Source organism: Manis javanica, chromosome 9, assembly GCF_040802235.1.
Source record: "Manis javanica isolate MJ-LG chromosome 9, MJ_LKY, whole genome shotgun sequence".
Classification (NCBI taxonomy): Eukaryota; Metazoa; Chordata; class Mammalia; order Pholidota; family Manidae; genus Manis; species Manis javanica.
The window spans coordinates 29,881,602-30,025,780 of record NC_133164.1 but is presented as its reverse complement, the minus strand read 5'-3'; the positions used below and the strand labels follow the sequence as shown (position 1 = coordinate 30,025,780).

The 144,179-nt window shown below is 37.1% G+C and overlaps 1 long non-coding RNA gene across 1 annotated transcript; it reads left to right on the top strand.

Moving 5' to 3' along the window:
• Positions 1-67,555: 67,555 nt before the first annotated feature.
• On the top strand, positions 67,556-137,036 carry LOC140843507 (uncharacterized). Its single transcript, XR_012121341.1, has 3 exons — positions 67,556-67,750; positions 91,621-91,778; positions 135,709-137,036. It is a non-coding gene; the product is annotated as an uncharacterized lncRNA (long non-coding RNA).
• Positions 137,037-144,179: the final 7,143 nt, after the last annotated feature.

Here is a 144,179-nt window from a genome sequence, read left to right as displayed (position 1 = left end):
GCTGACTTCCCCAAGGCTATGCAGCTAGTAAATGACCAGATTTGCACTACTGATGTGGAGACATGAGAGCGCCTGCTCTTTACAGCAGGCCTATTTATTATGTATCATTTTACAAATCTCTTCTTCTCTTTAATAGAGAAATTTTTGGACCTAAATATCACTTGTCTCACACAAAAAAAGCCACATGTCCTGATGTTCAGATCCAGAAGACCGAGGTTTGAATTTTGACTCTGCCACTTCTAACTTGGTAACGTTGGGCAAGTCCCTTAATTTAATGATGCTGAATTTCTCCACCTGCAAAATGGATGTAATAAACACACGATGCTAGAAGGTCATTTTCTGATACAGATGAACATATTCAGATTTTGATTCAAATTAAAATGTAATTCAGATAAATTGTTCAGATTAAAATACAGTAAGGAAACTTCAGTTACTTCACTAACAATAATGAGTACTTCTGTAAACTTAGGGAGTAAAATAATATCCAAAGAAACATGAAAAATGGTAAACATGAATCTTTTTGATCATCTCTTCCCATAAACTCCAACATGTATCGGCCTTTACTGCTTTTTTACTTCTATATTCTCCCAAATCTTCATAATTAAATGGGGGCTAATTAGCAAAAATCCAGATTTATTCTTTTGTTGACACAATATCTAGCTGCTCGATTCATTAAATCCTTTTTTCCTTTCACTATTTCGTTCTTTAATTTGTAATATTTATTGAGCAGCCACTATGTGCTAAGCACAGTGCTAGCCGCAGGGAATACAGGTATATAGAACCAGTTTCTGTCCTCAAGAAATTCACCTTCTGGTGAGAAAGAGAAGAAAGCACCTGCTTGTACTGCAGGGGCACATCTGCTGTGATGAGGTCCGGCCAGTGTGCTGTATCAGTGCTAAACACAGACTAGCTCTAAAGAGCGGGTACCTGAAATGGGATTTGATGGGTGAGTGGAAGTAAATCAGGCAAAGAAGGTGAAGGAGAGGCAGAGGACATCACAGAGGGAAAAAGCAGTGTGTGCAAAGGTGCAGCACCATTAAAATGCAGGACACTCACCATTAACTGCAATCGTTGAGATCTGTGCAAGCACAGGTCACAGGGACAAGTGACAGGAAGTCTGAAAAAGGAAGCTCAAGGTCCAAGAACCCAAATGACCATATATGAATTCAAGTGTTGGTAGAAGTCCATAGATGATACCATTGTACTCAAAGGGAACATGTTCTGAAGAAGATAGGTGAGGAAGAGTAAATTTGGGGTATGCAAACAGCTAGGGCTTTCTGAGAATTCTAATCAAGGAGCCATTCTAATTTGGTGAGTTGAATTGTAGCACACCCATTGACCATGCCATCAGTTGGAGAAAAATTCAATGTCAGCACCCTTATAAAACAAGAGCTGCAGAGTTTAATAAAAAGGAAATTAACAGCAGAGAATATTGGACATAGCAGGTTTTGTACATGTTGACTTGAAGTGTGAGAATAATTTTTTCTTGCTGAATGAATAATATTGTAGAGTAGGTTAACTAACAGGAAAGAACTTTGCTAAAAGTTTATGCAATTTTTGAGATAAACTACTCTAAGTTGAATGGCATTACCATGATTTCCCTACATCATGAAATAAGTGTTGCAGAAGATGGGCAAGGGATCACAGTGGTGAGAAATTCTCTTTGTAAAAACATTTCCATTCAATTATATTTGCCTAGTTGAGACACGTGATCCCTCAAAGTTTGGGTACGCAGAATTTCTGGCTGAAGGTGCATGAGGCCTTGATTTACTGGGAAAATCTGTCCTGTATAGGTATTGTAATGAAAAGGAGTCATTCCTCTGATACTTTCCCTAAAGTTCCCAGCCTAGACCTAAGCTTGCTTAGAATTCAGATGTCTTTAAATCTATTATGTTCCCTTCCACTAGGAGACTATCTTTGTGGGGCAATGGGTAGTCTTTGAGAAAGAATGAATGCGAAGGAGGCATATATGTCCTGTTGAAAATAAATGCCACAGTCTGCATGGGCTAAGAGCCAAGTAGAAGGATGCATCTCATCCAGATGGTCTTTCAGTCCAGACCCCATGGACTCCTGGTGGAAATGGGGTTGAAATGAAAATGGGATCACTAAAAATAAAAACAAACTGCTTGCTTTAACATCACCTTGAGACTGGGGACACAAGGTGGCACTGATTTGGCACTTAATATCCAAGTCAGTTGACATTTAGATTGTCTACCATGTGCCATGTACTGTTGCAAGCACATTTTAAATGACTGAATCTTCTCAACAGTCTTATGAGATAAATAAATATTGTTTCCATTTACAACATCTTAATTAAATTGCAACACAGAGCAGTTGAAAACTTTGTCCAAGGTCACACAGCAAGTAAATAGGGATGCTGGGATGTGAACCCACTCACTCAGCCTCCGAAACCCATCCTGCTAACCATCACACAACTTAAGTTTGGCAGAGGAAGTTTTTGATGAGAGGCCTTTAAAGGGTCCCAGGACATTGTCATCACTAACAGATTGGTGGTTTTGCATCTCACTCGGGCTTTGGCCTGAAAGGCTTTGTACTGAAAATACCGGGAGAATATGATTTTTAGTAGCCATTAACTCAGGCCAGTGGGGGCAACACTAGAGTGGGAGGGTGGGGGAGTCTGATTGAGTGGGAGGGTCCATCATAAATAATAACAATGGGCAATGATGGAGGAAAGAAGGAAGATCAAGCAAATAATGTAGTTTAGAATGGTGTTCACAAATCCACATGAGAACCTCCTTCTCCCCAACCCAAGATATAGGAGATATCGCCAGGGCAGCGGGCAATCTCCCCACAGAGGAAAAGCAAGAGCCAAGGGAATATTGCTCATGAAAAAGTGGTATGATCCAATTTGGGATATGCCCTGAGAAACATAGGATACATTGTAATTATGAAGTATAATTAACAGTAGTGTCCAAAAATCCCCAAATGTCTCACATAGCTCATTTCAACTACAAAACAATGGAAAAAGCTCAGCAAAACTGTCAATGTAACTGGTCCTGTCAATGAAACTAGCAAAGAATTGGATTTTAAGAAATTTAATTCAGTCACTGTCCTACTTGGTCAGAAGCTCTCATAAGTCCCAAACATCTTTATATCCCAGCTTGATAAATGGGGATTTTTGATAAATGGGAAGACAACAGTTATTCTGTAAATTATAAAGATTAATGTTAAGAGAAGAGCCTCACAATCAATATTATCACAGATAATAACTGAGAGCTACATATGAAATTTTATTTTTAACCATGGATGTAGTGTATCTTCCTTTCAGCATTATTTTGCAATTCTAGTGTGACTAAGAAGGCCATATGCCAAACTAACATTTCCATCATATGCAGTGATGTAAATGTTATATACAAATGAGATATATGATTCCATTTCAACTAAGTGGAATGTAATGGTGCATGAGGCTGTAGTACTGGCCTACTACAGCAAATCAAGCTTAGCAAATTCTCTCAGAAATGATAGTGGAATTTTGAAGTAAAACTAATTTTTTTCCAAATAAAAATTTTAACCCATCCTAAGTGATATGTTTCATAAAACAAATAATTGCAAAAAAACAAAAAGATGACACATGTTATTTGTGAAATCATAAATTTTCTAAGTCATTTTCCTAGGAGGAAAAGAATCAGTAACTGGTAAAAGTGTTAAGAATTCTCTTCGGTCAATATCCTAAAACAGCTACCCTACAAAGTCCTAGCACATATTTCTCAGTACCAGAGACTGTATGTTTTTTATCATCAGGTTGAGTAAACTTTCTACCACCACCCACTTGCTTTTTCTGCGTGGCTTAGGAGCTTCCGAGTTTAGTGTTGCTAACTTCTTCTATGCAGTAATTTTACTGTTGCAATCATGACCAACCAAACCTCTTTTTTCTTTTTAATTCCCAATAACGAGACTTATTTCTGTCTTGCATTGTAACTCTCTATGCAGAGGTGTAAAATATACCTTCATGAGTCAACACTAACATCATAAATACTCGATTATGGGACACAAATGGAAGGGATCACCAAGATACCCCTTGAGCTAGCTTGGCAGAGGGTTTGGAAAAGGAGCAATAAATCAGTGGCTGTTAATAGCTAGTTTTCAGTACTTAACATATAAAATATGGTCTGTGTCAGATCTATGGTTGCAGATCTTCCTAATTCACAGGTAAATGGATGCACATAACAAAAAAACAACCAGTATTTTAACATCAGGCTGTGCCCACTTGCCTTTATGTTCCCTGACCCCTCTACGTGCAGAGGCAGCAGCTGAAACTGGAAAGCCACGTCTGTTGGCTTGGTAATGTCCCTCACCCCATGTCCCCTGGCAAGTATATTGGAAGTGAACTTAACAGGTTTCTTGTGGAGATGGCTGCAAAGTATTTCCAGTGATGGCAACTATGGCCATTTTCCCCCAAACCCCCATTTGTCATTCTAACAACATGCCTCCTCACCTAGGAAACCAATTCCATGATCAGTTAGACAATGCTGAGTACTGTGGATCGATAGATGATTACAGCTATGTTGGTTCCCTCTGGACCGGTTATTGAATATTTATTCCATATTCAGCCCCCATCTCATACAAATCACAGCCAAAACCATCTTTCATGGCCTGGCATTTCATGGAAAGACAGTCTCTTTGGGAGCCTAAAGAATAAGGCTCAGTGAGGAACTCTAGCCTCTGGCTGCTGTATAAATACTTCAGCAAATCCATTTGCATAATGAAACTGTATCATCCATAAGAGATTTAGGAAATTGCATCAAATGAAGCTAACCTACAGTTTAAGGATATGTTTTAGGGGCCATATAAGTGAATCTTTTTAATCCACACAGTTTTGTGTTTTGTTTTGCTCTTTCAGGGAAGTTTCTCTTCACTCAATTTTAGAATGAAGAATGCTCATTGGAAAACAACAGCTGTTTGCTCTTGCATGTGTACCAATTTTTGTAATTTATCTGAGGCAGCTTTTAAGGTTCTTTAGCCTTGTAGTTCACATATTTGGTTAGTAAGTCGGTAGATGATTGGGGTCTCAAGGACACCCATCAAAACAAAAGAGGCATCCAAGAATCACCCTGAACTTCTCCCCTTAGAAGGGAGCTGTTCTTACTTACTTGAAACAGATTTATGTCATGACACACCCAACACCCTGTCAGAAAAAGGCAGCCCTGTACTCATAAATTCTACTATGTATTTGCTTGTACTTGTGCTAGATTCTAGAACCACTGAGATATTATTCAGTTTGCTCCTTTTTGGAAATTGCCAAATGAAATTTTTTGGCAGAATTCAAGAAAAGCAGTCAGAAATTTCCATTTTGAGTTTCCTGCAAATCATAATGCAATGTCTTCTGGGCTCCCTGGATCCTATTCTTAGTTTTTTAACATTGTGCCTTGATAAACAGGAAATTTCTGGTGAGGTTGGAAAACTAAGATTAAAATCAAAGAATAATAGTTTTTAATCTTAATGAATACCATAATGAATGCTTTTATGTCCAATAAACATTTTAATTAATTGCTTTTATCCTTATTTTCTAAGAAGCTCTGAGATTTCCAGATTCCTAAGTGGTTTTGGACTATGCTCTCCCAACATTATAGCTGTCACCATGAAACATTTATTGAGTACTATTGTGTACAAGGCACCATAATTACTTGAGTTCTGAAACTAATCAAGGACCATTTTATGGAATTAAATAACCATATCTAATTAGTATATAGATCTCCTCTCACTTCTTCAAGATAAACTACCTGCTTTGGGCTTCTGAAAGGTCTTAGAGTGTCTTTAATCCTTGACTTCCGGGTAAGGGGATGATTAGGGGAAAATGACTCAAAAAAATTATTGATGTCACGTTAGTAACTGCACTTGATACTATAGCTAGCAATTTCAATGGACCATTCCAGGGAAGAAAAAAATATGAAGAACAGAGAAAGGAAATACAACTTTTTCTGATCTTTTCAAAAGCCTTAGAACTTGAAATCATACAGTGATATCCTCTCATTACCTGAGCTCCCAATACACATACTAGGTGGGCTCTAGATCCAGACTTATTGATATGATTGTACAATCAGAATATATAGCTAGGTTATGCTGTCATAAAAAAGTAAACCAAAATCTCAATGACTTCACACAGCAAAGGTCTATTTCTTGCCCAGAGGAACTCTACTGCAGGTCAGGTGACTTCCCAAGAAGCTGTCCTCCATGCAGTGACTCAGTGATCCAGGATGTTTTGAGTTGCAAAACTGCCAAATCAACATGCAATTTTTTTTCCAATCACATCAGTAGGGGAAGAGAGAGGTAGAGTCTTTTATCACTGTTAAATGCTTTGGCCTTTAAGTCATAATGGTCTTACAACCTGTTGGTAGAAATAGACACACGACTTAACTACAAAGGGTGTGTGAAATGCGGGGGAGCACATGGATATTTGGTGAACAGTAAATAGCTCTGCCACAGTGATCTAATGTGTAGGCTACTAGTATGTAATAATGCTAAGAGGTAGGCATTACTATTAACCTCACATTAGAAATGATAAAAGTGGAAGCACAGAATGGTATGTAAATTTCCCAAAGTCACAAAGTGGTTCAGTCAGGGTTTAAGCCCGGTTAGTCTGGCTCTACAGCCCACACTCCTACCCACAACAGTCCTCCATTAACAGTGTCACTATTAAATCTCAGTGGTTTTTGGAAAATCATTTGATTTTTCTTAGTTTGAGTGTTTGCAAACTAGGGATAAGGATAACTATCCATTGGGCCTTATTGATCATAAATAAAGATATGCATTGTGCAGATAGAATTATTGTCTTTTTGAAATATCGCTAGATGCTGGAGATAATATATTTTTTATCTACTAAAACTTCCAATATTCCCCAATAATGATGAGAAAATGAGAGTCATGATTATGATGATGACTAGGAAGATCTGATATTTATTAAAGATTTAATATCATGCTCTATGTCACATACTTAACATAAACCATTCAATTCTCATTATACTCTCAATTTACAAAGAAAATGATGTTCAGAAGATTTAAAAAATTTTTTACCAAGGCCAAGTAAGTGCAGAGCTGGGATTCAAAAGCCTGCCCTCATTTCTGCTACACTGCTCTATACCATTAAATAAGTTATCAAAGGAAGTATTAAAAAAAAACTCTATCAAGTCAAATTTTTATTACTAAACTTTTAAAACCTGTAGTAAAAGTTCTGTTTTCTCTTAATCACTCTAACATTTTTCCCTCTTACTGAAAAGTATATTCCTCCAATTCTGGTCTTCTTGATAAATAAATGACGGAAGTGGATATTTCTTGAATATTGTGACTGGATTATTGGCCTAGTCTACAGTTCCCTCATCACGCCACATAATTGCAGGAGTTTAATAGATGGTAGCAGAGTTAAATTTAAATCTTAAGTAGAAATAAGTACTGGTAATCATATTATGCCATTGTAGTTCCAGCTGTAAGCCTGTTTCTCACTTTTCCTAGTCTCTCTTTAAGACAGGGTGGTTGTTTTGCTCATCTGTATTTCATCCTTTAAAAAATCCAATTAATATGTGTATCTCTCATACTGTTTCTTGGGAAATCTGGTCTTTGACAAGCCTCATACTGCTTTTCACTAAATACATGCTCTTCATATCCTTGAAGGATATCTTTTGTATGGTCACTTTCTATTTCCCTATATCTAGAGGAACAATAGTATTTACTAATTGGTGATGATCTCACCTGCTACCAAATTATGGCTGGTTTTGCAGCTCATATTAGCAGAAGCAGAAAGAGTAACAGAAAATACATTTTAAGGGCCATGCCTGTGGTTGACAGGAATGTCTGTTAGGGTTGTCCTTTTTGGTTTGCTTGATTTATTTTGAGGATATTTTGAGGATATATGGAAATCTCTAATGTTGGAGGTATTTTGGTACTTCATAAAGAAACAAGACATAGATACAGATTAGGGGCTAGTGAAGAATCTCAGTATCAGCATGTTTGACCACTTGAGCAGAGTTTCCTAACAATGAGTTAAAACATTTCAGCATTTATTTTTCACCTGTCATGAAGTCTGAAACTAGGGAGCCCCAGAGATGACTTGGGAATCAAGGCCTGAGTATCTCTCTATCCTTATTATGCCCTTCACCTCTGCCATTATTCTCATGCTGGCTTTTGTACTCTGGTTTACTGTCTCAGGGTCTCAAATTGGTCAAGCTCAAAAAAAAAAAAAACATTCTAGTCATAACAAGCTCAGACATGGTCTGAAAGTGAAAGAGAGAACAGTCCAACGGCTCTCCCTAGGAGCCTCTCTTAATCATGGGGGAAAAATATTTCTGAGACACTCCTAGGAGATTTATCTTACATATTGGCTAGAATTAAGTCATATACCCATTTTTAAAGAAAAAATAAAAAAGCTTAAGTGCCAGAAGATGGAGCATTTGGAATTTTTGTTGTGCAAAACTCAGCCACTTGAAATGAAACACAATTAGGTCAAGGGCCAGGTATGAGCCTGACTTACTTGAATATCTGTGAGGTTGACTGTGGACTCTTTTTCCTTTCTTTTTTGTTTTGTTTTGCCTGGAGACTGATTCTGGGCTGAGATAAATGTAGAAGAAGGTAGAGATGGGCAGATGGCCTTGAGTAAAGAAAAAATACAGTTGGGGTGGGGGAACCAGAGAAATCATCACAGGTGACAAGACCAATTTGAGAGCATTTGATTTCCAGAAAGATAATTTTTACTTATGTGGATAAGGAAGATCTGTTATGGGTTTTTGAGCAAAGATGTAACAAGACATTTTAAACCAGTGGCAGTATATATATAGCCTGGATGTGACTGGAGGTTAGTTAATGATATCTTCAATGGGGACTCTGCCTATGTGCTGTGTTTTCCTGCAGGCCCAAAATTAGAGCAAAATCTACATAACATAGACTGTACAGTCCAAGGAATAATCCCAGAGCAAAACCACTAGTGTCTGGGAAGAGCATGAGGAATAGGAATAATTGGAAGCTTTCAGACTGGAGAAATTTAGTTCACCAAATTTAAATATTGACCAGTTACCAGAAGCTGAAATCAAGGATGAAATAGGTAACAGATTTTAAATGATTCTTTTTCGCATCTAAAAATGGTATCACAAAGGAACATAAATGAATTAATGGAAAGGTTGAAGTTCTGGAATTTGGGTAAAAGAAAATATCTTAAATTAGTTTTATAAAGATAAAAATAGTAGTAAAATTAAGATATCATTTCTTATATTCATATTCCAATTTTAAGCTGAGTGGCTCTTCATTCTCAAGAATAGCCACAGGAGAAAAGTTATGAAGACATAGCTGATGAATATTTTTACGGTTTTGCTCTCTCTGTCTTCAGATAGAATAAGATCGAGCTTAATTATTCTATAATCATTACAGTTTTCTCAGTCCTGTTGCTCTTTGACCCTAAAGTGGAGTCTCCCTGGATAGCTTAATATTCTCTACCATTTAAAATGGAATTTCCCACATTGCTTTTATTTAAAAAGGTCACATAGCCATAGATACAATCATCTGATTAAAAATCCTTCAGCTTCAGTATTGAAAGTATACTTCTTTTATCTTCTAATGGGATGAGTTCAGATGGTTCCAAGCAATATTTTTAAACTGTCACTTAATCCTTTATAGCTAATAAGCTATTTCTACAAGATTATGTTGATTATCCACAAGGTTGTGTAATTTATCTGAGAAAATGTTTTTTTCTTCAGTATAACTGATGTCAACAGAACACAGGTGTTTGTAATATTAGGATAAATTAATATACATCTTTAAAGTGGTGATTGATTACAGGATGCAAACCGAAGTTTAAAAGGTGCATTTTCAATTTGCCCTTAAATAAAGCAAACAAGAGTCAATGCCCATTTATCCTACTTGTTTTTAACTGGTCAGACTGTACTGCTTTGATCAAAGGCTACCTACCACCTGGCACTTGGTGTACAGAGCTGAGTATAAGAACAGCGATTTTTCTAAGCATGAAGATATGTAATGCATCAGATGATAATGTAATAGGAATTTCACAAGATTGTACAATGGAAGCTTCATAACCTAAATTTGCTTATTTTTAAACAGATTAAAAATGGTAGATGTTAAATATTACACACATGTCTGTACTAAAGAGCAGCAACATCTTTCCAAACACTTAAAATTACTGTTACCCAACTGCTGTTGGATCCAGAATCAGTGGGATAAAACTGATATGAAAGACATGTGGCTCCAATATTTGTAAAATGCTTAGCTGGCTTAGGAGAGTCTACCTTGAGGTGTGGCTAATGTATGGTTTAAGAAAGCTCTAAAGTAGTATTTGAGCTTGGGAAGTTATGATTTCTAAGAAGATTGTTTTCCTCTGATCACTTCAAAAGATTTTCAACAATCTAAGAAAAACAGTTTTTTTTTTCACCCAACCTATTACATAGAACATCATGATTGATTTTTCCAGTTGTGAAGATTAATGTGTATGAATTTTAACAAAAAAAATCCCATTTGGCTTCAGGATTCAAAGACAGTTTACACTGCTATGGTCATTGTTGTCCCCCATTTGTTCATCCCTTCCTGGACTCAGACATGCAAAGTATCTGGGATGCTCGGCAGAGCCAAGGCAGTCTCATAATCTCTGTCCCCAAAACTGGGACTGAGTTATTTAACCTTTGGTTCACCCAGGATAACCTCATACCAGAGAATATCAACACACAGCAGAATGCTCCCACCCACCTTTCTTGTCACTGCAGACACAGGCAGACAGTTCTAAACCCTGGGTGTTCTTTGCTTCAGCATTCTTTATCTTTCTCAAGTCTGTAGGGCAAAGGATTTACTCCTGCTCCACATTCCCCATTTTTTCTTCCCAAACTGTAATTATTATCAACAGTACTAATAAAGTCCATCTTTACAGTTCTGTGCTTTAAGTAGGCACAGTTGGATGGATAGGTTTCAGAGAAATCTCATTTTTTTCACCTAGACCTCATGAAATGTAGGCCTCTAAAGAGACGTTTACTTTCCCAACCCAGAAGAGCAACACAAGAAGGCCATTGGGACGTTATTTTGTAAGATTTCCTGTTCTGCAGTGTGCTTCTGTTATCCCAATCCACCATGAAGAATGAAGTTTTGGATCTAACACTGCAATTAGCAATGTACGATCATTGAGTGCAAGTTGTCTCAAGCCCAGATGTTTCTGTTAACACAAATAGTTATAAAACCCACACTGAAGAATCTAGGACATCTCAGTTATTAAACAAATGACTTCCTACTAAAATACATACTGAAATAGAGGATGGGCTAACCTCCTGCCCATATTTGCTTGGTGAACCTAACCATAGACCTGTTCCCATTTGATCTTAGAGAGCATATGGTGTACCACGTTTCAGGGACTCGATACCTCCTTTTGTTGCAAGTGACAAACAACAAATAACCTTATGCTCTCATGCTTCTTACCCTAAGAAGGAAGGAAGGAATTTTGCTCACATTTCTACCATGGAAAGGGCCAGAATTAGGCCTCAAGAACTGAATGCAGGGACTCAACTACTGTCCCAATATATTTCTCTCTTCATTGCTTGTCTCCACTTTTCTATGAATATTAGTTTCATTCTCTACTGCTACATATATTATGAATCTTTCTCCACATAGCAGGGGATACATGTTCCAGCAACTCGGTGGTTACATCCTTATAGCTTTGCAAAAAGAGGAAGGGAAACTCTCTACCAATCTAACTCAGGTAGACAAATGCTCAGGAAAGATTATGCTTGTCCTGGCTTGGATCACATGCCTGTTATGTCACTATAGACAAAAGCTTTGAGTATTCTGTTGATTTCAACTTTGGCCAAGTGTCTACCCCTCCTGCCAGTGGGGAGAGTTTTCACCAGAATAAGTTAAGTTAAAATAGCACAGACATCATCATCTCAGGGATCCCAAGAGTAAGAACCATCCTGGTTTGCACCTAATAATAATGGCTGACAGCCAACACTCACTGGATGTCTTCCCCATTACTACCAACAGTCTCCATGCTTTATGCTTCCCATTTTAATCCTCATTGTAAGGTAGGCAATATGATTACTTCTACATTAGAAGAAACTGTATCCACTGGGATTAAGCAATTTGTCCAGACCACACAGCCAAGTGGCAAAGCCACAACAGCATGGCCCAGGACATGCACTATGATATTGCACAGCTTACTTTTACATCCTGGAGGCCCACTGGTAAACTTTTTCCCACATCTACAGAGATCCCTCCTTCACTATCCTTGGACTTAGGGATATTTCCTTATTTAAAACCAACTCCTTCACTTTATCCATCATCTTTTGCTTCTTCAGGGTCTTGTCCTCAGTCATTCCCTCCTTTGCCTGTATCATCAAACCCTTCCATTCTACTGGATCATCTCCCTCAGTTTACCAACCTCAATAATCTCTCTTCGTTTATCATTTAAGCTTTCTAAAAGCAATCTTTTTGTTCAGTGGTTCCACCTCATTACCGTTTCCCCTGCAAACTACCACTTCTGTCATCTGCCCTATCCTCATCCCTCTGATGTACACTCTTCCCATGAAGCAGTGTCGTCAGAGATTTCATTACCACTGAGTTCCCGAAGTCTAAATCCAATAGATTTGCCCAGATTTTTTCCTGCTCCCATCAAACATCCTTACCCTCTTACTTTGTAAAGCTCAATGTCCCTCCCACTCCTACCAATATCCCTTCTCTTTCTCTCATTCTTCTCTGGCTGCTCCTTAAGTGATACACTTCACCAGGGTTCTCATCTTTGCTTTTATGTTTCCTTGCTCTGAGAGTTCCCTAAGAATTCTCATGCAGACCCATGATTCTAACTTCCATCTCCAAGCTGGTTAGTCCCAAAGTCTATAGATCCAGCTCTAAAGCTCTTCTTCCTGAATTCCGATTTCTTCAAATATCTTCACTTGGACCTGATAGGTCATAGGGATCCAGCGAATAGCTTCAAGCAGGTAGAAGGATGATCAGTTAATTTTATAAGAAAGGAAATACTTAGGAATTAAAGTGAAACCTGAGTCAGGACTTTCAGTAAGACCACTTAATACGATATTGAAAAGATGCTGAGACGATGAGCCATTAGAATGCTTTGGAGAAAAATAATGTGTGAAATATTTCAGACAGAAAATGGCCTCAATCTGATAATCGATTGAGTGTAAGAACAGGAGGAGAGTGCTTTGGAGTGACTTCCGCTTTTCTGACTTAGATGATTGGATGAATGGTAATGCCATCAATCAAGATTGGAATACAAAAATAAGAACAAGTTCTGAGAAGGAAAAATAACAGATGTAGCTGTAAGACTGCCTGAGTCCTTCGTCCCCAATCTTCTCTGCCTGCCCTCCTAGCAGACACATATTTACTTTAGCTTACATAGGCTCTTGGTTCATCCCTATGGATAGAGACCACGTAACTCCCTTACAAAGCTGCAATGGAAGCATCATAAGAAAAGCATATTCGGAAGATCAGTTGCTACTCCAGGCACAATTCCCTAGGTTAAAGCAAATGGCCTGGTCCCAGAGCAAATGAATTTTTAGCTACTTGCTCAAACATCTCTCTCTAAAGCAAAGGCTTCTCTTCCCTGTTTGCTGAGCACCTTGGTCCCCACATCAACTTTAATCATTAACCTTTGTTCTCCCTGACTCATAAACTCCCTTTTATGTATCTGTCTATTTTTCAAAAAGCAACCCTTGGTACCATCACTTTGTCTTTGAAATTGTTAATCGCTTCAGTGCTTTATTTTGGAGGGCTACAGTCTTCATTCATGTTCATCTGTTCTAGTCAGGATTCCTCCGCAGAGTTGATACTGGATCAGCTTCCAGCCCCAGACTGTGACTTTAAATTTTGTTTTGCACAGATACAAGGAAGTGTGGCTAAATTTTTCTTGTCTTAGTTTAGTAATTCCATTATACGTCACATAGGGGCATTGCAATAATGTTCTAAAGCTGGCTAGCCTGGTTAACAACGTTAACATGGTTATTACAACACTAATGCCCTCTAAGACCAGGCATAACTAGTGCTTCAGAGGTATGGGACAGACATTATATCTTGAAGCACTAAACTTGAACAACTCCCTATGGCTTTACAATGGGTATGAGCCATTCTTTGGCATTTAATTGTGCCAGAGGTATGGCACAAAAACACGGATTTGGAAATGGAACACATCTTAACTCTACATGCAAGCAGAGTCCACTGCAATTCCATCAAGGTCTGAACCATCCCATGCAATTTCCCTGTGCCTTGGTCCATTGTTTTATATGAGAAAACTATTCTTCTATTCTCAAATGCATGTATCTGAGAGCAGGGAACAGTGGGTAAGGAATGCACTGACCTTCATGAGTTTACTCATTCTATACACAGGTTTATTCCCAGGGTTTGGCTGATGGTGGTATTTATACCACATTGTGAGATGTGGGTAGAGGTAGAGGAATCTCATGATGCAGGACACTGGCAAGTGGGGAAGAAGAATATAATACCACCAACAATACTACAAAACCTTGCAGATGGATGAGGATGGGTATTAAATTTCATATGTATCTATCAATTTGATTGAAAAAATGCTTGGCACACCATCTACCAAATCTGAATTCCATTCTCTGGTTTCTCCCCCTACAAGGACATTTTAATTTGATATATGCTTGATAGAAATATTTGGGAGCTGGAGCATATAATTGATCTTAACAGGATCCCAAAACTCCCAATGAAAAGGAAACATAATTCAGTGTTTTTTAAAGGAATGAACAACTGAATCATTTTTATAAATCTTTGGATGAAAGCCTCAGAAAACAACTTTCCTGAATAAAAAACTTCAGAAGTTCTTTGTTTAAAACCTATTTTATGAATGATTCTATTTCTTAAATGTTTATTTTAAAAAAATGATGACTAGTTTTTTATTTTGAAGTGAAAACAGTTCAAAACTATAGTGCATAAATACAAGCCCTAACACATGCTTCATAGGTACGAGATAGACATTATATCTTGAAGCACATTATATTATGAAGAACCCCCAGCATTTTCACGTTGCTAGTACTAGCACACGGGAAGAAGCGCTTCCCCTGGCTAAAAACTAAAGCTCATTTATTAAAAATCTCCATTGAAGCCACACCCATAAAAAAGTAGCAATTCTGTAACTCCTGAGCATGCCTCCAGGACTGTTTTAATGATTTATAATGCCCTAAGAGATTGGGGTCTGAACATGAAATCTTAATTCCTGTTCTGAACCTTACAGATTTTATCCAAGAACTAATAGTGTCAGTGTAAACATACCCTAAAGGGTTAGAATTGCTAATGCACATTTAATTCTTTTCCATGGATGACCATCTCCCTAGAGAAAACTATCCAATCATAAAAGTAACAAGGATTTGTAGCAAAGATCTGACACTGAATATAGAGTAAGTGGACAATGAGATAGCGGCGTTTTGATCACAGCTCTTACTTAACAAAATCCCTTTACCGCTGGGATTTTTGGTTAGCTAAAGCTCATCACTTCTAATCTGGAGAGATGCAGGAGGCCCTGAGGCCCAAATAGGAGAAAGTTATGTGGCCAACGTGGTAAATATGCCTCTAAAAGGAGAAAAGTCATTACTTCAGAGATGAACTATCTGAGAAGTTAGTGCTCACCAAAATTCCCATGTCTTAGACAGAGACTGTCATTATTGTTTATGTTCTCTGGAGGTGCCCTCTCTACCAGTAGGCTTAATGTAGAAGAAAATATAAACCCATTTAGCAGTGTAATGGAACAGTTCTACACTGCATGGTTTTTATTGCAGGGAAATGCAATCCTCAGGAGCTTTGTTATATGGTCTCTAACAGCCATTCACTCATTTATTAGGACACTGATAAATAATTATTCTGAATAAAAATCTCACTAGGGTGTCAAAGCTTATTGGAAATTATGACAAGTGAGTAATGATATCTTTTGTTTGTAAGTAGTTTAGAAGTTTTGCCTTAAGACTGGGCTTAAAGTTAACCTCATTAGCATTAATAACTCTCAGTTTTAAGTGTATTTTCTTTTTCTATCTGTAGATACTAAAGGTAAAGGAAAAAAATTGTTTCACTTAATGAAGTTAGTTCTCTTTTTGGAGAGCTATTATTGCCTTAATCACAAGCTTGAATTTATGTGAATGAAAGGATTTTCTGCCCAGTTTTGGATACACCTGGGTGTGTCTGTTATTCTCCTCTTTCCCAATTCCTGAAAGGACACTTAGTTCATATTAGGGGGAATGTCAACCAGTTACCCTGATTTATTCATACTGAGTGTGGGTAAAATTGCAGTATTTCCAGAATGTCTCACCTGGCTTTAGTTCATCTACATATCAATAGGTAATCAAAGGGTGTGAGAGGGTTTATCTGGACCAAAGAGGTTGGTTGGAGCTCTCTTCTGCTGCAGACGGGTCAAGAGAGAGGGGGATGACTGCTTTTAAGAAATATAAGGGTTTCTTAACTTAATTTCTCCTTTTGACTGATTTCAGTTTTAGGGGTATTTTGTCCCAGGATTTTCCCCCCAGGGTTACACTGAGCTTTGAGTTAACATGTAATTCAGGTGTCCATGGCACACTGGACCCCTGACCTGCTAGGAAGCTGTATAACAGGACACTTCAAAATAACTACATAGAACAAAGTATAACTGTTCCACTTGACAATAAAGCTTGTCTGTTAAGGCATTTGACTAATATGTCAGGACTTTGTTCTGTTTGAGATCATAGGCAAGTTCAACATTCATAGCTGTTGTTCAGCACAGTCTAAACATGCCTGTACTACTCTCTAACACTTCTCCAAAGTCAAGTGAGTTAAAGAATTACAGCACTTGTTTAATTTTAACTGAAAATGTATATGGATGTATTCAGCTATGTGTAACTGGAAATAAAATTATCCTCTGTGATGGTTAATTTTATGTGACAACTTAACTGGACCACTAGATGACCAGATATAGGTTAAACATTATTTCTGGGTGTGCCACTGAGGGTGTCTCCAGAAGAAATTAGCACCTGAGTCAGGAGACTGAGTAAAGCAGATGGCCCTCCCCATTGAGGCTGGGTATCAGCCAGTCCCTGGAGGGCCTGAGAAGAGCAAAAAGGCAGAGGAAGGTTGAATTCTGTTCTCTCTGCCTGATTGCTTGAGCTGGGACGTAGCTCTCCGGCGCTGGCATCTATGTCATCATCTTTCCAGCTCTCAGAACTTCAAACTACACACTGGCAGCTTTTTTGGGTCCCCAGTTTGCTCAGAGCAGATAATGGGACCTCTCAGCCTCTGTAATCCCGTGAGCCCATACCATATAATAAATCTCTTGATATATATATGTATATTGTATCTTACTTGTTCTGTTTCTCCAGAGAACCCTAATACAACTGCACACTCTATTTGAAAACCGATTTTTCCCCCAGATCTGTAGACGTTATCGGTGGGACCAGTGAAACATGTAGCACTGAAACACAGCACATCCACATCCCAGCCACAGCCACCTCCTCCTGCCAAGTGTCCTCCCAGACCAAAGGACAAACTCATGGTCAATTACACCGTTCTTCTGCCTCCTGCTTGGTAAGCCTTTGGGTTCTCACACCTCATAGGAAAGTTACCCAAGTGCATGGCTTCAGGGATTTTACACTATTCGTTTCATCAATAGCTCACAAGCAGATATTCTATTTTAAATTAGTATATGCTAATGCCTCTTCAAAGCAGCCGGTTATTTTTGTGCCAAAACATACAACCTTAACTCCCAAAAATCTAACCAATCATCCAAAAATCAAGGTAATCTATTTCTCTGAGATGCAAAGCAAATTCCAAATCACAAATTCTACTTGGTTTAAGAGAACTGAAGCAGTGGTGTGTTGATTTCCCAGAATTCCTTTTGTTTCTAAGGTAATGCATTTTTAATATACAATTAAATATTACGATAAAAAATACATAACATTTAATTCTGAACTTGTCTATGCTGAGTGAACTCAGTTCATTTTCAATAGCTATTTCACTGAATATGGCTATTAAGGATCCCATTGAAAATTACTGAGTGATCTGCTGTCTGAAATGAGTCACCCAAAGGTACACATTCACACTTGAATTATTTATATAGTAACATTAAAAGCTAAAACAAGTTGAAAAGAGTAACTAAGCTAATTTCTAGCATTAACTGCTACAAAGGAAAGAGAAAACAAAACTGGGGCTCCTTCATTTACATGAGGATTTGGGCAATTCCTCATCTAATAATTCTCCCATCCAGAGAGTAGAGTTGATACAAATGAAGGAGCAGTTGAATGCTTCCTAAGAATTTATCCAAGAACTAGGGGGGTGGATGAACTTCATCCCTCATTAAATCAAAGTTCTGTAGGAATCTATATCATATATGTTCATGCAAAGCACCCTTATTTGGGTCAATAGATGGTTTTTGGTTTTTTATTTTATTTTTTACTTTTTTGGTATCATTAATATACAGTTACATGAACAACACTGTGGTTACTAGATTCCCCCCATTATCAAGTCCCCACCACATACCCCATTACAGTCACTGTCCAGCAGCATAGTGAGATGCTACAGAATCACTACTTGTCTTCTCTGGGCTATACTGCCTTCCCCCTCTGGGCTATAACTCCATTATGTGTGCTAATCATAATGACCCTTTTTCCCCTTATCCCTCCCTTCCCACCCACCCTCCCCAGTCCCTTTCCCTTTGGTAACTGTTAGTCCGTTCTTGGGTTCTGTGAGTCTGCTGCTGTTTTGTTCCTTCAGTTTTTCTTTGTTCTTATACTCCACAGATGAGTGAAATCATTTGATACTTGTCTTTCTCCGCCTGGCTTATTTCACTGAGCATAATACCCTCTAGCTCCATCCATGTTGTTGCAAATGGTAGGATTTATTTTCTTCTTATGGCTGAATAGTATTCCATTGTGTATATGTACCACATCTTCTTTATCCATTCACCTACTGATGGACACTTAGGTTGCTTCCATTTCCTGGCTATTGTAAATAGTGCTGTGATAAACATAGGGGTGCATATGTCTTTTTCAAACTGGGCTCCTGCATTCTGAGGGTAAATTCCTAGAAGTAGAATTCCTGGGTCAAATGGTATTTCTACTTTTAGTTTTTTGAGGGACCTCCATACTGCTTTCCACAATGGCTGAACTAGTTTACATTCCCACCAGCAGTGTAGGAGGGTTCCCCTTTCTCCGTATCCTCGCCAGCATTTGTTCTTGTTTGCCATAGATGATTTTTGCTCTTGTAAACTACTGTCAGCTGTCTGTAGAAGAATGTCAGAGGGCCAAGGGCTAGGATTTCAAAATCAGGGAAGCAAAGGGGAGGGAGCTCCAGAAGTATTTTTTCTCTTCTTCCCAAATTAAGAGGTTTCTCACTTTACATTTCCGAAGATAAAGAAGATGTTGAGTGGAGTGATGAAGTAGTTACTATAAAATAATAATTTGGGGGTTTAAAAAAGAATAAGAGATGTTTGACTTTAAAAGTGTGTTGTCATTGTTAAAAGACCTCATTTGTCCCAAACAAAATTCCAGGAGCACAGCCAACTACTACAGCATAAAATGAAATGAAGATGAAGTTGGACTCTTATGAAATGCTGACAGATAATCATGCAAAATAAGGGAGTTTTCACTTAGAGATGAGAAGAACAGACAAAAAATTATGTATCTGCCACTTAAGTTCAAATTCCAACTGCCAAGAGGGTACCATTGCTTGTTCCAGGCATATATATCATTGCCTTCTTTTCAGAAGAGTCTTTCTTTAATCTCTTGGGAATTTTTATTTACTTTTTTAAGTATCCTACCTGCATTGTTAATGAATAAAGTTTCTCTTTGTCTAGATACCTCTTTCCTAAAAAGAGACAATGGTGTTCCTCTTTATTTCTACTGGTGATGATTTGAGCTTGGTTATTTGAAATCCATTCCTATGACTAAATAGGAAGAGGCAGTGTGGTTACAGCAAAGAGATTAACAAAAACATATCAAGGATAATGTAAAAAATTAAAATATTTTAACCTATTCGAGACTTCCATAAAAATAAGTAGTGAATCAAGGGATTAAGCAGGGTGAAAATGCATAGTGATTATCTATTCAGTATTTCATTATTTATGTTAAAAAATATGGTACATGTTAATATATAAAGTTCTAGTAACAGTTCAATGGAAAAAGTCACCAAATATGAGTATATCAGGCAGGGGTGGGGGTTCGGAAAAAAAGACAGATTCTTATCCAGAAAGGAGGAAGGTTGTAGGCAGAGCTGAAATTTAAATCTTAATGCAAATTGTCTCCAGAAATCAGAATGGTTGTATTGGATTATTTTTTACTTAATTAAAGCATTTAAATGCTTCAGAAATTAAAAGTATGGATAGTTGCTTAAACCAGAGATCAAATTTATAGAAATCACACTCAAGAGATTTGATACTATACAAAGGAATGAAAAATTTAACAGCAAAACGTACAGGATACCAATTAAATTTGAACTTCAGATAAACCACAAATTACTTTTGGTATAAGTACATCCCAAATATTTCATGGGACCTAATGAAAAGACTGTAAGGCAAGGATGTACTTGCTTGAAAGAAGAATTAAGGCAGATCCTTGGCAGAAATCTTACAATTCTTAGTTCCAAGGCAGATATACAATAATTTTATTTCTGTCTACCTATTTCTAAAATGAAAATTCCCTTATTTTATGTGACTATTTGTCAGTATGGGACATAGTTATATTTTTTAATTTTTTTGTTGTCTATTTGAAGTTCAAATTTAACTGGACATCCTGTATTTTATGGTGCAACACTAGAAAATACCAGAATTTTAATATCAGGGTCATTTAAAAAAAAGAAGTTGATTCAAATTTTATATAATTTAGAGTATTTAACACTGGGAGGGGGAAAAAAGGAAGTTTCAGCCAAGGAGAGGTTTCTCAAAGGTAACTATGAACAGTGCTTAGTAGAGACATTTTTCAATGTATCTAAGTTTAATCCTTTTCTAGTTCAAAGTGCCTCATCTTAAATTAGTCAAGTTTGGCTTTGATTTTTGTATTTTTACCTTGAAATTTGGACATAAGGGAGGAAAAATAGTCTTAATGTCCTACAAGTAGTCTTAAAATTTCCCAAAAATGTCCTATAATGTCCTAAAAATAGTCCTAATCGATGTTTCCTTCTCCACCGCTTTCACACCATTCCAGCGCATCCTTGCCTGGTATAGACAAACCAACCCGCCTCCGGTTGCTTTCTCTCTGCTAGTGGTCCTGGCTCTCCAGGCTGTTTCAGGCTGAGTCCTGGGTCCAGACCAACCTTTAATGCTGTTATTCAGACTTCATGAATTTTTAAGATCAGCAGGACCAGAAACGGACTGAAATGTTAAAAGTCAGGTAGGCTTCCCTATGGCATTGATTTGTCTCTGTCTCCAATTATTTAATACAACCAATATGGTTAGTAAATATTTCAGTGCCCATAAAAGACCGTAAAAGCACTCCACTGCCTTTTTGCCTGGTATAGGCCACTATCAAGCCATTGATACAAACTATAACTTAATATAGATCCCACAGATAAATTCTAGAAACTCACTCCAGACATCAGCAGTAAGAGTTATTGCCACTTAGGAGATTAGTCTCACAGCAAGGCTGTTCTCAACTCAGCTTAGAGTTACCCTAAAAGAGCTTCTGAGAGGAAGAGCTGCATCAAAGATTCATAGGTCGGGTGAAATAGAAGCTTAATGATTCAAATATCTTTGTACACAGCCAGCTGACCCTGTGAGTACAGAAGAAAAATAACCTTGAAGTCATCTTAACTGTGAATTTACTACTTTTTAATAATAAACTCCCAAATAAAGCCTACCTGTATGAAGTTACGTTACTGAATTTGTAAGAGTTATTTATATATTGGGAGAGAAAAGTAATTTGTCAGGTTTATGTATTGCAAATGTTTTCTCCCTGTCTGTGACTTGCCTTTTAATTTCCTTAACAGTGTGTCAGTGAGCAAAAATTTTAAATTTGGATAAAGTACAATTTATAATTTTTTTCTCTTCTTGGAGTCCAACTTAAAAAATCTTTGACTATCCTGAAGTTATGAGTATATTCTCCTATATTTCCTTCTGGAAACTTTATAGTTTTAGCTTCTATGTTTAGGGTTGAAATCCATCTTGAATTAATTTTGTGTATCATAGGACTTAGGGGTTGAATGGATCTTGTTCAGTTGATTTGCTTTTTTTCCAAAGTCTTATCATTTCCAGTTTCTGCTTGCATTTGTTTGCTTTCCAGTGGCTTCAATTAGTCATTGAATTGTTTTTAACTTTTTTTAGAGTCTATAATTATTACCAGCAGGAGTTGTGTTAGTCCATTCAGCTGCTATAATGAAAATATCAGGCTGGGTGGCTTAAACAACACACATTTATTTTTCACAGTTCTGGAGGCTGGAAATTTCAAAATCAAGGTGCTGGTAGATTTGTGTCTGGTGAGAGCCTGCTTTCTGGTTCATAAATGGCTTCCTTCTGTGTCCTCACATGGCAGGAGGCTAATAAAATTCAAGCTACTCCTCTACTGCCAGAGCCCTTTCCAAACACAACTAACTTCTTTATGTCAAGATAGCTTCATGATAACACCTAACTAGCTAACTCCTTTTTCTGGTAGCTTGCCAGACAAACTTGTACCAGCCAGTTGTACCCTACTTGAGAGATGCAGCAAACCTCCAGGCCTCCAGCTGGTGGGATCTCAAGAAACATGAGAAATATTAGGTTAGGTGATGCAAAAAATATGTCCTTGAAACAAAGGCTTAGCAATCCTCCCTTAGAGCTTAGAGAGAACTGTCTGATGCTCTCATGAAAGTGATTTTGTCATTTATCACAGAGTGTGTACGTATAACAATTTATTCATTTAATTGCTTCTTATCTTTTAGTTGGTAATAAACCCTTTTGACAGCAATGAGATTAAAAGTACGTGTTTAACGAAAAATTAAGTACTGAATTTCCATTTCTCAGGATAGTTGATGAAAACTAAATAATTTGCTTGTCTATATTTACAATTTATGCAATTCTAATAGCATAAATTATGACAATCAGAAGCACAAATCTGTTAAAGGACTACCAGCATCTATCTCTTAAGATAGTAGTTACACTGACCATTTAATCTGAAGACAATGACTTAACACATACCCACAGGGGCACTTGGATATCGCTTTGTGAAGCATAACTTTTCAATTAGATCAAATGACTGTACTTCTAAATTAATTTAACTTATTTTTAGTTCCAAGGTTTCTTTTGCATATATAAATAAAGCAATAGCAGTTAATATATTGGTTCCATTAACTGAAATACAACTTTGAAAATAGTTAAGAGAAGCCAGTTTTATGTTTATCATCAACAGCCTCAAATAGATAATCAGCTAGGTTAGCTTTTAAATGCTTTGTTTTTATCCAATTTATAAAATCAAAGTACAACTCTGTTTTTAGGTTCTTTCTTCCAATTGAACACCCAACTTGGGTCTGAAGGCTGTTGTAAATTGGATTATAAGCTTCAACATCAAAGCTAAATTTATGTGTGCTTTGGTGATATTTCAAATACAAGTTTTGATAGAGGACAGCATTCTAATAAAAACATTTTTATTAAATGAAATCTATAGTACAAAAATTTGTTGGGAATTGGGCATGGTATACAATTAATTCAAAATTGCTTCCAATATTTTTTGATAGTGTGTCAATTGAAATAAAAGTTGTAACTATTCAGAGACTCCAGACATTAACCCAAACATATATGGTCAATTAATATACAATAAAGGAGCCATGGACATACAATGGGGAAACAACAGTCTCTTCAACAATGGTGCTGGCAAAACTGGACAGCTACATGTAAGAGAATGAAACTCGATCACTGTTTAACTGCATACACAAAAGTAAATTCAAAATGGATCAGAGATCTGAAGGTAAGTCACGAAACCATAAAACTCCTAGAAAAAAAACAGAGGCAAAAATCTCTTGGACATAAACATGAGCGACTTCTTCATGAACATATCACCGCGGGCAAGGGAAACAAAAGCAAAAACGAACAAGTGGGACTATACCAAGCTGAAAAGCTTCTGTACAGCAAAGGACACCATCAATAGAACAAAAAGGTACCCTACAGTATGGGAGAATATATTCATAAATGACAGATCTGATAAACGATTGACATCCAAAATATATAAAGAGCTCATGCACCTCAACAAACAAAAAGCAAATAATCCAATTAAAAAATGGGCAGAGGAGCTGAACAGACAATTCTCCAAAGAAGAAATTCAGATGGCCGACAGACACATGAAAAGTATGCTCCACATTGCTAGTCATCAGAGAAATGCAAATTAAAACCACAATGAGACATCACCTCACACCAGTAAGGATCGTCACCATCCAAAAGACAAACAACAACAAATGTTGGTGAGGTTGTGGTGAAAGAGGAACCCTCCTACACTGCTGGTGGGAATGTAAATTAATTCAACCATTGTGGAAAGTAGTATGGAGGCTCCTCAAGAAGCTCAAAATAGACATACCATTTGACCCAGAAATTCCACTTCTAGGAATTTACCCTAAGAATGCAGCAGCCCAGTTTGAAAAAAACGGATGCACCCCTATGTTTATCGCAGCACTATTTACAATAGCCAAGAAATGGAAGCAACCTAAGTGTCCATCAGTAGATGAATGGATAAAGAAGATGTGGTACATATACACAATGGAATACTACTCAGCCATAAGAAAAGGGCAAATCCTACCATTTGCAGCAACATGGATGGAGCTGGAGGGTATTATGCTCAGTGAAATAAGCCAAGCGGAGAAAGAGAAATACCAAATGATTTCATTCATCTGTGGAGTATAAGAACAAAGGAAAAACTGAAGAAACAAAATAGCAGCGGAATCACAGAACCCAGTAATGGATTAACAGGTGCCAAAGGGAAAGGGACTGGGGAGGATGGGTGGGAAGGGAGGGATAAGGGTGGGGAAAAAGAAAGGGGTATTACAATTAGCATGTATAATATAGGGGGGGCATGGGGAGGGCTGTGTAACACAGTGAAGTCAAGTAGTGATTCTACAGCATCTTACTACACTGATGGACAGTGACTGTAATGGCGTTGGGGGAGGGGACTTGGTGGAGGGAGGAGCCTAGTAAACATAATGTTCTTCATGTAATTGTAGATTAATGGTAACAAAATAACAACAAAAAAAGTTGTAACTATTCAAATATATAAATACTTTTATATAGACACAGAATAATTCAACTATACAATTTTGGTTAGCAGGTTGATCTTGAATACATAATAAATACATCATGACGCTATATGCTTTACCTTTTTTCTGACCACTGTCAATTGGATTTTAGGATGTTTGAGAATCTGGAGAACTACTTTTCAAGTTGATTATTTTAAAATGGTATTTAAAATGGAACACTTTGAAAATAAGTTTTCTAACTTTCCATAGTTTTTGTTGAAAATAATTTAAAAATCTTGAACAAAAGTATTCAATAAATAAAGTGTTAGAATATTTCAGCTTTTAAAGCATTTATTAAATGGAAGACATTAATTTATTACTTAATAGCACAGGAGCAATTGCATGAACTGAGTCATAAGAGCTCATGTAGTATACAACATTACATTTCAAATTCCATGATCTTGCTTTAGAATGGTGTTTTCCAAACTCTCTGATAAAGAACTAGTTTTTCTTTTTCAATCATGCACAAAACTATTTTTTTGGAAAGTGCAAAACTAAGTTAGCAGAAAAATGACAAAAATGACATAGAAAATTCAAGCCCACATTTTTATCAAGAGCTGATGCGGTCATAAAACTACATCTTAATACATATAATTAGAGCATTTACAACAAGGGAAAAAAAAGAATTACAAAAATTATGTAAGTTATTCATTGAAGCTACATATAGGCAACTAATATGAAGAAATGTTATTAGATGTCTTTTTGTCATTCTGCCATAATTGAAGGAAAAATTATGATTTTGAAATATGATTCCCTATAATAAATGCCTATACACACACCTTTAATGAGCAGCATGTACATCAAAATTGAAAATTTTTAATGTGAACGTTGAGCTTGTTTGATTTCTAGTTTATCTCATCTAGGTTGGATTTACAGCAATGCTGCTTACAAGAAATGATATATGTCCAAACAGTTTCTTTACTTTCTTTATTTTTAGTAGAAACACCAGAGTCACAAATATGTTGATGGGAATGGATGAGATTTTTCTTTTTAATTTCAAAAAGATCAAGCTATTTTTTTAACTTTTACCTAAAAATAAAACAAGTGATCAGAATTCATCTTCATAGGTAACCAGTTCTGACAATTTGTCCTATAAAGTTATGGTTAAATTTGTTATATAGTTTTATGAAAGGAATGAATTTCCTATGCAGGAACTTCTTGTGACAGAAAATAAAGTTCAAAACATTCCATCAAATTCATGAGTTATTTGGTGATAAACTTTGCAGATGTACAATATCAAATCAAGATCATCACCTACTTCCTTGATAATTGTTGTTTAGTCATGGAACATACATAATAATCCATAGAAACTCTGTTTTCAACTGTCTAACTTTAAATTTTGTCCTTCAGTCTTCCCTGCAACTGAAAAATATGTTATATTCCTTCATTATATGGATACAAGATCATTAACAATTTCAAAAATACCAGACAAATAAGCTAATGTAGGGCCCAATTTGCATGTTTAAAAACATAGGGCCAAGCTGTTTTCTTATCTTACAGTAACATTCTCAGCAGAATTTTACCCTCAATAACAATCATACCTCCAAAATGCATAGCAGTTGTATAGAATCAGTTTCCATATAATAGAGAATATTCTAGAACTGAACATCGGTATAAATCTGATATAAAATCTACTGACTTTTCTCCAAAATCACTTCCAACATCATCACCACCATCTTGTTTACTGCCTGTATCACATTCAAGAAGTCATGTCTTTTCAAGTATAAGAACAAAGCTTATTTTGCCATCAGTAAATTCAGGTCTAAAATAAATAACACGTGCTAGGAACCAGAGAATCCAGATGAGCTAATATAAGTGTAGTTGCTTTTGAGGGCCCTTAAGGAACTGAGCACAAAAAGAAAACCAAATGAACCAAACTTGTGAAAAATTACAAGCTCACAAAAAAGAAAAACAATCCATAGCTGCTGTCTGAGACAAACGGTACAATCTGCCACTGATGAAGGTAATGAGGAACCAGCCTTTCAGCAAAGTCATTAGGGCTGTGTGAGCTGGCCTGATGGATTAGTAATTTGAGGAGCCCAAGGCACTACACCAGCCTCCAACGCCTTCCCGCACGTCTTCACTGGGAGTGGCACCCTTACATTGGGGCAGGAAAGGAGAGTTGAGAGAAATCACCTTTGGTGCTCAGGCCTTCAGTCAAGAAAGACCGGGGGAGGGAGAGAAAAGCTGAGAGAAATCTCTCAGGGGTATGTACTGCGTTCACAGAGCATAGGCCAGCTGCAGCCATGCTCCAGAGGCCGACGGAGCACTGAGGGCATAGAAAGCAGGAGAGCAGAGAGAACTCCCAAACACCCCCAAATGCCGGCAACCAGAATGTAAAGATCACCCACAGGTCAGGTCACAGCTCAGCTGTGAAATGCAGCAGGTATCCTAGAACCTGCCAGCGCCGGGATCCCAAGCCATGCGGAAGGCAGACGGCGAGAGCTACTTCAGATCCCACGGTGCGTTATTATCATTGTTTTATTGACTTGGTAATCGTTAAGATTTACCCACATTTACTCTGTCCGTTGCCTTACATTTCTTTCTGTATCTCTGAGTTTCCTTTTGGAATCATTTTCCTCTTCTTGAAGAGCACCCTTTAGTACTCTCTTCAAAGTAAGTCAGCTATGAGCAAAATGTTTTCATTATGTCTCCATTTTCAAAGATTTTTGCTGGATAACAAAAATTATTATCGAACTGGAACTTCCAGTTTAAAAGAGCTTCCTTATATGGTCTATTCCTTGAAATTCAGAGTATTTCCCTTTTCCTATCAGGTTACAACTAATTTGAACATTGCAGGGAGACATGTTTAAAGCAGACATAACTTGGAGATCTCTGCAAGGTACCAGACTTCATGGTCCAAAAACTTTACCAACATTGGTGGGATTTGGGGACTGAACCCATCAAAATTCAGACTGATTTCACAGATCCTTTACCCAAGCTTGTACAATACCCTTTGAAACCAGAACCGAAGGAAGAATTAAGGCCTTTAGTACAAATATGAATAGAAAAAATAGGATGCCACTTGCCTTGCACCATCCCTTGAATTACTCCTAACCTGCTTTAAATAAGAGTTCAAGATCTTAGGGCAATTAAGAGAATGATTTTCCTCACTTTCCAGAATTTCTTGATCCTCTGGGTAAAATTCTGATAGTCTTCACCCTATACTAGACAGAGAGGCACTTTCCTTCCACTGGCCCCTCCTGGTACCTAATACATCCCCACATTATGAACTCTAACTTCTAGGGAATAAATAAACTCTAACCCTGGAAAAACAAAGTGCTTCTGTAAAAATCATTATAGTAATGTCTACAGAGAACAGGAATGCCACAGTTAAAAATAAATTTTAGAGCTTTTTTCCTGAATAATTCACTTTTTCTCCTTAGAGAATCTTCAACTGCTTTTGGAATTACTCAACTGCAGGGAATCCGCTCTTCCCCAAACAGATAATGATGCACCTGTTGTAGTAAATGATTCTTATGTTGTGCTTATTCTTATTCTTAGTCTTAGTCTGCGCTTCTAGGATGCTATTTTATTATATAAAGCCAATCCTTTGTTTAGCACGAACAATCCCTTGTGAAACAGGTCTCGTTGTATCATGTGCCCAGGAACTTAGAAAATGAAGCCACCTGGGCTACTCTGGAGAATTATCCAGAAGAATCACTAGTTTACTTTTGCATATATATCACTCAAGAAACAGTTCCTATGGAGGTGTTATGCAACTGGGTAAGGTGATAAGAAATTAGGTTTTAACTGATGCTGTAAGTAATTCTCCCATAGCTCTTGAAGTTTATTAGTCAAGTCTAAACTTTTTGGTCCAAGTGGTAGTGATCAAAATAACAGTTTTAGGTTTTCCATTAGGTGTCTGTATTATTGCTAACACTTCAGTTGCACTTGGATAAACACTACTGGGAAAATAGAACAATTCGTTTCTAAGAAGATGTCCACTTAGCTCTTCAAAGTAGACCCAAATGGACTCTGGGATATGTTTCCTTACTCTGGATTATAATTATCATTCTGTTTTCAGTCCTTGTTGAGTGTTGCAATAGCCAAAGGTGGACTTCCAGAGTCTTAAATGCTTCTGGCCAGCTGCTATCACATCACATTACCCAACAACTCATTCGATGAAAGAAGGAAAAAAGACAGACCTTGCTTCAACTCCAAAATGTTGTTTGTTTCCAAAACAATCTACCACCTAGAAATTATGGCAGTAATACAGATCTGCCTCCTTCTCTGGCCTGGCTGAAGGTTGGCTAGAAGGAAGGGGTTTCAGGAGAGACTGAAAGTAGGAACAATCACCCCTATCAGACATGCAAGACTGAGATCACTTGTATCATTTATGTAATTACCACCACACAAGTCACATGACTTGCATAATATTTCTTAGCTCAGAATATCATCTACTTTGTATAACCCCCATCTTAAGAAATAAATCAATTGAAAGGCTCACTCTGCTTCTGATATCATACCCTAAGAACTTCTGAAGCCAATCCATAAATGCTAAAAACTCATGCTTTCTTTGTTAACTAATATGCCTTTCAGACGTTCCCTGTGTTGTTCTCCGCTGTTGCAGTATGTCAATAAAACTCTGGTTACTTATAGCAGATCTGTTTGAGAAAGAGACTTGCCACACAGAGAATACGGAAACATAATATAGATACAAAACATATCCAGTTAGGTTATAGATTGATACAAATACCCATGCCTTACAAAAGAAGAAAATGATCAAGCAGACCATAAGAATCTACAGCTAGCAAATTGATCTCTCATCATAAAGCATCAAAATGCCATCTTGTTTGATAACTGCAGCTCTCTTCCTCTAAAGAACTCAAGAGGCTTGGAAATACCTTGAAAATGGCATTTTAAACTACTCTAATAATTGTTAGTATCATTGAGTCATGTTAGTACAAAAGTTTTAAAGAACCTTCCAGAATGACATTTAATACTAATAAGCACATTTAATACTAATAAGCACTAGAACAACAACCTTGGATGGAAGACAGCTCTGGCAACCCATACCACCACCACACAAGGCAAGTCACCTAACTTTTAGACCTTAATCTTCTCATGTATGAAATGGAATAATATCTGCCATGCTTAACTTTAAGTGTTACTTAAAGAGCAAAATTAAATAGTGAATGTGAAAAGAATTGTAAAATGGCAAAGGGCTACACAAAGTTAAATGATTGTGACTGTGTAGTTGCTCTGGGTTTTATGTAGCTTTTTCCATGGATTTATACTCTTACCCTACTTACGTGCTCTGCTATCCCCATGCCTGTCCATCCTCATTTCCCACACCATAAAAATGAAAACATTGCAGCTTCTAGAAAATGGCATCTATATATTGTGAATCAAAGATCCCATTCCATTTACTTTTTTACTTGAATTTGAACCAGTGGTAGGAAGTAGGATTGAGGAATCAGGGGTGTAGCGTAACAGATCAACTTCAGTAAATGCCAAAACTCAGACATCTACTTCTCCAAGTGCTCTGGGTCACTGTATGAATCAAAACAATTCATTTAAATGTAATATTGTATGTGACTAATCTATCATTCAGTCTGATTGCCTGTGGTACATTTTTATAATTATGCATTGAATGGAGAATAAAGATAATTCAAATAATTTTATTGGCTAAGGCACAGGGCATTAATTCAGTTTATAATAGCAATAATGACCTCAGCCCAAGACATTTCCAGGCAATTAATGACGGGTTGGAGTTAATGGCCCGAATTTCAGCCAAGGACCATCAACTCCTCCTAGTTGGTCATCAATCCTCAGAAAATGCCCAGGACTCAGAGCAGTCAGACCCATTCAGAGTTTGGCATCATCCTAACTTTTTATTTTCAAGTAAATGTGTTGCTCTACTCTTTTCACTAAAAAAACTAATTTTACTTGTAAACCAGGTAAAAATAATTGACACTGTTTTTGAATAATAAATTCATGGAGCAACTAAATGTCACATATGCATAATATGTTAAATAATATTGTAATATTGAAAACATAGTACAGACCCCAAATACAAGTCATCCATTTTCCAACTCTTACAAATGTCTCAAAATCAATCCTACTACGGAGGTCCTAGGTGGTGAGACACCTCTTTCATGTTTTTGTTCTGTCTCAGAGAGAAAATGGGAGTTAACCTATAATCTACACATTTCTACTTTCTGCCTAACCAGCTGCCCTGCTTGACTTTAAAATCTTTTCCAGGATGAGGAAGACACACAGCAGAGAGAAGCATGACTTTTAATACGCAAGCCCAAGCGATACCACATGACAATATCATCAGTCATTTCAAGCTCCTCTGAAGTACTTCACATATTTTTTTTCCCCATCTCACAGGAGGCATATGAAACAGATGACCTGAATCACCAGCCAGACACACACAGGCTCTTTGTGAGCCATTCAAGCAGAGAGGGGGATTCAGCCAGCCAGCCCCCATCCCTATAGGAGACCACCAGGACGCTGCTCGCCCAGGAAGTCACAGCCTACAGGAAAAGTGCCGTAATGTCTCACTGAGTTCACCTCCCACCAGCTTCCCCCGACCACTTTATTTTTAAACTGATTCCTTTGTTATTTTACTCCATCATGGGAAAGGCAGAAGTCATGAAACGATAGTGTGGAAATTCGCCTGTACTGTCTGGGTCACTGGCCCAGAAGGCACGGACTCAGACCACCTGTGACTGTTAATGAAAGAAGGCACCTTCATTCAGAGATCACACATGCCCACAGTTCTGCTCTGGCTAAGCTTTTTGCTTTCTGTTCATATCTGAAAAGGCAAACCTGTTACAAAGATATGTATATTATATTCAAATGGAAAATTCATTATCAATATTACTTACATTAAAAGTTAATGTCCACAATAGGCCTCATCCAGGCTATGCAAATTCATGGTCTATATAAGGAAAGAGAAAGGCCCTCAGTAGCTGATACTTCCCAAGGGGGATTTCTCAATGGGAATGGAAGATGTGATGCCAAAGAATTAAGGCTGATTATCAAAGATGATTGATGATAAGAACAGTCAAAATAATGTTAATAATAATCCATTCTTATAAAGGAAAGGAAAACATTGTTTTCCCATATTTTCTTATGGGATCTTGAGTATATCATTAAAATTATTATTTCTCCTGTCAAAAAGCAGACATGCAGTAACTCAAAAACTATCACAAAGATCACTTAAGCATTGCTGGTTTGATGTTTGATGAAGCCAAAAGGAAGTAAAAGTCCAGAATATGGGATGCTGCCCATCCTTAGTGTACCTCCACCCACAGACAATCAAGAGATTGAGAACTGCTGAAGAGGAGAAGGAAAATACTGAAAACATGATTATCAGGTTTTGCTAAGGTAGACTTGCTGTGCTGGAATAGTACACATTCTAATTTAATCAAGAAGCTACATTTATGCAAATGAATACTAAATTTGGAGGCAAATTAATAAGTTCTACAGAATAAATAAAACTCGAATTTGAAAAAAAGACAGTAATTTTTATATCAATTTATAGAACACAGCTGATGATCCATGTCAAGAGTCCTAACTTGATTTCTGGAAGCAGACAACTTGGAAGAATACATATTTCACAGAAAAAGCTGTAACTGGATAATTAGATTAGGGCCAGATGTTCTGGGCTGGAGCCCTAAGGATTTATGAATCCTGAGCCTATTCAGCAGAGCTAGGGAATGAACTCATGTTTGCCTTAACGCAAAGCTTATGTGCTTTTGGCTCCCTGGCCCACATGCTAAAATCACTTCCTATGACCCCATACAATGTGCTATTTCACTTGGATTTCTCAGATTATTTAAATGTGCAAATAGGAGGGAGACTAGCCCATAGTTTCTCCATCACTAACCATGTACCTAACCTGTTCAGCTTTACAACAAGAATACACAGTACATGCTCTCAAAAAGCCCTGATTTGCATCTAATCAGACACTAGATTTAGGAAAAATTTTTATCTAAGGAAGTCTGCAGCTTCAATCAGAAAGATGGCAAAGAAATGATGTTGATACCCAAATTGCAAAGCATATTTTAAAACACTCCCCCCAAAACACTTAAAAATTTATAAGCATGATCAAGAATCACTTTTGCACATAGCACAAAAGTTGTAAAAGTGTTATTTAACTAGGCATGTAAGAAAAAAAGTTGGGTGGTCAAACATTCCCACTGGATCCAAGAGGAAGGGAAAGGCACTAAACGTATCCATACTTTTACAGGTATCAAGTAGACAATCCTCTCGGCTGCTTGGATTGAAGGGTCTCAAGAATGTGTTTATCCTATGAACTTTTATATTTGATTTCTATTAAAATTATACAGGAGCATTAATTAACTGTCTTCCTTCTGTCTACTAGGAATATTTTATAGTAGTTATTTCTACAGATGCTTATGAACATGTACAGTGGGGCTGTTTCAGACTCAGAGAGCAGAGTGAGGAAACCAAAGAATTGCAAAATCACCTGTCAAAGAAGATGCGCCTTTTTATTCTCTTTTAAAATAAGTGTTGCAGGAAGTTATGATGGAAAGTGACTCAGTCTGTCCCCTTTTTATGGAACTGACAAAAGATGCTCTTTCTAAAGTGAGTCCATTTTTAATATGTCCACTCTCTTTAGGGATATCAAACAACAAACCAGCCCTGAAACATAGGTAGGGAATTTTCAGTTTTAAAATGGGCTTATTCCAAAAATCTGTAAAGCGATTGTTCAAACTGACAGCTTTGCCTCCACAAACAATTATATACATAGAGATCATGTAGCTGAAATATTGTACAAAACTGACCTATTAACACAGTTGAAATGGGGCCTAAGATTTATCCATGTCCTGAGATCAGACCCAACCATGCAGAAAAGGAACAATAACAAAGTAAAGCCTTTTTCCTTCAGAGCTAATGGCAGGGATGAGCTTCAAAAAGGTTTCAAAATAGGCTAATTATGTCTTGGGAATTCTCTCACTTGACTTTTTACCTTGCCCTCTAGTACATGGTGCCCCCCTCCACTGATGGCCATGAGCCAGAGTTTTGCTGTCCATCGCCTCTCCCCAAGACTTATTCCCAGAAATCATTTACTTTTTCTGAAACCACATTGCAGAATCTGTTCAGTGATTCTTGGGTAGGAGTTAGAAACAGGAACTTAAACCCCTGGGCCTCATTTTCCTCTGGTGAGAAATGGTACTAGTCCTTTCCCTGAATCATATGACGGTAGTGAGGAATAAATTTTGAAATATAGGCCACATGAAGGCATGGTCAAATAAACTGCAGGCCAAATTCTAAGTATTATTTTGTTAAGATAATTTACACAAATGTGTGAAAGACTCAGCCCAGTAACACTTCCAGAATTATAAATACTTTAATAAGTGAATTATAACTATCCTAATTCATCTCTAATTGGGTAAATCTCTAAAATTTTAGATAGTGTTAAAAATAATAATAAAAGAGAGTCAGTCATTTGAAAGAAATATATTCTGGACAAAGGGGTCATCTAACCAGCCCCACAGAGTCTACCTAAGTCAGGGTCTTGAAGGCCATCTTAATTTCTCAAAAATTTTTTCCATCTTTCTCTTACACAAATTACTTCTTATGTGCCACACAGTTTTATGACAAGGACAAAGGAGACTTCCTGTGTTTCTGGGGTGAAGGAGTGGCTGTTCGTTAGTGTATTAGAACAGGTCACAAGTAAGTGTTGAGGTGCAGTCAATGGTAATCTTGTCCAAATAGCCACTCTGATCATAGTCTCTGGTATGATGATTCAGAAAATTTCAGTTGCAGAAAATGACTCAAGTCCATAGTTTCTCCTATCCAGGAAAAAGATGGCTCTTTGTTAAGTCTAGCCTAGGCGCATAAGGGTCCAGTTTGACTGAGGTCCAGGACCTTACCTTAGGTTTCTCTGTCTGACCTGCTGCTGAATAGCACAGGTAGTCTGACTCCTTTCCTGTACCTGACGGTTTCTAGGACTAAACTCCTACGGTCTGACCCATCCTAATCTCCTTGGTTCCACAGCCTTTACTTCCACTTCCATCTCTGTGTTCTACTTCTATACCTCAAATAAGCAGCTAGAAAACTCATGGTTTTCCCTGTGATACAAGGTCTCATGAGGCAGATCACACCAATTCAAGGCAGAGATTCCCAAGCCTCTTATTTGTATTTGGAGCCCAAAGACATGTTGTTAAGAGGGCAAGGATGATCCCACTGATGTCATAAGATGAACATTACTGGAATTTGCCCACTTTTTTGTGGTTACTCTCCTCTTAAAATTATTTTAAAAGACTTCAGAAAAAAATGTGCACATTTTTATGAAAGGGAAGGAAAAAATGGCTCTAAATTAAACATTGATCTAAAGTGGTAAACTCAACTAAAAAAAAAAAGTTCTTCCAAAGCAAACAATAAAATCATCTGACCTTCGCAAAGCTAAGTATTAGTTTTCAGTGGCCATATGTTTGGTAGATAATTCCACTCAGCAATACCCAGATCACTCTCACGCTGAATTGCTTTTAATGGAGAAAAATAAGGTGCTATTAATCTTATCTTGATAAACTATGAAATTCCATGCCAACCTCTCCCATGTTGATAGGCTATCTTGTCTTTTTTTTCCTATTTGCTGAGCTTGAACTTTCCAAATGTCTTTGAGTCATACTGCTAGGCAAAGTCAATTTACTGCAATGGCATGTGCCACTGTCACTCTGGAGAAAGATGACTGTGTTATATGCCATAAGCCAAAAGGCACTCATCCATGAAATTCTACCACTCTGCCACATATTTGCTGAAGATAACATGCCACAGGATCCTGAAATCTTCAGGAGATCAGATTGTAACATTGATCATCATTCCTAAACTATCTGTATTGCCCTGACATCTTAGCATTAAAGATACTATACATACTCAATGAGTAATCCAGGTGTGGTCTCTTCAACTCAACTTCATATCAATCGAGAGGAAATACTTGGGTTTTAAAAATCCAGTTTCTTTTGACTTCTGGGTGAATTCTAACCAATTCATTAAGCTTTAACTTGGTACTGCATCTGTGATCTGTTGAGTTGAAATTTATGGAAAAGATTAGCCAAAGACAAGCATGAAATTAAAAATTGTAAAATGAGCTGAGGTCTCTACTCTGACACTTTTAAAAACATAGGCAGTCTCCAATTAGCCAATAGAATAGAATTAATAAAAGTCATATAGATTTTATTCCAATAGAACAACATTATTATATCTGATGGTAAATCACATGAATACTTTCTGGCAACCAAAAGGAAAAAAATTCACTGTTGATAACTGTGCAGCTTCCCATATACCAAAATGTATGAGGGATATGTGTTACTTGTATCATTAAATTCTTATTATATTGTAATGTAGTAATCTAATTCCTCTAAGTGCCTCATTATTTTTCATTTCAACTGCAAAATGCACATATATTTTATGTTGTTAGTGAATTAAACAGAAGCATGCTAACCAGATTGATATTCTGGATGCACTCTGTGATTTAAATGTGCTGATTATGGTGTAAAAATAAGACAAGGAAAAATATGCTGTTTCCTGTAGGTCACACCCAGTGGTTTATAATGAAGGCAATCTGTATTGTGCCTAGAAACTTATTGTATGTAAACAACTGGTGTGATAAGTAATACAATTTCAAATGAGCATGGTTGCATATTTGAATCAGCATCTCTAGGTACCAGCCAGGTTTGACTTTCTAAAATATCTGTGGGTAACTTTTGTTGTACAATGCCCAGCACAGACTAATGAGTGTGTTAATAGCCACTTAATAACTATTGTCCCCAGCTATAACATCTTTTGGTGTTACAGTAGCACAAGGGATACAACAGAATGGTATATCAGTTAGCTATTCCTGGGCAACAAACCATATCAAAGCTTAGATACTTGAAAAAGCTGCTATTTATTTAATAATAGGGAAATCCTGAGTGTTGGCAATTTAGGATGTACTCAGTTGAGCTCTTCTGGTCATGGCAGCTTCATGCCTTACGTCAGCTACAAGCTGGGTGAATGACTTTGCTGATCTTGGCTGGTCCTTTCCATCTCCAGGGGCTCAGCTGGGACAACTGGGCTCTTACGGCCACAGTGATTAGTCTCTCATCCTCCAGCAGACTAGCCTGGACTTGCACACATGGCCATGGCAGGAGCCCTAGGACGGTGACCTTGAGGTCTCATGAAGACTGGCTGCAAAGCTACCAAAAATCACTTCCTCTGGATTTTATTGGCTAAGCATGTCTTGATTTAAAGGTGAGGAAACAGACTTTACCCCCATGAAGGGAAAAGCTGTACTGTCACATGACAAAGGGCACAGATAAAAGGGCAGAGATTTGTTGCAGCCAGTTTTGCAATCTCCCATAAATGGTGACATATCATAAAAGTGATATTTTGGATAAACTTGTTAAAAGAACCTATTGTTCTAGGACTTGTTGAGGAACCACAGATATTATCACCAAAGACTGAGGAAAATACAAATCCTGCCTTATAAATCATCTATACCCTCTAAAGTTCCCTGCCATGGGTTTCAAAGAATGATCACATAAAGAACCAGTAGCCGAGTAGAATTCAACTATTTTATTGACCACTGCTGTCAGGCCCTGGTAACCCATGGCCAGCTGCATGGAGGAAGAACACTGGTAAGAGCTGTTGAGTGTGGCTCCCTGAACTAATCACCAAGTCTCATGGAGGAAAAGCTATGGAGAAGAGATTGACTAAATGTCTAATACGGAAACCTTCACTCACTTGGAGAACTGGTCCAGAAATATTTCTAGGCCTTGACCTTGAAGATTAGCAATTGGTCCTCTTTTAGGATGTAAGTAGGAAGTAGGATGTAAGTAGAATAGCTAGGAAGGGGGTGGAGTAAGAAGTGGGCCTGGCCTGCCTCCACCACTTCAAATCCTAATACTAAGAAAAAACTGATGACAAAAATAAAAATATCAATAACAAAAAAAGTTAGGTTTCCTGCCAAAATCTCAGCCAGAGTAATGTAGGTACTCTGTGCATATCACTAACTCCATCCATCCCTCCTCACAAAGCAATAATTCAATATGCTCACGGTTCTATCCTGTGGGACAAGCTGACACACAAAAATATTATAATTTTATAACTTTAAAACTGCAATATTGAACTGGCAACTTTAGATATAGCTTCTCCCTTCTCTGTAATTCAGTATGTGCAAAAAGACTATCTCATGCTCACAGTGATATCTTTCCTCTGTTTAGTCCAAGTTCATAACATAACTCTAGAAGAGGAAAGTAAGCAGAATCCCCAGTCTAGAACTGCTAGGCCCGGCTCTACGGATGGTTGTGTGACCTTAGAGAAGGCTGAGGTAACAATGCCATCCTCGATACTTCTCATTATCACAATGTACATAAGCTTAAGCTTAAGCCTCTTGCGATTTAAAATAAAATAAAATATAATTTAAAGCCTCCTGTAATCCCTCATTTTTATGTAGTAATCACGTTCCCCTAGCCCTCCCTCAGTCAAATTCTACTTTAATTCACTCTTTCCTCAGGTTTCACTCTTCAGTGAGCCCACTCCCATCCAACTTCAGCACCCACCACTCCACCAGTCTTCTCCTGTGAAGACCCCCAGCAACCTCTGTGTTATTCAACCAGACAGCAACTTTTCAATTCTCATCTTTTCTGACTACCTGAATATCCAATAAAACCAGTCATGCTGTTCCTTCTTGAAACACTCTGTTTGCAGTGTCCTTTCATTTTCCTGTCTGATCATCCTCCACCTCATCAGAGTTCTTGCCCTCTCCACTCTTTTCCCAATCCATACTCTCTTCAATTTATCCACATATGTTCAATAGTTCTATACTGATAAATCCCAGATCGAGCTCTACACCCCTATTTCCAATGGTCCACTCTCTATCTGTATGTTTCAGAAGCAGTTCAAACCAAATTTACCTCAAACTGACCTGATTCTCTTTCCTTCCTAAATTAGCCCCTCTATCAGCATTCTCAGACCAGGAACTGGAGGTCACCCTTAACTTCTCCCTTTCCTGCTCTACAACATCCACACAATTATCTCTTTCTTCTGAAACCATCCATCCATGTTCTCTCCCCTTCCTCCTACTAATCCAAGCTAATCTTATCTCTTGGCTGGTGTGTGTGTGTGGCCAGGGTTTTCTAGTGGACTCCCCTTTTCATGCTTACTCTCTGTAATTCATTCCCTATTTTCCAGCCCAAGAGTTGTAAATCTGATCATGTCAACCGTCAACTTCAAATCAATTTTTTAATGTTCTTCCATTTCCCATTACAGGGTCCCCCCATAGACCCTGTAATGCCCTAATGGCCAGTCTCCTGGTTACCATTCCAGCATCATCTCTTGCCATTCCCCCCCACCTTGCTCTTTACCTGTGGCCTCCTTTGACCTTCTGGATCATTCAGTATTCTTTCTCACCATTGTACATGCTTTTATTTTCACATAGAATACTATTCCACCCCATCTTTACAGTTTTTTCTGACCCTCCTGGTAAATGTTTACTTCCATAACACTTTCAGTTGTTTGTGCAATAATGGTGCTCCTTGAAGCTTATGTGCAGCGGCTCTGCTCTAACCTTTCTGCCTAGTAAGGTAGGTGCCTGACATATGTGGCTGATTAATGAATATTTGTTGAGTAAATGAAGATCGATAGGCTTCTGAACTACCCCCTCCCCAATTCCTAAAGTGGAAATGTTCATTTTTGTCCCCATTCTTGTATCACCTATATTTTGAGGTTCTCTAGATTACATAATCAGCAATATTTAAAAATAAATCAAGTTGAAAGTTCTTTGAGACACATAAGTCCTTTTTCAAATGAAAAGGATATTATAATCACCCCTACGTGCTAGTCACATAAAGGATTCAAGAAGGTTTGGGGAAGAACTGAGAAGCCAAATTATCATGAAGGGAAAAACAGCCTCAAGTTCAAATGATGAAGTTAATAACCTTATGAATTTCAGTTGGAGGCTGATTGTTACCAATATTATATCACCTGACTATCCAAATCACTAACCTTTATGTTCTGTTGAGATCCCTAGTACCTTTCAATCTAATACTAAACTCAATGTTTGTTTAATCACTTGTTTCCTAACAGTTTTTGACCTGGTTTCATTTTATAAGTATTTATTATCAGAAAAAATACTAAGCTATAGGGGTATAAAGATAATTATCACATAGTTCTAGCCTTTTCCACTTCCTATTTAAACTATGGAAACCATCTAATATAATTTAATGCTTAAAAGGAAAAAATTTGTGGCCAGAAAGGTATGGCTTTGAACCTCCCCTCTGCCACTTACTAGATCTGAGAGCTTCAGCACATTTCTCACCAGCTTCCTTGTCTTTAAAGCAACTACCCAAACAACTACCAAAACAACCACTAAAATTACCAATCGAATGAAATGAGGTGACATTTGAAGCACTTGGTATATGCTTTGTGTGTAAATGTTCAGTAATGAAGAATTTTCTGTAATAACTAACAACCCAAAAGGACAACTAAATATACTGTTAAAATACTGAACTAAGGAGAACTATTTTACGATGTTTTTAACCACAAATGAACACAACACCTTTAATAAATTTTCAGTTTCTGTATCTATGTTGTGAGATAATACTTATCAGGTGAGTGCATCCTCTAGCACAGATAGGTACTTATTAAAATATTTTATTTATATCAATGTTCTCAAAAGTAAGTTATGTTACACCTCAGGTATAGTATGAAAGAAATTATTATAGTATGAATTTACATATATTTTTACCTATAAACAATGTACATAAGATAACTAATATTAAACAGGCACAAATGACCATGGTGTCCATTCTGGGTCTATGAGAGAATAATGCTCAATCTACAACATGGAGGGTTTGACAGAAGCATCTCAGGGGTATCTTTGCCTTCAAAGGTCTGCAAGACATTGCAGTTTACTTATACCCAGGTTGTATATGTACAAATTAGATTGTTTAGTCTGAACCAAACTAGCCTTATGGAAAACAGACAGGCAGATAAGAAGATTCCTGCAAACACACCAAGAATTGAAGCAATACCAGTAAAGCAAGCACTAGCAAATACCAAGAATATGGACAAACTGAGAATTCTAGTGCAAATCCTAGCTCTTTATCAGCCACATTAGGAAGAAATAAACACTGGTAATCCTAACATATTCAATATATTACTCTAAAATGTAATTATTTTGTCATTGAGCACAGTGTTTTTTCCATTAACAAAAAATAACTAATGATTGATGCTTAATTCATATTTTTATAATATCTTCAGTGTAAGTTCTATAAGAATCACAATATTGAGCCCATACATGTGCTAGTTCTGGTTCTCAGTACTTTACATATATTAATTCACAACATTTAAATCTCACAAGAACTTGTAAAGGAGATCCTGAATCATCTCCATTGAATCAATATGTAAAGCAAGACACTAAAATATAATAAAACTTACAAAGGTCAAATACTCAGTAAATGAAAGGATTTAGGCAATCTGAACCAAATCCCATGATTTTAAGCACTCAGCTGGCTACTTCATTGATGTCTTGCTTACATTATAATAGAATGTTGTATAAATATATATAAATATGTTAATATGTATGTGTTATGTCTACTCGCTCTGTCTCTCTTACTAATAGCAGTGTTTCTCCATTTTAGACTACAGAGAAGAGACTCCTGGCAGAGACTCCTGGGAAGATGACAGCACAAATAAAGCTTGCTACTCCTCCACTCCAAAAATCTCCCATTCCTAAGACAAAATTTGTTGGGGCAAAGAAAACATGGATGCAAGCAATATTTTTGTCTCGGTGGTATGCAGCTATCTCCTTCATGAGCTGGGACGAGCCTGGACAATAGAATAAAAAAGCTGTAAGGTGATAATCTGAATGTTTTAGAGTTTGGAAAGATGCTGGCCTTTAGAGTTCATAGAATATCTGAAAGACAGTCAACACCAACCCTGTGGGTATCTGACTAATCTCCCTGGATCCTGTGATGCCAGGAAGTTGCACAGAAATGGAAGGAGGAAGAAAGAAAAAGGAAGGGAGAAAGGAAGGAGTGGAGGGAGGGACAGAGGGAGAGAAAGAGGCAGAAAACACCTTATAATCACACAAAATAAGAAAGAAAGTTCTTAGGGTTACTTTGGGTCTTTTTTATAAGTTTATTCATAGCATGTATAATGGATCAGAATCTTGATTATATTTATAGCCAACAAAATTTTCTTAGTTAAAAAAAATCCCAACGTGTAACAAATTAATGCTGAAAAGATTCAGGTCTTAGTAGTAACTGGTTGACTCAGGCAGAATGAATAAAATCACCTGTTCATCAAATTGCAGTGTCTTTGGAACATTACTGGGCTCTGATAAAAAACAATAACCAAATACCCAAGGAACTATCTAGTACTTTCTGAGGCTGCCTGTAAGAATCATTTGTTTAAAGTGCTCTGCAGTAAAGGTGCAGGAGATGCACAGCACGGTATGAGAAGCTCCAGAACAGAGGCGCTTGAGAATATTAGGTCTTACAAATATTCCCAAGGGGCCAGACCCACATGAGACTCTTCTGTTTTTCAGGATGCAGACTTAAAGAGAAGCCCACCCCCGGGGGCCACAGAGAAACGCTCAGGAATACATCAAAAGACCCACTACTGAATGAGTTAACTGGGCACACACTGAGAATCTAGCTCCTCATGCCCTCCACTAAAATTATCACAAAACAGCCAACATAGATTAAAAAGTAGGAACTCTACAACGGCACAGAAAATCAATGTTAGATGTTACAAACACACAAAACCCTAGAAGTTCTAAAGGACTCTACAAAAGAAATGGGGTGACCAACCACAGACTCATAGTACCCATAAATGGAGATGAACACTCAATTAAGTCCTTTATAGTGAAATAGTCATCAGAACTAATTTCATACATACAAACATATATATATATATATATATAAAATAAAATTGCTAATAAACATAAAAATTTAAGTTCAGCATAATTCATTAAGTGTACTAATACAGCTTCTCAAATTAATAAAAAACAAGTATGAAGATGGACACAGGCACAAACTTCTGGTGAGACTGTCTATTGGAATGACATTTCTGGAAAATAATTGCGCAAATTGTGTGCAGAAACTAAAATGTGTTTATATCCTTTGACCATAATTACTTTTCCAGAGTTCTGTCTTAATGAAACCTTTTCACCATAGCCTTAAAACAAGAAAATATTCCAAAAGAATATAAATGTATAAGAACAGATGATCAAATATATTTATGGGTCAGCCTTAATATTATACGATCATTAAAATAGCATTTATTAAAAACTAATGATACAGAAACATGCTTGTTAAATAATACAAATGAAATATATGCAGTCTAAAACTCATATGTAAAACGTATAAGAAATCACAATGTAGAAAGCATAAGAAAAATGGTGGAATAAAAATCAACAAAATATTAACAAGAACTGTAGCAGGGAAAAATAAAAATTTTGTTTTAAAGACTGCACTCTACTTCAAAGGAATAATGTTTTCAGGATTTGTTAAGTTAGCTGAATTTCCTGTTTATAGCCTGGCTCCATGACTGTTTTGTGACCTATATCAGGAGTCATCTATCTATCCATATCTTACAAAATCATTCTCTCTTTCTTTTAATTATATTTAGGATCTTTGCTCAAATTATTCCTTTCTAATGCCATATTAGCTGAGTCCCATTTGAAGTCTCAGCTATGCCTACAATAACATTCTGTATTGCTGCATTAAAAATTTCAGTTCATTTTGTTAACTACATATATTGTTCTTTTAATGCAGAAATAGTAGAACCCGAATTTTACTCCTTGTTATATCCATCTGAAAATTATGGAAAATTATTCCTGCTATGGTCCTCCCTTATCTGGCTCTCATTTTTTGTCTTCTACTTGCAATTTTCTATGGCAATTTTATTAGGAGGTTTTCTTTCCACCCATTAAGATTCAGATTAAAACCAAGAGATGAGGTTTTGTCATTTTTCTTCCAAACATACTTTTCATGATTTTTACTAAGTGAAACCCTCACAAAAAACTCTCTATTTCATTCACTACCATCCATAAACTCTGCTGTTTATTTTTCATAGTTTAATTCTCTTACGGTATCATATCACCAACCAGAAAAACTGAAACCGTCACTGGTACTCCCCTCTTCCCAGATACCCAGCTGATCCTGGAGTTTTCTTTTAGACCATTAAATGTCTGGAGTTGTATCTGAGATTTTTATCTCAATGTGTAATACATTCCCATCTGCATTAGCAGAAATGAGTAGTTTCCAGTAAATGAAAGAGATCTATCAAAACTCCACTCACATATTTTGAAATACAAGCCCAGGAATGTGGGCACCGTTGTAGCTCCGAGCAGAGCTGCCAGCTATCATCTTTGTGGCTTCTTGGAGTGAATTCGTCACAGATGCTCACCAACCCCCACAGCCTTGCAGTTGACACGATGCCTTCTACCTGCAGCCCCTGAGCCTTCCTGCCTGAATCTTCCTCTGGCCAGTGATGAAGCCTTTTCAAGATGATCTAAATTATCATTGATGAAAAAAGTCCCCTGCCTCTTTAAAATATCCAAAGGCTTTAAAACATCTATGCACTTTCTTTTCTGAATCTTTTACTTGCCTTGTCTCTTACAACAGATTCATAACCATACTCAGAACTCTGTTTTATAAGGATTCCTTTCATCCAAAAACTCTTTCATCAGCTGTTTCTCACTTAGTGGGTATAAGAATCACTTGGAGGGACTTTTTTTTTTAGTGCATGCAGATTCCAGGGCCCATTCTCTGGAAATGTTTCAGTAAGTCTAGGGTGGGTACAGGGAATCAGGCTATTTTTACTGAGGTATAGTTGATCCGCCATATTGTATTTCTTTCAAATATACAACATTGTGATTTAATAGTTATCTACATTATTAGATATGTATGTACACGCAATCAATATTTTAAACAAACATTGCTAATTTTAACACAGATGCTCTTCCTACACATTGAGAACAACTTTCACCTTTATAGGAACCTATCCATCATTCCTCAAGCTCCTTCTGTAACATACTCTATTTCTCAAAATAGACTGCTTCCAAGGGTAACTGGTAATTGTCTTGTTAAATCTATTAGGTCTACTTCTATCTATTTGCAGCTGCTGAGTATTAACAAACAAAGTTTAAATACTCTTACGTAGAAGACATATACACACTGCTTAACAAAATACTTCCTGCATCCATGGGTTCTCCTTCCCCTGGGTAGCAGGAGCCCCGTAAGTACTGCTGGCTCACCTTTCCTGTTTATGTCTGGGCTCCTGCACCCATGCACCTGGGGTGCAAATATCATTTATTGCATTCTTAACGGATAAGCAGCTCTCAATACCTATATTTTCATGGTCAATCACATCATATAACTAGCAGTTATTTCTGACTTCCTGAATAAATTTAACTCAGGAAAGCTCCATTTTATTTAATTTTTATTACTGCTCATGTAATATGCATCATATTCAGCTACTCTTTCTCCTCTCCTTTTTTGCCTTTTCTGTAATTTTTCCTACTTTCCCTTTGATTATTAAGCCAGCATAAACTTCTGGTGCATTTATAGACCCTTTCAAAGTCAGCCGTACAGCTGCACAAAGCTTATAACAGTGTTTACGGTTCACATCTGATGAATAAAATGATGTCCGTTAATATTTAGGACCTTTTCAATCATGATATGGGTTTTCGCTATGTAATCAAGGCAGAATAGTACAGCAAACTGCAATGTTTTTTCCCCTCTTCAAATATCTCACTTCAAACAAAAGGTCTGTACCCAATAAAGGTAAATTCTATTTTCACTTATAGGACAGTGTTAACAAATTTGAAACCTTAATTTATAAAATAGCCTCTTTTTTTTCATTCTCAAGTCAGGTGACTAATAGTTTGCAAGGAAGGAGAAGTTAACTGGTTAGGAAGAAAATGATAAATAAGCTTAGCTCTTCATAGAGACCAGAATATACAGCTATTTCTCACAAATACACATTAAGTACAGTTGAACATTCTCTTTGAAATCTGCATACTATCAGATGCCAATATCATCTTTTAAGCTAATGTACTCAGACATTTCTTCAGAGAAAAATGACTTCTGTGATGAGTTTTTAAACCAAATAACAAAAATATATTACACTTTCAAAGTATATGACATTGCATTTAAATGTATCCCCACTTACAACTATTACAAATGCTTAGTGACTATAAATATAATGGGTATAAAACAAGTTGGAAGTGTTTTCCCTTGCAATACAATTTAAATCAGAGATTATCTCAATATTTTTCAACCAATTCTTAATGCATGGGAACTATTTCTGAAATTGCTTTGAGAGTATAAATAAACTGATATCCTATGTAGCAGAGATTAAGCATGGAGCCCCTGAAATTCAATGGTCTGCACTCAAACCCTGCAATAGAGTAAATTGTTCAATCTAGTTATACCTCCATTTCCATATTCGTACACTGGAGGTTATTAGAGCTCCTCTCTCACAGGGTCATTGGGAGGATTAGACACAAACATAAATGTATTGCATTCTGTGTGTATTTTTGTATGTATGTATATGTATGTATTTTATACATATATAAATGGATGAGAGAAGATAAAGAAAAAAAGTGTAAAAAAGTGTACTTGCCCATAGTGAAACTCACTAATATACAATATTATTGGCACTGAAATTTCCCAAAATGATTAAATTGGGGTGTCTTATTATTACTAGTCTCTTATAAAACCGATTATTTCCCAGTGGTATTCTATAGTCAAAGTCTTATCAAGTAAAGTGATAATAGGGCAGAGCATTTTCACACAAAGTACCCCAAAAATTTCAGGCATTACTATTATTGGTGACAATGGTGATAACGATGACAGTTACACCTTCCTCAAATCTTAATGTCATCCCTTGGCCCCATGTTCTCCAGCCTTCAGGAGCCCCTCTTCCTCTTAACACAAGTACCAGTAGTTTAAGTCACCATCCTTTCTCCCCAAGTTCCCCCCCACACTGAGGATGAGTGCACTTGACACCATGACTCATTCCAGGTTGCCTGTTCTCAAGTATATACATGCTCAGAAGCCCAAGGCACAGCTAAGACCAAGCGGGAGCCATAGCCAAATAACAGAGAATGGAATGCTGGACAAGAAAACACTGCTCTCCAGTCCCTTCACAGGTAGCCACTTACTCTCTGTAGCACCTTGGGCGGTGCTCCTTAGTGTCTCAGAGAGGTTGTACCTCTTCCCAACTGAAGCGCTTTTATACCAAGTCCGTCCTACTGAGAATCTAGGGGCATATGTTCCTGGTCATAGAAAGAGGGGTAGTGATGCCCTTCATCTGAACCCTCAGTCCAAGACCTCCCCCTTGTCTGCCCCAGTGGTAAGTCAAGAGAATGTTTTTCAAAGTTTGGAAAGCATCACATGAAAATCACAACAGAAAAGTTCTTCATACTCTTTTCTGTATTGTAAGGAGATTACATCCGCATGGCTTGCAGTCTTCTGATCATGAGGGAACAAATGGAGGAAAGGAGGAGAGAGAGAAAGACTCATCTGTCAATGACAGACATTTAATTTTCAGGGCAAAGTCTAGAGTCCAGGCAAAAATTATGTTTATGAGAAAATACAAAGGGTTCTTCTAGGGCATACCATCAATAAGCATATGCCCAACTTAACTCTTCAGTCCCATGCATCTGTGCGGGGTTTTTTTTGAGATATAGTTGACATATTAGTTTCAAATGTACAATATAATGATTCAATATATGTATATATTTCAAAATGATCACAAGTCTACCTAATAGCTAACATCTATCAGCACGCATAATTATATATATACTTTTTCTTATACTAAGAACTATTTCTCCAGGTCTGTTTTTCACCAAGTACCATAAATTAGATACTTGCTTTATACTCAGTTGGTTAAAACTGCTTAAAAACGTGTACCCCCATAAAAAGGGATTTATTCCCCAGCCTAAATTTCCTCTTCTACTCTGAAATTTAGAAAATAATTACCATCTCTCAAATGGCATTTTCCCAACTTTAATTATTTTAAGACCTTGCCATCTAAGTTTGTAAATATGAATGTTGGTTCTAAGAACTCTTATTTAGTAAAGGATACAGGAACTCTGTAAAAAATAACTTCTAAGAACTCTTATTTGGTAAGGGATACAGGAAACATGTACATACAATTCATAAGAGGCTTTTCTAATAACCTATGAATTCTAATAAATATCAGATTATTAGTCTGGGATTTGCAGCTGAGGAAGAGGAATTCCAAATAACTCTCTCTCATACCCCAAAATAGAACCAAGTCAAATAATGAGTTAGAGGCTGATTTTGCAATAGCTTGTTAGAACAAGAGCATATTTGCTCTTCTAATCCTTGGTGACAAAATAACATTATTGTTTATTATTAGACAGCTAAGCTTACCTATTAATTAAATATAAAAAAAGCATACTTAAAATTAGCTGTATAGTAACTTTGAAATGAAAAATATCAAGATTAAGAGAAAAAAGAAACAATCACTCTGAAAACAAGTAATTATATCCAGATACTATCGCAATGTAATTAATACTACAGAGTACAAAGACAAGAATGCAAAAGATATTCAGGCACCATTTTAATTTATAATCTGAACAAGGGCCATAGGGCCCTGTGAGTCTTACCTTCATCAGCAAGCTCAGTGTGTACACTACTCTTCTTAGCTATGGTTTGTAGAGTGAAGTCCCATAAAGCACAAGCTACTCAAGGAGACACTGGAAACCCAGCATGGCCCTCCTGAGACCTGTAGGGGGTCAAATTCAAGTACCATCTTAAAAATTCTGAATGAGCTGTGGAAACTTCTTCTTTGGTCAATTATTGATAATAAAAATTTAAAGGAAGGTGGCCATAAACTTACTACCTTAATTGCATAATCAAAAAAGAACAGTTTTAGTCCAAAAGGCATTTAATTATCCTACTATAATTAAAACATTACCCTTGCTTGAATTTCTGGAATCTTAATATTATTTGCAATTGTCTAAGCAATCATTTTCTAAAATTATAGTTTTGCTAAGTTAAAGCACGATCTACTTTCTCTCTTGTACTGAAAAGTAACTAAAACGTATTTTCTTTTTCCTCTCTAGAGCATTTTCTTTTCTTTGAAGGCATATTTACCATTTATAAATCATAAGATTTATCAGAATGACCAGAAAAGATGACATATCAAACAATAATGCAATTCAACAGATCAATTGCTGTAATTCTTTTAATCTTTTTTCAATGAATGGATTTTACTCAAATGATTTCCCAATTCTGTCCAACTGTCAAACTTGTACATATAAAACAGATCTATATGGTTTTGATATTAAACTATGCTGTATTTAAATCTAGATTATTTTTTATACCATCATGAAAATTCTGATATTTGGAGAAGCATTCTTTTCATGGAAAATTTGTATCTTACATTAGGATATGCTAATGAACTTCATATGTTATGTTCCTTAAAAACATAAATTTTCATATTGAAAATAATCCTTATTTCAATGCTCTTTTAAAGGTTATCGTGATTCCACTTATGGAGAAGGAAGCCAGAATTTTTTTCTCTTCTTTAATTCTCAAGCTTTTATAGTAAGACAGAAGAGACTTCACTAAGACTCCACAAGTTTTACAAAGACCTACTATACTGGTCACCTACGAACATGGCCCTCTGAGGAGGCAAATGTAGCCATCAGTGATGATATATAAAAATTCTGTGGATTGTGTTTCAAAGCTCAAGCAATGGTTCACCTTTCTCTAGAGCAGTTGGCACACAGCTCACAATAGCCTCCCCATCTCTTCAAGAGCATATCCTAGCTTGTATTGATTGATTTTTAACTATGTTGGAAGTAATGCTTCTTTATGGATGATAAACAGCAAATCCCTTCGATTATTTCTTTATTAATGTCATTCTTTCCTGAATAGTTGTCATTGCTAATCCTCTTACCAATGTTGCCTGTTACAATTCCAAGAAGAGCTGGCCTTCTCCATTTGATGAGACATATGTTGCTTTCAGTTTACAGTTTTGCTTTCTTCTTTCAAATGTCGTTGTTTTTTTGAGGTTGCATGTATTCTAATATGCTCAAGTTTTCCGGTCATGGGTCGCACCTCACAGTGAAAATGTATCTGGCATTAACATGGTGCCTCCATGCATGTGCATAGTCAAGGCTTTAGAAGATCTCTCCCCTTCAAACCACACTGACAGATTAGTCCAAGACTGATACAGAAAATACTCAGATGAGTATTAAAATAAAAACAGAAGGAAGAAAAGAAAAATTTGTATCTAAGCATCTCCACATTCTTTATCTTGCCTAATCTTCATATAACCCTTTGAAATAATTATCTGTTAGAAATGAGGAAAAAGGATGACTTCAAAGCCCTACTCTATGACCTATCAGTTGTAAACACTGTCAATGGAAATAAAAATCAGTATGTAGGGTCTCTCTCTTCTCTAAAGTATTACTATATATCATTAGATATCCATTATGGGGAGATATTTTCAAGGCTGCTATTTTAGCAACAGTGTAGAGAGGGAAGGAGCAGAGTCACCTGCTGTATATTTTAGAGTCCTTGTCTCCACATGTTCTCTATGAGAGCCTATTTACATGCAAATGATTCTAGAAAGGAAGTATAATACCTTTGATCATTACCATTTAACATCATTGCAAAAGGTGAAAATCAGCAGTAATACATGTTAAATGGTTGTGTCAGCAGGACCCTAGGAATGATTGAATATGGAGATTGAGTGAGCAACAGGTATCAAGTGTGACTCCTACATTTCTAGCTTCCATGAATGAGGGAATTTTCTTGCCTTTAAAGAGGGAATACAGTTGAGAAGTTGATTTTAGGTGAAAATTACTATGTCATTTTTAGAACATATAGAGCTTAGAATTCCTGTCAGACATAAGCCCAGGAACCAGCTGGATTTAGGGGTCTTGAGTACAGGGCAGAATTTAGGGCTAAAAATGTACAAGTGGTAACTGAAACCAAAAGCATGCGTTAAGTAAACTTAGGAGTCTGAATAGTCAAAGAGAAGAGCCAATGAAGAAGACTTGGAGAATGTGAATATATAAGGAATAGGCAGGAAAACAGAAGCCCACAAAGGAAACTATGAAAGAAAGTCCAGAGAAATAGGATGGAAGCTAGGAGAAAATAAAGTTGCAGAATCTAAAGAGGCGTTCTTGCTTAAAGGAGAAAATACTCAACAATGACAAGTAAGATGAAGATAAAAAGGGTCCATTTTATAGGCCATTGTTCATCTTTGAAATAACAAGGAATGAATCTGTACTGAAGTGGTAGCAGTAAATGTATATTTCTCCATAATGCAGCTTGATTTTCACAAGTTTAGAACATGGATATAACTAAAAGTGGATGCTGTCAAAAGAAGTTATTTCAAAGATGGGAAAAACGGTATGTTGCATTTTTTCAATAGCTTTCATTTGTGAAAAAGCAAAGAGGTAAAACTATTGAATCATTCCAAAGTTATGATTTTACAAGGGGTTTCAACAGAAGGGCAAGGAATGAGAGGCAGAGCGAGATGAGATGACAGAGTGACCGCAATGACAGACTTGGAATCTGGGGTAGAAAATGAAGTTAATCCAGAAAGAAGAAGACAGATGAAGAGGAAATTAGGAGGTGCAGGGCCTGGAGTTTTCCTAAGATCAAAGAGTTACATCAGTGTTACAGAGGTAAAAGGACAGGTTGTTATGAAGAATGATGAGTTGTGTAGTATCGTACTAGCTTTTCATATATTTCAAAATGTGGCTATATGGTCAGATGCTAAATTAATATAAAGGTAAAGATCATCAGAATTAAAATTTTTTAAATGATCTTTGAGTCATCCATAAAGAAATTGACATTGCCTTAGAAATTAAAGTAAAAAGGTTGACCACTAAGAAAAGCATTGCTAAATTATTTTTATTGTGATCAATACGTTTTTTTTCTTGGAAGTCATCCAAAACTGGAAATCAGTTGAAAACATAGAATGCACAACAGATTGAAATAGTCAAACAGTAGCTGACTTATTTTAAGAATTAGCCATGGCAACTCAAACCATAAATAACATTATGGAAAACAGAAAATATCTGGATATTAACTAAACTGATAAATATTTTCCTAGCAAGAATTCCCTACAGTGTTTTATTTCCTTTTTATGTCAGTTTTTTAAAAAGATGTCCTTATTTTTGCTTAACAAATTTCAAAAATAGATTTTGATGTCATATTCATATGATATAATATTATATAATGGTGTATATTTGACTAAAGTACACAAATATATAACTGTTTCTTTTTCTTTCCCAGATTTATTGAGATCAAGTTGACATACATTGCATAGATTTGAGGTGTACAGCACAGTGGTTTGATGTATGCATTGCAAAATGATTACAGTAGATTGCTTGACACTCCATCACCTCACATAGTTACAATTATGTATAAGTGTGTGAAGGGCTTTTTAGATCTACTCTCTTAGCAACTTTCAAATATACATGCAGTGTTACCTGTAATCATGATATGCACTACATCTCCAGAGCTTACTCATCTTTTGACTGAAAACTTGTACCCTTTGACCACCTTCACCCTTTCCCCCCACCCCAAGCAGCTACCAAACTACTCTGCTTTTATGAGTTTGATTTTTTTAGAGGATGTGGAGAAAAGGGAACCTTTATACAAAGTTGGTGGGAAAGTAAATTGGTGCATCTACTGTGGAAAACAATATAGAGGTTCCTCAAAATATTGAAAACAGAACTATTATATGATCTAGCGATTCTACTTCTGGATGTATCTCCAAGGGAAATGAAATCACTATTTCAAAGAGATATCTGTATCCCTATGTTCACTGCAGCATTACTTACAATATCTAAGACATGAAATGAAAACAACCTAAGGGTCCATCAGTGGCTGAATGGGTAAAGAAAATGTGGTGTCATGGAAAGATGCTCCACGTCACTAATTATCAGGGAAATGCAAATAAAAACCACAATAAGATATCAACTCACACCAGTTAGGATGGCCAGCATTGAAAAGACTAAGAACAACAAATGCTGGCGAGGATGCAGAGAAAGAGGAACCCTCCTACATGCTGGTGGGAATGTAAATTAGTTCAACCATTGTGGAAAGCAATATAGAGGTTCCTCAAAAATCTCATAATAGAAATACCATTCAACCTGAGAATTCCACTCCTAGGAATTTACCCTAAGAATTCAGGAGCCCAGTTTGAAAAAGACAGATGCACCCCTATGTTTATCGCAGCACTATTTACAATAGCCAAGAAATGGAAGCAACCTAAGTGTCCATCAGTAGATGAATGGATAAAGAAGAGGTGGTACATATACACAATGGATTACTATTCAGCCATAAGAAAGAAACAAATCCTACTATTTGCAACAATATGGATGGAGCTGGAGGATATTATGCTCAGTGAAATAAACTAGGCAGAGAAAGACAAGTGCCAAATGATTTCCCTCATTTGTGGAGTATAACAAAGCAAAACTGAAGGAACAAAACAGCAGTAGACTCACAGACTCCAACAAGGAACTAGTGGTCACCAAAGGGGAGGGGTGTGGGAAGGGAGGGAGAAGGGGATTAAAGGGTATTATGTTTAGTACACATAGTGTGTTAGGGGGGCTCATGGGGAAGGCAGTGTAGCACAGAGAAGGCAAATAGTGAATCTGTGGCATCTTACTACACTGATGGACAGTAACTGTAATGGTGTATAGGGGGGTACTCGATAATATGGGTGAATGTAGTAACCACATTGTTTTTCATGTGAAATCTTCATTAAGAGTGTATATCAATAATACCTTAATAAAAAAAAGAAAATGTATTGTGCACATGCACACACACACACACACACACACACACACACACACACACACACAGGAATATTCCTGTTTTTAATCATCACTTATAACCTGATTTTCAGGTCTCCTTGTTTTGCCCTTTACTTTTGATCAATTGGGACATAGCTTTAGGAGACTAGTGCCCCTATTGATTTGTGGCTGAATAAGTTTGAACTATCAAAGTAGAAGTAATGTGTTATTGATGAGGCTGAATTTTTTGGTTCTTAACATGGACACTTCTTAAAATCCTTGACTTTCAATACATACATACATAAAATAACTTCCCATAGTCTATGCTTTCATATTTCCTTTTAATTACTTTATGCCCAGCATTCTATCTAAGCTCTACCAATTCAAGCAAGTCCCTCACAAGGGTATATGTCCTTCTCAGAATGAATCTGTTGGAAAATATACTTAATAATAACTGCAGATTCAAACCAAAGCAACACTTGAGTGCTGTAGGGTTCTATGGTTAACAGAAATTATTTATTTGCACACTATTTAGGCACATTTTAACTTGAAATGGCCTAAATACAGAGAATATAATTAATAATAATTATATGAATAATAATTTTGTGCAAACATAGCATGAGTTCTTTTCCTTTTCTTTATTTCGATCACCTCTAGAGTGGTCTTCTATCTTTAGAAAGTTAGGAAATGGTCTGAAAGTGTTTATATCCCATAATCTGAGTACACAAAGTCAAAAACTACAGAGCTGGAATGGAGTTAAGAGAAATGAATTAAGCTACTTGGTATTTCAAAGGATGAATTCAAGATGATGTAGGTTGCATGAGTTGGCTACAGACCCAGAGGTGTTTTTGTTGTTTTGTTTTTTCCCAGTGTATGGAGGAGAACCAGCTCCCCTGTCCTTATTATTGTACTTTTTCCAATATCCTGGGAAGCTTATAATATGGACAAAATGGTTTCATAAACCTCAGCTATAGCTAATATAATGGAGATTTCAAATTTCTCAAATTTCAAGGAAACATTGAGTCCATTTCAGGTTTAATAAAATTCTACTTTTGCATTAAATGTAGCTATTTCCAAAATCAAATATTTAACTAAATATTCAGAATGAGTTTAAAAACAAAGAAATTAAAGATAAAATTTTACTCCTTAATCACTTCTTTTGCATTTTAAAGTAGACATTTCTAATTGGAAAGACTTAGAAGTATAAAAACAAGAAAGACTAATTTTCTTTCTCATTACGAATGCCCTGGTCCTTTAGTCATTTATAACTTTTTCCTGGCAGAACTGCCCTGCAGCATTACATGATCTTTTCTAACTCCTGGTCAGGTTTCTCTGGTGCTACTTTCCAGGAATCTTTGGAATTAGAACCATATTTTTCCTGTCATTCTTTTCTTTTTCCTTTTAGTAATTGTGTCTTTTTTATCACTTGGCTACTGAATATGCTGGCTAACATCAGTGATATTTTTAAAAGAGAAAACATTTTAGTTCCCATCTAAATGACGGTATCAGGCCATCATGAAATCTCATGAATATAAGCCATAGAGAAGTGACAAGTTTCAAAACCTTTTATAAAGATTTTGAAAGTATTATTTCTTCTTCTTAACAGTTTAATTGAGGTATAATTGGCACACAATAAATATTTAAAGCATACAACTTGATAACTTTGGATATATGAGTGCACCCATGAAAACCATCACCACAATCAAAGTAATGAAGGTATCCTGCATCCCCCAAAACTCCCTTGCCTGTTTGTAATCCTTCCCTCCCACCCACCCCCGAATGCCTTGCCCACTCCCAGGTAACCACTGATCTGCTTTCCGTCACAATAGATTCGTTTGCACTTTTCCTGGATCCTACATAAATCATACAGCACAAATCTAGCCTTTTTCATGCAACATAATTATTTTGAGATTCACTCACATTGTAGCACATTTAAATAGTCTTTTTTTTTTATTGCTGAATAGTATTCAATTGAATGGGTATTTGAGAATTTATCTATCCTTTTGTTTGTTGGACATTTGGGTGGTTTCCAGTGTTGGACTATTACAAGGTTGCTGTGAGCATTTGGATACAAGTCTGGTAATGAATATATACATCTATTTTTAACATGTTTAAAACACAGGAGTGGAATAGTTAGATCATATGGTAAATGTATATCAAGTTTTTTAAGAAATCAACGCACTGTTTCCCGAACCTATATTCCCACTAGCAGTGAGAGTCCTACTTCTTCCATGTCCTTAGCAAGTCATGATATCCACCAGCTCCATCCACATTGCTGCAAATAGTAATGATAGTGTCTTCTTTTTTTTTCCATTTTAGCCATTCTTATAGATACATAGTGTTACATCATTTTGGTTTTGATTTGCCTTTCCTAATGACTAATGCTGTTGAACACCTGTTATTACTCTGCCTGGGGTAGCAAGGGGACCAGTGGCTTTGATATTTATACAAGTATCCTGGGCTCTAGGGGTGTCCCTGAAGGACCAGGCATGAAATCCCTACTCTGAGGTGCAGAAAACAAGGCTTGCAGTTTATAGTGCAATTAGACCATAGTGAAAGAACTTATGTTCCAAAACTAAATGTCCACTTGGCAAGGAAATTGCGGGAGGCAGTCTGGGATTGGAGGAGCCAAACAGTGCTGTGCCACTGCTTGCCCTCCTTCTGTACATCTTAGTGGGCAGAGGGCAGTATCTGGGCACAATCCAGCAGTCCCATCTTGTTATATGCTGTTATCCACTGGCCCAGACCCTATCGATAGGACCAGAAAGTCCCCTGGTTAATAGGGAGGATGCATGAATCTGTAGGCTGGTGCTGTAAGGCAACTCCCCAAAGCACCAGAGGAAAACGTGTGCAGGGCTGACCCCTGGCCACAGGCAGGACCCAGAAGCACTGACACGGGAATTCCCTTGAACAGCCCAGAGTGCACAGGGGCTACAAGGGAACATGCACACATGTAGTACCTGATCCCAGCCAGGAGCAGGACCTGGTCACCCATGTGGGAATCCCCCACAGCAGCCTAGAGTGCACTGGGGCCATAGAGAAATAGGTTGCATTCCTATACACTAGCAATGAACTAGCAGAAAGAGAAATAAGGAAAACAATTCTATTTACAGCTGCATCAAATGAATAAAATACCTAGGAATAAACCTAACTGAAGAGGTGAAAGACCTGTACTCTGCCAACTGTAAGACACTCATGAGAGAAATTGAAGATGACACAAATAAATGGAAATTTATCATGCTCATGTATAGAAAGAGTGATTATCAAAATGTCTATCCTGCCCAAAGAAATGTATAGAGTCAATGTACAAATGGCATTTTTTATTACAATTTTTTAATTAAGGTATTATTGATATACACTCTTATGAAGGTTTCACATGAAAAACAATGTGGTTAATACATTGACCCATATTATCTAGTACACCCCATATACCATTGCTGTTACTATCCATCAGTGTAGTAAGATGCCACAGAGTCACTACTTGTCTTCTCTGTGCTACACTGTCTTCCTCATGATCCCCTCCACACCATGTGTACTTATCATAACACCCACTTCTCCTTCCCTCCCCCACCCACCCTCCCACACCCCTCCCTTTTGGTAACCACTAGTCCCTTCTTGGAGTCTGTGAGTCTACTGCTGTTTTGTTCCTTCAATTTTGCTTCGTTGTTATACTCCGCAAATAAGGGAAATCATTTGGTAGTTGTCTTTCTCTGCCTGGCTTATTTCACTGAGCATAATATCCTCCAGCTCCATCCACATTGATGCAAATGGTAAGCTGAATAGTATTCCATCCAATCTCATTTTTCAGTGAACTAGAGTAAATAACTTCAAAATCTATATGGAACCACAAAAGATACTGCATAGTCAAAGCAAACGTGAGAAATAAGAACAAAGCTGGGGGTATCAAGTTCCCTGATTTAAGCTAACTACAAAACTACAGTGATTAAAACAGTTTGGTACTAGCACAAGACCAGAACCATAGATCATTAGAACAAACTAGAAAGCTCAGAATAAACCACACATCTCAGGTCAATTAATCCATGACAAAGGAGGCAAGAATATGCAATGGAGAAAAGATGGTCTCTTCAATAAACAGTGTTGGGAAAACTGGACAGCTACATATAAGAGAATGAACTAGATCACTGTCTTATACCTTATACAAAAGTAAACTCTAAATGAATTAAATACCGAAATGTAGACATGAAACCATAGAATTCTTAGAAGAAAACAGACACAAATCTCAAGAACATCAACATGCAAAATTTCTTTATAGATATGTCTCCATGGGCAAGGGAAACAAAAGCAAAAACAAACAAGTGGATTACGCCAAAAAGCTTCTACACAGCAAAGAAAACTCTCAACAAAACAAAAATGTGACCTACCATATGGGAGAATATATTTACAAATGGTTTGTCTGATAAAGGGCTAATATCCAAAATATATAAAGAACTCATATGACTCAACACCAACAAAACCATCAAATAATCCAATTTAAAAGTGAGCAAAGGACCTGACTAGACATTTTTCCAAAGAAGACATACAGATAGCAAACAGACACATGAAAATATGTTCAACATCATTAATCATCAGAAAAATGCAAATCAAAACCACAATGAAGTATCACCTCACAGCAGTCAGAATGACTACTATCCACATATAAGAAATAACAAGTTTTAGCAAGGATGTGGATAAAAAGGAACCCTCCTACACTGATGGTGTGAATGTAAATTGGTCCAGCTGTGGAAAACAATATGGAGGTTCCTCAGAGAAATAAAAATAGAAATACCATATGACCTAGAATTGTACTTCTAGAAATTTACATGAAGAAAACAAAGTCACTAATTCAAAAATATATATTCATACTGATGTTCATTGCAGTGTTATGTACAACAGCAAAGATATGGGAGCAATTCAAATGCTCATTGATAGATGAAAGGATAAAGATGAGATGGTACATATACACAATGGAATAGTACTTAGCCATTAAAAAGAAGGAAATCTTGTTGTTTGCGACAACAGAATTGTATCATGCTAAGTGAAATAAGCTACCAGAGAAAGACAAATACCATATGATTTCACTTACATGTGGAATCTGAAAAATAAAACAATATAGAAATAGGCTCATATATAGGGCTAACCAATGGATTGTTGGTTACCATTGGGAGGGGGTGGAAGGAAAGGTGAAGTTGGTGAAGGAAATAAAGAGGTACTAATTGCAAACTGTAGAATAAGTTAGTCATAGGAATAGATGTAGGTCATATAGAATATAACCAATAATATTGTCATATTGTGGTATGGTACAGGGAGAGCTACACTTACCATGACAAGCATATAATAATGTATATAATTATTGAGTCGCCGTGTTGTACATCTGAAACCAATATAATATTGTATATCAACTTCATTCCAATAAAAAAACAATGCATTGCTAATTGTGGAGTATTATAATATTAAATAATGCTTCTCTTTCAAAGGATAGGAATTTAGTTACTATTAAAATTTTTTTTATTTGGCAAGGTCAAAACCATTTTATTTGGCAAGGTCACTTACAAACATTCTCACTAGTCCAGTATCATGGTAAATAGAAACTTTGTGGTCACTTGCTACTTGTATTAAATGGGAGTAACCGCTTAATAAATGAGTAAGTAAATCAAATAAATAGTTTGACTGTACAGTCATCTGTCATCTTCATTTTAGATTCACAGAAACCTTCAAGGTCATAGAGTAAATCAGGGTTCTAACTAAAAGCATGTGCTTTCATTGTGTAATAGATGTCAACAATGTTTTTTCCTAGAATTCTAAATAACGGAAAATCTACTCTACATAGATGCTTAATTTCAAGTGACAGTTCATACTCCATCCTCCAAATGATTTGGCAAGGAATAGGAGGAGAGAATTTGATCTCTGTGATTCTCTGCTGCACTATCCCTTGGTTGCACATTCTTGATAATGCACTGAGGCCTTTATATCTCTTGTCCAAATATCAATAAACTGGAAAATGTTAGAACTTTGACTCTTACCAGTCAGTAGCAACTGAAAAGCTTTTCTGACATTAAGCTAGTAAGCTAGTTGGCTCCAGAACAAGTATGAGGAATGAGGGGAGGCCCTCTCAGAGAACCCCTAGACACTGAACATGTAGTCTCCCTTCTTTAGAAATCGCACCTATCCCACGTTATTTTGAACATTTACTTCACATAATGAAAGATTTTTGTTAGAAGCATGAGGGGGAAAAAAAAAGACTCTTCAGAAAAACAATATAAATTTCTCCACTATTATTTCTGCATTCCTTGTTGACTCACATGCCTCTCCTGCAATAAATAATTTACTGTAATAAAAATTTACTACACTAAAACTATCATTAAGGTCACCGAAAGAATAAATCATCATGTTTTACAGAGTATGCCTAGCTAACCAACTTTACTGCCTGGATTTTTATTTGCTAGGTGATGGGATGTGCAAGGCAGTTAGAGGAAGCAGAGATTATGGAATAAAAATTAAAACATTCCTACAGCAAGCCACTAGGCTTGAACTTGACTTTTGGGAAACAAAACGAAGGGTCTCATAAAAGATGTGCTTCAAGCCACATCAGAATTATTTTATGGGCAAGATCTCCAGTGAGAATGTTGGTAATGTGTGTACTCAGGACTCTCAAAGGAAAGAATGGAAGGTAATGCCAGCTTGTTAGCAATCTTTCAGAAATAATATGGACACTTTCCAGTCATTCCGTGTCCACAAATACTAACAAAAAGTCCAAGAAACTCCCTTTAGCTTTATGTCTTTTATATGTATATATAATGTGTAACTTACCTAAGGTATCAGGTCTATTAAAACAGCTTTGGATAACTGTTTAGTAACTGTAATTTACATAACAATGTAAATAAGCAATTATTTATTATCACCATGAAATTTTAGATATGCTCTGAATTGCTTTGTGAAACATACCAACTTTTTAAGGGATGAGCTTTTACTGAAATGTTAAATGATACTGTGTAGCTTTAAAATGCAATAAGAATAATAAAGTATAATTTATGATTAGAGAAAAAAATTTTAATTCCTAAATATTAGTTATTCATATTTAGAATACAAAAGGGAGAATACTTATGAATGTGGATGATAATTTAATGTCTTCCTAATCAAAACTTCTGATTATTATTCCTGAAACACTTACCTACTCAAGCTTCATATATCACTCTTGATTTTAGAGCTATACCTCCCAAATATTTATTGATTCATTTAATCAAATACTGTGCTCCTAATATATATTTAAAGTGCTGTGCTGATTGGAGGTATAAGATGGCCACAGTTTCCTTTATTCTTGGCATCAAGGATCAAGTAAATGTAGTGTCCGTATCTGGGACTCTGAAGCAGAGTGGAAAGTCAAGATCACTGAAGTTGAGTTTATGCTCTAGAAGCCAAAGTACGTGCTAGGTCGGTGACCCATGGTGATAGTAAAGTCACTAAGAATGTTGCCAGCATTAGAATGGAGAGAGTATGGAGTCACGAGCTGAAGTCTTAGGGGATCCAGGAACTGACAGGGGCCTTACCTTCATTCATGTCTCCAGCGTTTTCCCCTTTTTTCATTGAAACTGTCATCACGTTCAATATATTTATCATTTCCTTAGTATAAGGTTTTTGAGATTTTCTTTATGGTGACTCAAATCAGATGGGTAGGAATCATGAGCCAGAGCCTTATTCAGAAACACATCAGCGCTAACCTGCCCAAAGTCTGAGAACCAGCAAGCAGGTATTGTTCGAAGCACCCTAGCCTCAGTTGCCACTCACGCTGAGAAAAAGAGGGTAGGTTCTCCAGGCAAGGAAACTGGCAAGAACAAGGGAGGATAGACACATCCCCAGGCAGTGAACAGAAGCACAGACATGGTCTACAGGGCTGAGTGATGGGATGGGACATAAGGTCAAGAACAAAGGCAGAATCCCACATCCCAAAATCAAGCCAATACACGGGTAAGTGAAAAAGCTTCCAAGTGTGCAAAAGAACGATACTTCCAAGTGTGGGTAGAACGATAGGCAGAGTGAACCTAGGTGGCATGGGGCCTAAAGCTGACATAGCTATAAGTCCCTTTTTAAGCAAAGAAACACAAAATTATGATCATATGACATCAGGGCTCTTAGAAACTTGAAAGGTATGCATGCAAGTAGGGTTCTGTAGCTTAGACTCCATTAGCTTTGTAGCTATACAGAGAAAGCTGCTTGAAAGGAATAATAGACCTTCGCCCTGAAGCACCCGCCACTCGCTAAAGTACTGGAGCTGAAATGCCTAAGTATTTTCTGTCCTCTCCGAATGGCCTGGAAATCAGAGTGAAACTTACCTTTAACTGCCGTGATTGCAGAGGCTGACCATGGCAATGTGGAGAGGATGGAAATGGAAAAATGAAGCAAGAAATTTACATAAGAAACTCTTATTTGTAAAAGTGAGATGAAAGTATTGATTTCCCTTGCTGAATTTCAAAAGATGATTTGGGATATCACAAGATATAGTGACATAAATATGTATGTGCATTTAAGCATTATTTTTGTGTAAATAAGTACACACATATGTGAGAAATAAAAAAACCATATGCCAGGATAGATTAGTAACATGCACTGATTAAAAAATAATTTAAAAGGCAAAGTTGTCAAACAACACATGACAGGGAGAAAAAAGGTGAGTATTCATTATCAACCCAGATACATCCATTTTACTTTTTGTTCATTCTTCTCAGATTTTTAAAATACACCTTTGCTTATATAGTCCCATGTCCTTTGAAATAGAGGAGAATCTTCCTCCATATTAAAACTTGTCTCTTTTACTATTTACTACTTTCTAAACTGCTGCATTTCATGCTGTAAGCATCATTTTCATCCCTGTAACTCATTGCTTAACAATAGCTAATGCAGCCCTCAATTCCATTAATGGAAGCATAAAGCCCAGAACAGAGGTGTTAATAGCCCCTCTACCCTGGGCTGGGCAGACCACATGTAGATCGCTGTGTGCATTCTCAGAAACACATTTTATGAGGGTCATTGACAAATGGAATTTTATTCGCTCAAAAGAGGATTATCAGGATGGTGACTGCCAAATGAGGGACATTAAAGAAGTTGAGGGTATTTAACCTTAAGAAGAAAAGCCCAGGAATGAAATGGGGAGATGTGATAGATTCCGTCAATTATCTGAAGTTTGGTTATGTGGCACAGGCATTAGGCTTGTTCTATGTAACTTGACCATTAGGTAGAATTTACTGGAGATCAAGTTGCTGCTCAAACTAAGTGAACTTTCAAGCAAGGAAGGCTGCCTGAAATCTTAATAAGGTCTGTTCCCCATCCCTGGAAGTGTTAAAGCAGAGATTGGAGCACCACCTGGCAGAGGTGCTTAATTGTAAAATAAGTCGAACTGGCAGGAATTATAAACTCAGATGTCTTCAAAGGCCCAGGCAGTATGTGAGAGGAAGCAGACCAGAGTTAACAGGGAGGGATGAAGTATGTGGCACTCCAGAGAGTGATGTCCCTACCCCCCAGCCTCATTTTGGAGCATTCAGAACACACACATACAGTTAGCAGGCCACATGCAGTCTGCAGGCACCAGATCATGACCTTCAAACCATGCTGCTTCCAAGATTTCTTGCAACGTTGAAGCCTTTGCATTCTAGGACTATGTTCAGTACTGTGCCCTAGGAATTATATGGTATTTTTATGTTAATGATCACAAATAACTTTATTTTGACTTGAACTAAAATTGAATCACTTGTAAGAGTTCACTGATATTTTACATTTTTAAAGGAAAATACAGATTTATATAAATTGGAATGAAAAAGACTGAAATCTAAAAAATCATGAAGTAAAATGAAATCTTGCCATTTGCAACAATATGGGGGGATTGTGAGGACATTATGCTAAGTGAAATAAGTCAGACAGAGAAAGACAAATACTATATGATCTCACTTAAATGTGGAACCTAAAAAAAAAACCCAAACCCAAAACAAATTAAAAAAAAAAAAGGTTCATAGATACAGACAACAGATTGGAGGTAAGATGTAGGGAGTGAGGCAAGGCAAAATGGGTGAAAGGCACCAAAGGTACAAATTTCTAGCTATGAGTAAGTCACAGAAATGTAATAGACAGTGTGGTAACTATAGTTAAAACTGCACTGCCTATTGGAAAGTTGCTAAGAGAGTAAATTGAAGTTTTCACCAGAAGAAAAAATGTGCATAACTTCGTATGGTAACAGATGTTAACTAGCTGTATGGTGATTATTTCATAATATATGCAAATATTGAAATACTTTCAATAATAATTCACACTTGAAATTAATAAAATGTTACATGCCATTACACCTCAATTTAAGAAAAAAGGAAACTTGTCTGCATTTATGGCTATGGTTTCATTCTTTTAATAAACTTCTACAACCATTTGCTAGTTTTTTATTTTGCAGCTTTGGATGTTATTCACAAGTGAAATTAGTTCCTGTAGTTTTTTTGCTACTGTTGTTATTGTTCATTACTAAATTTTGCTCTTAGAGGTAATCTAATCTCATCCAGAGACTAAGCACCCTTTCATACTTTCTAATGAAACTGTATTTTACGACACTGCATAAGAATGAATGACCTTTTCCTTTAAGTCATGAAAGAATTGACCTAAAAACCATACGGTCCTGAGTGGTTTTGATCCCTTATAATTGCCTTGGCAATCTGTTCTCTAATAATGGGGAAAGAAGAAAGCACACTACTAGAGGGAGCTGAATGTTTCGCTTTTGGAAGAAGCCTCATTTAAGTAAAAGCCTTCAGGTGGAAAGAACATTGTGCGATTAAGCTAAGCTTGTGGGCAATCTTGCTTTCAGATAGTGCGGAGGGCAAGACGACAGAGGAACTACAGGAGGTATAGCCTCAGAACAGGGAGAATGCGCTCTGCTGACCGGAGGAGCCTGATGCGGGCAGTGCCTGGGGACTCTGGGCAACAGGTGGCTTGGAGGGAATTAGCTTATCTCAGAGCTCCCAGATTTAAGTCAAAATCACTTTGCTTTGGTATCATAATTACTTGAGGCAATGTCTATGAGAAGCCTGTTTAAAAGGACAAAAAGCAGAAATTTATGGCAAACTTGTGGTTTGGAACAATCAGTGACTGGGCGGCAAATCCTACCCAAGTTTTGGGGCCTGTCACACGGCCCACTCCTTCCAGAAACCATCTCTACCTGCTGTGTTGATCTGCCCTGCCTCTTAAAACTAGTAGCTCCTAGTTAGCGCATAGTTGTTCAATGATAATGTTCCTTTTAACAAATATTTCATTTTGAAACAAGTTTATAATTTCAGAAAATTTGCAAAGAATGGTTCAGAAAAGGCATACATGCTTTCTTACAGGTTCTTTAATATTAATTAGGGGTACATTAGTCAAATTTTAAAGTTAACACTGGGACAGACAAATAATTATATTAGAGACTATGTTCAGATTTCGCCCATTTTCCCACTAACGTTCTTTCTCTGTTTTAGGATTCAACATAGATTCCCATGTGGCATTTAGTCAGGTCTCCTTAGTCTAATCTGTGAAAGTTTCTCAGTCTTTCTTGCTTTGTATAATCTTGAGAGTCTTAAGAATATTGGCCAGGTATTTTTTCCTTTAATTTGAATTGTCTGTTGCTTTCTCATAACAGTGACCATGTGGGAAAAATACCACAGAGGTAAGGTGCCCTTCTTCTATGGACTGAATGTTTGCACCACCACCCCCCAAATTCATATGTTAAAGCCCCAAACCCAGTGTTGTAGTATTAGGAAGTGGGGTCTTTGGGCTGTGATGAGGTCATGATGGTGAAGCCCTCATGAAGGGGATTTTCAGGGTGGCAAAATTATTCTGTATGTTTCTACAGTGGTAGATACATGTCATTATACATTTGTCCAAACCCATAGAATGTACAATACCAACAGTGAATGCTAATGTAAACTATGGACTTTGGGTGATAATGATGTGTCAGGATAGGTCCATCATTTGTAACAACTGTACCACTCTGGCGGGGGTGTTGAAAATGCAGCTATGTATTTTTGAGGGAAGGGATATAGGGGAAATCCCTGTATTTTCCTCTTAAACTCACTGTGAACCTAATACAGCTCTAAAGAAGAAGAGATAGAAGAAAGATAACCTCTCTGCCGTGTGAGGAGGCATCAGGAAGGCTGCTGTCTGCAAACCCGGGAAGCTGAGAGGGAGCTCTCACCAGACACAATTTGTTGGCATCTTGCTCTTAGATTCCCCAGCCTCCAGGACACTGAGATATAACTGTGGTCTAGACCACTCATTCTATGGTAATGTGTTACAGCAGACTGAACTAAAACATCGTCTCATCATAAGATACCAGAAATACATGATACTAACATGACTTATTGCTGAGGATATAAACCTTGATCCCTTCGATAAGATGGGGTCTTCTAGGTTTTACCACTGTAAAGTCAGTATTTTTTCTTTCCCATACTGCATTCTTTGGAGATTAAACACTAAGTCCAGCCCATACTAGAGGGGAGAGACATTAGGCTTCACCTCCTGGAGGAGGGTTATTTACATATATTATTTATAATCCTTCTCTAAGAAAGATTTCTTCTCTCCATTCATCTATTCATTCTATTTATTTGAGTATGGTCTCATGGATACTTATTTTATTCTGTGGGTTATAATCAAATACTGTTATTTATTTTTCTGCTCAAAGTTCTTCTAACGCATCACCTGTGTGAATTTGTTAAGCATTCCCCATTCTTGTCTCCAAACATCCAGAGAGTCCCCGCTCTCCTGAACTTATAGAGCTTTGTTTTCCTCCATAGTATCCTGCATAAACGTTTACTGTATGCAATGGTCTATCAAATACCTTTTGGTAAGTGATAAGTAGAAAGAAACATAGAGATAGAGATGTGTATTTCTACCACAAGGTAAATCTATATGAAAATTGTTTTAGCCAGATACTTTACTGACTTAATCTTTTACATCTCAGAAGGGAAAATGTTAGAGAAATCAAGGGCAGTATAAGCACACTTAAAAGAAAAAGAAAGACAATTTCAGAGGTAAGGAGCTGTTTACATCAAAGCTTATTTTTCACTTAAAATAAACCTTGACTTTTCTCTTTCTACAATGTCACATCTGTGTTAAGTATTCTGGCCTTTCCTATAAAACTGCTTATTTGCAAAGAAGAGCCACAGATTTTAGAAAATCACAATCCTAAAGACTAATTTTAAACCAACTTAAAGTTAAAAACACAACAGCTACTAACATTTACCCAACACAAAAAGGAAACACTACAAATTTTAATTACTCTAATTAAAAAAAAACTGTTATTGCAATAATCAATTCCAAAGCTGCAGATACTAATGAGATAAACACACTACTCTGATACTTGAAAGCTCTTGACCCTAATGTACTAGAGACCTGTGATTCTCTAATTAGGATTCACACCGTCATGTGCTATTACATTTATCAGCTGAGGAATGCATTTGTAAATTCCTTCCTGTGAGCAAAATGCCAAGTGTTCAAAGGCCAAGTCTCAACAGTTAAAATGAAGCAGAATATCAAGTAATTATATAACAAATTCAGACGGTGTGGACAATAATTACCAAGGCCAAAGCATTTATCTTAGGCCCTGGGACAACTAAGCAACTTAAGTATTGGGCCAGTTCTACATAGAAATAACATTAAGTTAAATGTGTTTATTAAGATAAAGTTTAGCAAGCTTGATTGCTATTTACTCCAACTGGGAAAACAAAAGCTAACTATGTAGAGACAACCATTATATTACGATTGGACTCAGAAAACAAATCAACAGCAAGAAGGACATTCCAGAGCCTTAACCAGGTTTGTAATATAGTTGGAAGAATGTTGGGGGTGGGGGTGGGGAACTCATCAGTAAAGAAAGTCTACTTTTCTTCCGAGTTTATAGTTGAGGTCATCAGATTTGACAAGCTGCTAGTCCAGGAAGAGCTCAGTTTTCTAATATAACTTGAAATAGGCTCTCTGCTCTTTTTACACAGGGTCAAAGCTAGAGTGTGCATATTCTGCACTGACAGCTTCTATAAATACTATTTTCCCTTTGCTTACTTCAAGAAATACACCACCTGATCCCCAATTAACACAATGATTTATGTAAAATGAAAGCCCCTATTTCTTGGTTTCACTGTCATCCATCTGTAGTGTTCCCAGGCAGGGCAACATTTAGAACCACATCTGACAAGTACATCTCTATTAGAAATGAATACACACACACACACACACACACACACACACACACACACAAGCACCATTGTTCTCTTTCACAAGTTTGAAGGTATTCCACACGGAGAGAAAAGAAAGACTCCAAATTCTTACATTTATAGCACTCACACTTCTTGCTTCTCTCTCTCTCTCTCTTTCTGCAGTTATCTCAAAGTACAGTTTCATCCAGCAACTGGGGGACATCAGAGCAGAGACCCCAGTCATGGTGGGAAGCACTGCCTCTTTGCCTCAGAAAAGCCTCAGGGATGAAACAGGTCCTGTTCACTACTGTTTGAAATTCTAGGTTATTACAGTGTGTGGTAGAAAAAGAGTTATTTGGGGAAGCCAGGAGTGGTTGTGGCTATATCAGGTGGGCATGATGGTGGGCCAGTTACCCAGCTCCCCTGCACTTCTGGAACAGTGGGCCAGGAGGGTGCCATCTCTGTCGGGGCCTTGCCCCTCTGCCCCATTTCCATCATTTCTGAAACCATCTATTTCATAAAGTTCCTTAGAAATATGAGAGAAAATCTGATTATGGCTGTTTACGAATACTGAATATGGCATGTTTTCCTCTGAAAATCAAATATATTAGGTGAGCTTTATTTCAGTGTTAATGTGAGTTGGGCAAGGTTGGTTAAGATGTGTTTTTCTGGTGTTAAATCAAATTGAAGAGTAGCAACTGGAAGAGCAGATGCTATATTCCTTTTCATATTTCCAGTTGCTATTTACCAAAGCCCAATCTTTAATCTAATGCTTCAGTTATTTGTTTATTATTACTATACATGTACCATAGGTAATGTAAATAAGTTGATCTTGAAGCATTTAAGATTATAACTTAAAATGGAAATACAATTTTCTTTCAAATTAAAGGCACATATAATGGGCTAAAATTCTAAGTACAAGCCTTGAAAGGTCCAGTGATTTTACAGTTCTGAATCTGAAACTCTGAAGGTAGAATGTCCATATCGAAACAGACCTTAGATTTTTGTATTTGCTTAAGAAAAGGTAGAAAGAGATGTAGCATTTTCATTTCACTAAAAAACAGGGATCTTTTTTAAAAAGTTAAGATATGGCCAGTAATAGTACACTGGAATTGTATAACATGAGAAGCATATTGAAAGCATATAAAAGAATGATAAGAGATCAGAGGTGTAAGATTCAGGATCAGTTTAATATTAAAAGATATTAACTATGAAAACAAAATTATATTTATGCAATATCCCTGCACATGAAAATATGCAGTTTTAATTAAATCTAAGTGGTAACTTTTACCAAGCACAGCCAGCTACCCTCTTGGTTGGGGACATCATGCTACATCAGCAGCATATCCAGGAAGGAAACATAAATGAGTAAAACTGGACCTGTGACATGCCATGGAGAATAAGTCCAGCCAACTGCATTGTGAGAATAGCAGCCCAATATTGCTATAAAATTTTCAAGAGATTCAAATTTAGATTTTTATGAGATAGTTTTTAAACATTGGGAATTTTTTTTCTTTTCTCAAAAATTTTCTGCCAAACACAAGGTTGGATTAGACCCTCAGTAAGCCAGTTTATCCCTCAGATTTAGAAGGGTTCTACAGGAGCAAAGGATTGATAATGCTGAGTAGGCAATCAATCAAACTGGAAATGTCACTCATTAAGTACCTGACACGGCCAATTTACTCAGGATGCAATGCAACTTTCAAGGGCGCTGCTATGAATGCTTTTGGCCTGATTAAATGCCTAAGTTAAAGTCCTATTCCCTAGTGTGAAAGTATTTGGGGGTGGGGCCTCGAAAGGTCATTAGATTTAGATAAAGTGACAAGGGTAGAGGCTCCATGGCATCATTAACTCCTCATAAGAGGAGAAACCAGAGCCCTTTCTCTCTCTGCTATCTGAGGACAGAGCAAAAACGCAGCCATCTACAAGCCAGCAAGAGGACTTTCACTGCGACCCTAACCAGGCAGCACCCTGGTCTTAGGTTTCCAGTCTCCAGAACTGAGAGACACAAATGTTGGTTCTTTAAGCCACTCAGTCTATAGTATTTTGTTGTTGTTGTTGTTGTTATAGCAGCCCAAACTAAGACAGACAATTTAAAATTACTGAGTCACTTTTTTTAAAGTTAAGGAATCTTTGATATACAATCTTATGAAGGTTTCAGATGAACACTGTGGTTTTAACCTTCACCAATATTATCAAGTCCCCCCCCCCCCGTCAAAACCCATTGTAATCACTGTCCATCAGCTTGGTCAGATGCTATAGAGTCATTACTTGTCTGTGCTATACTGCCTTCCCTGTGACCTACCTATATTGTGACTGCTAATTACAGTGCCCCTTAATCCACTTCTCCCTCCCTCCCCAACTCATTCTCTTTGGTAACTGCTGGTCCCTTCTTGGAGCCTGTGAGTCTGCTGCTGTTTTGTTCCTTCAGTTTTGCTTCATTGTTATACTCTACAAATCAGGAAATCATTTGGTATTTGTCTTTCTCCACCTGGCTTATTTCACTCAGCATAATACTCTCTAGCTCTATCCATGCTGTTGCAAATGGTAGGATTTGTTTTCTTTTAATGGCTGAGTAATATTCCATGTGTATATGTACCACCTATTCTTTATTCTTTCATATATTGATGAACATTTAAGTTGCTTACATATCTTGATACTGTAAATAGTGCTGTGATAAACATAGGGGTGCATATGTCTTCTTTAAACAAGGATCTTGTTTTCTTTGGGTAAATTCCTAGGAGTGAATTACTGGGTCAGATGGTATTTCTATTTTTAGTTTTTTGAGGAACCTCTCTATTGCTTTCCACAATGGTTGAACCAATTTACATTCCCACCAGCAGTGTAGGAGGGTTCCCCTTTCTCTGCATCCTTGCCAGCATTTGTTGTTGCTTGTCTTTTGGATGTTGGCCATCCTAACTGGTGAGTAATATCTCATTAAAGTCTTCATTTTCATTTCCCTGATGATTAGCGATGTGGAGCTTCTTTTCATGTGTCTGTTGGCCATTTGAATTTCTTCTTTGGAGAAGTGTCTTTCAGATCCTCTGCCCATTTTTTAATCAAGTTATTTGTTTTTTGGGTGTTGTGGTCAGAGTTCTTTATATATTTTGGATATTAAACCCTTATTGGGTAAGTCATTTACAAATATGTTCTCCCACACTGTAGGATGCCTTTTTGTTCTGCTGATGGTGTACTTTGCTGTACAAAAGCTTTTTAGTTTGATGTAGTCCTGTTTGTTCATTTTTGCTTTTGTTTACCTAGCCTGAGGAGATGTGTTCAGAAATAAGTTGCTTATACTTATATTCAAGAGATTTTTTACTACATTTTCTTCTATGAGTTTTATGGTTTCATGACTTACATTCAGGTTTTTGATCCATTTCGAGTTTACAATCATCCAGTTTCATTCTCTTACATGTAGCTGTCCAGTTTTGCCAACACCAGTTGTTGAAGAGGCAGTCACTTCCCATTGTATATCCATGGCTCCTTTATCGTATACTAATTGGCCATATATGTGTGGGTTTATATCTGGACTATCTATTTTGTTCCATTGATCTGAGTCTGTTCTTATGCCAGTACCAAATTGTTTTGATTACTGTGGCTCTGTAGTAGAGCTTTAAGTTAGGGAACATAATCCCCCAGCTTTGTTCTTCCTTCTAAGGATTGCTTTGGCTATTTGGGGCCTTTTGTGATTCCATATGAATTTTAGAACTATTTGTTGTAGTTTGTTGAAGAATGATATTGGTATTTGGACAGGGATTGTATTGAATCTGTAGATTGCTTTAGGCAGGATGGCCATTCTGACAATATTAATTCTTTATATTCATGAGCATGGGATAGATTCCCATTTATTTGTGTCTTCTTTAATTTCTCTCATGACTGTCTTATAGTTTTCAGGATATAGGTCTTTTACCTCCTCAGTTAGGTTTATTCCTAAGTATTTTATTCTTTTTGATGCAATTATAAATGGAGTTGTTTTCCTGATTTCTCTTTGTTAGTTCATGGTTAGTATATAGGAATGCAACACATTTCTGTGTATTAATTTTTTATCCTGAAACTTTGCTGAATTCAGTTATTAATTCTAGTATTTTTTTGTGGATTCTTTAGGGTTTTTAATATACAATATCATTTTATCTGCAAACAGTTTAAATTTTTCCTTACAATCTGGATGCCTTTAATTTCTTTGTGTTGTCTGATTGCTGTGGGTAGGACCTCCAGTACTATGTTGAATAAAAGTGGGAAAAGTGGGCATCCTTGTCTTGTTCCTGAATTCAGAGGAACAGCTTTCTGCTGTTAAGTATGTTGGCTGTGGATTTTTCATATATGGCCTTCATTATTTTGAGGTACATACCCTCCATACCCATTATGTTGAGTTACTCTCATGAATGGATGTTGAATTTTGTCAAGTGCTTTTCCAGCATCTATTGAGATGATCATGTGATTTTTGTCCTTTTTGTTGTTGTAGTGGATGATATTGATGGATTTTTTAATATTGTACCACCATTGTATCCCTGGAATAAGTCCCACTTGGTCATGATAGATGATGTTTTGATGTGTTTCTGAATTCACTTTGGTAATATTTTGTTGAGTATTTTTGCATCTATGTTCATCAGGGCTATTGGTCTGTGATTTTCTTTTTCTGTGCTGTCTTTGCCTGTTTTTGTTGTTTGAGTGATGCCAGCCTCATAGAATGAGTTTATAAGTATTCCTTCCTCTTTTACTTTTTGGAAAACATTAAGGAAGATGATTATTAGGTCTTCTCTAAATGTCTGATAAAATTCTGTGGTGAAGCCATCTTTTCCAGGGGTTTTGTTCTTGTATAGTTTTTCAATTACCGATTCAATTTCATTTCTGGTAATTGGTCTGTTCAGATTTTCTGTTTCTTCCTGAGTCAGTATTGGATGGTTGCATTTTTCTTGAGAGTTGTCCATTTCTTCTAGGTTATCCAATTTTTTAGCATATGATTTTTCATAGTATCTCTAATAATTCTTTGTTTTTCCATGGTGTCCATAGCAATTTTTCTTTTCTCATTTCTGATTCTGTTTATGTGTGTACACTCTCTTTTTTCTCCTGAGAAGTCTGTCTAGGGGTTTATCTATTCTGTTTATTTCCTTGAAGAATGAGTGCCTGGTTTAATTGATTCTTTCTATTCTTTCATTCATCTCAATTTTATTTATTTCTGATCTTTTCTTTATTATGTCCCTCCTTCTACTGACTTTGGGCCTCATTTGTTCTTCTTTTTCTAGTTTCATTGATTGTGAATTTAGACTATTCCTTTGGGACTGTTCTTTCTTGAGGTAAGCCTATATTGCAATATGCTTTCCTCTTAGAACTGCCTTCACTACATCCCACAGATTTTTGGACTGTTGAATTGTTTCCATCTGTCTCCATATATTGCTTAATCTATGTTATTATTTGCTCATCGATCCAGTGATTATTTAAGAGCATGTTGTTAAGCCTCCATGTGTGTGTGGGCTCTGTTTCTTTGCATAATTTATTTCTGGTTTCATACCTTTGTGGTATGAGAAACTGGTTGGCACAATTTCAGTCTTTCTGAATTTACTGAGGCTCTTTTCATGGCCTAGTATGTGATCTATTCTGGAAAACCTTCCATGTAGACTTGAGAAGAATGTTTATCCTGCTGTTTTTGGGTGGTATCTGCTTTTTGTATAGATGTCTGTTAACTCCATCTCTTCTAACATGTTATTTAGTGCCTCTATCTCCTTACTTACTTTCTTTCTGGTTCATCTGTCCTTCAGAGTGAGTGGAGTGTTGAAGTCTCCTAGAATGAATACATTGCATTCTATTTCCCCTTTCAATTTTGTTAGTATTTGTTTCACATATGTAGGTACTCCTGTGTTGGGTGCATAGATATTTATAATGGTTATATGCTTATGTTTGATTGACCCCTTTATCATTATGTAATGTCTGTCTTTGTCTCTTGTGACTTTGTTTTAAAGTCTATTTTGTCGAATACAAGTACTACAACACCTGCTTTATTCCTCCCTATTAGTTGCATGAAATATCTTTTTCCATCCCTTCACTTTTAGTCTGTATATGTCTTTGGGTTTGAAGTGCATCTCTTGTAGGCAGCATATAGATGGGTATTGTTTTTTTATCTATTCAGTTACTCTATGTCTTTTGATTGGTGCAATCTGTCCATTTATATTTAGGGTGATTATCAATAGATATGTACTTATTGCCATTGTAGGCTTTAGATCTGTGGTTACCAAAGGTTCAAGGGCAGCTTCCTTGCTATCTGACAGTCCATGTTAACTTGCTTATTATGCGGTTTCAAACATACTCTAAAGAGGGTTTTTTTTCCCCTTCTTCTTCTTCCTCTTTGTATATTAGGTGTCATATTCTGTACTCTTTGTGTATCCCTTGACTAACTTTGTGAGTTGATTTAATTTTACATTTCTTAGTAATTAATTGGTCTACTTCCTTTACTGTGGTTTTATTTTCTCTGGTGACAGCTATTTAGCCTTAGGAGCACTTCCCTCTAGAGCAGTCCCTTTAAAATACAGTGTAGAGACAGTGTGGGTGGTAAATTCCCTCAACTTTTGCTTATCTGGAAACTGATTAATCCCTGCTTCAAATTTAAATGATAATCTTGCCTGGTAGAGTTTTCTCAGTGGAGTCAGTTGTTCTCCACACGTGGCTGGAATCTCAGTCTCTCTGAGTATTCTGCCAGTCTTTGCTTTCCAACCCCACTGATGTCCAGAGCACCATGTAATGTGGGTTCATGCTCCTGGAGCAGATCTCCAGGCCTGGGTATTCAGCAGTCCTGGACTTCTGCTCCCTCCCCATTCCATTTCTCTTCCCCCCACCTGTGGACTAGGGTTAGGGCAGGGTTTGGATCCTGCTGGATCATGGCTTTGCCAATTTACCCTTTTCCATGAGGTCTTCTCTTTTCCCCAGATGTAGGCAGTCTGTTCTGCAGTCCTCTGGTCACTCTTTCAGGATTAGTTGTATTTTCTATATTTTCATATTATGTGTAGTTTTGGGAGGAGGTTTCTGCCTCACTTCTCATGCTACCATCTCTCTATTGTATCCCTGAGTCACTTTTGATAAAGCACAGTATCTTTATTTCAATAGTTACAGTAATGTGAATTTTCAATTTCATGTTAACATATATGATGGTGATGTAATGCTCTATTTTTATGAGCCTTTTTGTTTCCTATGAAGGAGTGAAGTAATTTCTGGCGTTTGGCTCAGACTTCCCAAATTCCATGACAGGCAGGGCCCAATAGGAACGTGGATCATCAGGTCAGCACACAAATGTCATAGACTACAGGCTGAATCAAACAGACGTTTTTCATATTCTGTGCTCCTAAAAATTCCATGCAGAGAGGAAGAAACAAGGCTAGCCTCCAGGAAACAGAGCCAGGAGTAAGAAATCAAACAGGCAGTTTATCAGTATTTCAAGTAAGACAAAGGTAGACTACACAGCTACAGAAATCAATCATGAGAAAATGAAGATGGAGCAAGATACAACCTGAATGGAGGCAGCTCTGAAGAAGTCACAATAGCACTTACCCACTCTAACATTCCTTACACAAGTAACCTTGGTGGGCCCCATAGAGGAGACAGTGAAATCTCTGAGGTATACAAATGGATCCAAAACAAAGTTAGATTTGGGAAGACCCAGAAATTCCACAGAAGGATAATTGTGCACCAACAGATTAAATACAAGTATGAATCATGCATGAATTTGAATCCTGTTCTATCCTTGATACATTAGGAAAAACTTTCGTTTTGAAAATATTTGGGCAGAGTCACAGGTGGATTTAAGTTATAGCTCTATGGTACTCAACAGTACTCCTTATAGCTTCTAATTCTAAGCTGCAGCTGAGTGATATTTCAAAGATATAAAGAAAAATATATTTGTCAAAAGGGCTACAGTGGAATCAGGAGTAGAAAATGCATCTGTGAATGACAATTAGGTGAACCAATAGAAAAACACCCAAAAAGAACAAGACAAAGACTCCCCAAGTCCCAAACCATTCAGTATATTTCCTCGAAGAGGCCATCAACACAGGTCTACATCAAAGTAAGTAGTTTGCATAATATTCTCCCAGGGTCATTATAATCTGAGCAGGGTCTTTTAAATCAGCAAAGCACCACACTTACATAAACTGTAAAACCCAGTGTAAAACTGTGTACTGCATGTGATATGGCTACTACCTCTTTAGACTCTAAGTTGATTTCCAAAGGCTCTCTAGGGGGGTCATGAAATTCATTTTGTACCTCATGTAATCACTGATTAGTCCTCTTGCAACCTCTATCCCACTCCCTTTTCGTTCTGTGCTTCACATTGAGTACATATTCTGATCTAGCAGAATTCTCTTGGGCTTAACTCCAACCTTTTCCATGCTATGAAAGTCCAAGAAACCTTTTGTGTCAGTGACTTCTGCTTAGGTATAAAAGCTCTTTAAAGTCAACTAAAAATTTTGGAACGTATGCCCATGTGAAATGTTTTATCCATTACCATTTTATTTCAAAATGGCTGAGTGATATGGAAATGGAATTGTGTTTTACCTTTTAGCATTACTCTAAATATGGGTCTATCTATAATCTCCTTTAAAGGTAATTTTAGCTTTTTCTAACATGAAAATTATCTTCCCTGCTTATCAACTTAACTGTCCTCATATATATTTGTTCTATATTATCTATACTGACTTCTAGATATTTCACTTACTACATTTTAAGAAATTCACATTCATTTGCATATATATTCAACTGTACCATTGAGCTCTTTATGTTTACACATTATTTTAGCCACACAGTATCTCTTTGGAAGCAGATATGCATTAAATTGGTAAATAAGTGAATTAAAAATTTTTTTTGATACTTCATTTTTTAGAACTGTTATAGGTTGAATTGTATCCCCTCCCCTTCACCAAATTCACATGTTGAAGTCCTAACTCCACTACCCCTGCCAGTGTCTCAGAATGTGACCTTATTTAGAGATAGGATCTTTACAGAGATGGTCAGGTTAAAATGAGATTAGGATGGGCTCAAATCCCATATAACTGGTATCCTCATAAAAGGGGAAATTTGAACACTCAAATACACACAGAAGACAATGTAAAAACACAAAGAAGACAGGTTATCTACATGCTAAGGAGAAAGGCCTAGAACGAATTTTTCCCTCACAAACCTCAGAAAGAACCTGGCTGACCCCTCGATCTGGGACTTCTAGATCCCAGAATGGTAAGATAGTAAGTTTCTGTTGTTTAAGCCACCCACTCTATATTATGTTACAGCAGCTCTAACAAACTGACCGAAGAACATACATCTATGGTGTATTGGAATGAGCACCAAATAAAACAGTAGCTCTTAACCACAGGTGGTTTTCCTTTCCAGGCATTTGGTAATATCTAGGCACATTTTTAGCTGCCACACTTGGCAGGGAGGGCGTTACTGGAATCTAGCAGGTAGAGGCCAAGTATGCTGCTAAATGTTTGTTCAAATACAGTAAATAAACATAAGACATTAGGCCATCAAGTTAAACAGGAACCAAATTTTGAGGAATATCATAAACTACTGTATTAGATATATTTTTCCATTGTCAGAAGAAAGAACACACTGAACACAACAATGGCCATATTCCCACAGTACATTCCTAAATTGTATAGACCAAGTGTAAAATCTTAAAGGGATATTACATTGCATATAAAAAATGGCTCTACCTTCCACCTGGAAATTACTAAGCCTTAGGAAAGAATGATTCCCATCATACTAAAGTATAATGTTAGTCTCTAGGGATAAAATTGAGCTAGATCTGTTTAAATTTTTTCTCTTGTATATTTCAAGGTTTATAATTCCCAGAGAGATTCATGTGCATCTCTGCTTGAACGTAGGCTCATTATGTTCAGAACAAAAACCAGAGCAATGTGTCTTGCAGGTGTGATGTTTTTTCAAGCAAAACCATTAGTCCACCAGGAGTTGCCCATTAAGTGTGTGTCTTTTTACCACCAGCTGGATCACTTCATAATAGGGTTATTTACAAATGAGATGCTGAAAATATAATGTCATCTACCTCAGTCAAGGTACTTTCTCTTCTATTAAGAAGAGATAAAACTAAGCAACAGAAAAGAAACACATTTCCTGCCTGTTAATGAGACTCTAGTCGAAAGCCCGAGGCAAAGCCAAGGGCCCTTAAACTAGCCAGTCATTAACTGCTAGGATATGCCTACAGAGAGGTCACCACTGGCGCTGTATGGGCGCACAGACTGTTCTATGGGAAATACTACCCTTTGCATGAGGGGGAGCTGAAGGACTCAACAAGACAAACATGAAACCGTCCAAGGGACCTGGTCTCGCAGTTCTCATCCAAAATCAGTTCCATCGTAGTACAGCTTTTTCATGGAAGGAAAATATGGCCTTGTTTATTTGTTTGATTTTGAAGCTTTTACTTAGTCCTCCTCTTCAATATAATGGCAAACTCCACGTGTAGCATCTGATAACAGATCTGGACCAAACATCAGGAATTTTATTAAAAGAACTTATGATGAAATGTCTGCTTTGTTCTATGCTTCATTTTGGTTATGAATTGCATACAGTGCTGCTTTATTTTGTTTTGACCAAGGATCAGAATGAAACCGAACCTCCACAGGAAGCCTAAGTCGGGCTAATCTCAAAGCCCTAGTAAATTTACTCCCTAGAAATATTCACGGCATGCCATTCCAACTTGATTAAAGATGGAAAAAAATCAATGTTGGTTTGAAACAGCCTCATGCCTGCAGCTACTGTGATATATTGCTCTTGGCTTTGGTTTCCAAATGTCAGCAGTTGGAGAAGCTGAAAAGAAGTAGAGTGTCTGCAGGGGTCCAGGAGACAGAAACCAGGAGCCTCTACTGCTGTCTGCTCCAAGGACCTTCACCCTTGCCCCCGACTCCTTGGTCTTTTTCTGTTACACTGCTACCTTGTTCGGTGGGCTTTTCTCCACAAAGTGTTTCCCTTCTGTTTCTCCTTGCCCGGCTTCCATGTATTTCCAAAGCCCCCGAAATGATCAGATGTCATCCAAAGTAGTAGAGAGCAATGCAGACACAGCTCCCTAGGATTAAATTGAAGAGCTAGCAGGGTTTTCCATCATTTACCTATAGAACCCAATTTCCTAATTCAACATATTCCTGTACTAAGGTATTCCTGCTTTTGCTTTCAACTATTTTTATCATCTTTCCTGATCTAGTGCTTAATCTTTCCAAGACCATCACAAGCAATTAAGCATTACCCCAAACTCACATGGAAACTTAGTATTAGAAGGGACTACCCCTTAAGAAGACAATTTAGCAGCCTGACTGGCTATTAGTCATCTACCACTCACCAGAACACCCCTTCCAGTCACATACACACTCTACGAGGCCTCTGTTATGTGAAATTTTCTCCCTTGGCACATATGTTTTCAATTGTGTGGACCCCACCAACACTGGCAATATTTTGACTCACTTTTGTGAGGTAATTGCACATGTAGAGTTATTTAATAGATATGCAAAAGGAAGTGACTTTGGAACTGCCTACTTAATACTGAATACCTCTTCTTGCTATAAAAGCTTACTGCTGTATTAAGAAACATTCAGGGAAATGCATTAGAGACGCCATGCTCAGCAGAAACTCGTCCAGGGTGGGGACTCTCATGAGGTCCCTCATCTGGCCCTGGACTTTCTGCAAGGCAGAAGGGAGGGAGCTCAAGACTTGGGGTTTAAAAAAGCAATGAGAGGAAGCAGCAGGAGAGCCCAGTTTAACTTGAAATTTCTCTCTGGGAGGAGGTAAAAACTAGCATCTCTCCCTTCATCCTCCCATCAAATTTCACTTCCTTCTTAGGTTCAAGCATTTTTACTTTTCTAGTTTCCTGGCAATGTCGGTAAAGCAAAGGCATTTATTGCTATAGATGTTTACTAGTTTAATATGCTTTGTGAGAGTAGGGAATCTACCTCAGATAGAAATATTTAAAGTAACAGCTTTATGACACTGCCACCAGTTCCTCAATGGTAGACAAGTAAGCATTCAAGGGCTGAGGGTTTTGAGTGACCTGTTTACCAGAGCAGAAAAGGTCAATCAACGCTGGAAAGAACTGGGTCTCCCTAAGTTGTTCTGGGTTTCTTGGAAAGCTGCTTCACATTATAAGGTAATGCAAACCCCGTCTAGCTCAAATTCTCCAACAAACTAAATGAGGCATATTATTCTCCTTAATTCTGCTTTCAAATTATTGTGCTGAAAGGAGATATAGTTGTTTCACGCCAGTCCATCAAGAGTTACATATTCAAAGCATACAGCATATCATTAGCAATTAAATGGCACTCTGTTTTCAAGACACTTTAAAATCATTAAAATACTAGTTCTTGTTTACATTTGCATTTAGGAAATAGACCTCCCATTCTGCAGGTAGAAAAACATGCTTTTATAAGGTAAGTGATCATAAAAGACGTCAAGGAGGCGGAGCCAAGATGGCGGCGTGAGTAGAGCAGTGGAAATCTCCTCCCAAAAACACATAGAGCTATGAAAATATAACAAAGAAAAATCTTCCTAAAATAGAGACCACAGGACACAGGACAACATCCAGACCACATCCACACCTGCAAGAACCCAGCGCCTTGTGAAGGGGGTAAGATACAAGCCCCAGCCCGGCGGGACCCGAGCGCCCCTCCCCCCGGCTCCCGGCGGGTGGAGAGAAACCGGAGCGGTTTTTTTTTTTTTTTTTTTTGGCGAGCGCTTTTTGGAAGCCTTAGAGGGACGGGCCCCCGTTGCTGGGGAGGCAGGGTGGCGGGACCGGTGAGGAGGTGCCTGGGAACGGCGCCGGAGGACAAAGAATATCCTGCGTTTCTCCCTGCGAGACCTGGGGGCGGGTGCCTGAGACCGGTGTCTGAGGACGGAGGAGGTCGCGCGTTTTTCCCCTTTTTTTTTTCTCTCTTTTTGGCGAGCGCTTTTTGGAAGCCTTGAAGGGACGGGGACCCCAGTGCTAGGGAGGCACGGTGGCGGGACTGGTGAGCGGGTGGCTGGGACCGGCGCCTGAGGACAAAGAATATCCCCCGTTTTTCCCTGCGGGACCGGTGGGCGGGTGCCTGAGACCGGCACTTGAGAACAGAGGAAATCGCGCGTTTTTCCCCTTTTTTTTTTCTCTTTTCTGTGAGTGCTTTTTGGAAGCCTAAAAGGGACAGGGACCCCGGTGCTAGGGAGGCAGGGCGGCGGGACTGGTGAGCGGGTGCCTGGGACCGGCACCTGAGGACAAAGAATATCCCGCATTTTTCCCTGTGGGACCGGTGGGTGGGTGCCTGAGACCAGCACCTGAGGACGGAAGAAATCGCGCGTTTTTCCCCTTTTTTTTCTCTCTTTTTGCCGAGTGCTTTTTGGAAGCCTTGAAAGGACAGGGACCCCGGTGCTAGGGAGGCAGGGCGGCGGGACTGGTGAGCAGGTGCGTGGGACCAGTGCCTGAGGACAAAGAATATTGAGCGTTCCTTCCCTGAGGGACCGGTGGGTGGGTGCTTTTTGGAAGCCTTGAAAGGACAGGGACCCTGGTGCTAGGGAGACAGGGCAGCAGGACCAGTGAGCGGGTGCCTGGGACCGGCACCTGAGGACAAAAAAAAAAAAAAAAAAAAATCGCTTGTTTTTCCCCTTTTTTTCCTTTTTTTTTTCTCTTTCTTTCTGTTCCCTCTCTCATTGTTGCTGCTGTTGTTTTGGTTTGGAGAGTGCTTTTTGGAAATCTTAAAGGGGCAGGACAGGTCACTTAGACCAGAAGCAGGGAATCTGGGGATCTCTGGGCACTCTAACCCCCTGGGCAGCAGGGAGCACAGAGGCCCCTTACGGAGATAAATAGTCTCCTGGCTGCTCCCCCTCCAACGGGGCTCCACCATTTTGGAGGAACAGCCCCAGCCAGGCCAAGCCCACAGCAACAGCGGAGATAAACCCCAAAGCAACTGGGCAGGAAGCAGAAGCCCTGTCTGCGCGCAGCTGCCCAGCACAAGCCACTAGAGGTCGCTATTCTCCCAGGAAAAGGCTACAAACCAACAAGAAGGGAAGCTCTTCCAGCGGTCACTTGTACCAGCTCTGCAAACTATCTCTATCACCATGAAAAGGCAAAACTACAGGCAGACAAAGATCACAGAGACAACACCTGAGAAGGAGACAGACCTAACTAGTCTTCCTGAAAAAGAATTCAAAATAAAAATCATGAACATGCTGACAGAGATGCAGAGAAAAATGCAAGAGCAATGGGATGAGATGCAGAGAAAAATGCAAGAGCAGTGGGATGAGATGCAGAGAAAAATGCAAGAGCAGTGGGATGAAGTCCGGAAGGAGATCACAGATGTCAGGAAAGAGATCACAGAAGTGAAACAATCCCTGGAAGGATTTATAAGCAGAATGGATAAGATGCAAGAGGCCATTGAAGGAATAGAAGCCAGAGAACAGGAACGTATAGAAGCTGACATAGAGAGAGATAAAAGGATCTCCAGGAATGAAACAACACTAAGAGAAATATGTGACCAATACAAAAGGAAAAACATTCGTATTATAGGGATACCAGAAGAGGAAGAAAGAGGAAAAGGGATAGAAAGTGTCTTTGAAGAAATAATTGCTGAAAACTTCCCCAAACTGGGGGAGGAAATAATCGAACAGACCATGGAATTATACAGAACCCCCAACAGAAAGGATCCAAGGAGGACAACACCAAGACACATAATAATTAAAATGGCAAAGATCAAGGACAAGGAAAGAGTTTTAAAGGCAGCTAGAGAGAAAAAGGTCACCTATAAAGGAAAACCAATCAGGCTAACATCAGACTTCTCAACAGAAACCCTACAGGCCAGAAGAGAATGGCATGATATACTTAATGCAATGAAACAGAAGGGCCTTGAACCAAGGATACTGTATCCAGCACGACTATCATTTAAATATGATGGTGGGATCAAACAATTCCCAGACAAGCAAAAGCTGAGGGAATTTGCTTCCCACAAACCACCTCTACAGGGCATCCTACAGGGACTGCTCTAGATGGGAGCACCCCTAAAAAGAGCACAGAACAAAACACACAACATATGAAGAATGGAGGAGGAGGAATAAGAAGGGAGAGAAGAAAAGACTCTCCAGACAGTGTATATAACAGCTCAATAAGCGAGCTAAGTTAGGCAGTAAGATACTAAAGAAGCTAACCTTGAACCTTTGGTAACCACGAATCTAAAGCCTGCAATGGCAATAAGTACATATCTTTCAATAGTCACCCTAAATGTAAATGGACTTAATGCACCAATCAAAAGACATAGAGTAATAGAATGGATAAAAAAGCAAGACCCATCTATATGCTGCTTACAAGAAACTCACCTTAAACCCAAAGATAAGCATAGACTAAAAGTCAAGGGATGGAAAAACATATTTCAGGCAAACAACAGTGAGAAGAAAGCAGGGGTTGCAGTACTAATATCAGACAAAATAGACTTCAAAACAAAGAAAGTAACAAGAGATAAAGAAGGCCACTACATAATGATAAAGGGCTTAGTCCAACAAGAGGATATAACCATTCTAAATATATATGCACCCAATACAGGAGCACCAGCATATGTGAAGCAAATACTAACAGAACTAAAGAGGGAAATAGACTGCAATGCATTCATTGTAGGAGACTTCAACACACCACTCACCCCAAAGGATAGATCCACCGGGCAGAAAATAAGTAAAGACACACAGGCACTGAACAACACACTAGAACAGATGGACCTAATAGACATCTATAGAACTTTACATCCAAAAGCAACAGGATATACATTCTTCTCAAGTGCACATGGAACATTCTCCAGAATAGACCACATACTAGCTCACAAAAAGAGCCTCAGTAAATTCCACAATATTGAAATTCTACCAACCAATTTTTCAGACCACAAAGGTATGAAAGTAGAAATAAATTCTACAAAGAAAACAAAAAGGCTCACAAACACATGGAGGCTTAACAACATGCTACTAAATAATTAATGGATCAATGAACAAATCAAAATAGAGATCAAGGAATATATAGAAACAAATGACAACAACAACACTAAGCCCCAACTTCTGTGGGATGCAGCGAAAGCAGTCTTAAGAGGAAAGTATATAGCAATCCAGGCACACTTGAAGAAGGAAGAACAATCCCAAATGAATAGTCTAACATCACAACTATTAAAACTGGAAAAAGAAGAACAAATGAGGCCTAAAGTCAGCAGAAGGAGGGACATAATAAAGATCAGAGAAGAAATAAACAAAATTGAGAAGAATAAAACAATAGCAAAAATCAACAAAACCAAGAGCTGGTTCTTTGAGAAAATAAACAAAATAGATAAGCCTCTAGCCCAACTTATTAAGAGAAAAAGAGAGTCAACACAAATCAACATAATCAGAAATGAGAATGGAAAAATCACAACAGACTCCACAGAAATACAAAGAATTATTAAAGACTACTATGAAAACCTATATGCCAACAAGCTGGAAAACCTAGAAGAAATGGACAACTTCCTAGAAAAATACAACCTCCCAAGACTGACCAAGGAAGAAACACAAAAGTTAAACAAACCAATTACAAGCAAAGAAATTGAAACAGTAATCAAAAAACTACCCAAGAACAAAACCCCGGGGCCGGACAGATTTACCTCGGAATTTTATCAGACACACAGAGAAGACATAATACCCATTCTCCTTAAAGTGTTCCACAAAATAGAAGAAGAGGGAATACTCCCAAACTCATTCTATGAAGCCAACATCACCCTAATACCAAAACCAGGAAAAGACCCCACCAAAAAAGAAAATTACAGACCAATATCCCTGATGAATGTAGATGCAAAAATACTCAATAAAATATTAGCAAACAGAATTCAACAGTATATCAAAAGGATCATACACCATGACCAAGTGGGGTTCATCCCAGGGATGCAAGGATGGTACAACATTCGAAAATCCATCAACATCATCCACCACATCAACAAAAAGAAAGACAAAAACCACATGATCATCTCCATAGATGCTGAAAAAGCATTTGACAAAATTCAACATCCATTCATGATAAAAACTCTCAGCAAAATGGGAATAGAGGGCAAGTACCTCAACATAATAAAGGCCATATATGATAAACCCACAGCCAGCATTATACTGAACAGCGAGAAGCTGAAAGCATTTCCACTGAGATCGGGAACCAGACAGGGATGCCCACTCTCCCCACTGTTATTTAACATAGTACTGGAGGTCCTAGCCACGGCAATCAGACAAAACAAAGAAATACAAGGAATCCAGATTGGTAAAGAAGAAGTTAAACTGTCACTATTTGCAGATGATATGATACTGTACATAAAAAACCCTAAAGACTCCACTCCAAAACTACTAGAACTGATATCGGAATACAGCAAAGTTGCAGGATACAAAATCAACACACAAAAATCTGTAGCTTTCCTATACACTAACAACGAATCAATAGAAAGAGAAATCAGGAAAACAATTCCATTCACCATTGCATCAAAAAGAATAAAATACCTAGGAATAAACCTAACCAAGGAAGTGAAAGACTTATACTCTGAAAACTACAAGTCACTCTTAAGAGAAATTAAAGGGGACACTAATAAATGGAAACTCATCCCATGCTCATGGCTAGGAAGAATTAATATCGTCAAAATGGCCATCCTGCCGAAAGCAATATACAAATTTGATGCAATCCCTCTCAAATTACCAGCAACATTCTTCAATGAATTGGAACAAATAATTCAAAAATTCATATGGAAACACCAAAGACCCCGAATAGCCAAAGCAATCCTGAAAAAGAAGAATAAAGTAGGGGGGATCTCACTCCCCAACTTCAAGCTCTACTACAAAGCCATAGTAATCAAGACAATTTGGTACTGGCACAAGAACAGAGCCACAGACCAGTGGAACAGATTAGAGACCCCAGAAATTAACCCAAACATATATGGTCAATTAATATTTGATAAAGGAGCCATGGACATACAATGGCAAAATGACAGTCTCTTCAACAGATGGTGCTGGCAAAACTGGACAGCTACATGTAGGAGAATGAAACTGGACCATTGTCTAACTCCATATACAAAGGTAAACTCAAAATGGATCAAAGACCTGAATGTAAGTCACGAAACCATTAAACTCTTGGAAAAAAACATAGGCAAAAACCTCTTAGACATAAACATGAGTGATCTCTTCTTGAACATATCTCCCCGGGCAAGGAAAACAACAGCAAAAATGAGCAAGTGGGACTACATTAAGCTGAAAAGCTTCTGTACAGCGAAAGACACCATCAATAGAACAAAAAGGAACCCTACAGTATGGGAGAATATATTTGAAAATGACAGATCTGATAAAGGCTTGACGTCCAGAATATATAAAGAGCTCACACGCCTCAACAAACAAAAAACAAATAACCCAATTAAAAAATGGGCAGAGGAACTGAACAGACAGTTCTCCAAAAAAGAAATACAGATGGCCAAGAGACACATGAAAAGATGCTCCACATCGCTAATTATCAGAGAAATGCAAATTAAAACTACAATGAGGTATCACCTCACACCAGTAAGGATAGCTGCCATCCAAAAGACAAACAACAACAAATGTTGGCGAGGCTGTGGAGAAAGGGGAACCCTCCTACACTGCTGGTGGGAATGTAAATTAGTTCAACCATTGTGGAAAGCAGTATGGAGGTGCATCAAAATGCTCAAAACAGACCTACCATTTGACCCAGGAATTCCACTCCTAGGAATTTACCCTAAGAACGCAGCAATCAAGTTTGAGAAAGACAGATGCACTCCTATGTTTATCGCAGCACTATTTACAATAGCCAAGAATTGGAAGCAACCTAAATGTCCATCTGTAGATGAATGGATAAAGAAGATGTGGTACATATACACAATGGAATACTACTCAGCCATAAGAAGTGGAAAAATCCAACCATTTGCAGCAACATGGATGGAGCTGGAGAGTATTATGCTCAGTGAAATAAGCCAAGCGGAGAAAGAGAAATACCAAATGATTTCACTCATCTGAGGAGTATAGGAACAAAGGAAAAACTGAAGGAACAAAACAGCAGCAGAATTACAGAACCCAAAAATGGACTAACAGGTACCAAAGGGAAAGGAACTGGGGAGGATGGGTGGGCAGGGAGGGATAAGGGGGGGGAAGAAGAAGGGGGGTATTAAGATTAGCATGCATGGGGGGGAGGGAGAAAGGGGAGGGTGGGCTGCACAACACAGAGAGGACAAGTAGTGACTCTACCACATTTTGCTAAGCTGATGGACAGTAACCGTAATGTGGTTGTTAGGGGGGACCTGATATAGGGGAGAGCATAGTAAACATAGTATTCTTCAGGTAAGTGTAGATTAAAAATTAAAAAAAAAAAAAAGAAAGAAAGAAAGAAAAGGGGGATTACTCCTTAACAGGATAAAACTATTGGTAAATCAAAGATCAACGCATGCTTTAAATATCCTTAATGTTGATCACTTAAAGGGTGTCAGATGATCAGCTATGGAGGTACTCTTTTCTGATAATATTCCTTTCTCTTAATTAAAAAAAAAAAAAAAAAAAAAAAAGCAGTTACTGTGTGCTGACCTCCAATGAGTTCTGCACAGTGGTATAGAGGGCATGTCAAAGTGTGGGCAAAGGGTCTGTTTGTTTCTAGGCAGAAGATCAAGGCCTAGCTTGGATACCCAGAAAATGAACTAAGATACGATATGAGGAGGAGCTTCCGGCATCAGCACTCTCTGGAGGACTCGTGCCGGGGGATGATCATCAAAAAGCCTCCACAGGGATCCGGACGATGCTGCGGTTGTGGCTGCATCCAGCCCACCGTCTCCTGGACTTGCCATAAGAAGGAGGAGGGAGATGTCTAGGCTGGCATGTGCATACAGTGAGACAACGAATTTGACTGGATCTGTACTGTTGGAACTCAACCAGGAGTTGGGAGGGGTGCAAGTTGTAGCACCCCAAAATCTCATGACTATAGACTATCTATGGTTAAAAGAACATATGGGATGTGAACAGATCCCAGAAATGGGCTGCTTTAATTTGTCTGATGGTTCAAGTACAGTTCGAAAATATCCATCATATCATAGATAAATTTTCACAAATGCCTAGGGTGCCTAAATGGTTTTCTTGGCTTCACTGGAGATGGCTGGTAATTATAGATTTGCTTTGTTTATGTCACCGTATTCCTATTATGTTAATATGTGTGTGCAAATTAGTTAGTAGTTTAAAACCTGTACATACTTAAGGTACTATACAAGAAGATATGTCAAAGAAATAATCAATCCTCCCAAGTTTCCTTCATATGCTACATCTATAGCTTTTCTTCTTCCTTCCTAATTACAAACCTTAAATAGAATTCGTGCCTCATATCGAATTTACCGAGTATCATAGTTCCTCCAGGTGGTAAAGATACCTCGAGACAAGTGCTGGGCATAGAAGCCACAGGGCATAAATCTGCAAAGAAGTTAAAAGCTAACCTTTGCAAACAATATGGCTTCTCTCTCACTTACCAACTTTACATTTCCCTGTATGGCCCCGGAAGATGACTGGTTAGCCAGAGACGGGTAAGATTCCTCAAGGGAGGAACAACCTAAGACAGGCACAGTCGCAGGGGGGCCATCAGGTGAGAATTTGGGGATCAACAGAGGTGAGGCTCAGAACCTCACCCCCCCTGCTTTGAGAGAAATCTTCTGCATCCGTGGATGTCTTGCTGCCCTTGTCTAGCCTGGATTAATACTTAGTCCATAGGCACACACCTGATCATCTGATCATCTACATTTGCCTTCTTACAGCACTAAACTATGTTTTCTACCTTTATCTTGCATCTACCTACCACTTCAGCATTTTATTAAAAATAAAAATAATAATAATAATAGGAGAAATGTGGGATCAACATATAAATCAAGTACAAAAATCAAATGAATATTCATATTTGACCTGATGGTTTATAGGTCATATTGCATGATCAAAACCGAAAGTTTCTGTGATGAATGCCCTTGTACTGTTCACCATGTAAGAATTTATTCACTCTGTAAGAATTCGTTCACCATGTAAGAACTTGTTCGTTATGCTTCAGAAGATTGGAGACTGACGAGAATTAGGCTTGAGATGGATTAATGATTGTACATTGAGCATTGACCCCCCTATACTGAATTTTATTGTTGTTAACAACCATTTGATCAATAAATATGAGAGATGCCCTCTCAAAAAAAAAAAAAAAAAAAAAAAAGACGTCAAGTCTTTAATTATAGAGGACTCTCCTTCAACTGTTTTTTCCTAATACTATCATTTAACTCAGTTCCCACAGTAAGACTGATCATCTAACCATATCTCTAGTCCTTTATATAAATGAGTTGAGTTTGGAAATAGATAATATTTTACATATATAAATGACTTGAGTTTGAAAATAGAGACGTATTTTGCATTGTAACAGAGGTAAATTTCTTTAGTCTAAAAACCAAATCTTTGGGACAGCCTGACATGAATTCATCAATCACTCTGTTCCAGCACTATTACAATTAGTTCATTTCTTGTCACTGTATATGTCAGTAAATGCTTTTCCTTCAGATTGTTACTTGTTCTTGTCATTTACTAAGGCATGTAAAGCTTTGTCTTGTGTCATTGAAGACTTTTTTGTGCAATGACTTTTTAAAAAATAACTCTAAAACTTTTCTGAGGGAGCCGAATGAGGAAGGAACCACAGCCTGATAACCCTAAAACATTAGCCAAATTTCACCCAGAGTATCCATATTAACTGTATGTTTTACTGAGTTATACCTTTCATAATCATTGTGGGTAGCTTCATATCATAAGAATGTACAAAGCCTTTTACACTGTGTTTTTAATAAAAAAGAAACCATTGTTAATGTGTCATGACATGCCTTCTTGTACGCCTTTTTGTAAGTTATGGCCTAGCCACAAAATTAAGTTAAATTCTTGTGGAGTCTAGTAACTTGATTTGCAGTCATACAAGATAGCAAGACTGAAGACAGGCACTTCAAAATTATATAAGTGGGGACAGACATATAGGGAGAATGACTTACATAAAATATTACTAGATGTGTCAATATTTTAAGAAAGAGAAAACAGTTATAAAACAATGTGTCTAGTGTGATTCTCACCTTAATTTATGTTTATAAATATAGATATTATAAATATAGCTATATAAATATATAAACAGAAGTGTATATGTGCATAGCTCTAGATCTAAAAGTTTATTCACAAAAATCATCAGATTCTCTACATGTGGTCAGAGTATGAGCCTCTTAAGTTTCTTTATTCTTTTGTCTTCAAATTTGTCTATAATGAAGAGGTGTTAACTATATAATCAGGAAAATTTTCTTTAAAAATAGAGAAATAAAAGTACAATTAACCATAAAATTCTGAGATTATAAGGGCTGTGTCTTTAAAAAGAAATGCTATGCTAAAAACTTACCAGGAGGATAGTATTATGTCTCCAAGTTTCTGGAAATAATTTACAGACCAAGTAAATGAGTAACTGCCATTTTCCTACTGGAAGTGAATTAGATACTAGAGATCTAGAGTATTAAGAACAAAACAAAGAAAAAGAAGAGATTTTTTTTGACCTAGAGTATTAACTGTAATATTCTCATCTCTTCTCTTCAACTATTACAAGTAATTACAGTGTTCTTGGACACAGTTAAGTGGATTCACAAGTATATCACTTAATTTTAATGAAACTTAAGGAAGGTAACCCTCACAAAATGTAGCAGATGCCTTTAAAAGACTCTTGTAAAGAAACTACAAATTGTAGCTAATATCATCCAAGCTCAAACAAATAATTAAATGACAGAGCCGACATCTCCCACTCCTTATACAAGCTCTTCACTAACCACATTATACCTTATTATCAGATGGTTATTGCTTCTTCAAAATAATCAAGACAAGTATTTGGAATATATGTGTATTATATTAGTGATTTCATAAAGCCATCATATTAGCAACATATAAAAAAAGAATTAGCAAATTCTTCAAAATAATCAAGACAAGTATTTGAAATATATGTGTATTATATTAGTGATTTCATAAAGCCATATTAGCAACATATAAAAAAATAAGCACCCAAGACAAGGATACAACGTGGTAATTTTAAGGGATGTATATGTCATATTCAGGGTAATATTTTATCAAATTTCTCTATCAAGCATTGTGTCAAAGGTTTAAAAGTCTCTTGAGGTTCTTTCACTATACTGTGAAAAACTGAGTACCATGAACCAATGAGGAAATTCTCCTTCCAGCAATAGTAAAATGTACTGAGACTATGCACTGAAAACCACAGAGACACAATCTAAAACCATGTCTTTTTCAGCAACACTGCCGGGCAATAGAAGGTATTGCCAAGATAGGAACAAACAAGCCACAAATCACACATTGGGGTAGATTTGTTCTTCCGAGTGAAACTATGGATGATGGTATATCTCAGCTTACAGTATTTTATCTGTGCTGTTCCAGTAATGAAATATATAAGGAACTACTTTTTTATGTGAACCACAGCAGATGGTTGCCTGTGACTGGAACAGAGGAAGAAATCCGCATCAAGAACTGCATTAAGAGCCCATTTGTGAAACTAATTCATTACATCAATCGTACCCAAGATACTGAAGCTAAGAATTGACACCAGAAGCAAATCCAGTGAATACAACTATTACAAGGTACAGTTAGGGTTCCTGTTGCAGAAGTCCAATCACCCACAGTATAATATGAATGAGGTGCCTGGAGCTGGACAGCAGTGTGGCCCTTGCTCTCGGTCATAGCTCCAGCTTCATCTCACCAAAGGGGATTTGTAAAACAGGAAGAGATACTTACAATATTTAATGGCTTGGGGAGTAAACATATATGAATCTTTTGAAGTATCCAGAGAGTCACTGGCTGTCACAGCAAAGTATTAAGGGAGTTTCCAATTAAAGGATGAGTTGTATCCTTTGCTTTTGCAAAAGACAGGAGTGTCGTCTTTGCTGACCTTTTTAATCTAATGAAAATAAGTCAGCAGAAATGTTACTCTGAAAAGATGTATTTAAAAAACTAATATACCTAAAGTACTTTAAATGTATAGATTAACAATAAGTCGCAACACTTGTATGTATATTTTCTGGAAATTCATGCAATGAAAAGAGCATTTTGGACATTGATGTTTAAAAATATTTCCATCTTTATGGGATTTCAGTCATTGAAAAATAAAGAAATAAGCCTCTCAGAAAAACCATATGTGCACATACTGAAAAACTTGGAAATAGGCTTTTTAGCCTGTTTTAAGAGCTTTCAAATAAAGTCTCAATAGAGTATATATCTGCTAGTTAAAAATATTAACATGTAGCACCTACTGGATTTAATATTTGGGAAAAAAGGATAGTCATTACCTTATTTTCAACATATGCTTTGAAAATTGGAGATGAGATTGAAAAATATGTTTTATTATTTGGAAAACAGAATTATTGAAGTCTAGGTACATTTGTGAAATATATTTTTCAGCTGTCATAGCCTTAAAATCTAGTATCCAAATAATTACCTAGAACAGGACCTTAAATTGCTTTATCATTAAGTGCTAAATGGAGATTTTAAAAAAATGTTCAGTGTACTTTTCTCATTTTAGTACATTTGTGGATACAACAGTATCTTTGTAGTATGAAAGAAAATACTTTAAAAATCAATGTTTATCTCAGCTTTTAATCTTTTAAAATGTCTATTTCATGTGTTTTATACTAATTAGTTCAATAGTGTAAGTAAATAATGTATGATACATACATATTTATTGAGTTTGTTACAAAATTTTAACTGATAGGGTATATAATTTCAAAAATGTGGTAGACGTAGCTACACGATATGTTCAAAACCAGTTTTAAACACTTTAAATGCAGTAAGGACTTTCCCTTAAAAGTTCTCTATTTCATATTACAAGTAAGCCCACCTAAATCAATATACGTTTTGTGTGGATTAGTTCACAAGGTAAGGACATATTTTCCCAGGCAAAAATATTATTCCTCTTAATCGTGTAGCATTTTTTTGATGCTAATTTTTTTTTGCTGCTGTCAAGGTTCCCAGGACTTCACTGGTCTCACAGGGCATCCAGAACACCAAGAAAGCAGTGCACATTTCAGAAAGATATCATTCCCCAAAATGAGACAGTGATCTCCTGAGAGAAAAAGACCTTTATTTTCTCAAGCCCTGTGATAGTTCATGCTTCTGTTTAAATACCAACACTCTATAAAAATCACAGCCATTTATCTTACAATTCAAGAATCTCCACAGTTGCCACATAGCAGTTTTATTACAGAAAAAAAAAATGGGAGGTAAATTTCTTTACTATCCCCAAATCAGATAATGGAATTCACATCTTTCTCCTTGTCTTATTTATCTGGGACTTGCGAGTAAATACTCTACTTTGTGTGAGCATCATAACAGACATACAAAGTGACCATTTATATTGAGAATGGGAAGATTGTTTTCTATTTGTTTTGCTAACAGCTACAAATATGCTGTAAAGCCATAGTTAACCATCAATAATATCACAGCATTTTTCAAGGATTCAAAATTCATTCCCTATCTATGTATTCTTAAGTGACCGTATAATGTTTATTCCCTCTGTAAGAACAGGTGTTATTTGAAATTTTAAAAAACCTCTTTCTAAAAGTAAATATGTATACTCATTGTAAAGAAGAATTTAAATATGGAAGAGTAAAAGAATAAAATAATGTGAAACAATGTGAATGCTCAGAAAATGGGTAGAAAAGTAAAGCAACAGCCACTTGGGAAAACAGTTTGGCATTTTCTTATAAAATTGGAAATTCATATCCCTGTGACATAATAATGCTATTTCTAGGTATTTACCCCAGAGAAACTCTTAACACACTGAGCATCAGGAGATACAATCTTCTTAGCATCATTTATAATAGTTCTAAACTGCCATCAAATGCTTTCTATTGAAAGTAGAATTATGGAAAGCTCACATATAGAATACTGTATAGCAAAGAAAACAAATGAACTACAGCCACATATTACGTGGAATACTATATAGAAATATAAGTAAATGAACTACTGCTACATGGTACAGGAAATACTGTATAGAAATGGAAATAAATGAAAGCTAAATGCTTTATGGAATACTGTACATTATTGAAAAATAAACTCCAGCTGCATGCTATATTTATGTAGAATGCTGAGTCTGTTCAATCTTGCAAACATGATGTTGGAAAAAATACAGGTTTTAGAAAGTTATTTTAATTTACGAAGTTCAAAACAAAAAGAACAAAACTAAACTACATTTTTAAAGATATATACAGGATCTAAAGTTATAAAACAAGGGACAGATTATCCTAAATCAGGATAGTGGTTATCGCTTATCTTAGTTTATGCTACTATAACAAAAATACCATTGACTGGTGGCTTCAACAACAAACATTTCTCACATTCCTGGAAGCTACAAGTCCACGATCAAGGTACCAATGTATCTTATTTCTGGAGATGGCCCACTTCCTGGTTTGTAAGCACCACCTTCTCCCTGTCCTCCCTCATATTCATTCTTAGAAGGGCACTGATTCCATTCTTAAGGGTTCTGCCCTCATGACCCACTAACCTCCCAGAGTCCCCACCCTCAAAATACCATCACAATGGGGATTAGGCTGCAGCAAATGCATGGGAGGAGAGCCCCCAAACACTGTTCATAGCATCTCCAAAGAGAAGAGAGAGAAGCCTGACTAGTGAAGGACACATAGAGTGGTTTCTAACTCAAAATTGAGGAATTGATAGTTTGTTTAACATGTGATATCTACCTAAGTAATCATAGCATTTACCTGTATATTTATTATTAGAACACCCACCCAAAACACACATAAATAAAAAAGGTACAAGATTTTTCCAAGTCATTTGAAAGAAACCCTGAAAACTAAAGTTATATTAGTTAGGGATTATATTCATCAGTAAATGACAGAAAATATGCTTAATAGTGGCTCATCATATACAACACGTTTTGGGTTATCAGTCAAGTGATAACAGGGGCTCCATGATATCATCAAGGACTGACTCCTGTGTTTTTTCCTGCTCCCCTGCCCTCTGAAGACTTTTGTCTTCATGGTTGCATAATGGCTGCTGCATTGTCAGCCATCACATCCAAAATCCAGGCAGCAAAATAATAGGAAAAAATATATATATATATATATATGTAGCAGTTGAGTCTGTTTCAACTGATGCCTGGCATTGTAGTCACCACTTGCTACCATGAATATGCAAGTCACTCACTGAAGACAGTAGGGGAGAAAGAAACAATGAGATATCTGCATTCTCCTCTTTTGGAGGAGGTGTTAAGAAAAGGAACCTTTATACGGAAACAAAGGTAATAAAGAATTTATCTGGGTCAAATCAATTTTTGTATTGAATAGAATAAAATAATTTAGTGAATTAGAATAGAATCCAAAGGAAAATACCAGAGAGCTTTGTAGTTAGTAAAAGTAAATATAATTTCTAGAAACTTTATTTCAATTATCTATGAACTGGTTCCATATACATGTGTACCAGTCTGGTCTCCATGTAAAGTGAATTTTGTCTTGTGGGTTGCAAAGCTTGAAAGCCCCTGATGGAAAAGGGATGGAAAACCTTTTGATTTTATAGATAATGAAACTGAAGCAAAAAGTTTATAGGCTTTGCACAAGCAGATCATGAATTTTTGTTAATATTAGGCCTCAACGTAGCACTCAGTTCTCCTGATTCATTCCAAACTTACTTTTCTGTCTCAACCAAACTTCCCTGGATCACCAAGTGATAAAAATGCTTGAAGACATATATTTTACTTTAAGAAATATCCTAGTGTTATATAAGTAAACACCCCAAATCTTCATGTTAAAGTACTTAGATTTGTAAAAATATTAGAGAATAGACTTATTTTGAAACTCTTTGTCCCTTGCCTTAAAAATATTATGGTAGTCAGCCTCTGAAATGATCTCCACCTCCTGACATTCATGCCCTTGTGAGATTTATGCTTCTTGAGGGTGGGCTGGAACAAGGGACTAACTTCTAATGACTAGAATGTGATGAAAGAGATGAGATGTCACTGCTAGATTTAGATTCAAAGAGATTGCAACTTTTATCTTGCTCACTCTGATAAAGCCAACTGTCAACTAGTGAATAGCCCTATGAAGAGGCCTATGTGGGAAGGAATGGAGAACCAACTGAGGCCCAACAACTGGTGAGGATCTGAATCCTGCTAACAACCACATGAGTGAGCTTGGGAGCATCTCACTGCCTCATGAGGCCTGAGTGACACCACAGTTTCATCCACACCTTCATTAAAGTCCTGTGAGACACCCTGAGCTAAAGGGCACATCTAAGCTGCCTATGAGCTCTTGACCCCCAGAAACAATAGATAACAAATGTTTGTAGTCATAAGCTGCTGAATTTGGGGATCATTTGTTATGAAGCAATACACCAATGTTTTTCCCAGTGACACATAAAAAATTACCAAAAAAATCCCATGATTTTACACACTAATAAAAGGAATGTTTACAGAGGAATGTTACACAGATAACCTCAGAGGGTTGAGAAGAGACAACAGAGAAAAGTGAAACCAAGGTATAGGACACTTAATGTGAATAGCAGGTTGACAATAATCACAAAAGACAATTAAGATGCTGTTTTCCATTTTTAAAATGTTTATAGACAAGTATTGACAAAGATAGGGAAATTGGAAAGCCTCTTATATTGCTGATGAGAATATAAAATAGTACAGCCACTGTGGACAGAGTTTGGAGGTTCCTCAGAGCTCTACATAGAATTTCCATTTGATACCAGCAATTCCACTCCTGGGTGTTCACCCAAGAGAATTGAAAACACATGTCCATTCAACTACTCATAGAGACTGTTCACAGCAACATTATTCATAAAAGATTAGAAACTGCCCAAGTGCCCAACAGCTGAAGGGATAAATATATAGCATATCCATACAAAGGATATTTACTCAGCCATGAAAAGGAATAAAGTAGACAGCGGAGCCAAGATGGTGGTGTGAGTAGGACAGGGGGAATCTCCTCCCAAAAACATATATATTTTTGGAAATACAACAAATACAACTAATCCTAAAAGAGAGACCAGAAGACACAGGACAACAGCCAGACTACATCCACACCTGCAAGAACCCAGCGCCTGGTGAAAGGGGTAAGATACAAGCCCCAGCCCAGCGGGACCTGAGGCCCCTCACCCCAGCTCCCGACGGGAGGAGAGGAGTTGGAGAAGGGAGGTAGAGGGAGCCCAGGACTGCTAAACACCCAGCCCTAGCCATCCGCATCAGAGCACACACACAGTGTATGCGTGGGGTGCTGGAAACTAGGGAAACAGTAAGTACAGTAAGACCTGTGAACAGGTCCCGAAGCTGGAGCCCCTGTGACAAAGAAAAGCAAGTGCTCCTTGAAAGTCTTAAAGGGACAGGGACCCCATTGCAGGAAAGAAACATCCCAGGTCACAGTCCAGCAGCTGGAAATTCCAGGGAACTCTGGGTGCACTAACCCACAGGGCAAGAGCTCTGAGACCCCTCACGGAGGTAAACAGTCAAACAGCCCCCCGTCCATTACCGCTCCGGGGCCCCGTCATAGCAGAACAACAGCCTGAGGCTGGCCATGCCCTCAGCAAGGGAGCTTCCCCCATACCTGCTGGGCAAGATAAAAAGACCCAGTCTACACACAATTGTCCAACACAAGCCACAAGGGGTCCCAGTTGTCCAGGTAAAGAAAGGCCAGGAGCCAAGTGGAAAGAGGCTTGACTCTCCCAGCTGATAGATGCATCAATAGCACTCCACTGTACCTATCAACATGAAAAGGCAAAAAAATTTGATCCAGACAAGACTAACCCAGACAGCTTCAACATCTTCTACATCTTCCCCTGAGAAGGAACCTGGGGAGATAGATTTAACCAGTCTTCCTGAAAAAGAATTCAAAACAAAAGTCATAACCATGCTGATGGACTTGCAAAGAAATATGCAAAAACTAAGGAGGAAGAATACAGAAATAAAACAAGCTCTGGAAGGACTTCAAAACAGAATGGACGAGATGCAAGAGACAATTAATGGACTAAAAAACAGAGAACAGGAATGCAGAGAAGCTGATGCAGAGAGAGATAAAAGGATCCCCAGGAATGAAAGAATTCTAAGAGAGCTGAGTGACCAATCAAAGTGGAACAATATCCGCATTATAGGGGTACCAGAGAAGAAGAGAGAGAAAAACGGATAGAAAGTGTCTTTGAAGAAATAATTGCTGGAAACTTCCCCAAACTAGGGGAAGAAATGGCCTCTCAGACCACAGAGGTACACAGAACTCCCATGACAAGGGATCCAAGGAGGGCAACACCAAGACACATAATAATTAAAATGGCAAAGATCAAAGACAAGGACAAAGTATTAAAGGCAGCCAGAGAGAAAAAAAAGGTTACCTACAAAGGAAAACCAATCAGGCTACCATCAGACTTCTCAACAGAAACCCTACAGGCCAGAAGAGAATGGCATGATATACTTAATGCAATGAAACAGAAGGGCCTCGAACCAAGACTACTGTATCCAGCACTATTATCATTTAAATATGAAGGAGGGATTAAACAATTCCCAGACAAGCAAAAGTTGAGGGAATTTGCCTCCCACAAACCACCTCTACAGGGCATCCTACAGGGACTGCTCTAGATGGGAGCACTCCTAAAAAGACCACAGAACAAAACACCCAACATATGAAGAAGGGAGGAGGAGGAATAAGAAGGGAGAGGAATAAAGAATCATCAGACCGTGTTTATAATAGCTCAACAAGCGAGTTAAGTTAGACAGTAAGATAGTAAAGAAGCTAACCCTGAACCTTTGGTAACCACAAACTTAAAGCCTGCAATGGCAATAAGTACATACATTTCAATAATCACCCTAAATGTAAATGGACTGAATGCACCAATCAAAAGACACAGAGTAATAGAATGGATAAAAAAGCAAGATCCATCCCTATGCTGCTTACAAGAGACTCACCTCAAACCCAAAGACATGCACAGACTTAAAGTCAAGGGATGGAAAAAGGTATTTCATGCAAACAACAGAGAGAAGAAAGCAGGTGTTGCAATTCTGGTATCAGACAAAACAGACTTCAAAATAAAGAAAGTAACAAAAAATAAAGAAGAACATTACATAATGATAAAGGGCTCAGTCCAACAAGAGGATATAACCATTCTAAATATATAGGCACCCAATACAGGAGCACCAACATACCTGAAACAAATACTAACAGAATTAAAGGAGGAAATAGAATGCAATGCATTCAGTCTGGGAGACTTCAACACACCACTCACTCCAAAGGACAGATCCACCAGACAGAAAATAAATAAAGACACAGAGGCACTGAACAACACACTAGAACAGACAGACCTAATAGACATCTACAGACCTCTACATCCAAAAGCAACAGGATACACATTCTTCTCAAGTGCACATGGAACATTCTCCAGAATAGACCACATACTAGGCCACAAAAAGAGCCTCAGCAAATTCCAAAAGATTGAAATCCTACCAACCAACTTTTCAGACCACAAAGGCATAAAACTAGAAATAAACTGTACAAAGAAAGCAAAAAGGCTCACAAACACATGGAGGCTTAACAACATGCTCCTAAATAATCAATGGATCAATGACCAAATCAAAATGGAGATCCAGCAATATATGGAAACAAATGACAACAACAACACAAAGCCCCGACTACTGTGGGATACAGCAAAAGCAGTCTTAAGAGGAAAGTATATAGCAATCCAGGCATATTTAAAGAAGGAAGAACAATCCCAAATGAATGGTCTAATGTCACAATTATTGAAATTGGAAAAGGAAGAACAAATGAGGCCTAAGGTCAGCAGAAGGAGGGACATAATAAAGATAAGAGAAGAAATAAATAAAATTGAGAAGAATAAAACAACAGCAAAAATCAATGAAACCAAGAGCTGGTTCTTTGAGAAAATAAACAAAATAGATAAGCCTCTAGCCAGACTTATTAAGAAGAAAAGAGAGTCAACACAAATCAACAGAATCAGAAATGAGAAAGGAAAAATCACGACGGACCACACAGAAATACAAAGAATTATTAGAGAGTACTATCAAAACCTATATGCTAACAAGCTGGGAAACCTAGGAGAAATGGACAACTTCCTAGAAAAATACAACCTTCCAAGACTGACCCAGAAAGAAACAGAAAATTTAAACAGACCAATTACCAGCAATGAAATTGAAGTGGTAATCAAAAAACTACCAAACAACAAAACCCCCAGGCCAGATGGATTTACCTCAGAATTTTATCAGACATACAGAGAAGACATAATACCCATTCTCCTTAAAGTTTTCCAAAAAATAGAGGAGGAGAAAATACTCCTAAACTCATTCTATGAAGCCAACATCACCCTAAAACCAAAACAAGGAAGACCCCACCAAAAAAGAAAACTACAGACCAATATCCCTGATGAACGTAGATGCAAAAATACTCCACAAAATATTAGCAAACCGAATTCAAAAATACATCAAAAGGATCATACACCATGACCAAGTGGGATTCATCCCAGGGATGCAAAGATGGTACAACATTTGAAAATCCATCAACATCATCCACCACATCAACAAGAAGAAAGACAAAAACCACATGATCATCTTCATAGATGCTGAAAAAGCATTCTATAAAATTCAACAGCCATTCATGATAAAAACTCTCAACAAAATGGGTATAGAGGGCAAGTACCTCAACATAATAAAGGCAATTTATGATAAACCCACAGTCAACATTATATTGAACAGCGAGAAGCTGAAAGCTTTTCCTCTGTGATCAGGAACAAGACAGGGATGCCCACTCTCTCCACTGTTATTCAACATAGTACTGGAGGTCCTAGCCACAGCAATTAGACAAAACAAAGAAATACAAGGAATCCAGATTGGTAAAGAAGAAGTCTAATTGTCACTATTTGCAAATGACATGATATTGTACATAAAAAACCCTAAAGACTCCACTCCAAAACTACTAGAGCTAATATAGGAATTCAGCAAAGTTGCAGGATACAAAATTAACACACAGAAATCTGTGGCTTTCCTATACACTAACAATAAACTAATAGAAAGAGAAATCAGGAAGACAATTCCATTCACAATAGCATCAAAAAGAATAAAACAGCTAGGAATAAACCTAACCAAGGAAGTGAAAGACCTATACCCTGAAAACTATAAGACACTCTTAAGAGAAATTGAAGAGAACACTAACAAATGGAAACTCATCCCATGCTCCTGGCTAGGAATAATTAATATCATCAAAATGGCCATCCTGCCCAAAGCAATATACAGATTTGATGCAATCCCTATGAAACTACCAACAGCATTCTTCAATGAACTGGAATAAATAGTTCAAAAATTCATATGGAAACACCAAAGACCTCAAATAGCTAAAGCAATCCTGAGAAGGAAGAATAAAGTGGGAGGGGATCTCACTCCCCAACTTCAAGCTCTACTACAAAGCCACAGTAACCAAGACAATTTGGTACTGGCACAAGAACAGAGCCACAGACCAAGGGAACAGAATATAGACTCCAAACATTAACCCAAACATATATGGTCAACTAATATTTGATAAAGGGGCCATGGACATACAATGGGGAAATGACAGTCTCTTCAACAGATGGTGCTGGCAAAACTGGACAGCTACATGTAAGAGAATGAAACTGGATCACTGTCTAACCCCATACACATAAGTAAATTTGAAATGGATCAAAGACTTGAATGTAAGTCATGAAACCATAAAACTCTTAGAAAAAAACATAGGCAAAAATCTCTTAGACATAAACATGAGTGACCTCTTCTTGAACATATCTCCCCAGCCAAGGGAAACAAATGCAAAAATGAACAAATGGGACTATATCAAGCTGAAAAGCTTCTGTACAGCAAAGGAAACCATCAATAGAACAAAAAGGTATCCTACAGTATGGGAGAATATATTTGAAAATGACAGATCTAATAGAGGGTTGACATCCAAAATATATAAAGAGCTCACACACCTCAACAAACAAAAAGCAAATAATCCAATTTAAAAATGGGCAGAGGAGCTGAATAGACAGTTCTCTAAAGAAGAAATTCAGATGGCCAACAGACACATGAAAAGATGCTCCACATAGCTTGTCATCAGAGAAATGCAAATTAAAACCACAATGAGATATCATCTCACACCAGTAAGGATGGCTGCCATCCAGAAGACAAACAACAACAGGTGTTGGCGAAGTTGTAGAGAAAGGGGAACCCTCCTACACTGCTGGTGGGAATGTAAATTAGTTCAACCATTGTGGAAAGCAGTATGGAGGTTCCTCAAAATGCTCAAAATAGAAATACCATTTGACCCAGGAATTCCACTTCTAGGAATTTACCCCAAGAATGCAGCACTCCAGCTTGAAAAAGACAGATGCACCCCTATGTTTATCACTGCACTATTTACAATAGCCAAAATATGGAAGCAACCTAAGTGTCCATCAGTAGATAAATGGATAAAGAAAATGTGGCACATATACACAATGGAATATTACGCAGCCATAAGAAAAAAACAAATCCTACCACTCTCAACAACATGGATGGAGCTAGAGGGTATTATGCTCAGTGAAATAAGCCAGGCAGAGAAAGACAAGTACCAAATTATTTCACTCATATGTGGAGTATAAGAACAAAAGAAAACTGAAGGAACAAAACAGCAGCAGAAGCACAGAACCCAAGAATGGACTAATAGTTACCAAAGGGAAAGGGACTGGGGAGAACGGGTGGGAAGGGAGGGATAAGGGCGGGAAAAAAAGAAAGGGGGCATTACGATTAGCATGTAAGTGTGGGGGGGCACAGGGAGGGCTGTGCAACACAGAGAAGACTAGTAGTGATTTTACAGCATCTTACTATGTTGATGGACAGTGACTGAACAGGGCTGTGGGGGGGACTTGGTGAAGGGGGGAGCCTAGTAAACATAATGTCCTTCATGTAATTGTAGATTAATGATACCAAAATTTAAAAAAATAGGAATGAAGTGCTGATATATGCTACAACATGGATGAACCTTGAAAACACTATGCTAAGTGAAAGAAGCCAATACAAAAGGCCACATATTGTATGATTTCATGTATATGAAATATTCAAAATAAGCAAATCCATTGATTACTGGTAATCTATTGCCTACATCAGTTCTGGCAGTGGTGGGAATGTAGCATGACTGCTTAATAGGTATGGGGTTCTTTTTGGGATAATGAAAATACTCTAGAAATAATGATGGTGGCTGGCACTGAATATACTAAAAACCACTGACTTGCATACTTTGAAATAGTTAAAATTGTGAAAATAATGTTATATGAATTTCATCTCAACTGTTTTACAGGGCAATAAGATATGGAATGACATAGGTATAAGGAATACAGGCATGAAAAACTGGGGAAAAGGATTCTGTTATTTGCTACTCTTCTCCAAAGGAGCTGCCTTGCTGGCTTGAAGCAGACCCTAACCTAGTGAGGACCAGCAGTGTCATACAGGCTGATTTTATAGGGCTTAACCCATCTGATTCATCACACTACTATTGTGGGGCAGCTTCATCTAGGGAGGTCTTTGCCTGCGCACTAGGTGAAACCTCAACCTGGACGGGGAGGGTTCTTGACTCTGAATGAGAAAGAATTCTCCAACAGGTCAGACGAGTGTGGGTAAGGAAGGAATTCATTAAAGTGGGAACAGTAATAGATGGCAGCAGCCTGCAGGCAGTAGAGAGCAACGGAAAGTAGAGGAAGGAAAGGGAAGCTCACTGAACTCCTGCTCAGTGTAGGGCAAATCCCTTGCCAGCTCTGAAGCCAGGGTCATCTGGTGTCCAGTGTCCACTTGAATCTGCAATGCGTGGGAACTAAGCCCCTACTACCCAAGGATTTGGGGAAGCCACAGAGCACTGGATGGGGTGAGATTATGTTCTGAGAACTTCCCAAAGGCAAAGAAAGGAGATTTGGGGGCAAGTTACTAAAGAGCATGATCGTATAGCTGCAGTCCTGTCCGGGTCACCCAGGCAATGGGAACTTGCAACCCCAAATCAGAGCTCTCAGTAGCCCTTCCCTACTTGTCTGAAATAGAAGAGAGACAGAACACTAGTGCTTAAGTCTAGAATATTGAATGAAATAGAGAAGTAACAAAGATGCTTACCACTGGAAGAGAGCAGAGACAAAACATAGTAAGTTGAGCAGATGGAATTCTTTAAGGCAAAAAGCACTCACTTGAAGAAAGGAAAGTATGGGCAGCCTCAGAGAGGAGACACTCTCAAAGGCTTAGGATTCTGTCTTTTCAGGCTTTCAAGAGTAGGGTGAAGGGCGACAAGGGTAAAAGATGGGGGCTGCTGGGTGTAGGCTTGACTCGCGGTCTCATGATATGTATCTCCAACTGAAGACATTATCTCACTATACATAGTCTGTCCTCTAGATATTCTGTATTATAAACTTAATGCAAGGAATTTCTTGGTCCTATTCTTCTCCAATAATGGTTACCCTCAAGTGGTGGGGACATATAATTTAGGACTGCTTGCCCCAACTTAAGATAGGGTCAGCTATTGGCTGATAACCATATAATATGTTAGGAATCTTACCTCCTAACTCCCTGATTTTTAGAATGAAATCTTAGTCTTAAAATGGAGTTCCTCCTGTTCTTACTATACTGTTTATATTACAACAATTTTAATCATAGGCAGGAAAAGTTAATCATGATGCTTGTGCCATGTTCCTGCCCTGTCTCACCGCCATAACAGTAACTGCCTGCAAACAGTAATAAATCCTCACTTAAGAGCAACCCCACTTCTTCCCTAAATCATCTGAACATTTTCTCAGTTTCAGAGTACATTAAAGCCAGAAACTTACTTTTTTCATTTCTTTCCATGTAAAATTTTACAGGGGTCAAACATTTTATTCTTTTTAAATTATTCCCTAATGAGATTTTGTACATAACGTACTAGTTAGGAAATTCTTTGAAGTGCTTAGGAAAAATTAAAAGCCCGTCATTAGGTCATAAAAGGAGAAAAGAACATTCAAGTGGGATCATTTCATCAGGATCCTAGATAGTAGAATATTTTGTGTAAAGGATGAATCATTTTGATATTTTTCAGGAAAGAATACTTTGAAACTAAAAAGTTTTCACAAACTTTAAGTGTATATATATATGTATATATATATACATAAACTCTCCCATATCTAGTTCTGGGTTCTTTTTTCTCTCCCAAACCTCATATCTGAATTTCAAGTTTGAAGCTGTTTCTCTTATAAATATAAAGGCAATTCTCTTTTAATATCTCAGTCTAAGCCCTCACCATTTCCTGCCTAGGCTTTCTGAGTAATTCCTGACACTGGACTTGGAGTCCATCCACCAGATTAGAATTTTGCTCTAATCCTTACTCTACAGTCAAGAGTAATTTATCTAAAACATAAGTGTAACAGGTCATTTCAAATATTCTTTTTCACTTCAGGCAGTGATCTCTTGCTGGATCATTAAAACAATTCAGTGGATCTCAAACAATATTTTTTTCTATGAAATACAGAAAAGACTAGAAGATAGAGAAAGGAAAGGGAATAGGAAAGAGAGGAAAAATGAAGGATAATATTAATCCCGTTTCAGGAACCTTGTTTTCATCTAGCAATTAATTATTTCATTACACTGTGTTTAGAATTCCTTACTGTTAGGGTCAGAAAAATTGGAAATCTACTGAGCAAGGCAGTCGGACGTTAGCCTGATTTACAAAAACCCATTTCATCTAGCTTTTGCCTGCGTGTTCAATCTATTCTTTTGTCCCTCCAGGTTTTTTCTGCCCCTGTGCCTTTGATATTTTAAGAAATTCTTCCCCTACCTTATCTGGCAGATGTCTGTTTAACCTTCAAGAGGCAATTCAAACATTTTCTCCATAGAGAGCTGCTCAACTTCCAGGCAGGAAGCCACACTTCCTGTTCCAAGCTGCCATCACCCCTATTATAAGATCTTTTATCAACTGTAATCATTTGCTGATACGCTTGCTTTTCTAAGGCTTCTAAAAGGCAGAGTTCTGAGCAAGCACATTATCTGACTTTTACTGAGCGTTCAATAAATGAATGTAAAATGCATGAGTAAATAGAGGTTAAATACTCCTCATATGCTTACAAACCATTATGCTGCCTCTTGATTACATTATTACTTTGGAACTTTTGCTACTTATGCCATAAGAATTAGCAATGGCTCAGGAGCATTGTCATCCATCACTAATCAGACAAGTTGCTGCCACTTCTCACCCTATGGAGTGCTCCACAGGGCTTAGCATCACTGTTGGAAACATTCAGTGCTGGTTCTGCATTCAGGGGCCCACATTCACAGCCCAGTTCCCTAACTTCCGAGCTGTGACTTCAGGCAAATTACACAGCAGCTCTTTGCTTCAGGCACCTCATCTGATGCTAGTAATCATAAGCTTTAAATTATTTAATACCTATAAACACCATAGAACTGTCCCCAGCACATAGTACAAAGTCAATAAATATTAGCTATAGTTATTGTCCAAGTTAGAAGCAGAAAAATCAATGCCTATAATTCAGAGCTTCTGCACTAATGCCTTTCAATTTTAAAAAGTACTAGTTACATTTATCTGAAAACCCTGTTTGTTCTCTCAGTCCTCAGCTCCTTGATATGCATTGTGTACTTGCATTGTGTACAAGGGGTCTGTTGTATCTCAGATTCAGCTACTCTGGATAGTAACTACTTTCCTCTTTCAGTTGCTCCCAGACTGCATATCAGAGTCTACATTTTAACTCAAACTAGGTCAAACAATTTCTCAAATTAAAAAAATCTAGGTACTTTATGTGATGAGATCACACACATACCAAACAAAACATCTTAACAAATACACTCAAAGTTCCTTTTATTTAGGACTGATAGGCATGTTAATTGCCAGACTGTCATAATTATTAACTTGCAGATGGTAATTGTGGTCTATTCCTTAACCTGGGTGATGACTTATAGAGGTGTCACTTTGGAATTCGTTGCTCTGAGCCTTATAACTTGTGAGTGTTATACTTCAGTCATTTTTTGTAATTTACTGCAAGTGATCAATGCCCTATTGTTTGCTGTATATGCAGAACAGTCTTGTCTGTGTCACAATATTTCCAGTGAGAGAGAGTTTAACTCAATCCTCTCCCCAAGAACACTTCCCCTTAATGAACCAATAACAATGCTATCCACCCAATTCCCCAAACCAAAAACCGCAGAGTAAAAATTGATTCCCCATCTCCTTTATCATTATGAATACCCAATCAATCATCCAGTCTCAATAAGTCTACTTCTAAAATCTCTCTCCATGGCCATAAAATGCCTTGCCATTCCCAAGGTCCGTATCCCAACCCTGCTCTCAACATCTTTCATTCAGATCACTGCAAATGCCTATCGACTCACCCCTGGCTCATGGTTGTCTCTGACCAATCCTCCTCAACGCCACCAAAGTATCTTTTCTATGAATCATACCTGATCACCACGTTTACATACTTAAATGCAATAGATATTTTCCCATTACCTACAAAATAAAGTGTAAACCTCTTAAAAGTGCTTATTTAAGTCTTTCCAAAATTACCCATCCTACCTTTTCAAAGTCATCTCCAGACATCATCCCCTCACTACCCACCACCAGTTCCTATTACATGAACCTTTCCCACCATATCCCTATACTCCATGTTCACACCTTTGTGGGTTGTGTTTCGCCACTCCTCCACTTATCATAACCTGTTCATCCTTCAAGTTTCAGTTCCAACATCATTCCTTCTCAGGCTCTCCTGCATTTAGTGAGGATACCTTCAAGTATCCTCACTGCTCTAACTCTCCCTTCATACTTTTAGTGTAGCATTATTATTATTAGTGTAGCAATATTGTACTTAGTTATTCACATGTTCATTTATGCAAAAAAAGGAGGGGGGAGCATCAGTTACATGCCAGGGTCTCTGCTGGTTCCTTGGAATCCAGTTATTAGCAGGATATGTAAAGAGTCTGTCCTACTTTGCCTTCTAGATTAATCCACTTGAAGTTAGAGAACATATCTTATTCATCTTTGCACCCTCAGGTTCAATTAGAGCCTAGCATCTAATTAGTAAAACTTTCAATCAAATATATGTTCTCTCGGGAATAGAGATGTATAGCATCAGTATCTAGAATAGAATCTGGCACATGATTTTTTATGTTAATGAAAACATTAATATTTAATAACTCAACCAATTAATTTCATTTTATATCCTACTGTCAGTGCCTTAATCCAGATCCTAGGTTATTTTCTAACTAATATCAAACAATGCTTCGCTCAATGAACCTAGTTTTCAATAATTCCCCATCACTGAATTGAATCAGTGTTCTAAGAAAAATAAAGATGTGAAATACTTCTGTTAACACAGATCTTCCAGAATTAAAAGTACATTTCTGAGTTACTTTAGTTCAGGATGCAAATAACTTGATGACCAGACTTGTCGAAGGAAGCCCCTGCCTTTTCCTTCCTACTAGCATCACCAGTGTTGCATGTGTGTCAACTCAGACCTGTCTGATTTTCAAACCAGGCTATATTAGACAAAAGCAATCCTAACCATATTAGACTAAGCCTCTCCTAACCACCTATGGCCTAACATGACCTCGATGATATCTGGTTTTCTGTTTGACCACTGGCTCATTGTTTCTACTTTCCTAGGCTAGCCTACTATCCAATAACCCAGTTATCAGTTGTGACTGAAACCTGGACTTGAAACACTGACTATCAAGCCAAAAACCCAGTTCTTTTCTTACAGTTTTATAGCTTAGGGACCAACTCTAGCTGAATCAGTATACCGCAGCACCCTATCCTACTTAGTCCTAATTTCTATCCTATTTCTACCAGTTTATATTTCAAACATATGATCAGGTTTTATGATTAAAATAAGACAAATAACATATTAATTAGTCCAGTATGGCTTAACCACCTACTTCCTTCCAAATACAACTGATACTGTTCAGAAATTAGATACCTGTGTGCTTTATGAGTTGTTTCTCAAGACACAGAATAAGCACATTAATTACTCCCATTACAGTAATTCCAGTCCCATAAGCAGCAAGCTTGTATGTGCTGCATCCCTAGCCAATGAGACATAAGAGAAAATCTATTGGAGGGCTTCAAAGAAAGTATCACTTCAAGGACACAAAACAAGGATTTCTGCCTCCCTAAACTTGGCATTTGTCATAGGTGATACAACATTTGAGGCTGTAGCAGTCATCTTGCTGCTATAAATGAAAACCAAAGAGAATTTCTGAGATTCTGCGCTAGAGTCTTACTGAATTAAACACTTATGCAACCCACTACCTTCAGCCTTCTTGCATTTTTTTCACTGTTTAAGACAATTATAGTTGTGTAATCTATACTTATGGGTAAAGCCTCAAAACCCTTGTATTCAAATTCCAATAGACACATAAGAGTGAACCAGGATGGAACCAAAGTATCCTTCAAAAGTTACAGGCACATGAGTAACACACGTAAATTTGTAGAACAAGAGGGAGATGGAGTATTCATGGGGGTGGGGAGTGAGTAGATGAATAGGAAAATGCAAATCACCGCAAAGACTTCTGCTCTGGACAAGATGATACAGACACATTTCTCCCTGATCCTCACCACTCAGTCAACTATAAAAATCTAGAAATAATGCAAAGGACAACCCAAAGGAACGTCTGAAGTCGGCTAAGGGGAACTTATACTGCTCTAAGATTCCAAGATTGGTGGAACAGCACAGCAGGCAGGTACACACCCCAACTGGGAAGGACCACCCAGACTCAGCCTTTCGGACCTCATTCTATCAGCAGAAGGCAGCCCAGAGAGGCCCATCAGAAGCTCCGTGGAAAACACCAGGAGAGCACACAACAATGATCCATTGGCTGGGGCAGGGGGTGAGGGTTGGAGGAGGTCCCTCTAACAATTAGTGGCCAGGCAACAACTTGAATAAATCTCCAGGGAAGTATGGTGAGTGGGAAGAGGCCAATGCCTGAAAATAACGTACTGTAGGTTTCCATTTTTGAAACAATACATCTTAGAATGATTGAACAACTCAGTGGTTGCCAGGAGTTTGTGGGGTGAGGGAGTGTGGAGGGAGTTTGGTGGAGGGATGCTTGTGGTGATGTAACATTTAATATACTGACTATGGTGGTGGAACTTATCCATGTGATAAAATTGTACACAACTTACATACACACACACAAGCACAAGCTGAACTGCAAAAATACGAACTAAAGCAGCGAATTGTATCAACTCCAGTATTCTGGTTGTGAAACTACTCTATACTTTTGTAAAATGTCACCCTTGGGGAGAACCTGGTAAAGGTTAGAGGGGATCGTTCTGTGTTATTCTTTATAACCTCTGAGTCTGCAGTAATTTCAAACATTTCAATTAAGAAAAACAAAACCAAAACCATAAGGACCAAATAAAATACTGCAGTCATCCTGTACTTGTGTTTGTGACTCCTACTTAAGAGAACCTCTGGATGGTAAGCCTAGTTCTAGAAATACCCAGGAAATACAAGAACTCTTAGGTGCAGGTCTTGGTGGCCTAGATAGACCCCTCAACTTATCTCGTCACAAAAATATCTAGAAAGGTCTAGTAAATTCTTTAAAACGTATGCCAATTTTGTGGGGTTTTTCGCCCACCTGTATTTGTTCTTCTGCTTTCAGCATACAAACCAAACCCCCTTCCTGAGGATGGCAAGTTAATACTGACTGTGTATAATCTTCTACCAAATCCTAGGTTTTTCAGTAAATATGATTTACTCCTTGGGGGAGAAAAAGCCAGGGGGGTAAAGGGATAATGAAGGAAGTTTACAGTGAACATTACAGTGGTGAAAAAAACTGTGAAGTGCTGTGCTAATTAGGTGAAAGAGTTGCCAAGAAGTCCTTACAGAGATCATATTGGGGATCCTGAGCCAGATATATGTGGCTTGTTCAATGTGTACTAATGCTGTAAACATTCATCACACTTCATTTGCAGGTACAGAAGTCATACTTCATGTAAACCAAAATTTACACAGAAAAATCATCTAAGAATGGAATTGCAAAGTGAGGCATAAGTGCCTTTCTCTAATTTTTTTTCCATTCTTGGACTTTTCTCTATTCTTTTGACATGCTTTCCTCATGATTCATTAGCTGGGGGAGAATGAATTAGAACACACAGCAAAGAGCTCAGGGCCAGTTGCCTCTCACGTGATTTCATTTCTCCATCATTCCTGAGACATTTAATGGGGAGACAGCCCTCCTGCTTCAAGAGAGGAAGTAAGCAGACATGGTTTGGTCCTTCCTGAAGTTCATATATTGAATTGCAGCTTGAAGAAAGCTATTCTTACTGAAAGATATTCCAGGTCAGTAACAATAACTTCATAAATAGTTTTCTTCATGAAAAATAACTAATAGGAAAGTTGAACTTGTAATTCTTTAGCTAAAATATTTGATTTTCATTTTTGCTCATTATTTGATCCATTTATTTTCCTAAAGAATCTGTTTGCTTATGCAAGTTGTAATAAAAATAAATAAGGCAAAGACCTGGATAAACCTAGAACAATAACTTCTGTCACCATTGTTTACATAGTTTAAATATTTTACTTCAGCTCTGCATGAGTCCAATGGTGATTTAAAAGATCAGGCAAGAGTCACATTGGAAGCAAAGACAACCATTTCACTCTGGTTGCAGTGCAGGCAAAAACAGTCATGCTTTTGACTGGCAGGAAAATACATAGAGGAAACTGTTTAATTCTGCTTAAGGTTATAATTCAATGTCACAATGCCTCCTAAGGCCCCTAAACCTAAGTACCTGTGGTTATTCAATTTATGACTTTTTGTCAATCTTTCTCTCAATTTATTTCTAAACCACTATTGACATCAGATCCAAAAATTGGATTTATGAAAAAAAACCCAGAGGGCATGTTGATACGTGTTTTAGGCTGTCAGTGAAAGCTACCTTTATGAATATATTATACCTATGGCAGAAATTCATTCAAGAAGGTTAATATGGAGGAAAAGCCATCCAAAAATGATATAATCTATTTATGAATTTGGCTAAAAGATCCATAAAACTGAACTATTCTACCTAGTAATTGCCTGTCATTGTATTGTTTAACTTCCTGGTTCACTAATATTGCAATATGCCACAATTACTTAAACTACATCTTTAATTAAATGTTAATAAAATGTGAGTTGGATAATTATTCCAGAAAGTTTATTATATAATTAGTAAGTTAACATGAGTTTGCATTATGAGATTTCATATACAATTTAGTATGTGCATATCAGCTCAATTTAGTGACTGAAGCCATTCGCAAAACAAAAATATGGATTTTTCTGAGTGTTCTCTTATTTCTAGAAATAATTCCCAAAGGGAAGGAAACTTTTTAAATAGTTAGCTTAGAAATTTTAGAAGTGAAAATATGTACATCCTTGGCTTTCATTTTTTATCACTGCTCTAGATGTCCTGACCAATCTCCTCTCTGTAAGGACCATTATATGCAGAACAGGTCACAGAACCCCTTTGTTGCAAAGTAGAACCAATTAAATTCAAAGGCATGACCACTTAAACTATTTGCCCAATCATCCTGCCTTTCAGAAGTGAGACTGGATCCCTAGCTTCTAATTAGTCCACTTCTCTTTCCTGGTTACCTCAGCCTTTGTTCAGTAAAGAATATTACAGCTTTAATGATGTGATAAAATAGGAAGATAAACATTAAGATTATTGCTGAGGGAATTTAAATCAGTGCTAGAGTAAGCAATGCTTTCAAAAGCAATAACGATGACATATGACAACGTGGGTAAGAGGAAAAAATATAGTGAAAGTTATATGGACAAGCACAGAGTAAATCAGGTGGGGACGTTGGGGGGTAATCCGGTCACCAATTCAACTTTATAATAAATTAATCATGTTTGGTTCTTTTTCTGGAATACCAAAATCTGGCCTCTGTATATGTCTATCTTTTCTTTAGTATAAAAGCAGAGTTTTAATTACTTAATTTAGCATTATAATTTTTTCTGTTGGTACCTCATTTTCCTTCTGGGGACTTTTGTAGCCAGCCTTGTATTTCATTTCTTCAAATGAGATTTGTATAATTTTCTTATGTTTGTTCTTTATCTTGGTGAAATACTCATTTATAAACAAAATTGAAAATTACCTTTCTATAATTTTTGTATTATTCAATCTTTTATGCACAAGGTGTACCCTTCCAATTGTTTAATAAGTGTTTAATGTTGTCTTTACTTGGAGTAACTTATTTTTCTTGTTTAATTTTTGATTTTGGTGTTTTCTTACAATTTTATTCATATATAAATAAATAATTGTGTGTATGTATTTTTAACTAACACTATTACTGTACTATTGCATTCTCTTTTCCTAGAAATATTCATTTGATGCTCTTCAATCACATTACTTGTATATAATGATGCTTTTAACTTTCTACCACTTTTATTTCTTATATCTCTCTTGGCCAGTTGCATCAGCTCATAATTCCAGAGAAATATAAAATTATAAAAGTGATGAAAGCATACTCTATTTGTCATAATTTCATAGGAATACCACCTGGCTGCTTGCCATTTAGCATAATGGCTTTTGTGTGATTTATATATACCTAGGAATATAGAGAACACACACCCACATGCACATGTGTGTGTATATATTTGTGATATGTATATATAATATATGCATAACTGTCATTTAGTCTATCTATAATACAAATGCTTCAGGGAGGAATATCTAACTGTTCCTTCAGTTTCTAGACAGGATAGAAATTATTCCATCAAATGCTTTATTATATGATTTTTACCTTATTAATACAGTAAATCATGTTAACATAATTTCTAATATTAAAATTCATTGTATTCCTAATATAAACTCCAATTTTTGATGCTGTGTTTTTCTTTTAAAGTATGATAAATTCTATAGTTAAGATTATTCCATAGCACAGCTACCATGGAAAACAGAATGAGGGGGCCTCAAAAAGTTAAAAATAGAGCTACCATATTATCCAGCAATCCTATATCTGGAAGGAAATGAATCCAAAGGAAATGAAAGTACTATCTCAAAGAGATATCTACACTCCCATATTCACTGCAGATTTACAATAGCCAAGATATGGAAACAACTTAAGTGTTCATTGACAGATGAATGGATAAAGAAAATGTGGTATGTATATAACAGCATATTATTCCATCATAAGAAAGGATATCCTGCCATTCATGCAACCAGGGATTGATCTAGAGGGTATCATGCTAAGTAAAATATATTCTTTCAAATGTTTGTATAGAATTTTATGGAATATACTTTTATAAGTCTTCAGTTTATTGGGTATTTCCAACTATTTCCAAGTATTCTAATTTAAATTTTGCTCACATTTTTCTTTGATTAGACCATTTAATGATTCATCTAGTTTATTACATGTGAGTATATATGTTTTCAAAAAGCCAGCATTTGACTGAAAAACTAACATTCACCAGAAAAATGTTACCACAAAGCAGATAAAAATTGGGATCAAACATCTGTATGAATTAAAATACAGGAGTTGCTTCTATAATATAAATCCACAAATATAGCAATAACAAGTACTTAGAATAGTGCCTTACACATGATAAGTGCCTTCAATAAGTTAACTCACTTAATCCCCACTACATCCCTATGAAATAGAATGATTATTGCCCTAATTCTAAGATAAAGAATTGGAGGCTCTGAAAAATTACAAGCTCACATAGATGGTAAGAGGAAGCTACTTAAAGCAGGGATATAAAAGCTCAGGAAAGCTGTGACAGAAGGATGCAGCATTCACTTTCATAGTGAAAAGGTAAACCTTCTAAGGTTATAGTACCAGAAAATTGGTATATTGAAAACAGAGCAAAAGTAACTTAGACCTTGTGAAGATCCAGTAAAAATCATGAAGTACAAGTAGAGAAAAGCAAGTAAAATGAAAAAGAAATTGGAAAAAGTTATATTATATGTTTAAAAAATGACACAAAAGGCATATAAGAACATCCAAATATTCTTTGTATACCCCAAATAGAATCGAAATTGATCATAAAAGTATTTATAGATATAATTCAAGAAACCTTGCAAGAAAATAAAAGGATTTGAAAATATAGATAGGAAAGGATATTTCCCAGAGACATTGACATAGAAGGTTCAATACTACAACATACCCTAGAAAAGTTACTGGAATGAGAAGATAAATACAACAGGTAACTTCAGACAAAGAGATCAAGCTACCTTTAAGGTAAAGGTAGAGAAATCAGGCTAACCTGAGACATCATACCAATATTCAGTGCCAGAAAACAGTAGAAAAATGCCTGAAGAGTCCTTAAATGGGAAAAAGAAAATTGAGTCAATAATATTTTAACTTTCCTCATTTGAGAATAAGTTTGCTGAAAATAGTTTCCAAGAGCTCTTCTTGAAAAAACTAAAAAAAGATAAATACGATTTTATCCAAGGGTAGAAAACCTATTGCAAATGAACTGGCCATGGCCATTGACTCCTTTTAATAATGATTCAATACTATTAACAAAATAAAAATATATCAGGATGATTATTATAGGACATTGTTTAATAAACTCAGTAAGTTAAAAAAAGGTGAAGTAAGAGTTCAACTATGCAGATCCTTATTTTTTGTAGCTCCATTTAAATATATATCATTAAGAGTTTTAAGCCAAGTAAAGGTATAAGTATATTTAAAAGTATAAAATTAAGGACAATGAAATATAATGAACTAAAATTAAGTGATGGGGAATATGGAGGGAAGGAAGTAGCAATGTAATGGTTTTGTCATTTCTTAAAACAGAAAGTCAATAGCTAACTTAAAAAGAAATGGGGAATTCAGTAATTACATATGTCATGGACTGAATGTTTGTATTGACCCCCACACAAATTCCTATGTTGAAATCCTAATCTTCAGTGTGATGGCATAAAGAGGTAAGGCCTTTGGGAGGTGATTAGGTCATGGGATAAAAGAAAAATCCCTTCCTCATGAAAGGAATTACTTCTAAGAAGGGACAGGAGAGCTTGCTCCAGCTCTTGGTCTTCACCATGTGAGGACACAGGGAGAAGCTGACCATGGGTAACCAGGCAGAAGGCCCTTACTGGAAGTGGACCATGCTGGCTCCCTGATCTTGAACATCCAGCCTCCAGAACCGTGAGAAATACATCTGTTGGTAAGCCTCCCAGTTTATGCTATTTTGCCATGGCATTCTGAGCTAAGATGTTATATAAATTTTAATTTCATATCTTGGTAAAACCTTAGTGGAGGGCATTTCAACAACACTTATCAAAATAAAAATGTGGATGCCTTTGACCTTAAGCTTCTTCTATTAGTAATTTATCACATAGATTTATTTTAAAATGTTATAAAAATATTTACAGGGATTTTTTTTTGAAATAATGTTCATAATAAAAAATTTGAAAAAATCCTAAATGTCCATGTACACAAGATTCATTAAATTCTGGTAACTTCAGATAATGAAGTGCTCTATACTTTAAGAAAAAAAAAAAACCTGAGTCAATTGTAAAACAATGTCCAAGATAAATAAGTAAAAAATGTAAAAATGTAAGCTTAAAACAATCTGTAAGGCTGACATCATGTGTATAAATTATTTAAAAGGAAAACATATGTGTATATAGTTCTATTTGCACAGAACACCAAACACCAATAGAATTAGAATGACATAACTGTTTGTAAAGCAGCCACCAAGTGTTTGTTTTAAAATAAAACACTTTTAGGTACTAATTGCCTCCATAACAACACCATTGCAGTCTCCAAGATTTTGCTTCAGTTTGAGCAAGACTGAATTTATGAGGCATCCAGGTATTTAAATGAAATCATGGCTCTAATTGATTAAATGCATAGAAGCAAAACAACGCTATGTAAATGCACTTAAAGTATAATGACATATAAATTAACATAAAACAGGGAAGCATCACATCATACATTCCCAAATTCTGAAACTTGCTCAAAGGAAAGTAAAGATCACTTATACAGACACCCACACCCACACCCCAGTCTCATTCTGGCTGGATGTTTCCATTGTTATTCAAAACTGGTTATCAGGAACAGTTAAACCTCCCAGTGAAGCCCACAGCAAGTACAAGCTATAAAAAGCATTCGCGCATTGCCTTGTCACTAAAAGAATACGAACAGGTTTAGCACATCTACTTTTCCACACCTCAGGTTTTCAAATGAGATTGTAAAGCGATTATCAAGGGATTTTTCAAGAAGATAGCTTTCCTTCTAAATCTTTTCATCCAGGCGTGATATACTAATGTGCAATATATCTTTCCTGTAATTAAGTAAACTGTTCCTTTGCTTCATAGTTACTCAGCAACAAATGACACCTACATGATCTTTCTGGAGGAAAAGAAAAAAATTCACGACTTATTTATTGCCAAGTAAACTCTTAGGAAAGGGACATTTTAATAGATTATTCTGGTAGTAAAATAATTGAGAAAAAACTTTGTATTGTAGTTCTTCTTTACAAACCCATTTTATCATTGTTTTGAATTCTAGCTATATTGCTAAAAATCTGCATTGTATCTTGTTATTTTGTCATCTTGCCTCAGAAAAAGAAAAAAAAAGTCTGCCTGGGCAAACTATTGTCATAAAGCATATGAGATGGCTGAAGGAAAAAAATGTCTGTATTTCTTTAGTCATGCTACCACTGAAAACATAGTTCTGAAAATGTTTTCAAATCCTACATAAAATATCTAAGATAAAATCAAAGACGGTGTCAGGTTGTATATATAAAAATCGTTTGTTTCATTTGCAGTTGGCTTCTGAGAATTTACCTGTCAGGGCTGAGTTTGAAAATCGGGCACAAAGATCATTCCTGCCTTTAAAGAGATACTAATAGTAAAGATAGATGTGCAAATTAAAAATGACATATTTAACAGTCTGTCAAAAATAGCAAACACATAATCTGTATATGTGCAAAAGAGTGATTCATTCTGATTGGTAGATGGCAAATGAAATCAGAATATTATTTTGAAAGTTTCAAATGGAGTTCACCAGGGGAGAAGGGGAAAGAGGAAAATAATTCCAGGCAATGGGAACAGCATATACAAAATCATGAAGTGTGATGACATCATCATGCTTTCTATCATGACATCATCATGCTTTCTAATAACTATAAGTAATTGTGTACTATTGTAGCTCTTGTGGGAGGCATGTTTCCCGCCTGGGGCGAATAAACCCGTGTGACCAAAATCAATGAAGGGAAAGGGCAGATTGGGAGAAACCATTTTATTGCTCCCACTGCGGCCAGTTCGTCTGTCCCCTCTGGCAGCCGCTCTCGCTCTGCCCCCACGGTGTGCTCTCTCCTTTCTCCCAGGTCCCCGCTGGCCAAAGCCTGCTTGGTGCTCTCTGTCTCCTGCAGCCACAGGGGTCATGGCGCCCACGCACTTCCCCACCGCCCCTTTGGGCTGGTCCTGGCGACTGACAGGCACCAGACCAATTATGCAATGAAGGGGAGGAGAGAACAGCCTCTCTCCACTCCGTGCCCTGGCAGGTTGTAGCCCGTCAACACCTGTCAGCCTGTTAGTATGTAAATGGACTAACGCCAAGTGGGAGATTTTGGAGCTACTGCAATTTACCCACAATTATTTATACACAGAGGCAAAATGTTAGGAGTGAACAGCCATGGGAGATCAGGGTTGCAGAATTACACTTAGGCCAAGTTAAACAAACCTCTAATATCCTGGTTAGGAACTTCAAATTTGACTGAGAGAAATGCAGAGTTCTAAAGAGTTTTCAGCAGAGGCGTAATACCAAGTTTGATCCCGAGAAGAGGCAAAGCAATTGCAATTAAGAAAGGGACTGACTGGGGGCAAAAAGCTAATGAGCAGTAACATTGCAGTTTCAGGATTAGCGAACGCAAAATTTCTCTGATCCTACCCATGTATTAGTTTCAATTATATATATATATATTTTCTTGGTTCAAAATGTAAAAAAATGATAACTATGAAAGGATATAAATTCCCTAGCTGTTCTTGTCCACAAGCCATCTATGCTCCTTCCGTGCAGGTCACCAATATGCATACTGCTAATATTTTCAGAGATATTACGTACTAACACCTAATATAATCCCCTGCCAATCAATATCAGTGCTTGTTATTGGTGGGTGAATGATGCCAATATTTGATACTGGTGAGGGGGAACCACCCACCACTATTAGGTAGGATTTTTTACCTAAATGAATAGTTATCCTCAAGCTAATGGAAAATAAATGTAATTATTTTACTTACACTAAAAGCCATCATAGCACTATTCAACCTATACTTTTATATACAATTAACTTACTCCACAACACTAACTATATTCCCATCAACAAACACTATACAAATAAAATGACAATTCAAGAGTATGAAACACAGGCCCCTCCAAAAACCACTAGTTGTAATATCAACCGCACTCCCTAACTCCAATACTGTCAATTCTCGATTAGGAATCTAGGTTACACAGACCAAGAGCCTTCAAAGCCCTAAGCAAGTACAGTTTACTTAATTCCCTACATTTTAGCTAAATTCTTACTAGGCTGGCAGGCTTTCATCCCATGAAATTTCGATTTACACCTAAATACCCGAACAACTGGTTTCAATCTATTCCCTCCATTGAGGGGAAAACAGCAGGAGAAACCCCAGTAGAATTGAGGTTGCTTCTCTGAATTCACAATTCAGTATATCCGTATACCTCAGAGCTTGGTGAGGAGAAGGCTCAACCTGTCCCTAGCTTTACAGTACCTGCCCGCTCAGCCATTTTACTTAGGTTCATAGACCACTGATTCTTCTCAACTGACCACAAAGATACTGGGAACCTGGGCCTTCTATTCAGTGTACAGGCTGAAATAGTAGAAACCCCCCTAAACCTCTTAAATTGTGCTGAACTTGGCTAACCTGGAACTATATTAGGAGATGACCAAGTTTATGATGTGGCTGTAACCACCCATGCCTTTGTAAGAATTTTCTTTATGATTAGACCTATTATGACTGGGGGCTTTGGGAACTGAATAGTCCCTCTAACAAGCAGAGCCCCTGACACAGCATTTTCTCAAATAAACTACACACGCTTCTGACTCCCTCTATCACTTTTCCTCCTACGTGCATCATCAGAAGTTGAAGCAGAAGCAGGGACCAGCTGAACAGTCCACCTGCCTCTAGCTGGCAGTTTAGTCCACGCAGGTACATCAGTTGACTTAACTATTTTTTTTCCTACAACTGGCAAGCCTACCATCAATCCTAGGTGCTATTAACTTCATTGCCACAACTATAAACATAAAACTACTAGCCATTTCCCAATATCGACCCCCCCACTGTTTGATCAATCCTAATTACAGCTGTCTATTACTATTATCACTCCCAGTTCTAGCCACTGGAATTATAATGCTCCTAGCAGAGTGCAACCTTAACACTACATTTGTTGACCCTGCTGGAGGAGGAGCCCTTATTTTATATATCAACATCTATTTTGATTCTTCAGTCACCCAGAGGTTTATATTCTCATCCTGCCAGGTTTTGGGATAATCTCACACAGTTACATACTATTCAGGAAAAAAGAACCCTTCAGGTACATAGGAAAAGTGTGAGTGATAAGATCCAGTGGCTTCCTAGATTTACTGTATGAGCCCACCATATATTCACAGTAGGTACAGACATCGACACATGAGCATGCTTTCTATCTGCCATGATAATTATTGCTCCCTATGGGAGCAAAAGTATTCAATAGATTGGCTACCCTACATGGAGGAAATATCAAATGGTCACTAACTATATTATGTGCTCTAGGGTTTATTTTTCTACTGTTGTTAAACAGGAATCGTTCTAGCCAACTCATCTTTAGATATTGTTCTTCACAACACTTATGTAGTAGCTCACTTCCGCTATGTCTTTTCAATAGGTGCAGTATTCATTATTACAGGAGTCTTTGCTGATTTCCATTATTCTGAGGTTACACATTAAACTCTACCTGAGCTAAAATTCACTTTACAATCATTTTTGTTGGTATCAACATAACTTTCTTCCCTCAATATTTCCTTAGCTTCTCAGCAATACCATGATGTTATTCTGACTACCCAGATGCATATGCAAAATGAAATACTGTACTGTCTCATTTATCAGCTCATTCATCTCACTAACAGCAGTTATAGTAATAATCTTCATAGTTTTGGAGGACTTTGCATCCAAAAGAGAAGTGTTAATAGTAAAGTTGACTAACACCAAACTTGAATGGCTGAATGGATGTCCTCCACCATATCAAACATCTGAAGAACCAACCTACCAGAACTTAGAATAAGAAAGGAAGGAACCCCTAAGGCTTGTTTTAAGCCAACATCATAACCATTCAGTCTTTCTCAATAAATAAGGTATTAGTAAAAATTACATGACATAAAGGGTTCAAGTCCTTTACATCTCCATGACATACCCTTTACAACTAGGATTTCAAGATGCAACATCCTCTATTAGAGAAGGACTTCTGGACTAATTGACCACACACTGTTTTCCTTATCAGCTTATGAGTACTTTACATTATTTCACTAATACTAACAATTAAACTAACTCACACAAGTATCATAGACACACAAGAAGTAGAAAGATTCTGGACTATGTTACAAGTCATCATCTTAATCCTAATCCCCCTACCTATGTGTTCTTTGTATGATAGATGAAATCTATAACTCCTCCTTAACTGTAAAATCATAGACCAATGATCCCAAAGCTGTGAGTATACTGAGTATGAAGACCTAAACTTTGACTCACATATGGTTCCCACACAAGACCTAAAACCAAGAGAACTAAAACTATTAAAAGTTAATAATCAAGTAGTGTAACCAATAGAAATAAGAATCCAAATACTCATCTCTTCAGATGTACTACATTCATGAGCCACCCCTTCCCAGGTTTTAAATACAATATGTCTACACTGTTATTCAACATTACATTGTTTACACAGATGGCCTATATGCATGTGGACAGATGCTCACTAACACTAATCATCAGGGAATTGCAAATCAAAACCACAATGAGATACAAATTTACATGTTCTAAGATGGCTGTAGTTTTTTTTTTTAAAAGGAAAAAAAGCTTTGTCAATGATATGTAGAATTTGGAACATTCATACATTGGTAGTGGGATAGAAAAATCAAGCAATCACCTGGTAAAATGGTTTTCTAGTTCCTCAAAAAGTTAATAGAGTTAACCATATAACCTGCAATTCCACTTCTATGTACATAACCCAGATAAGTAAAACTGTATGTCTACAAAAAGCTTATTCATGAGTGTTTGTAGAAGCATGATTCATAATAGCCAAAAATTAAGTACCACCTAAATCAACTGATGAATGGGGTAAAGAAATTTGGTAATATTCATTGTATGGTAATACTCCATACAGTGGATTATTATTCAGCCATGAAAAAGGAAGTACTGATCCATGCTATAACACAGGTGACCCTTAAAAATATTATGGTAGATAAAATAAATCAGACACAATATGAAATCTTTAAACAGGAAAATTCAAAGACAAAGTGAAGAAACAGAAAATTAGGAATGATTGTTAGTATGTTAACAAGTATGATTGTTAAAAAGTAACTTGTGAAATTAGAACATTAGAACATTTTTCTAATTCCAGAAAAATGTTCTGGATTTAGACAGCAAATTCCCAATATTGTGCAACCATCACTACTAGCACATGATTTATACACTTTAAACAGGTCACATATCTTTTAAAAAAAAAAAGCCGTGGGCGGAGCCAAGATGGCGGCGTGAGTAGAGCAATGGAGATCTCCTCCCAAAAACATATAGATCTATGAAAATATAACAAAGAAAACTCTTCCTAAAATAGAGACCAGAGGACACAGGACAACATCCAGACCACATCCGCACCTGCAAGAACCCAGCGCCTTGCAAAGGGGGAGAAGAAGGCCACAAACCAACAAGAAGGAAAGCTCTTCCAGCGGTCACTCGTACCAGCTCTGCAAACTATCTCTATCACCATGAAAAGGCAAAACTACAGACAGACAAAGATCACAGAGACAACACCTGAGAAGGAGACAGACCTAACCAGTCCTCCTGAAAAAGAATTCAAAATAAAAATCATGAACATGCTGACAGAGATGCAGAGAAATATGCAAGAGTAATGGGATGAGATGCAGAGAAAAATGCAAGAGCAATGGGATGAAGTCCGGAGGGAGTTCACAGACGTCAGGAAGGAGATCACAGAAGTGAAACAATCCCTGGAAGGATTTATAAGCAGAATGGATAAGATGCAAGAGGCCATTGAAGGAACAAAAACCAGAGAACAGGAACATATAGAAGTTGACATAGAGAGAGATAAAAGGATCTCCAGGAATGAAACAACACTAAGAGAATTATGTCACCAATCCAAAAGGAATAATATTCGTATTATAGGGGCACCAGAAGAAGAAGAAAGAGGAAAAGGGATAGAACGTCTCTTTGAAGAAATAATTGCTGAAAACTTCCCCAAACTGGGGGAGGAAAAAATCGAACAGACCATGGAATTACACAGAACCCCCAACAGAAAGGATCCAAGGAGGACAACACCAAGACACATAATAATTAAAATGGCAAGGATCAAGGACAAGGAAAGAGTTTTAAAGGCAGCTAGAGAGAAAAAGGTCACCTATGAAGGAAAACCCATCAGGCTAACATCAGACTTCTCAACAGAAACCCTACAGGCCAGAAGAGAATGGCATGATATACTTAATGCAATGAAACAGAAGGGCCTTGAACCAAGGACACTGTATCCAGCACGACTATCATTTAAATATGATGGTGGGATTAAACAATTCCCAGACAAGCAAAAGCTGAGGGAATTTGCTTCCCACAAACCACCTCTACAGGGCATCCTACAGGGACTGCTCTAGATGGGAGAACCCCTAAAAAGAGCACAGAACAAAACACACAACATATGAAGAATGGAGGAGGAGGAATAAGAAGGGAGAGAAGAAAAGAATCTCCAGACAGTGTATATAACAGCTCAATAAGCGAGCTAAGTTAGGCAGTAAGATACTAAAGAAGCTAACCTTGAACCTTTGGTAACCACGAATCTAAAGCCTGCAATGGCAATAACTACATATCTCTCAATAGTCACCCTAAATGTAAATGGACTTAATGCACCAATCAAAAGACATAGAGTAATAGAATGGATAAAAAAGCAAGACCCATCTATATGCTGCTTACAAGAAACTCACCTTAAACCCAAAGATAAGCATAGACTAAAAGTCAAGGGATGGAAAAACATATTTCAGGCAAACAACAGTGAGAAGAAAGCAGGGGTTGCAGTACTAATATCAGACAAAATAGACTTCAAAACAAGGAAAGTAACAAGAGATAAAGAAGGATACTACATAATGATAAAGGGCTCAGTCCAACAAGAGGATATAACCATTCTAAATATATATGCACCCATACAGGAGCACCAGCATATGTGAAGCAAATACTAACAGAACTATAGACAGAAATAGACTGCAATGCATTCATTGTAGGAGACTTCAACACACCACTCACCCCAAAGGATAGATCCACCAGGCAGAAAATAAGTAAAGACACACAGGCACTGAACAACACACTAGAACAGATGGACCTAATAGACATCTAGAGAACTCTACATCCAAAAGCAACAGGATATACATTCTTCTCAAGTGCACATGGAACATTCTCCAGAATAGACCACATACTAGCTCACAAAAAGAGCCTCAGTAAATTTCAAAATATTGAAATTCTACCAACCAATTTTTCAGACCACAAAGGTATGAAAGTAGAAATAAATTCTACAAAGAAAACAAAAAGGCTCACAAACACATGGAGGCTTAACAACACGCTACTAAATAATCAATGGATCAATGAACAAATCAAAATAGAGATCAAGGAATATATAGAAACAAATGACAACAACACTAAGCCCCAACTTCTGTGGGATGCAGTGAAAGCAGTCTTTAGAGGAAAGTATATAGCAATCCAGGCACACTTGAAGAAGGAAGAACAATCCCAAATGAATAGTCTAACATCACAATTATTAAAACTGGAAAAAGAAGAACAAATGAGGCCTAAAGTCAGCAGAAGGAGGGACATAATAAAGATCAGAGAAGAAATAAACAAAATTGAGAAGAATAAAACAATAGCAAAAATCAACGACACCAAGAGCTGGTTCTTTGAGAAAATAAACAAAATAGATAAGCCTCTAGCCCAACTTATTAAGAGAAAAAGAGAGTCAACACAAATCAACATAATCAGAAATGAGAATGGAAAAATCACGACAGACTCCACAGAAATACAAAGAATTATTAAAGACTACTATGAAAACCTATATGCCAACAAGCTGGAAAACCTAGAAGAAATGGACAACTTCCTAGAAAAATACAACCTCCCAAGACTGACCAAGGAAGAAACACAAAAGTTAAACAAACCAATTACAAGCAAAGAAATTGAAACAGTAATCAAAAAACTACCCAAGAACAAAACCCGGGGCCGGACCGATTTACCTCGGAATTTTATCAGACACACAGAGAAGACATAATACCCATTCTCCTTAAAGTATTCCACAAAATAGAAGAAGAGGGAATACTCCCAAACTCATTCTATGAGGCCAACATCACCCTAATACCAAAACCAGGCAAAGACCCCACCAAAAAAGAAAATTACAGACCAATATCCCTGATGAATGTAGATGCAAAAATACTCAATAAAATATTAGCAAACAGAATCCAACAGTATATCAAAAGGATCATACACCATGACCAAGTGGTGTTCATCCCAGGGATGCAAGGATGGTACAACATTCGAAAATCCATCAACATCATCCACCACATCAACAAAAAGAAAGACAAAAACCACATGATCATCTCCATAGATGCTGAAAAAGCATTTGACAAAATTCAACATCCATTCATGATAAAAACTCTCAGCAAAATGGGAATAGAGGGCAAGTACCTCAACATAATAAAAGCCATATATGATAAACCCACAGCCAGCATTATACTGAACAGTGAGAAGCTGAAAGCATTTCCTCTGAGATCGGGAACCAGACAGGGATGCCCACTCTCCCCACTGTTATTTAACATAGTACTGGAGGTCCTAGCCATGGCAATCAGACAAAACAAAGAAATACAAGGAATCCAGATTGGTAAAGAAGAAGTTAAACTGTCACTATTTGCAGATGATATGATACTGTACATAAAAAACCCTAAAGATTCCACTCCAAAACTACTAGAACTGATATCGGAATACAGCAAAGTTGCAGGATACAAAATTAACACATAGAAATCTGTAGCTTTCCTATACACTAACAACGAATCAATAGAAAGAGAAATCAGGAAAACAATTCCATTCACCATTGCATCAAAAAGAATAAAATACCTAGGAATAAACCTAACCAAAGAAGTGAAAGACTTATACTCTGAAAACTACAAGTCACTCTTAAGAGAAATTAAAGGGGACACTAATAAATGGAAACTCATCCCATGCTCATGGCTAGGAAGAATTAATATCGTCAAAATGGCCATCCTGCCCAAAGCAATATACAGATTTGATGCAATCCCTCTCAAATTACCAGCAACATTCTTCAATGAATTGGAACAAATAATTCAAAAATTCATATGGAAACACCAAAGACCCCGAATAGCCAAAGCAATCCTGAAAAAGAAGAATAAAGTAGGGGGGATCTCACTCCCCAACTTCAAGCTCTACTACAAAGCCATAGTAATCAAGACAATTTGGTACTGGCACAAGAACAGAGTCACAGACCAGTGGAACAGATTAGAGACTCCAGAAATTAACCCAAACATATATGGTCAATTAATATTTGATAAAGGAGCCATGGACATACAATGGCAAAATGACAGTCTCTTCAACAGATGGTGCTGGCAAAACTGGACAGCTACATGTAGGAGAATGAAACTGGACCATTGTCTAACCCCATATACAAAGGTAAACTCAAAATGGATCAAAGACCTGAATGTAAGTCATGAAACCATTAAACTCTTGGAAAAAAACATAGGCAAAAACCTCTTAGACATAAACATGAGTGACCTCTTCTTCAACATATCTCCCAGGGCAAGGAAAACAACAGCAAAAATGAGCAAGCGGGACTACATTAAGCTGAAAAGCTTCTGTACAGTGAAAGACACCATCAATAGAACAAAAAGGAACCCTACAGTATGGCAGAATATATTTGAAAATGACAGATCCGATAAAGGCTTGACGTCCAGAATATATAAAGAGCTCACACACTTCAACAAACAAAAAACAAATAACCTAATTAAAAAATGGGCAGAGGAACTGAACAGACAGTTCTCCAAAAAAGAAATACAGATGGCCAAGAGACACATGAAAAGATGCTCCACATCACTAATTATCAGAGAAATGCAAATTAAAACTACAATGAGGTATCACCTCACACCAGTAAGGATGGCTGCCATCCAAAAGACAAACAACAACAAATGTTGGCGAGGCTGTGGAGAAAGGGGAACCCTCCTACACTGCTGGTGGGAATGTAAATTAGTTCAACCATTGTGGAAAGCAGTATGGAGGTGCGTCAAAATGCTCAAAACAGACCTACCATTTGACCCAGGAATTCCACTCCAAGGAATTTACCCTAAGAACGCAGCAATCAAGTTTGAGAAAGACAGATGCACTCCTATGTTTATCGCAGCACTATTTACAATAGCCAAGAATTGGAAGCAACCTAAATGTCCATCGGTAGATGAATGGATAAAGAAGATGTGGTACATATACACAATGGAATACTACTCAGCCATAAGAAGTGGAAAAATCCAACCATTTGCAGCAACATGGATGGAGCTGGAGAGTATTATGCTCAGTGAAATAAGCCAAGCGGAGAAAGAGAAATACCAAATGATGTCACTCATCTGAGGAGTATAGGAACAAAGGAAAAACTGAAGGAACAAAACAGCAGTGGAATTACAGAACCTAAAAATGGACTAACAGGTACCAAAGGGAAAGGAACTGGGGAGGATGGGTGGGCAGGGAGGGATAAGAGGGGAGAAGAAGAAGAGGGGTATTAAGATTAGCATGCATGGGGGGGAGGGAGAAAGGGGAGGGTGGGCTGCACAACACAGAGAGGACAAGTAGTGACTCTACAACATTTTGCTAAGCTGATGGACAGTAACCGTAATGTGGTTGTTAGGGGGGGGCCTGATATAGGGGAGAGCATAGTAAACATAGTATTCTTCATGAAAGTGTAGATTAAAAATTAAAAAAAAAAAAAAAAGAAAGAAAGAAAGAAAAGGGGGATTACTTCTTAACAGGATAAAACTATGGGTAAATCAAAGATCAACGCATGCTTTAAATATCCTTAATGTTGATCACTTAAAGGGTGTCAGATGATCAGCTATGGAGGTACTTTTTTCTGATAATATTCCTTTCTCTTAATTAAAAAAAAAAAAAAAAAAAGCAGTTATTGTGTGCTGACCTCCAATGAGTTCTGCACAGTGGTATAGAGGGCATGTCAAAGTGTGGGCAAAGGGTCTGTTTGTTTCTATGCAGAAGATCAAGGCCTAGCTTGGATACCCAGAAAATGAACTAAGATACGATATGAGGAGGAGCTTCTGGCATCAGCACTCTCTGGGGGACTTGTGCCAGGGGATGATCATCAAAAAGCCTCCACAGGGATCCGGACGATGCTGTGGTTGTGGCTGCATCCAGCCCACCGTCTCCTGGACTTGCCATTGGAATGAGGAGGGAGATGTCTAGGCTGGCATGTGCATACAGTGAGACAACGAATTTGACCGGATCTGTACTGTTGGAACTCAACCAGGAGTTGGGAGGGGTGCAAGTTGTAGCACTCCAAAATCTCATGACTATAGACTATCTATGGTTAAAAGAACATATGGGATGTGAACAGATCCCAGAAATGGGCTGCTTTAATTTGTCTGATGGTTCAAGTACAGTTGGACAATATCCATCATATCATAGATAAATTTTCACAAATGCCTAGGGTGCCTAAATGGTTTTCTTGGCTTCACTGGAGATGGATGGTAATTATAGATTTGCTTTGTTTATGTCACCGTATTCCTATTATGTTAATATGTGTGTGCAAATTAGTTAGTAGTTTAAAACCTATACATACTTAAGGTACTCTACAAGAAGATATGTCAAAGAAATAATCAATCCTCCCATGTTTCCTTCATATGCTACATCTATAGCTTTTCTTCTTCCTTCCTAATTACAACCCTTAAATAGAATTCGTGCCTCATATCGAATTTACCGAGTATCATAATTCCTCCAGGTGGTAAAGATACCTCGAGACAAGTGCTGGGCATAGAAGCCACAGGGCATAAATCTGCAAAGAAGTAAAAAGCTAACCTTTGCAAACAATATGGCTTCTCTCTCACTTACCAACTTTACATTTCCCTGTATGGCCCCGGAAGATGACTGGTTAGCCAGAGACGGGTAAGATTCCTCAAGGGAGGAACAACCTAAGACAGGCACAGTCGCAGGGGGGCCATCAGGTGAGAATTTGGGGATCAACAGAGGTGAGGCTCAGAACCTCACCCCCCCTGCTTTGAGAGAAATCTTCTGCATCCGTGGATGTCTTGCTGCCCTTGTCTAGCCTGGATTAATACTTGGTCCATAGGCACACACCTGATCATCTGATCATCTACATTTGCCCTCTTACAGCACTAAACTATGTTTTCTACCTTTATCTTGCATCTACCTACCACTTCAGCATTTTATTAAAAATAAAAATAACAATAATAATAGGAGAAATGTGGGATCCACATATAAATCAAGTACAAAAATCAAACGAATATTCATATTTGACCTGATTGTTTATAGGTCATAATGCATGATCAAAACCGAAAGTTTCTGTGATGAATGCCCTTGTAATGTTCACCATGTAAGAATTTATTCACTGTGCAAGAATTCGTTCACCATGTAAGAACTTGTTTGTTATGCTTCAGAAGATTGGAGACTGACGAGAATTAGGCTTGAGATGGATTAATGATTGTACATTGAGCATTGACCCCCCTATACTGAATTTTATTGTTGTTAACAACCATTTGATCAATAAATATGAGAGATGCCCTCTCAAAAAAAAAAAAAATCAAACGAATATTCATATTTGACCTGATTGTTTATAGTTCATAATGCTTGATCAAAACTGAAAGTTTCTGTGATGAATGCCCTTGTACTGTTCACCATGTAAAAATGTATTCACTATGTAAGAATTCGTTCACCATGTAAGAACTTGTTCGTTATGCTTCAGAAGATTGGAGACTGACGAGAATTAGGCTTGAGATGGATTAATGATTGTGCATTGAGCATTGACCCCGCTATACAGAATTTTATTGTTGTTAACAACCATTTGATCAATATGAGAGATGTCCTCTCAAAAAAAAAAAAAAAGCCTAAATTAAAAAAAATAAACGAACAACAGCTACCCACAACATGGGTGAACCTTATAAAAACAAGGCTATTAAAAAATTTAAGTCACAGAAAACTACACATAGTAAGTTTTCCTTTTTGTAAAACCAACATATGAAAAATTCTAGAAGGCAAATGATAACATTTGAATTCAGGTATTTTAGTTGTGGTAGCCCCAAAGAATATGCAAAGCTAATGATTATTTTGTTATTAAGGTATGCTGGGCATATGAATGTAAATGTTCATTTTATAGGTATGCTTCTTACTGAACATATTTACCCTGGTATGCTTTCAAGTACTATGATAAAAACATTTAAGTGATTTGCCTTTCAATTTTAGGTGGCTGGGGAAATGATAGTGTCTAGTAAAAACAGTAGTGTTAAAAGTATATGACCTGTCATTCCATGACTCGGGTCCTCTTTGTTTCTTTTAGTCAATTTGCTCACTCTTCTCCTTCCAGTGATTACTTCTTAGTCACCAATCTGTTGATACCCAGCCACCTGAGTCAGGAGCTTTTTATAGATCTGAAGCATCAAAAATGAGTCATCTACTAACTTCTTGCATAGCCCATTTCAAAATTCTCTTTTTCCCCCGTTCAGCTAAAATTATCTTATCTAAGCTGACATCATTGTTATTGTACTGTGTTTACTATTTAAATTTTTATTTCCCCTTAAATCACAATACCCTATGAATCCCCTTTTGTTGAAATAAAAGCATTTCAATGCCTCAGCTGGACTAGAACAACATTATTGCTTATATTTAAGCCCCAATATAGACCTTGGTTCAGACTATGACAGTCATCTATAAAACAAGTATGTTATAAGAAAAAAGGTTTTTCAATTAGTTTTTTGGAGGGTTTTTTTAATTTCTAAGCATCTCTTTCTATGATTATCATAAGTGAGCTCTCACAGGAAAAATGGCTGCAATAAATCTTCTAGGTTATGGGAGAAGCTAAGGAAGGGATAAGTTTGTTAAAGAAAGGAGGTCAGAAATGAATGTCCAAATCCCCAGCCTTGGGACCAAGCATCAGGTGTAGAAATTTATACAAAGGAGATGGAACTTTGCTATGTGAGCCTGCAGATTCTCTCTCCAGCAAAAGAATCATGCAACTGGTAAAAATTACCAAATTATTTAAAATCTCTGAAAATTAACCTAAGGGCAGGCAATAACCTGAAAAGCATTTATTCAAAAAATTTTATAGAGTAAAATTTAAAAAAAATTACCACTAAGAACAGTGGTAATCTGTGACATTTTAGCGAGAAATTGTTTCTATCACCTGTTCCCTACTTTCTACTCTGTTTTTCAAAAATTTTATTCTGGTTGGGCAAGGCCAAGAAGAAACTGACTCCCATCTCCCCACTCCCCAACCACTTCTCAGTTTCAAGGCAATGGTTTCCTTCTGGGAAAGCTTCCTCATAGTCAGCTCCAAGACCCAGGTCGCAGGAGATGTATTCCAGGAGGTACAGCCAAGAAAAAAGGATCTCACAACTCTACTCAGTTCATTCTCATAGGTAAAAAGCTCTCTCTTGGTCAGACATGGCAAGCCAAGAGCTGAGGCCAAAGAGGATTAGGGCTTTCATTGCTTCCCTCTTTTCTTCCATCTATTCACAGGGCAGAAGTTTCATGCCAGCTAGGTTAACTCATACGGAGTGGGGTCTACCATTACCCCAAGTTCCCTCTTAGGGCAAGAGAGTCACTCTTGGGAGAAGCAGACCCTATTTTGTACCACAATTCAGCACCAGCAGAATGAATGGAATTTCTGTTTGGCAGGGAGGCAAGACCTCAAGGGCTGACATTTTGGAGCTGAGTATGTCACTCCTGCCTAAAGCCATATTCTCTCCAACAGAGATCCACGGTAGTATGCAATTAGAGAAGCAATTAGATACTAGCAATAGCAAACAAATTTCTGATGGGTCTGCTTGTTTAATAAGGAAGGACATGAGGAGTAATTATAGCCAAAGAAGGCTTTGATAAGATCACACTCATCTTCAGTAGTCTGGAAGGTTGTCCACATATACTAGGATATATCCACTCTGACACAATTGAAGAATTGATAATCCCCAGCTGAAAGAAGTACGGGTTTGAAACATTCCTGAAATGGGTGGAAGTTTTACTGGCTCAGGAGGCTTGATCACAATCCCCAAAAGTCACCGGATGAAGATTAATCTATGCTGATGCACGAGTAACTTCTACTACTCCAAGCTTAAAATTCTAAGAAAAAATTTCTAAGTACTGACATCACAGGATGTACACTTCAGGAGATAGAGATTTTGCAGAATTAATCCAAGCAACTCACTAAATAAACAAAACCAAGCAACAAAATAGTCACTAATTCAAACATTTACATACTTTTTTTTTATTAAAGTAAGCATTCTTCTATGCATATGAAACTAGTATAACTTTAGTACCTTTTCTACTTGGATATGTCCCTTATTTCTTTTGAGTTTGGAAAGTCACTAGAGAGCATGTATGTTTCAGTTTACCAAGAGTGAAGGGGCCCTCAGCATGGGCCATCACTATTTTACCACAAATACTGAGGCATAGAGACCTAAGTCACAGCTAAATAGTGATAAAATTTGGATTTGAGATCCAGTGGTCTGGTTCCAGAATTCGTGCTCACATTCATTGCTAAGTACTTGGCGTCCAGCTTGGCATAAAGTAGATTCTCAATAAGTGGTGGGTTAAACTACTGATGTGGCATTCATATTTGGGTAAGTCAGTCTATCCTAATCATTAGTAAGATATGTTTAATATAAGATCCATAAAAATAAAGAGCTCACTTGCTTTTCTAGTATTTTACACTAAATTTATATTACATATAAAATTGACTTCATATATTTTAAAAAGACAGTTCATTTTGTTAATGAAATAAGAATTTGCTATTATAGAATAAAAATGTTTTAAGAATTATAACAGTATCTTTACCAGTCTTACATAAGGTAAAAGCATTTACAGTATTTGCTTTCCCCATGTCATTCACACTGAGAAAAGATTCTTAAGATTTTAAAGTACTTTAATGTTGTCATCAAATCTTTAAGCTAAAACTAATTGCTTGTAATTCTAATTGCCAAAATATACTATAAATATAGCCTTAAAAGTAATATTGTTGATTACCAACTGACCAAATGATCCTCAAGTTAAATATTTTCCTATTCAAAGAGTAATGCTGACTATCCTTGACACTCTTTCAAGTTCTCTCTAAAGCCACTAACTCAAGGCACTTGAAAACCCCTCATTTTCTTCTTCTTGGCTACCTTTACAAGTTGTTCTTTTCTGTACAAACTTGTTGTGGCCACCTAGAGTAGAAACTCGTAGGTCTTTTTCACTATAAAAGTGACCCCAGTGATCAAAACTGGCACTTTACCAGCTCTGTGCTGAGTAGCTATAGAGTCTAGGATCTCCAGTCACTTATACTGTACAAGGACAATGAATTTCTAGAAGTTCACAGCTCCCATGATGTCTTTAGATTTCCTGTTTCAGGACAGCTAGCTTAAAGAGGTAAGACAAAGGACACAAATAGGTAACCTATAAAAGAAATAAAATTACGAAGAAGTACCAAATAACTTTCCAATTCTACCAGTAAATAATTGAAAGAATAAGGTACCATTTTGTGAGTCCTTAATTTTCAAGTATTTAAAATAGTAACAGTACTTGTAAGGAGGTAGAATATGTAGAAGTTAGAGCAGGTACTCTGTAGCCTCATTGCCCTGTGTTTGAATCTTCCCCCCTTCATTTACCAGGTTTTAAGATCTTGACTTTTGGTCTTTAAATCATATGCCTTGGTTTCCTGATCTTTAAAATGGGCCCAATACTCACTACTGTTAGGACACAACAAATTACTGCTTGTGAACATGCTTTTAATTGTGCTTAGGACATTAATAGCTCTATAAATGTTAGCTATTGGAATAAGTAGCAATTCCTATAAATTGGCACATTCTTTTAAGAAACAGTTTCTTCCGTAATTATCAAGAACATAATTATGCTTAATTTTTTCCATCTAGTAATTTTCTTTCTAGGGTAACCATCCCAACAAAATAGACACTTATTCAAATATTTACACACAATTTCCTTTTATGCTTAATTTTTTCAAAAGATTTCGGGCAAGAGTTTTGATAAGTTGGGAATGATTTAAATCTCTAGCATTTGGAATGGAATAAAGTTATGACATTTATAATGGACTTTAACACAATTAAGGTAATTAGGATGGACCATCTCCTACAGGCTATGATAGAAAAATAAGGATTCAATTTACCTTCCTGCCTTAAATAACTAGAAAACTACATAATATATGAAAACAAATGTTCATATGTTGGACAATAGGTGGATTGAAATTATGATTCCCAAGAAGATGGAAACAAGTGAGGTTAGAGCTTACAGTGGTCCCAGTTTACACAGAAGCAACTTCCAGGCCCCAGCACAGTGATGACGAAGCCAAAAGAACCTCACTAGCTAAGGGCCCTACATTACTTACAATTTTTAAGGAAGTTCTTTCTGCAAAAAGGAAAGTGATATAAATGAAAGTGGCATTAGTACAAAGAAATGAACAGTAGTAGAAGTTGTATGTGAATGTTTTTAAATTATTCCTTATTTTATATTCTCTGTAAAGTATGAGTTAAAAGCAAAAATAATATATTGTCAGGTTTATGGGATATGTAGAAGCAAAAGGTGAACAACAAAAGATTTTGGGGAAAAAAATTGAAGTATAGTGTTATGTTACCTACATTATATATGATGTAGTATAATATTTAAAGGAGACTGTGATGAGATAAAAATGTACCTCACACACACTGGAGAAGTGCTTCTCAAAGTGCGATCTTGAAATCTTTGGATCCTCAAGACCATTTCTAGAGGTCCTTTAAGGCCAAAGCTATTTCCGTAATATTATGTTATTACTTGCCTTTTCTACTTTCTTTCCCTTATGAATATATGGTGAAGTTTTTCTGAGGTTAATCCATGTATGATGAGATCGTATAATGAAATTTATCAACATCTGGATGATCTGCATAACTCAAGGAACTAATAAATTTGAACAAAAGAATAATGGATAAAAAAATTTTAAGCTATGTATAGGTAAAACATCCATTGTAAGTACAAGATAGATATTTTTTAATAAATTGTATCTTGAAATGTTATCTGATTTCCTAATTTTCAAAAACTACCACTTGACTTCCAGTTTCTGGTCCTGCAAGTAAAGGAACCTAGAAGTCACCACTCCATCCCAACAAAAAAAAAAGTGATCAGACTCAACACAACAACAACTCTTTCTGGATCTTTTGACAGAGGAAGACACAGAGCAAACTGCTGCCCCAAGATTGGAAAGACCAGTAGGTAAAACAGAACAGTAACTTAGCAGAACAGATACTTACCAGAAGGAAACCACCATAGGAACCAGTGCCAGCTAGGAAAACTTGAACTATAATCGACGAATTGTTTGGAAGCTCAATGTGGAAAACTTGAGAGTTAAAAACTCCAGTGGGAACCAGTCACTGGGGGTGGGGAGTACATAAGATTATAAGCTACTCCAGAAGCTTGATGAGCTTGTCCCATCATAAATATCAGAAAAAATCCCCTTGTACTTCCATCATGGGAAGGGAAAAAGGGACAATTTTGAAATATGCCAGAGCACTCTGTTCTTAATAAGGCCTGACCCCAGGAGAAACTAGATAACTGGAACCTAACCTGATGGAGTATTAACAAAGCCTAACTGACCTGGGGAAGAGAACTGCTCAACTCCAGACTGCTCTGACCATCCTGTCCTACCTAAGGGAGGGAGAGGGGGAAAAATACTAAGAAACACTTGTGAAGTTTACATCTAGGTGCACAGATACAATAAAAGACTAAGACCTAATCATAGGGCTCTAGAACCCTATCCCCACACCTCACTGCCACATTACTAGGGGCCTCTTTAGAGCGATTCCTTCTACCCAGTACATCATGTCTGGCTATCAAAAAATTATAAATCATACCGAAAAGCAAAAGGTATAATTTGAAGGATCACAACCAGACATGGAAGGGATATTGGAATTTTTAGACCAGAAACTTAAAAAACTATGCTTAATATGTCAAGAGCTCTAATGAATAAAGCAGACAGCATACAAAAACAGATGGGTAATGTAAACAGAAAGATACAAATCCTAAGAACCAAAAAGAAATGTTAAATTCAAAAAATACTAACAGAAATGAGGAATTCCCTTGATGGGTTTATTAATAGACTGGACACAGCTGAAGAAAGAATCTGTGACTAGATGGTATATCAACAGAATCCTTGAAAACCAAAAAGTGAAAACAACAAAAACTGGAAAAAAAAACAACAGAATATCAAAGGTCTGTGGAAAAACTATGAAAACATTTAACATGTGCAGAATGAGAACAGCAAAAAGAGATGAGAAAGAAACAGAAGAAATATTTGAAATAATGACCAAGGATTTCTCCATAATCATGTCAGACACCAACCATGAGATCCAGCATGGGGAGAGAACATCAAGCAGGATAAAAAAAAAAAAAAAACTATACCTATCCATATCATATCCAAGTCACAGAACATCAAAAACAAAGAACATCCTGAAAGAAATGGGGAAGGTGCACCTTACCTACAGAGCAAAAAATAAAAATTACATTTGACTTCTTTCCACAAACCATGTAAGCGAAAAGAAAGTGGAATGAAATATTTTAAGTGTAGAGAAAGAGAGAAAAGACACCAACCTAGAATTCTGTACCCTGCAAAATTATCCTTCAAAAGTGAAGAAATAGTAAAGACTCCTAGATAAAGAAAAATGCAGGAATTTGTTGCAAGACCAGTAGACCTGCCTTGCAAGAAATGTTAAAAGTAGTTCTATAGAAAGAAAATAGGTCAGAGACTATCTACATAAAGGAAAAACATCAAAGAAGGAATATGTAAAGATATTTATCTTATTTCTTATGATTCTAACAGGTAAGTTTGTTCCAAGTAATAATAGTTATTATTCAATTATGTATACACACACATACATACACAGACACACATGTTTATGTATGCTTACAGAAATATGTGAAATGAATGCAGTAATAATACAAGGTATGGAAAGAAGTTAGATTATTTTATTATTATAAAGGTATTCATACCTCTGGTGAAGTATTATAGTGTTATTTGAAAACAGACTTGGATTAGTTATAAGTGTATACTGCAAACTCTAGCGCAACCACTGAATGCAGTAAAAGAAGTATAATTGGTATGCTAAGAAAGAAGGGAAAAAATGTAATCATACAAAATGTTCAATTAAAGCCATAAAAGAAGAAAAAGAATAGAAGACAAAGATAGGAACAAAGAACAAGGGTAATCAATATAAAACAATAACTGATATGATAGATATTAACCCAACTACATCAATAATCACTTAGAAGGTCAGTGGTCTAAGTGAACTAGAAGATAAACTGTCAGAGTAGATCAAAAGGTATGACCCAGCTATATGTTGTCTATAAGAAACCCATTTTAAATCTAAAGACACATAGATTAAAAGTAGATGGATGGAGTAAAATATACCATGCTAACACTAATCAAAAGAAAGCAGGAACAACTATATTAATTTTAGAGCAGACTTCAAAGTAAGGAAGGTTATCAGAGACAAAGAAGGTCATTTCTCTAAGACACATGACAATTTTTAATTTGTATGTGTCTAAGAGCACCAAATTATCTGAGGCAAAAACTGAAAGAACCACAAGGAAAAATAGATGAATCTACTATTAAAGTTGGGGATTTCAAAACCCCTCTCTCAGAAATGGACAGATCCAGCAGGTAAAATATGATAAGGACATAATTGAACTCAATGCCACCATCAATCACTTGATGTAATTGACATTTTTAAACTACTTTATCCAACAACAGAACACACATTTTTTCTCAAGTGCGCATGAACATTCACCAAGATAGACCATGTTCTGAGCCATATAATACACCTTAACAAATTTAAAAGAATAGAAATCATACAGTGTCTGCTCTTAAACCACAATGGAATTAAAGTACAAATCAATAACAAAGATAACCAGAAAATCCCCAAATACATGGAAACTAAACAACTTTTAAATTACACATGTATCAAAGAAGAAATCTCAAGAGATATTTCAAAATATTTTTAACCAAATGAAAGTTAAAATTTATCAAAATTTCTGAGATGCAGAAAGAGCAGTGCTTAAAGAGAAATTCATACCATTGAATGTATATGATTGCTTTTAGATTGTTCTTCTTTTCTAAATTTCCATATTAGAAAACAGAAAAAAAAAGCAAACTATATCCAAAATAAGCAGAGGAACTAAGAATTGCAGCAAAAATAAATGAAATTGAAAACAGGAAATCAATAGAGGAAAAAAAATTAAAGGAGCCAAAAGCTGGTTCTTTGTAAGGATCAAGCAATAAACCTCTAGCCAGGCTAACTAATAAAAAAAGATACAGATTACTAATATCAGAAATGAAAGAGGTGACATCACTATAGATCCCTCAGTTCATCCTTGGTAAAAATCTACCATTCTAGTGAGGAATATTGATAATGGAGGAGTCTGTGTATATGCGGAAGCAGGGAGTATATGCAAAGCTTTTGTACCTTTCAGTTTTGCAGTAAACTTCAAACTGATCTAAAAAATACAGTATTAAAACAAAAAAACAAGACTACCATTTGTAGAGTTTGGTCTATAATCAAAAAGGAATAACCAATTCTACACAAAATTTCCAGAAAATACATGAGGGAGCCCTTTCCAACTCATTTTATGAAGCTACCATTACCCTGGAATCAAAACCAGATCAAGACATTCGGCTGCTTTTTTCTTATCATACCACTATAGGACTAAGTATAAAACTTCTTTAAGAAAATAAAAATTGAAAGTATAAAAAAGTGTATGTACATCATAAGTGATATTTTTCCAAAAATGCAAGGTTGGTTTAACATTTAAAAAACTCTACAACGTAGGAATTCTTCTAACAAAATAAAAGAGAAACACCACATGATCATATCAATAGATGCAGAAATAACATTTGACAATACTTAATACCCATACATTACAATACTCAGCATCCTAGGAATAGAAGGGAACTTCTCCACTCTGATAAAGGGCAACTGCAAACACCTACAGCTAATAGCATACTTAGTGGCATCAGAACTGCTCCTTCTGAATCAGGGAAAAGGCATAAACAACCAAATGTATCACTTGTACTCAATATTATAGTAGAGATCTTGCAAGGACAATAAGCCAAGAAAAAACTAAAAGGCAGAAGGAAAAGAGAAATAAAACTTACTTTATTCAGAGACATAATTTTCAAATAGAAATTCCAAAGGTATGTACAAAAAGATATTAGCTCTAATAAGTGAATCTGTTAAGTTTCAAAATACAAGGTTAATATACAAATCAATTATATTTCTATATGCTATCAACAATTAGAAATTAAAATTTTAAACTATGATTTATAATAATATCAAAACTATTTACCATTAAGGGTTAAAGATAGTAAAATATGTGGAACCCCTGTACACAGATTATAAAATGTAGCTGAATGAAATTAAACAAAACCTAAATAAATGTAGAGGTTTATCATGGTAAAGGACTGGGATGCTCTGTAATGTTAAAATGTCAATTCTCTACAAATTGATATACAGATTCAACAAAATATCACCTAAAATTCCAGAAAGTTTTTTTAATAGAAGTTGTTAAACTGATTATAAAATTTATATTGAATTGTTATAACCCAGAATAAGGAAAACAATTTTTAAAGAATAGTTCAAGACCTAATACAAAGTTACAAAAACCAAGGCAACATTGTAATGAAGCCCACACATATGTTGTTAATTGATTTTCAACAAAGTTCACAATGCAATTCAATGGAAAAAGGAAAGTGTTTTCAACAGGTGATACTGGAATAAATGGATATCCATATACTAAGAAAAAAAGTCTTGATAATTACCTCACACTGTAATTTAAATTATCTTAGTCATAGATATAAGGACTAAGAATATACAACTTCCAGAAAAAAAGAGGAAGTACTTGCAACCGAGGGTTAAGAAATGCTTCTTAGATAGGACAGAACAAGAACAAATCACAAAAGGAAAAAAAGAAAGATGTTGAATTAGATATCAAATTTAAACTCATTCTTCAAAAGACATCATTATGAAAATGATTATAGCCACGGATTTGGAGAAAACATTTACATTACTTATATAGAATAAAGGACTTGAATCTAGAATATATAAGGAACCCTTACAATTGATTTTTTTGTAAATCCAATTTGAATAGACATTTCATCAAATACTATGTTAAGGGGAAGTAAGGACATCGCTATGGGTTGAACCATGCTCCTCATCCTCCTCCCTTCTATTCTACACTGAGGGCCTACTTTCCCGGATTTCAGGATGTGACAGTTTAGACACAGGGTCTTTAAAGAGATGAGTGAGTTAAAATAAGGTCACTGGGGTGGACCAAGATCCAATTCAACTGCTGTTCTTGCAGAGAGGGAAGACCTTAAGAAGTCACAGAAAGATGGCCACCTCTAAGCCGAGGAGCAATGCCTCAAAAGAAATCAACCCTAGACAGCTTGGTCTTACACTTGTAGGCTCCAGAATAGTGAGGAAAAAAATTTATGTTGCTTAAGCTTATAACACTTGGCTGTGGCAGCCCTTGCAAGCTAAATATGCACAGACTATGTTCAATATATTTGGTTATAAGAAAAACGCAGATTAAAACATATTAGAAAGGCCAAAATTAAAATAGACTGTCAATATCAAACGTTGGCATGGATATGGGGGGACTAGAATTTTCATATATTGCCTCTAGGAATGGAAAATGGTACAGCTACTTTGGAAAACCATCTGGCAACTTGTTTTGAAGTTAAATATATGCTCACCATAAAACCTAGCAATTCTACCCTTACATATTTACATAAGAAATGAAAACATGTTCTCTGAAAGAGTTGTACTGAACTATTCATAGTAGATCGATAACACCCAAATTAAAACCACCAGTGTTCATCAACTGATGAGTAAACAAATTGTAGTTTATATGATTACTAGTTAGCAATTAAAATGGAAAGTATTATTGATACACCCACATTATAGATGAATCCCTAAACCATTGTGCTAAGTGAAAGAAGCTAGACCAAAGACTATATACTATGTATTTCCATTTTTTTGAAGTTCTAGACAAAAGAAAACTATTGTGATAGTACCCAGATCAATGGTTGCCAGCCCACCACCTCACCATCAGTGTCATATGTATTTTCTCTGTCTCAAAGCTTTCACTCACTCTTGGCTTCTATGTCTTCTTTGCATTTTTGTGCTGCCATCTCTACGTGCTCCTCAATCTCAAGATCAATTTTCTTGAGAAGTGAGATATTCCCAGCTAACTATTTTTTGTGGTGATTCAAAAGTATGACCTAACCTTATCAATACTTCTCTCTTTGAAAGGTAAAGACTAGTTCTTTCCTCTCCCCTTGCATGTGGGCTGGAATTAGCGACTTGCTTCACACAAAGAGAATGTGGCTGATGTGGTGATGTGTGCTTCTGAGCTGGGTCGCAAAAGGCATTACGGCTTTCTTCTCGTTGGCTTTCTCTTGGCTCACTTGTTTTGAGGGAAGGGAGCCAGTGTCCATGTCATGCTAATGCTCAGTGAGTGCGGTGGAGAGGCCCATGTGGAATGGGACTAAAGGCTCCTGCCAAAAGCCAGTGAGGAGCAGTCTTCCTGTCAACAGCCATGCAAACGAGCCATCTCTGAAACAGATGTTCCAGGCCCAGTCCAGCCTCGGATTACAAAGCTCCGGCTACCATCTTGACTACAGCTCCAAGTCAGTTAAGCCAGCCCTGAACTCCAGAAAGTATTGTATGTATTTGGGGTACTTTGTTAGGCAGCAATACTGCCTCCGTTTAAGGGGAGTTTTATCCTAAGTTTCCTCATGGATTGACTATATTAGAGCCCCCAGGCATAGAAATAACTCACGTGTTCTCCCAGCAATCCCTCTGGGTTTGAAAATATACCTGAATGGAGATACAGACAACAAGGATACTTACATTGGGCTAACAAGTTAAAAAAAAAAAAAATGGCCTGCTCTTCTTGGGCTAAAAATCTATGTCCTACTAACTACCATTAAAAAGAAAAAGTCAGAAGTAATTTTCTTTGGTACAAACAGGACCTCAAATGAAGATAAATTAGGTTAATAAGCAGTTTCAGAAAAGCCGGGTATTCCTGAAAGTTGGTTTCTACAATATGTTGCTCTGGGATTCTAGATTTGCCACTGTTAGCAGTGTAAACCTAACTTACTTCACTTTTTAAGATCTCTTGTGTACAGTAATTTTTTATTAATTTTGGTCAAAGACACTTTTGTGAATCTAGAATTTTTCTCCTGATAAACAGATTGCCACAGTGAGTCAGAAACAGATTCTCTGCTTCTTTTGGAGAATATTTCTGGCCTGACAATCATGCCTAGTTAAACTTGAGCAATCCTAATAGTTAGGGTCCAGGTAATTATGTTTGCTGGCATTTTATAAATCTGAAAATCTTGAGTTGCATGGTTTGTTGTACACTTACTACTTCACCGCCTTTATTAACTTTTGCTTTATAAATGAGGTTCTTTGTCAGCAAATGTTTTCTGTTCCCAAGGAAGCTGAGCTCCAAATTCTAATACAGGCATAGAGAGTTACCCACTCCTATTACATCTGATGCATACAACCTGCTACAGCACACCTATTTGATATAATTTAAATTCTTCATGTTAATAATTTTAGCTTACATTGGCACTCACCTATGGAGACTAGATTTAAAGGAAGCTTTCATGATCAGTTCACTGCCTTGTTTCTGTACATTCACTTTTCTGCTTAATGAACCTCTTTTGACTGGAGTACCAGAAAAGTTACTCGGAATGAAAGGGCACATTGATCACAGATCAGCAGCAGCATATTCGCAAACAGATGACCCTGTTTTGTCATTTATTATAGAGTTAACATCACAGAAGCACAAGACAGCCTATGATTTTTCTGTATTAAACTGATGATGTTATTCTTCCCAATATTCCTAGTCAAGTATAACCACAAATAGCCGCAAGGATACTTTTTATATAGATTAACCTCCTTACAGATAAAATAGTGCTCAGAATAGAGTGCATATGAAATGAATCTATTATATGCTTACGTTGGATCAATACCTCTTTTATGAAGAACAAAAAAGAAGGTACTAAAACATCTCATCTGATGTTTGGAACAAACAGGCAGCAGGAATCACCTCAGTGGGCTCACTCCTCCCTTACGGATCCAGGACAGAATATTCCTAAGAATCCTTAACTTGCTTTCCAAAGAAAGGGAAAACAGTGCTTTCCTACTTATTAAATGTTTCTACTAGTTTAACAAATGAATCCCCCTGGAGCTATTTGGGTCGGAGCCCTCCTCCTTATTTGGTTGCCAATGTAGATTTCATAATAATTTCACCCTCAAAATACTTAACCACAAGGAGAAGGTTGTGATACTGAATAGCTGCCAACTGCAGCAAGTAGGGAAAAAAATAAACCGTTTTACATAATTCCTATTGTTTAAAGATATATACTTTTAAAGTTTCCATTCCAAAGAGAGGTACCTTAGTTCTTTTGTACTGGAACAGAGAAGGAAAGAAATTGTTACCCAGATGATTAGCAGAGGCTACTGA